Consider the following 110,211-nt stretch of genomic DNA (forward strand, 5'->3'; position numbering starts at 1 on the left):
GCTTCCAGTGCGTTTTCAGAGCCCCGTTCCTCCTCCACGCACTCTTCCTATGGTGCGTGTCTCCAGCCCAGTGCCTCCAGTTCCGGCACCACGCACTAAGCCACCTGTGCGTCTCCAGAGCCCTGTACACACTGTTCCTTCTCCCCGTACTCGTCCTGATGTGCGTGCCCTCAGCCCGGTGCCACCAGTGCCGGTACCACGCACCAGGCAAATAGTACGTTTTGAGAGTCCAGTGTGCCCTGTCCCTGCTCCCCGCACTAGCATGAAGGTGCATGTCCTTAGCCCGGTGCCTCCAGTTCCGGCACCACGCACCAGGTCTTCAGTGCGTCTCATCCGGCCAGAGCCATCCGTCTCACCAGCGTCGTCTGAGCCATCCGTCTCCCCAGTGCCGTCTGAGCCATCCGTCTCCCCAGTGCCGTCTGAGCCATCCGTCTGCCCAGTGCCGTCTGAGCCATCCGTCTGCCCAGTGCCGTCTGAACCATCCGTCTGCCCAGTGCCGTCTGAGCCATCCGTCTGTCCCGAGCCATTAGAGCCGCCCGTCTGTCCCGAGCCGTCAGAGCCATTAGTCAGTCAGGAGCCGCTAGAGCCATTCGTCAGTCAGGATCTGCCAGAGCCGCCAACCAGACAGGATCTACCAGAGCCGCCAACCAGACAGGATCTGCCAGAGCCGCCAACCAGACAGGATCTGCCAGAGCCGCCAACCAGACAGGATCTGCCAGAGACGCCAACCAGACAGGATCTGCCAGAGCCGCCAACCAGACAGGATCTGCCAGAGCCGCCAGCGAGCCATGAGCGTCCAGAGTCGTCAGCCAGCCATGAGCATCCAGAGCCGTCAGCCAGCCATGAGCGTCCAGAGCCGTCAACCAGCCATGAGCGTCCAGAGCCGTCAGCCAGCCATGAGCGTCCAGAGCCGTCAGCTAGCCATGAGCGTCCAGAGCCGTCAGCCAGCCATGAGCGTCCAGAGCTGCCATGTATCCAGAACTGCCCCTCAGTCCAGAGCTGTCTCTCTGTCCGGAGCTGCCCTTCAGTCCGGAGTTGCCCCTCTATCCTGAGCTACCTCTCTATCCTGAGCTACCTCTCTATCTTGAGCTACCTCTCTATTCTGACCTACCTCTCTGTCCTGAGCTACCTTGTCCCGGAGCTGTCCCTTATTTTTGTGTTGCCTCTTATATTAGGTGGGTGGAATAGGAGGGTGGCCATTCTGAGGGGGAGAAGTAAGCTGGGATTGACTATGGTGGGGTGGGGACCTCGTCCAGAGCCTGAGCCACCACCGTGGTCAGATGCCCACCCAGACCCTCCCCTAAACTTTGTGCTGGTGTGCCCGGAGTTTGCACCTTAAGGGGGGGGGGGGGGGGTATGTCACGTTCCTGACCTGTTTCTGTTAGTTTTGTATGTGTTAGTTGGTCAGGACGTGAGTTTGGGTGGGCAGTCTATGTTTTCTGTTTCTATGTTTGTTTAAGGGTTGCCTGGTATGGCTCTCAATTAGAGGCAGGTGTTTGGCGTTTCCTCTAATTGAGAGTCATATTAAGGTAGGTGTTTTCACACTGTTGGTTGTGGGTGGTTGTCTCCTGTGTCTGTGTATGTCGTTGCGCCACATGGGACTGTTTCGGTTTTGTTTGTTCGTTCGTTTTATGTAGGCAGTTTTCGTGTTCATGCGTTCTTCGTGTTTCATGTGAGTTCGTCGTTCAGGTCTGTCTACATCGTTTATTTGTTTTGTATCTTCAAGTGTTCGTTCGTGTTTTCTGTTTTGTTTATTAAACATCATGTCTAAGTATTACGCTGCGTCTTGGTTCAATCCATGCTCCTCCTCTTCGGATGAAGAGGAAGAGGAGAACCGTTACAAGGATAGATATAGGTCTGTAGCAGTTTGGGTCTAGAGTGAGGGGGATGAAGAGGGGGATGATCGCGGCAGCTTTCCAATCTTTGGGAATCTCAGATGATACGAAAGAGAGGTTGAACAGACTAGTAATAAGGGTTGCAACAATTTCATCAGATAATTTTAGAAAGAGAGGGTCCAGATTGTCTGGCCCGGCTGATTTGTAGGGGTCCAGATTTTGCAGCTCTTTCAGAACATCAGCTATCTGGATTTGCCTGAACCCATTACGGATTCAGGCAATGAGGCAGTGATCGCTGAGATCTTGGTTGAAAACAGCAGAGGTGTATTCGGAGAGCAAGTTGGTCAGGATGATATCTATGAGGGTGCCCGTGTTCACGGATTTGGGGATGTACCTGGTAAATTCATTGATAATTTGTGTGAGATTGAGGGCATCAAGCTAGATTGTAGGGTGGCCGGGGTGTTGAGCATGTCCCAGTTTAGGTCACCTAGCTGCACGAGCTCTGAAGATAGATGGGGGGCAATCAATTCACATATGGTGTCCAGGGCACAGCTGGGGACAGCTTGTTTCTGGAAAGGTGGATTTTTAAAAGTAGAAGCTCAAATTGTTTGTGCACAGACCTGGATAGTAAGACAGAACTCTATGAGCTCAGCGGGGGTGACCCATCATTCAGGGCAGAGCCCCACCTGTCTTGAGCCCCACCTGTTTTGCATGCCATTTTTGCATGAATACATCACATATCAGTTTGCATACAACGTAAAAAAACAACAACATTGAGTTAATAAAACCGCATACAAACGTGGTCTCTTTTTTTGTTTTCCTGAGTAAGGCAGCTCTAAAACGCAGGTGTTTCAGCCTAGCTCAATGCTTTCTGTGGTGGTGGTGCAGCCAGTTGAAAATACGGAGCGTAAGGGTCGGGAATGTACTCTAGGTGCCCAATGATTGGCTCAGTGTTCTGTTACTCATGGGGACTCTATGTCACTACAAGATCTACGTGGAGAGCTCAAAAATTCTAAACTGCTTGGGTGCTCACATAGAGTTACATTAGAAGTGCCCATCCAAGAAGGGTCAAGGTCATTGGCCACAGATAAAATTACGTCAAATCACATACCGTAGCTTTGATTAGACTGATTATGTCAACATCATACTATCAAAATCTTAGCTAGCAAGCTAGACAAACAATCATCATCATGAATAAAGTCAACAATCTACTGGCAAATAATTTTCAATCCTTGTCATATGAAGAGAAATTATAGATAAAACGTATCAGTGCTCATTGGCCATTGGACATAAACATTACACAAGTTGGAAATCACAAATTCAACAATGAGTGGTTTGGAAAAATAATCAGTGGCTATCTGCAAGCGTTGCAAGGCAATCACTAGCCTGCTATTCAGTGGAATGGGTGTGTGGTCCAAGTCTGGGTTGAAGGGTCTCTTTTCCAAGCTTAAAAGGATAAACATTCACAAGCAACACCATGAGCCAGAAAAGGTTGACTGCATTGGCGATGCTGTCAATCCAGCATGACTTTTGCCGAGTTCAAAACAACTGGAAATTCAGAACTGGGAAATCTCAGACTTCAATGAGTTCAAGACAACTGGGAACTCTGAAAAAAAATGAGCTCCGACTGGGAAAATATGTTTTGTAGTGCAACTTGGAATTCCAAGTCGGGAACTCTGACCTCTTTCTAAATCTCCGACCTGAAGAGCATTATTCAGCCTGTTTTTTTCAGAGTTCCCAGTTGTCTTGAAAACACTATAAATCTAGAGAATGTCAGACTTTGATGACAAAGTTTGATGACATAATTTGCCCAAAAGAAGAACCGCCACGCAAATTCCTGTTTAAGTGAACACAACACAACAAGGTGAGTCCAAAAGTGCATTGTACTGTATGCTGCTGCATAAATGATGTAATATGCCAGGGAGATATGTATACTGTAGCTAAGAAAGTAATACTAAGTGTATGTTGTGTAGTAAGTTGTTAATAGCCCATGTGCCTCACCCTAATAATTTGGTCCCTTTCCCCCTCATAACTTAGCCTACTGTTCTGACTTGGTGGTGGACATGTAGCCTATAGCCTGTTTTAGAGAAATGTAATCATCAAATATTGTAAGAGCTTTCATTGTCTGCTTATATGCCCCCTGTATTTATCCTACAGTTCTGACTTGGTGTACAGGGAGAATAATGTAAGAACGGACCATCTTCTGAATTCTGTCACTGTACATTTCAAAAGTGCTGAACAAATATTTATGTTGACCAAGTCCGTCCTAGCTCGCTCAATAACGTCTAAATCAAGATTACGGATTGCCTCTTATCTGCTTGTTGTCCCCTTATGCCATAATATGTATCCCAATTTTCAGTAGAAACCACATTTGTATAAGCAAGTCAGCCATATCAGCTATGTTTTTTTTAAAGGCAGTAAATGAGACTGAATGAACTGTTTCGCTGACAGACAAGGCTCCGCTGAAAGCCAGGTGTAGCAGTGGTAAGGTGTTGGGGCTCTACTGTTGGGACAGCTTTGTGTAGGCCCTAACAGTTTGTGGGAACCGTTTTGACCTTTATAGTTCAATGAATGTATTGTTTAGTGTTGTGTTGTGTAGTGGCTTTGCTGGCATGCATCCCACAATTTTTGTTTGTTTGTCCAACCAAGATTTACATGCTAAAATAGCCAACGCAAACAACCATCCATGTGATTGCTGTAAAAGGTTGTATGGAAATACAGCTCAGTGTCACAGTAAATTAAGGTTGTAAAGTTCTTGACAAATTTAAATGCTGTGTACTTTGCTGCCCTGCAGATGAAAACCTTTCTAAATTGAAATTGAGAAGGGTGTGTCGTAACTTCTTACAGCGTACAATGCCATGCCACAAGAGGGCTCTGATTGGTTATGCGCGCCACGAGTCTGGTGTCTACTGTGCAACACAGCACAAACCTAAACAACAGCGTAAAGGGACAGGCAGGGAATGACAAGAGCATCCACCGCCTGACCAAGCTGGCACACGTAGACCATCAGAGACCAAAACATAAACAGAGCATTCGTCTGTCCTCGTAAATGTGTCATGCGCGCAACAGACAGTCATTAAATATCCGGTAAATCAGGAATATTGTGTTGTTGCTCTCTGTATTGGAGATAAAGACTACAGATAATATATGGGCTATTGAATGAGTAATATTTATATTTCTAGATATTAATGTAGTGCATTTATGCAATTGTAAGATAGGCTACTGTTGATATAAATACTGAAATATGGGTTCTAGATTAAGCAGACAGAGTAGTCTGGACAATGAGAATTTTATGAAAAGGCGTCGCAAGCATCTTGACAGCACAGGAGAAAGCGACAGAGGTGGAAGTCGAGGCGGCGGCGACTTTCTTTTTACAATGATTCTGAAATCAGACAAACTGCCGGGGATGCTGCGAAGGTCCAACCACAGTCCCTACGTGAGGCGAGTGGCGTGGATCCGAGACATACAAAAGCTGCTCCGTGATCGCAGGATAGATCAGGCAACCGACGTGCTCAAACTATTGAGGAAGGTAAGGACACACACACTACAGTATCTACATACATTTAATTTGAATTATTGCACACGAATCAAGCATGATTGCGCACAGTAGGCTGAAGTCGCCTGCATTGATCTGCTGTCATGACAAATACCTGTCATCACTTATGTGCGCTGCTGATCATCATCATGTGTTTGGTCAATCCCATTCTAACAATTCTGATTTTAATATTTCAAACAGATACATTGCCCCATATGTAGCGAGCATAATGTAGACTGTCGTGGATGAGTCAGAATATTACACATTTTGTAGGCGCGCTACATTATTTAACCTCCATTTTAAGTACCTGCCAACACAGTGCCCCAGGTGTTCCTCCTATTGACCCGTTATGGAAGGAGGTGTTTGTAAACTATTAGGCCCGCCCACCACTCTCACTGTCAGCTCTGGCATCTGGTCATTTCCTTGGCACAGCTATAGACCATAGTATGCAGATGCTGCTGCTATTTCAAATAACTATCACAGTTACTATTCACAATATGATATACATAGCATATTGCACAGATTTGTCTGAGTGCATGCACTTTTTCAGATGTTCTAATAATAGCAGAAACAAGATGCCATACCAGTTTAGAGTGACTCTGCCATATATAGAGTGAATCTGGCATATATTCTCATGAATAGGCAATGCTAAGTGCAACAGCAGTGGTGTCACATGAGACTGTGTCACTGTCTGTAGAAGTATTTTTTTATTAACAAAATGTTCCTATTTCACTACATTATCTTGTGCCATTCCACACATGTAATGATAATGTAATATGCTTAGTATTGACATTTGTAGGAAAACCTGAATTTTACCAATTTAATTAAATCCTATTTTGTTTGTGTTTCGTCCTTAAATGTCTGATAATAAGGTTAGTTCATTTGCCACTGCATCTTGCGTTTGATTGAAATTAAGCACAAATGGGGATTCTCAGTTATTAATCAAGTGCAATCAGCATGTGTAAGCCCAGCCCAGACCAATGCCCACACCACGGTCCCCCTAACTCACGTCACAGTCTCCTCTACTGACAGGTCACTGGATGACTATTCTTCTGCTGCCAGACCATTCTCCGTATGGACCTCGGCAGTTATAGCAGGAGAATGAGCAGTTGATGGTTCCAGAAACACAGAAAATCACCCCATTTACATATGGATCAATTCAAGTTCTGCCTCAGCTATACAGGAGATATTTTTATGTAAATTCACATAACGCAAATATAGTAGGTAGCATTGACATAGTATTTGTATATATTTAATTGGACCATCGAATTGGTAATGATTGCTACACAACATGCTTAGTCATGGTTAGTAGCACACTAAGACACAGGAATACATGATGGCTTGAAAATTCCCAAGCAGAAACCATTGTGTCAAGTTTGGATTTTGCTCTATTTATTTGCAATCTACGCATCATGTTTCTAAGGAATGATCAAGATTTCAAAACATGTTATCAGCTGAAAATAGTCCTTTCTATAACAATACCGAGGGTATGACAATAAGACTGTTGATGTGCTCTAACAGTATCTGTGATAGTCCTGTTTTTTAGCTCAAGCGTAAGCCCCTCTCTCTATCAGGCATTGTCCAATCTGTAGTTAATTACGCTGAGGACTTGACAGAGGAGAGCGTAGAAACTCCTTAATCAAGGCAAGGAGATAACCCAGGGTGCCAAAACTGCATGACAGCCACATCACAGGGGACCCTGTTTTGATTGAATACGCCTCACATTATCAGCATTCAGGCTGTTGCAAATGGAGACAGGTCTCAAAAATTACATTCTGGTTTGTAACTTCATTAAAAGAGGTGATCCATCATCCACTGTAGAGTTAATGGGCGTGCTATGTTTAGGTTAGAGTTACTGTAACAACTGAATGAACCTGTACGTGTATAGGCAACTGAGTTCATTATGTTGCATCTGCAGTAAAGTGGTAAAGTCTATTCTTCACAACATCCCATTTAAAAAGACTCCTCATTGCTTCAGACGTGGTGTGGTTACGTCTGTATTGATCATGTTTTAATGCCTCTGAGATTATCAGATGTGGGCCACAAGGAAAAACAAAACAGAAGGGAATTATTTTTAGATCTGTCTTCTCGAATAAAGAGAAGGAGATTCTCGCTCGTTTTGTGTCTCGGTTGTGTTTACTGTTGCTCTTGTTAAAAGGGAAGTCAGTAATGTGTGGCTGCCGGCTTCCCACTCAAACTGTCCTTTGCAATCAAGGCCTTTTGTTGTGTGTGTGTGTGTGTGTGTCTGTCCATCCTCCCTGTCTCTCATATCTCGCTGTATGTGCACGTCCATCTCTACCCCTCACATACACAGGCTAATTAGGCCTTTATAGAACTGAGGCTCATGACAGCTATCTTATTCAGCCTGTGAAAATTGTCCTTTTCTGTTCCATTTCTTCTCTCCTTACTTAATTCTTAATTCACGTCTTAATAGGTGTATGCAAATCTTTTAATCCAGTTGGCTCTGATTTGTAGCTTGTTACGGGCAGCATTATCACTCAAAAGCCTTTAACTTTACCTGTCATGTAGCAACTCTTTCGTGTCAGTCTGCCCTAAAAAAAATTGCCTGCACCATTCATGGATAAGTTGTTTTTAGACTAATGTTTAGAATGTATTGCACAATGGCAGGCCTAAACAAAAGGCTTCATTAAACATCAAAAGAAGAAGCAAATGCTCATCCATCATTGAATGTTTATTGAACTCTCATATACTGCAGGATTTATCAGAAGGACACCAGTTAGTGCTAAAGTTAGAGATACAGGGTGTGCAATACTGTGGTACGCTAAAGCTCTTTGCAACTCCAAATCACTGAGGTGTAGGTGGATATCCCAAAAGAAATGCTTCTGCCTGGAGCAAGGCATATTAAGCACATTACAGTATTCAGGTAGAGCTCTCTTCAGACGAAAGCCTTCGCCCCCTTAAATGAATATTTTTTAACAAAAAACGTGCTTATCTGTGTCCAATCTACAGTAGCATCCCATTATTATCTCTGGAAAGTCTCAATACCCACTTTATACCGTATATTGTTTAATGTCATTAAAACAGATGCGTCGATTTGATCATATATACAATATAGCCTATGATCAGTCGGGTGTGTCTGTGATAATGCTGCTGTCTTTACACAATTAATTGTCTTCATGAAATACAAAAAGCGATAATTGTGGCTTTAAGGCACTTTGAGTTATACTGTCTCTTCTTGTATGATTTGGCAGGATCTGGGCTTGGAAGGCACATCCCTCAATGACATCTTATATAAGAACGCTGCTTTTCTCAACCTGGTGGACCCCATCTCCCATGAGTTGTTGCTCAGCCTGGCTCGTGAGATGCAGTGTCCCAAGAAGGTAAGCTCTCCACAACACTCATCTCATGGCGTCTTGTCTGCTTGGCTTGGAATCAAGCTTCCAGAAATCAAGACGTCAAGAGAACAAGTCATGAATAGAATGAAATGCTGTTACAATACAATCATTATGGGGGAAGGTCTTCCACATTGTCTTGCAACTGCTCCTCCTCAGGGTCTGGCTTTATATTGATTGGTCCTATAATAATGTCTGTGTACTATTACCATACAGACGAACTGGATGTTGTTTACATAAAAATATTGATAAAACAATGATAGAATAATCTCTCAGTTATGCAACATGTACACATGATGGCAAATGATGTTGAAATGGGATGGGGATGCCGAAAGTAACCGACTTTACATTACAGACAATGAAAAGAAATAGCGTCTTTATTTCCTCACCATCCCTCCTGTTTTCCACAGTGTTGCACACAGCCTCTGATTACTTTTACTTTGCTCCAGCAAGACACCTAAATTGTGTTTTGCTCAGGAACAGCTCAAGGCAACAGTCTTAATGTAGCATTCAATAACAGAACCCTGTTCCAGTTGTTTTGAACGGTCTTGAATGACAGAGATTAACAACTGTTTAAGAATAAAGGAACACTGAGCTGAAAATGTCCTTTCATGATCTAAAGCAGTATTTCAATGAAGAATGCTCTGGTAGAATGTTTCTCAAAAATGTAGCGGTTACATAATGTACTGTATTTTGCTTAAACTTGCTGTGTTTTGCTTATATTGTATGTGGTCTCAAAGAGTGACAACCATATTTGGAACTAAACTAAAAACAGGCTATTCTTTTGTTGTTGTACTTGAGTTTTCCTTCTGTATTTTGGGTGATTTATCTACCCCAGAAGGATGCTGACACCATCAAGTCGTCAGATAAGATTTGCAGACAGCTGATCTACCACCTGACCCCTCACTCCAAGTGGCTCAGACAGAGCATGTCCAGACGGAAGTCCCAGGCCTGGTAAGCCCCTCCATCTAGCCATAAGTCTTTCACACATAGAGCCACTGCTCCATGAACCCTGACTCCCCAAACTGCCCAAATTTTAATACCGCCATTTGAAATGGTGCCAGTGCCACACCCAGACCTCTGACCACCACCCTAGACATCATCTAAGTGGGTTTTGAGTGGGTTTGGCTGATATTCACTAGGGCTGGGACACAGCGGCCTCTGGACTGGCAGGGCAGGACCACAGATGCAACCAGAAGTGTCAGTCATTCCTCTGTGTGGTGCTGTTGTCACCACAGCAATGGATTGTGCAATGGTTTCAGTCCTCTTTGACTCAGAACAGGCTATCTCCATACAGACTACAAAAGTGGCCAGTTTGGTTGAGAAGAAATAGAGAGGTTGTATAAAAATAAAATCCATTGGCACCTTAGATGAAAACAGGTTATTTATATCAACCAGTTTTCTTGTCATCATACTGCATTCATGTGCAAATAATTAATATGGAAATAGGTGGCAAATGAATTGACAAGTTCTTCTGTATCTAGGTATTTAGTAATTCTATACACGAAAAAAGCAGGATATGATTACGCTTGTTCCAGTAATTGCTCATTTAAATTTTTTACAGATGGATAGACAGTGGAAACAATCAATTTTCTAAATGAATAGAAAATAAGCAGAAGAGAACACGATCTGATGAGTCGTTCTCATTGTGCTTCAGTCTGAGGTAACAGCACAAAAAGACAGAGAATAATGAGTAAGTATCAAAAGGATAGTAACATAAGGATCAAGTGAAACAAGGCATTGATTCCAATATCTCCTTGTCTTGCTGCTCAACTAATGTACAGTTAAACTCAAGCAAGGCTTTGATGCGCCTGCAGACATTGATGTCCCCCTGATTTAGGAGAGACATTAGATTATGTTGAGACTGACTCACTGACAGAATCTTAGTGTGTGAGGACGTGTTCCCATGTTGAACCTGTAGATGAGGTGGTTATTTTCACTGAGTCATTCAGCTGGCTCCATAAAACCTGCAGAGAGCGACTGTCTCACACAGTCTGAGGCAAACAGCAGGACAAACATTAGTCATCACCTCCCATTGCTTGTTATGTTCAGCTCTAGGGAAACTACACTCACCCGTATTCAACACTCAAATGGCACTTTCTAAGGGGTTCCCCTATTCAAAGTTAGTTGAGTTGTAGCAAATCACAAAAGAAGGGATTTCTGTTTCTGCTAAAATATTCTTGAACCTAGATGTTATCTGTCGAGCTCATTTTACTTGAGTAGAACTTTTTACATTTCTCACTACTATACCGGACTGCAATTCTTCCTTGCTGATTCAATTGTGATAGGAGTTACTGCACAAGCAGTCTCAAATCGAATGCTATGCAATGCACACAGATAGGCAGCTATACCACCCTGCTAAACAAATGCATAATAACTACCAACTATAAAGTCTCATCACAATACATCTAGCTGCTATAGCTACATCCACAGATCTTTCATGGCATATTCTGTTGAAAACTAGGTTTTTCTCTCCTGGCTAATTTGCAAATTCCTCGTCATAGATTTAGACATACTCTTTATTTATCATATATGCATTGTCACTTTAACTATACATTCATGTACTGTACATACTACCTCAATTGGCCCAACCAACCAGTGTCCCGCCACCCACCACCCGCCAACCCCTCTTTTACGCTACCGCTACTGTTCATCATATATGCATAGTCACTTTAACCATATCCACATGTAAATACTACCTCAATCAGCCTGACTAACCGGTTTCTGTATGTAGCCTCGCTACTGTATATAGCCTCGCTACTGTTTTTCACTGTCTTTTTACTGTTGTTTTTATTTCTTTACTTACCTATTATTCACCTAATACTTTTTTGCACTATTGGTTAGAGCCTGTAAGTAAGCATTTCACTGTAAGGTCTACCTACACCTGTTGTATTTGGCGCACGAGACAAATAAACGTTGATTTGATTTATTTGTATACTACTGTATATGAGATTAATGAGGATACAGGTTTAGTATATCTGAGGCACATCATAACATGGCAGGTCAATCCACAGGGGCCCTGTACACACAGGAGACAGCTGAGGATTATGACAATTGGCAACCTTGCATGGCCACTTCCTCTCAGTCTGTCTGTCCCATGTTGAAATGTCAGACCTGCAGCCAGCCTGCCGGAGTGCAGCAGACACCTGGGGTGAAGAGGGGGCAATAAGGGGCGGTAACCTGACTGATCAGTCTGACTCGACATGACATTCTGCTCCTGTCCCTCTACTCTGAGTTTTTCTGTGGCTGTGAAGGGAACTTTTACAATTTAGTCATTTAGCAGATGTTCTTATCCAGAGTGACTTACAGTTAGTGTATTCAAGATAGCTAGGTGGGACAACCACATATCTCAGTCATAATAAGTACCTTTTTCCTCAATGAAGTAGCTATCAGCAAAGTCAGTGCTAGTAGGGGGAAAAGACAGGGGCAAGTGTTAGTTAACGAAAGGCAAGTTGTTTGGGGGCGAGGACGGGTGTGTGGGGGGCGAGGACGGGTGTTGCTGTGGGATTATTTAAGATACTCTTTGAAGATGTAGGGTTTCAGATGTTTTTGGAAACTGTCCTAGAATTGGGGGGGAGCTCGTACAGCAGAGTCCAGGCTGAGCAGGAGCTGCCCTCCCGTAGGGGTGGGAGAGCCCAGAGACCAAAGGTGGCAGAACGGAGTACTCGGGTTGGGGTGTAGGGTTTGAGCAGCGCCTAAAGGTAGGGAGGGGCAGTTCCTTTTGCTTCTCATAGGCAAGTACCATGGTCTTGTAGTGGATGTGAACTTTGACTGGAAGCCAGTGGAGTGTGCAGATGAGCAGGGCTACATGGGAGAACTTGGAAAGGTTGAATACCAGGCGGGGAGCCCAGCCAACAGTGTCTTGCAGTAGTCCAGACAGGAGATGAACAGATGAATAATAGAGAGTAGTGCTTTAAACATTAATGACTTTGCAAAAACAAAATTATGTGAGCTGTGCAGTAGCCCAAGGGAGATATGTAGAGAAAATGGTCTCCTTGAAGAAATGATTCTCAACTATAGTGTATAGCAGGATTACTTTTTCATCGCAATCTGTCTCTGTAGGGGCTCTTCATTTTGACAGTCAATATATTTAGCAGATTAACATGCCCAGGTAATTAAAAACAGTACTTTTGTGTTTTTTCAACAATGAGCCTTCTAATTTACAGTGACCCTCAGACCCTCATAAGAAATTCCTCTGGATTTAATGGCCACAATATTGATTCCTTTAAAAAGGCAGTAAATGAGAGAGAGAGACACTCTTTATTCAAGGACTGAGACGTTTCTTTTCTTGTTCCCAGAGCACAGAAATGATGTGTCTGAGGAGCAGGGAATGCACAGATTAAGTTTATGTTGCTCATCATCACACATTTCTTCCACAGTACATCATATATACACTATACTGTGCAGTATAAAGCCTGGTGTGACTAAATGTCAATACGTTATAGCATCTCTCTATATGAAAAATGCCCTTTTTCCACATTTTGTTAAGGATCGCACACTTTTTTCAATTTTCGCCTAAAATCTAACTGTCTGTATCTCTGGATATGCATATTCTTGATATTCTTCTTGATATTCTTGATACCATTTGAAAGGAAATACTTTGACGTTTTTGGAAATGTGAAATTAATGTAGGAGAATATAACACATTAGATCTGGTAAGAGATAATACAAAGAAAAATACATGTATATTTTTTTTTTGTTCCATCATCTTTGAAATACAAGTGAAAGGCCATAATGTATTATTCCAGCCCGGGTGCAATTTAGATTTTGGCCACTAGATGGCAGCAGTGTATGTGCAAAGTGTTACGCTTTGAACACACCGACAGCTTCGTTGCATTTTGGTAGAATTACATTCTTGCAGCATTGTGTTGCAGAGGTATGGGGCATATGTTCGGTGTGGTGCCTACATTGGATTTATCAAACGTATGCGTCAAACTGTATCCGTAGATGGCTTGACAGAATTGGTAGCAGAAAATGGAAAAAAAAATTGTTGCATACTTATCCAGATGATGATGCGTACTATTTTGCGAAATGATGCTGTCGGTGTGTTCGAAGCGTTAGACTGATTCAATGAACCATTGCGTTTCTGTTCAAAATGTTGTATCAAGACTGCCCAAATGTGCCTAATTGGTTTATTAATACATTTTTGGCCAAGGCAAAAACCTTTCATGTGCACCCCTTTAGGTCCCCAGGACCAGGATTGAGAACCACTGCTGTAGAGGTTTTAAGAGGGATTAGGAGGGTTTTATGGGGGATTAAATTAAAAATAATAAAATTAAAATAAAATTAAAATCTTATCAATCCACTCACAATACCCCATAATGACAAAGCAAAACAGTTTTTTTGAAATTGTTGCAAATGTATTAAAAATAAAAAACAGAAATACTTTATTTACATAAGTATTCAGACCCTTTGCTATGAGACTTGAAATTGAGCTCAGGTGCATCCTGTTTCCATTGATCATCCTTGAGATGTTTCTACAACTTGATTGGAGTCCACCTGTGGTAAATTCAATTGATTGGACATTATTTGGAAAGGCACACCCTATCTATATAAGGTCATACAGTTGACAGTGCATATCAGAGCAAAAACACAAGCCATGAAGTTCGAAGGAATTGTCTGTAGAGCCTCGAGACAGGATTGTGTCGAGACACAGATCTGGGGAAGTGTACCAAAACATTTTTGCAGAATTGACGGTCCCCAAGAACACAGTGGCCTCCATCCTTCTTAATGGAAGAAGTTTGGAACGACTAAGACTCTTCCTAGAGCTGGCCGCCTGGCCAAACTGAGCAATCGGGGGAGAAGGGCCTTGGTCAGGGAGGTGACCAAGAACCCAATGGTCACTCTGACAGAGCTCCACGGTGGTGGCAGCATCATTCTTTGGGGATGTTTTGCAGCGGCAGGGACTGAGAGACTAGTCGGGATCGAGGGAAAGATGAACAGAGCAAAGTACAGAGAGATCCTTGATAAAAACCTGCTCCAGAGCGCTCAGAACCTCAGACTGAGGGGCGAAAGTTCACCTTCCAACAGGACAACGACCCTAAGCACACAGCCAAGACAACGCAGGAGTGGCTTCGGGACAATGTCCTTGAGTGGCCCAGGCAGAGCCCGGACTTGAACCCGATCTAACATTTCTGGAGAGACCTGAAAATAGCTGTGCAGTGATGCTCCCCATCCAACCTGACAGATCTTGAGAGGATCTGCAGAGAAGAATGGGAGAAACTCCCCAAATACAGGTGTGCCAAGCTTGTAGCGTCATACCCAAGAAGGTTCGAGCCTGTAATCACTGCCAAAGGTGCTTCAGCAAAGTACTGAGTAAAGGGTCTGAATACTTATGTAAATATGATATTTCTGTAATTTTTGTATTTTTATACATTTGCAAAATGTTCAAAATAACTTTTTGTTGCTTTATATTTATGGGGTATTGTGTGTAGATTGATGAGGGGAAAAAACAATGCAGTACATTTTAGAATAAGGCTGTAACGCAACAAAATTTAGAAAAAGTCAAGGAGTCTAAATACTTTATGAATGAAGTGTACAATTGCATTGTGTTTGTATGAAGCAGAACAGTGTATTAGATCAATGGGCTCTCTTCCTTATTGCTCAGAATGAGCCATTGCCATGCTATTCCAATTCCTGAAAGTCAGCACTAAAGCAACATCAAGGTCCAATGCCTTTAATACAAATCTAAGCGTCTGTGTACACCAAGATCACACAAATGTCATCTTTCAAAGGGCATGAGGATTTTTCTCTGATAGGCTCATGATGTGAGGTCATGCACTGAAACAGATATCCAGCCATAAGAAAAGGCTTTGCTTATCAGTCACATGTTCAATGTATTCAATTTCCACATCACATCAAATGGAACCCACACCTGTCGTTCACAGAGAAGTAGTTCTATCCACTGAAGCAACACAACTTACATGCTGACCAGACCGGACACATTGCTTGCGCGAGCGTTGCAAAATAAATGTACACATACATGTTATTCAATCATTGCACGCACACTGCTCGCGAGCGTCTGCGTGGCCAGGCGCTGAAATAGAATCTGGGTCTATTTGTGATGCTCAACACGCTGCAAGTTCGTCCTCTCCCATCTTCTCATTGGTTTTTAGTAGAATACACTGCCGTTCAAAAGTTTATTTTTTGTCCATTAAAATAAAATAAAATTGATCAATACAGTGTAGACTTTGTTAATGTTGTAAATGACTATTGTAGCCTGAAACGGCAGATTTTTGGGATTAATTGTCAGAGTAGAGGACCTTATGCATTTCAGGTAAAATAACAACCCAATGTTGTCATGTGTGCTCCCTCTCTAGGTCACCAGGCTGCTCGTTCTGGCGCACACCTGTCACCATCGTTACGCGCATCAGCGCATTATGACACTCACCACTCTCCATCACCTCCTTGATTACCTGCCCTATATATGCCGACTCTTGTTGGTTCCTTCCCCAGGCGTCATTGTTTCTGTGTCATGTCTGTGTGTTGTTCGTGTTTTCTTGTTTTGTATTTATGTGTTTGTATATACGTTTATTTATTAGAACCCTCACTCCCTGAACTTGCTTCCTGACTCTCAGCGCACATCGTTACAGAATGACGCCTCACCAAAGGGAGGCATCAGGTAGTGTTTTTTTGTTGTTTTTGTTTTGGAGGTGATGACAGGTCCGAGTGTCAGAACCGGAGCTACCTGGGAGGCCTCAGCCGGTTTGTCGGATTCCCCTGCCTCAGTGGGTTCGATGGGTTCCCCTGCCTCAGCTGGCTCGACGGGTTTCCATACCTCAGCTGGCTCGACGGGTTTCCATACCTCAGCTGGCTCGACGGGTTTCCATACCTCAGCTGGCTCGACGGGTTTCCATACCTCAGCTGGCTCGACGGGTTTCCATACCTCAGCAGGATTGACAGGCTCCCATGCCTCAGCTGGCTTGACAGGCTCCCATGCCTCAGCTGGCTCGACAGGTTCCCATGCCTCAGCTGGCTCGACAGGTTCCCATGCCTCAGCTGGCTTGACAGGCTCCCATGCCTCAGCTGGATCGACAGGTTCCCATGCCTCAGCTGGCTCGACAGGTTCCCATGCCTCAGCTGGCTCGATAGGCTCCCATGCCTCAGCTGGCTCGACGGGTTTCCATACCTCAGCAGGATCGACAGGCTCCCATGCCTCAGCTGGCTTGACATGCTCCCATGCCTCAGCTGGCTCGACAGGTTCCCATGCCTCAGCTGGCTCGACAGGTTCCCATGCCTCAGCTGGCTCGACAGGCTCCCATGCCTCAGCTGGATCGACAGGTTCCCATGCCTCAGCTGGCTCGACAGGTTCCCATGCCTCAGCTGGATCGACAGATTCCCATGCCTCAGCTGGCTCGACAGGCTCCTATGCCTCAGCTGGCTCGACAGGCTCCCATGCCTCAGCTGGATCGACAGGTTCCCATGCCTCAGCTGGCTCGACAGGTTCCCATGCCTCAGCTGGATCGACAGGTTCCCATGCCTCAGCTGGATCGACAGGTTCCCATGCCTCAGCTGGCTCGACAGGTTCCTATGCCTCAGCTGGCTCGACAGGCTCCTATGCCTCAGCGGGCTCGATAGGCTCCCATGCTTCAGCTGGGTGAACAGGTTCCCATGCCTCGACCGAGGCAACCCGGGAGGTCTCACCCGGCTCATCAGGCTCTCACGCCTCAGCTGGTTCGTCAGGTTTCAGCACTTCAGTGGAGACGACCGGTCCGCTCCTGATCCCCGGGATCGTCCCTGTAGTTGGCGTTCTGTGGCTGGAGCCGAATGCACCGGGGAGGGGGTACTGTCACGTATGCTCTCTCTCCGGTGCTCTAGGTCGCCATCATCCCACGCCTCAGCTGGATCGACAGGTTCCCGCGCCTTAGCAGAGGTGACCGGTCCGCTCCTGATCCCCGGTATCGTCATCTTGGTCGGTGTCCTGCGGCTGGAGCCATGTGTCGGGGAGGGTGTACTGTCATGTGTGCTCCCTCTCCGGCCCTAGGTCACCAGGTTGCTCGTTCTGGCGCACACCTGTCACCATCGTTACGCGCATCAGTGCATTATGACACTCACCTGGACTCCACCTCCTTGATTACCTGCCCTATATATGTCACTCCCTTTGTTCCCTTCCCCAGGCGTCATTGTTTCTGTGTCATGTCTGTGCGTTGTTTGTGTTTTCTTGTTTTGTATTATGTTGTGTTTAGTTATTAAAACACTCACACCCTGAACTTGCTTCCCGACTCTCAGCGAGCTCATTAAAAATGATTATATACCAGGACAAATTAGCTAGCTAAATTGCCATAAATGTTTCATGCTTTTTGACCTGTCCCCAAATTAATATAATTGGTTCAGAGTTTGTTTTTATATTTCAACCTGCTTGTCCTGATCGCTTCTGGTGTGGGTGGACATCAACGTGCGCGCGTGATGGCGGACGCACACGCGTGTCTGGTTTGGTCAGCATGTTACGCTATCAAATGCATTTTCTACGCTGGTAAAATCTGTTAATTACATGTTTTCTCTTTTTTATGGCTTACAAAAGTGTTAAATATTTTTATCAATCAAATATTTCTGCCACCCTCTCCTGTTGCCACAATCCCAAATCTATAACTCCTTTTTCTGCCGTTTGTCTGTCTAGATATTTTCTTGTTTCAGTCATTAAAACAGGTTGGTTTGACTTTCAAATGAAGTGTTATATAATCAGATGGTGAGTGTTTTTTGCTCTTGGTAATAAGGAAGTCAATGCTTTTCATTCTCTGAATGAGGAGCTTGGATGTTTCGAATGTTTTGGCCCATCACTGTGTACACTGCTTAATCCTCATGCTGCAGAATCTATATCAGCCTTCCGCTCCAAGCGTGCCCAATCCCCCTCCTTTATACATCACAGGAAGCACAATGTGACACAAGGGCCATGTTCCCAGGTCACACACTTAGATGATACAATTAAGACCAAAATGTCAGTACTCAGCCCCTCTATTTCCCTCATTCATTAAAAAAAGGTGCTATCTAAAACCTAAAAGGGTTCTTCGTCTGTCCCCGTAGGAGAACCCTTTGAACAACCTTTTTTGGTTCCAGGTAGAGCCCTTTGGGTTCCATGTAGAACCATTTCCACAGAGGCTTACACCTGGAACCAAAAATGGTTATCCTATGGGGACAGCCAAAGAACCCTTTTGGAACCCTTTTTTCTAAGAGTGTAAGCTCTGAGATATCTTAACAGAGCTTTTGTACTTTCATATCCAAGAATGTCTCAAATAATGGTCAATATCCAACACTTTTTTTCTTTACAGTCTCAAGACAACCCTGCAGAGAAAAGTATCCACTGACACAGTTGACTTGTCTGGCATACCTCTCTCCAGTCGAGATGTCCGCCACGTGGCCTTCTACCTTCAGAACAGTGGGGATGCAGTGGTGGCTGTGGATATCAGCTTCACTGAGCTCCAAGATGAGAACCTCCGTGTCCTGCTACCCGTCCTGGGGTCTCTGCCCAAACTCAACACCCTGGCCCTCAACGGCAACCGGCTGACCCTGGCCATAGTCAAAGACCTGACTGAGATCCTGAAAGACCCAAAGAAGTTCTCCAGCCTGGCTTGGATTGATCTGGGTAACAACTTGGACATTTTCACCATGCCCCAGCCCCTGTTAGTGGCCCTGCGACGCCGCTGCAGCCTGAAGAGCAGCTTGCCCACCATCTATGAGTACACAGAGGGCCAACCCTACTGCTACCACATGGAGACCTCCATTGAGGAACCCAGCCACTACGAGGAGGAGGAGGAGGCAGGGGAAGAGGAGGGGGAGGAAGATGAAGACGAGCTGGAGCCATGGGCTATAGGGGGGAAAAAGATTTCAAAGGACTTCACCCTACACTACTGTGAGAGGTGATGAGTTGAAGTCCCCCTGGCTCGGTTCAGCTGTGTTTGAAAGGCCTTCCCACCGCTTCAAGTTCCTACCTTTCCCATGTTGCCCTTTAAACCATGAGCCCAGTCACCCATTGTGGCACGAGGGATGTTTAGCACCACACATTCCAGAGACCATCGTTCCAACACAGCCACCAAATAATCTCTCACCATCTATGAGTTAACCCACACAAGACCACTGCAGTAACTGATTATGTTGGTGACTTACTGTGTTGGTGGATGGTGCTCCTGGGAACGAGGTGCGGTTTCATTGGAGGTGGGCTAGAAGAATTTAGGAAAAGGTGCTCTCTCTCTCGCCCTCTTAAAGTAGCAGCTGTGGAGCAAATCCCAAGGACTTCGGATCAGACGGCTTGACGGAGGAGCAGCATTACGCTGGTGGTCTAATGAGCTGCTGTTGGTTTGGAAGCAGTAGGTCCCAACCAGGTTCTCTACCAGGACTGTCACTGAGACTATCCCTGGCAGGCAGGGCCTAGCTCCACATTGTGTGTTCTCTGTTAATCTCTCAACAAAGGCTATGAAACAAGTTCAACAGACTATTCAGCCGACAAACCGTCACGTGATTCTGGCAAAACTGCTAAGTCAAGACTTTTTGCTTCCCCCCCCCTTTCGAAATGGCCACTTGTGAATACCTACGTAGATGTAAATGATGACACAAAACAGGGCTCTGTTGTATTTCCACAGGCTATTTTAGTGCACTGCTGGTGAATAAAGCCATCTTAGAAGACAACAGGTAGGACTCAACAACAGACAGTTGTTTTCACTGATTGTTTGCTGTTGCCAAAACTCTGAGATTCACCACTCTATTTTGCTGTTTTAGTCATTATCATTTTAGAACACATGTGGGATGAATGACAGTACAGCCAAGCCCCAAGGGTGGACCCATTCATCTCGTTGTAGTAAGGAATGTACCAAATGGAATCACATACGGACACCATTTGTGCTAATATGTCGTTATTAACATTTATATGTGCTTATCTGTTTGTTTATTGTGGGAGAAACATGACTGTTACATGTCAGTTGTAGGCTATTACCAGGACTGATAATCCGCGGGGTGGGCTGAGTATAGTGCTGGATAGTGGTGGTCTATGAAATAGCACATAATAGTTAAGTTGGGTTTACCAACTGCAGCTGAGCTCCCTGCTGTATTGCACTTTAAGTAATGTGAGAAATGGATTTGACTTCAGATCCATTTCATTCTCTCATTGATGCATAAAGTTGTTTTTACCAATTCATCCTAATATCAATATTGATTTTTCACAATGATATTTCAGAAGCTGAACCACACTGACACCCTAATATACATAAAGGTCATTCAGCAAACTGCTATTAATGGAGTCAATGCATTAACAATAAATGAATAACTGGATGTAATATACTTGTATCATCTGATTGAATATGTGTGAGGGTGTTTAATGTGTGTTTGCTGTTGTATAATGTCTGATTACTGTTGTAACTGTTTGTATTATTTATCGTAGTTATTTCATTGTGAAAATGAGCTCTCTAACCTCTGCTGGAACAATTAGGGGACACACAAGGGCAAGGTGTTAATGAACTAATGACATACCGCTTGCAACAAATGTTCCCCATTTCACTGACATTAAACGTACACTGAAATGTAGCACAGGAAATTGCTTTTCATGTAAAATATGTGTATGTTTAAAAAATATCAAAGGTGTTGTAATAGTTTTATGGGACTATGATAGGAAAATATTTTGCTCACACTGTATATGTTAGCATTGTGTGTCATTGTTATACTATTTGTCAACTCTGGGTCATTGTATCTGTATGTGGTGCCATACTTAGAATGACATTTTACTGCCAATAAAAACAGTGACTCTAAGCAACTGTTTGCAGGATGATGTTGAACAGAAAGAGAAGAGTAAGATTGGCATAAGGGTCACAAGAGCCCTAGTTAAGTTTAATTTCTATGTTAAAGTCATGATTGAGTGTTTGAGTGGGGGTGCAGGTGATTTAATAATGACACCGCTAACAACAAATGTGATGAGTTAATTGTTTGTCTCTTTGGGTTGTTTTGACTCGTCTGCCGCTGCTCATTGGCACAAACAACAGGAGGAAGTGTAGAATTGTCAGTAAACAACAAAGCAGCTGTGCAGACTTGAGAGGTGATTGATGTGGGTGGCTAGGCTAGAGTTTTTGGGGTTGGAGGGGTACTGTGTGTCTGTGTGCCAGTGGAGTGGTTTGTCTGTGTTGTTGCATCCCATTAGTAAAAACCTTAAGCTCCCATCATGCACCAGGGCGACGCAGGGGCAGAGATAGGGTGGCAGTCACAAGGTCTTGTCCCTGGTCCTCTCCTCCCCGGCCTTTTGTTCCTGCTGCCACAGATGGTAATGTGGCATTTCCACCAGGTGGCTCCCATAAGGTCACAGCACAGTGTGACTGTCACACCTCCCAGGTCGCAAATGCCATGTTCTATCTAGGTCAGACATACACACTGTAACAGTCAAGGATTGCCCACACCACATCTTGTAGATTGGGTCTTGCTTACATAGCTAGTCAAACATCATACATGTGAAAGTCTTAGTTCGCTTGTTGTGAATATTTTAAGACATGAGCAGATTTGCTGTATCTACTATGTTCACACAGCTCATGACTAAAGGCTTCCTGGGTATTTTTTTAAAAGGGAATCACAAAATGTATTTAAAGGTCGTAAAATACAGTGTGCTGTATCTCCTTCCTTTGTCCAGTGAATAGTTAGCACTGATCTGAAATTCAAAGATTATAGTTACCCATCATTCTTGTCTGATAGAGCAATAATGTTTGCATAATGAGTTAGGCGGAAGCACACTTGAATAGATTATAGAATTAAGCCTGCTTCTTCTAAATCAAGGGGAGGATAATTTTGTGTGATGCTTTATTTTCTATATAATAGCTACACTACCTGACCAAAAGTATGTGGACACCGGCTCATCGAACATCTCCTTCCAAAATCATGGGCATTAATATGGGGTTGATTCATCTCAAAGGTGTTTGATGGGGTTGAGGTCAGGGCTCTGTGCAGGCCAGTCGAGTTCTTCCACACCATCTCGACAAATCCTTTCTGTATGGACCTCGCTTTAAGCACGGGGGCATTGTCATGCTGAAACAGGAAAGGGTCTTCCCCAAACTGTTACCACAAAGTTGGAAGCACAGAATCATCTAAAATGTAATTGAATGCTGTAGTGTTAAGATTTCCCTTCACTGGAACTAAAGGGCCTAGCTGAACCAGGACAGAAGATTTTTGCACGATACACGATTCAGCACTTGCCGGTCCTGTTCTGTGAGCTTGTGTGGCCTACCACTTCGCGGCTGAGCCATTGTTGCTCCTAGACATTTCCACTTCACAATAACAACACTTAGAGTTGACCGGGGCAGCTCTAGCAGGGCAGAAATTTGACAAACTGACCTGTTGGAAAGGTGGCATTCTTTCACTGAGCTATTCAGTACGGGCCATTCTACTGCCTATGTTTGTCTATGGGGATTGCATGGCTGTGTGCTCAATTTTATACACCTGTCAGCAACGAGTGTGACTGAAATAGCCAAATCCACTAATTTGAAGGGGTGTCCACATACTATATAGTGTATATTCACAATGATGGCTTCTACAATTGCCATCGGAGTCCCTTCAATCTTACAGCGATGCCATTTATCTATTGTTTACTTCTATTACTACTCTAATGACTTCCAGACCAGCAATGATAATCATACCAAAAGATTTATTAGAATGAATTCTGATTAATTTACAGTATTAAAGTAAACATATTTTGTATCAACAGCACTTGCTCTAATCAGACACTCAAAACAGAAACAAAAGAGGAGTCTCATCTTCAGAAAAATTGATACAGGAAAGAGCATTGTATCTGCAATGAGTCATTTACTGATCCCATTATCTTGCTCCATCTCCTGTATACTCCAGCACCCTGAAAAAAAGGAAAACCGCAAGAAGCCAAACAGATAGACAGCTCCTAATACAATCTGGTACAGAGCAGCGGAAATACCCAGCAGATCTCAATAGGGATGAGCTGTGCTTATGAAACATGCCCAGCTGACTCACTAAGCCTGTTTATACCTGGTTCTAACATGCGTCTTTTGTCCTGATCATTCGGATTGTGCCCACATTTTTAGACAGGTGTAGACAATTAAAAGATGCATTGTGAACTGATTTTGATCAGATGTTATAACTGTAAACGGGCAAGATCAGGACAAGATCAGGACACAGGATGCATGTTAGCGGCAGGTATAAACGAGGCTACTGATTCCCCACAGAGTGTTTCATTTGTAAAAAATGAAGGCTCAATAACAACACAACAGCTCTCCGTTTCTAACAACTGGAGCAAACCAGCTCTTCCCTCTGCACCCTCAGGCATACAGAGGACCAGGTCGATGCTTTCAGGTCTCTTCTGTTCAGGGCTTCAACAGTAGGATGCTCTTATAATATGTGACACTTGATATTAACATTCTGTGTAACCTCAACATCTGTCCATCATTTACAACTTGATAGACCACAGCTAATATAATACCCCTCCCATGACAAATCAGATATTACATACAGTATGCCTATCCAACAGTGGTCTGTATTTAAGGGTCAGTGAATGTTTTCAAAAGGTGTGGGGAAAATTTTCTGTTAAGCCCTACTAATACTTGTGTACTAAAATATCCTTATTTAAGCCTAGGCATTGGGCTTGAGATAGTTTCTTTAACTAACTCATATAAGCTAAGTAACAAAGATAAAGATAATTAAGATGTCTTATCTACAGAATATGCTTATATGATTGAACTGTTGAAACTCTTGTTATTAGAATGTCTCCTTTCGGGCTCTGGTGTTGGCAGCTGTACCTCCTCCCTCAAATAGGTCTCAGTCATCTTGAGTCCAGAGAGGGGAGAAGTCATGCTTATCTATCACATGTCGCTGTTGCTATGCAGAATATCAGCAGGGAGTATGGCAAAGGTGGTCAGAAGGAAAAATTGTTTCCATATGTGAACTGTGTGTCTTTATTGCAAACCATGTGAAGCGATGGTGTGAATAACAGGGAACCAATCACTTGGTCTCCACAGTGTTTGTGCATCAGTCACCTCCTCCTATGGGGAGATTGTTCTCTCCCCTAGTTCAAGGTGGAAACTAAGTGACAACAAATGTCCAAGTTCTTAGTACTGAACAAAGCTAGTTATTTGTATTTGGGGCCCAAGGTCTGGCACGGGATGTGTGGGGTTAGTGTTTGGAACCATTGTACATCATATCTGAAGTTGCACCTATCCTGACCTATCCTGAGATAGTATATATCCCAGAAGCTAACTCTACTCAGGGGGCTCTCACTCCACCACCTGTGGGGGTGGGACGACCAGCCTCCTTGTTATAAGTATTTTAATAAAAGTAATACCTTGATTGATTATTAATTTAGCCGCTCCTCATTATTGATTAAGGGTAGAATTTCCAACACATTCTTGGCCACCTAAGGATCCTACAGGAAGACGGGGCGGGTGGATACCACCTCCGAACATAGTATAAGGAGAGAGATGAGATTGGTTCATTTAATCAATAGCGTCAACAAAAAAATTAAGATTTTTTTTTTATGTAGAAGCCCCTGTTGAGGGTACGCTCGGAGCGAGATCTTCCTTAAGAGGGCCACAGCAGAAGTAACTAGCAGGACTGAGTTGAATTGATAAGTGTGTTTAAGTGAGGTATCCTTGGACATAATTGTTAATTAGCCAGTTGTGGGCAACCAAGATTCCAGATCCGTGGTACTGATTTGATCACAGTAGGATTTGGTGAGGTGGTGTGGAGTGAAGGACCAGAGCACGAGTGCACTCAGCTTGGCGAAGCTCATTTACCAGAGGGTATTTGAACGAGGGACCAGAGTGCAGGTGATTCCTTGCAAGGGTATTTGATTTGGTGAAGTTCAATTTGTAACATGTATGTAATTGATCAAATGTTTTGTTGTAAATGAGGTAAACAGGCATGCCCTGGGTTACTATTGTTAGATGTTATTGTGAGTGTTTTGTTATTGGATTTTAGGACCGTGTTACATAGTTAGATAGGAGACAGCGGTACTCTTTAGGCAGTTTTGCATATTTAGGTAAACATAAAAGGAGTTGTACCACAGTGGTTGCAATAGGTAACATTCCCATGTGGAGACAACATCCCGTTTCGGGACCATTGATTAGGCAATACTCTGAGGGTAATATTGGCAACCCTTTACAAGTGACTGTCACGATCATCAAAGGGACTGAGAGAGGACCAAGGCGCAGCGCGTCCAAAATACATCTTCTTTATTACAGAAAGAAGACGAAAACAAAAACTATACAACTAAACAAAACAACAAAACAGACGACCGTGAAGCTATACAAACAGAAGTGCAGACACTAAACACTTCGACATAGACAATTCCCCACAAACAGATAAAGCCTATGGTTGCCTTAAATATGTCTCCCAATCAGAGACAACAATAACCAGCTGTCTCTAATTGAGACCCAATTCAGGCAACCATAGACTTTCCTAGATACCTACACTCAACCATAGACACAGCTAGACTTCTATACTAAACATAAACCCAACTACTCTAATAAACCCCCTAAACTTTACAACCACCCTGAACACTACAAAAAACACATACATTCCCCATGTCACACCCTGACCTGACGAAAATAATTAAGAAAACAAAGAATACTAAGGCCAGGGCGTGACAGTGACCAAGATTTTGACATCAAAAACAGCGCTAACGGGTTTTCCTCTTCTGTCTCATTCTCCTGTGTGTTTGTGTTCCTATGTGTGTGTGTGAATGTGATATGAGAGTTGTGTGAGTGTAGAAATAAGTGTTCATCTGAAGTTTCTATAATAACATGTAGAAATTAGCATAATATGAGATTGGAATTTGTGATTTAAATTTGGATAATAAGTTTCGATATATGGCGTTATCTTTGGGGTTCCGTCCATCACTGCCCATCATAAAATATCACGGGATAGGGGCAAGTCTATAATTCTGGAAGTCTAGATTTTTGGGATTCTGCTGGGAGTGTTTGCAGAGCTGCCATGTAGCAAGGGGGAGTCGTTGGAAATGCAGTGGTTCATTAATGTGAGTACCTAAGATTCTAACGTTATATATGGATTCTGTGAAAATGTGGAAAAGTGACAAATTGTATGTGTGTATAATCGATTACTAGAGATTTGATGAAGTAATGATGGAACTAAATTATGAATAATATACTAACTTGTGCACCCAGACGTAGACATATGTCGGGTGGAAAAATAGTAAATACACGTTTTTTCTGAGTTGGTCCCCTTTTATGGATCATTTGATAAAACGTTGAAGCATTATAAGACTGTCTAAATGCTTATGGGATTTTATCCATCTAGGTAAAACATTGAGAGAAACTGCCCTTAAGGCCTGAAAAATGTATATTTTCTAGTTAAAGATGAGTTGCTATATTTATTGAATATATCCTTTTCCCATACAGTTACAGTGAATTAAGATCGAATCTTGATGTAGTTTATACATCATACAAAGCCAAATTAGGGTTTGCATCAAACTAATTATCTTTGTGGAGTTAATGTGATGTAGTAAAGTAATTTAAATATGTTGCATGAGAAAGATAATCTGCTTTCATTACAAGGCGCAAGATCTGATTTTGAGTTAATGGATGTCGATTACATTTTTGGATTGCTGTGATTGTGAATAAATCCCCTTTGCGCATGTCGAAATCTCTGTGGAGAAACACTTGACTGGACATTAAGGCTATTTTCTGGTCAATTGTGTCGGTATTATGTGCCAGATGTTGAGACTACAGACTGTTATAATTGGGCTATTTGCGGAATTTGATGGTCATTTCAATAGCATTGGGTCTATGTTACTGACTGTTTCTGATTGTGATTTCAACTATTGCCATGTTTTTTCTTAGAAAGTTTTAGCTATAAACTGGATGCGTTTCCAGCTTGCTTAGTTCGATTTTGATGACTCCTTAATCGCCTGATAGAATAGGCTACTAGGAATGATGTCGTAATTTAAATCACTGAATCAAATATTAATGATATGGTTATGAACTGAATATATGCTTGTTAAAACCTTTTTTTTAAAGCAGGTGTTTGTTTTATTACCTGTAGCCTTATCAGAAGGGACAATTACTAAATCTTATGAATTCTAATAATAGCGGATAGGCAATTGCGATAGATCTGTGACCATGATCATAGTTGATAATTAAATATGGGTAATTATTGCATGACGATATAAGGCTACAAAAGCAATGTATTGATGTTGTGGACAGAAAGAGGCTCTATCATTGTGAACTATTAGCTCCCATCGAAATGTATTTTTTCCTTATGAACTGTTGCGGATGCATGTTAATAGCAGAGGTTGCTATTAAAAATGTAGAGTAATATTGTTTGGGTAGACTGAAATGAAAACAAGGCCTTCCAATAATTTGAATGGAAATATGTTATTAGTTGTTGGTGGTTTTTGGATAGACAACTAATGCCATGTTTTAGTCCGCTGGGCTACATCGGGCTATCTGTTGGGGCCGCAGTGGGACATTTGCAGCAGAGGTCAGGGTTTTATAGTTTAGGTAACACCATTGAATTTGAGCAAGAAATTAATCTATTTCCATTGCGGGGAACAGTGTTTACATTTTTTTGGGTAGGTCCAAGTAAATGTTTTATTTTTCGACGTTTTAATCTCGTGGGAGATTTTATGTCGTCTTGTTCTAAAATACATTTGTAAAGGGAACTGGCCAGGCTTTTTATGTTTGTTTTTGCCATTTGGTTTGCAAATACCCACTCACAACACATTTGTGGTCAAGTGGGTTTTCACGGGTTAGTGCCGAGGCATCTTAAAAGGGCACACGCATGGAATTTTCTGAAGTTTTTATTTTCTGAGTTTTAATTGAACACATGTAAATTATTTTGTTAAGAAATGTACTGTAAACTTACTGTAAACCTGGGATACGAAATGTTTGAAATGTTTGACTGTTTTTCATTAATTAGTCTAATATAGTAAGAAACACTTACTAACATTGTATCTTTATGGAGTTATTATGGGTAGTGGTTCTAATTCTATTTTGTTATTTGAAATGGTTTTGTTATATTTTTAACCAGTGTTTTATTTTTTTTAACACATTACTCACATTGTGAGTCTTGTGTCAAAATGGTGCAATAGTGATATGTAGGAGTGTATCGAGGGATACATAAAGGAGTGTACCGTTGTGTTGCTTGTTCTGTTCTGTTTCAATACAAATCTCACCAGACTGGATCTGCTGGATTGCTGGGATTCTCCCGATGGGTTAGAGATCTAACTTCCTGATCCTGTGACTCTGCAATGAAGTTGACAATGTGATGGGAGTATAAGCCAATTTGAGAAAAAAAAAATAATCAACATAATTTGTTGTTGTTCTCTTTGACTTATGTTGAGAGATTGTATTAAGAATAATTGGTAAAAGTACTAATTTGTCATATAGTCAATGCTTGTCTGGATTTCCTGAATCAGAAATGAACTGAACTAAACTGCTGTTCTGATCTGTCCTCTCTCTCTTTCTCTCTCTCTCTCTCTCGGGTTATCAAATCAAATCTAACTTAATTTGTCACATGCGCCGAATGCAACAAGTGTAGACTTTACCGTGAAATGCTTACTTACAAGCCCTTAAGCCCTTAACCAACAGTGCAGTTCAAGAAGAGTTAAGAAAATATTTATCAAGTAAACTAAAATAAAAAGTAATAATAAAAAGTAACACAATAAGAATAACAATAACGAGGCTGTATACAGGGGGCACCCGTACCGAGTCAGTATGCCGGGGTACAGGTTAGTTGAGGTAATTTGTACATGTAGGTGGGGGTGAAGTGACAATGCATAGATAATAAACAAACATAGATAATAAGCGAGTAGCAGCAGTGTACAAAAGGGAGGGGGATGGGAGGGGGGATCAATGTAAATTGTCCGGTGGCGGTTTTATTAATTGTTCAGTCATCTTATGGCTTGGGGGTAGAAGCTGTTGAGGAGCCTTTTGGTCCTAGACTTGGCGCTCCGGTACCGCTTGCTGTGTGTTAGCAGAGAAAACAGTCTATAACTTGGGTGACTGGCGTCTATGACAATTTCATGGGCTTTCCTCTGACACCGCCTATTATATAGGTCCTGGATGGTAGGAAGCTTGGCCCCAGTGATGTACTAGGCTGTTCACACTACCCTCTGTAGTACCTTACGGTCAGATGCCGAGCAGTTGCCATACCAGGCGGTGATGCAACCGGTCAGGATGCTGTCGATGGTGCAGCTGTAGAAACTTTTGAGGATCTGGGAACCCATGCCAAATCTTTTCAGTCTCCTGAGGGGGAAAAGTTTTTGTCGTGCCCTCTTCATGACTGTCTTGGTATGTTTGGACCATGATAGTTCGTTGGTGATGTGGACACCAAGGAACTTGAAACTCTCGACCCACTCCACTACAGCCCTGTCGATGTTAACTTCTTTTGGCTGCAGGTGCAGTATTGAGTAGCTTGGATGAAAGGTGCACAGAGGTGCCCATATTAAACGGCCTGCTCCTTAGTCCCAGTTGCTAATATATGCATATTATTATTCATATTGGATAGAAAACACTCTGAAGTTTCTAAAACTGTTTGAATTATGTCTGTGAGTATAACAGAACTCATATAGCAGGCAAAAACCTGAGAAGTTCCACTTCCTGTTTGAATTGTTTCTGAGGTGTCAGATTTTCAACCATGCTCTCAATTGAAATGACAGCGAGATATAGATGAGTTTTCACTTCCTACGGCTTCCACTAGATGTCAACAGAACTTTGTCTGATGACTCTAATGTGAAGGGGGCCGAAGGAGACAGGAATGAGTAATCACTTCCACGGGCTGATCACGCATTCACCATGTGCCTTCACATGAGTAGGACGTCCGTTCCATCGCTCTTCTGAAGTCAATCTAATTTTCCGGTTGGAACATTATTCAAGATGTATGTTAACAACATTCTAAAGATTGATTCAGTACATCGTTTGACATGTTTCTACTGACTGTTACGGAACTTTTGGACATTTCGTCACGTTATAGTGGACGCGCTTTGTGACTTTGGTTAGCGTGTTTGGTAAACAATTCCAAAGTAGCTAATTGGACATAAATAACGGACATTATCAAACAAATCAAGCATTTATTGTGGACCTGGGATTCCTAGGACTGCATTCTGATGAAGTTCATCAAAGGTAAGGAAACATTTATCATGTATTTTCTGGTTTCTGTTGAGTCCAACATGGCGGCTAATTTGGCTATTGTTCTGAGCTCCGTCTCAGATTATTGCATGGTTTATTTTTCCGTAAAGTTATTTTGAAATCTGACACAGCGGTTACATTAAGGAGAGGTATATCTATAATTCCATGTGTATAACTTGTATTATCATCTACATTTATGATGAGTATTTCTGTTGAAATGATGAGGCTATGCACTATCACTGGATGTTTTTGGAACTAGTGAATCTAACGAGCCAATGTAAACTCTGATTTTTTGTTATAAATATGAACTTTATCAAACAAAACATGCATGTATTGTGTAACATGAAGTCCTATGAGTCTCATCAGATTAAGATAATCAAAGGTTAGTGATTAATTTTATCTCTATTTCTGCTTTTTCTGACTGCTATCTTTCACTGGAAAAATGGCTGTGCTTATTGTGGTTTGATGGTGACCTAACATAATCGTTTGTGGTGCTTTCGCTGAAAAGCATATTTTAAATCGGACAGTTTGGTGGGATTAACAACAAGAATACCTTTAAAATGATATAAGACACATGTATGTTTGAGGAATATTAATTATGAGATTTCTGTTTTTTGAATTTGGCGCCCTGCACTTTATCTGGCTGCTGTCATATCGATCCCGGTAGCGGGATGCAGCCATAAGAAGTTTTAATGGGGGCCTGTTTGGCCCGCCTTTTCCTGTAGTCCACAATCAGCTCCCTTGTTTTGCTCACATTGAGGGAGAGGTTGTTGTCCTGGCCCCACACTGCCAGTTCTCTGACCTCCTCCCTATAGGCCATCTCATCGTTGTCGGTGATCAGGCCTACCATTGTTGTGTCATCAGCAAACTTAATGATGGTGTTGGATTCGTGTTTGGCCACGCAGTCGTGGGTGAACAGGGAATACAGGAAGGGACTAAGTACACACTACTGAGGGGCCCCAGTGTTAAGGATCAGCGTGGCAGACATGTTGTTGCCTACTCTTACCACCTGGGGGCGGCCCATCAGGAAGTCCAGGATCCAGTTGCAGAGGGAGGTGTTTAGTCCCAGAGTCCTTAGCTTAGTGATAAACTTCGTGGACACAATGGTGTTGAACGCTGAGCTGTAGTCAATGAACAGCATTTTCACATAGGTGTTCCTTTTGTCCGGGTGAGGAAGGGCAGTGTGGAGTGTGATTGAGATTGCGTCATCTGTGGATCTGTTGGGGCGGTATGCGAATAGGAGTGGATCTATGGTGTCCGGGAAGGATGCTGTTAATGTGAGCCATGACCAGCCTTTCAAGCACCTCATGGCTACCGGCGTGAGTGCCACGGGGCGGTAATCATTTAGGCAGGTTACCTTTGCTTCCTTGGGCACAGGGACTATGGGGGTCTGCTTGAAACATATCGGTATTACAGACTCGGTCAGGAAGAGGTTGAAAATGTCAGTGAAGACACTTGACAGTTGGTCCGCGCATACTTTGAGTACACGTCCTGGCAATCCGTCTGGCCCAGCGGCTTTGTGAATGTTGACCTGTTTAAAGGTTTTGTTCACATCGGCTACCGAGAGCGTTTTCACACAGTCATCCAGAACAGCTGGTGCTCTCGTGCATGCTTCAGTGTTGCTTGCCTCGAAGCGAGCATTAAAAGGTATTTAGCTCATCTGGTAGGCTCGCATCACTGGGCAGCTCACTTCTGGGTTTCCCTTTGTAGTTCGGAATAGTTTTCAAGCCCTGCCACATCCGACGAGCACCAGAGCCAGTGAAGTAGGATTAAATATTAATCCTGTATTGATGCTTTGCTTGTTTGATTGTTCGTCTGAGGGCATAGCAGGATTTCTTATAAGCGTCCGGATTACTCTCCCGCTCCTTGAAAGTGGCAACTCTAGCCTTTAGCTCGATACGGATGTTGCCTGTAATCCATGGCTTCTGGTTGGGATTTGTACGTACAGTCACTGTGGGGATGATGTCGTTGATGCACTTATTGATGAAGCCGAGGACTGAGGTAGTGTGCAATGCCATTGGATGAATCCCGGAACATATTCCAGTCTGTGCTAGCAAAACAGTTCTGTAGTGTAGCATCCGCATCATCTGACCACTTCCGTATTGAGAAAGTCACTGGTACTTCCTGCTTTAGTTTTTGCTGTAAACTGGAATCAGGATGATATAATTATGGTCAGATTTGCCAAATGGAGGGCGGGGGAGAGCTTTGTATGCATCTCTGTGTGTGGAGTAAAGGTGGTCTTGGATTTTTTTCTCTGGTTGCACATGTGACATGCTGGTAAATATTTGGTAAAACTGATTTAAGTTTGCCTGCATTAAAGTCCCAGGCCACTAGGAGCACGGCTTCTGGGTGAGCATTTTGTTCTTTGCTTATGGCCTTATAGAGTTGGTTGAGCGCGGTCTTAGTGCCAGCTTTGTTCTGTGGTGGTAAATAGACGGCTACAAATACACTGCTCAAAAAAATAAAGGGAACACTTAAACAACACAATGTAACTGCAAGTCAATCACATTTCTGTGAAATCAAACTGTCCACTTAGGAAGCAACACTGATTGACAATAAATGTCACATGCTGTTGTGCAAATGGAATAGACAAAAAGTGGAAATTATAGGCAATTAGCAAGACACCCCCCAAAACAGGATTGATTCTGCAGGTGGTGACCACAGACCACTTCTCAGTTCCTATGCTTCCTGGCTGATGTTTTGGTCACTTTTGAATGCTGGCGGTGCTCTCACTCTAGTGGTAGCATGAGACGGAGTCTACAACCCACACAAGTGGCTCAGGTAATGCAGTTCATCCAGGATGGCACATCAATGCGAACTGTGGCAAAAAGGTTTGCTGTGTCTGTCAGCGTAGTGTCCAGAGCATGCAGGCGCTACCAGGAGACAGGCCAGTACATCAGGAGACGTGGAGGAGGCCGTAGGAGGGCAACAACCCAGCAGCAGGACCGGTACCTCCGCCTTAGTGCAAGGAGGTGCACTGCCAGAGCCCTGCAAAATGACCTCCAGCAGGCCACAAATATTTACCTGGATTTTGTCACCGGGCTTCCCCCGTCCAAGGCCGTCCATTTCATTCCTCTCCCTAAATTACCTTCAGCCAAGGAGACAGCCCAGCTCATGGTGCAGCACGTCTTCCGAATCCATGGACTCCTGGTCAGCATTGTCTCAGCACGGGGTCCTCAGTTTTCGTCCCGACTCTGGCCAACGACCCAGCCTGTCCTCCGGGTTTTATCCCCAATCCAATGGTCAGTCAGAGCGAGCCAATCAAGACATGGAGACGACCCTCCGGTGTCTTGTTGCTAGTAACCCCACCACCTGGAGTCAGCAACTGGTCTGGGTGGAATATGCCAGGAACACCCTCCCCTGCTTGGCCACTGGACTCACCCCATGAAGCATTCGAAGGGGAAATCAGCCTCCAATCTTCCCAGAGCAAGAAGTAGAGATGTTCGTCCGCCACTGTCGGCATACCTGGAAAAGAGCTTGGTCGGCTCTTCTCAAGTCCACCTCCAGGTATCACCAACAAGCGGATCGCCACTGGAGTCCAGCTCCCCACTATCGTATCGGGCAGAGAGTATGGTTGTCCCCTCGGGACCTGCCCCTTAAGGGTGGAATCCCGCAATCTTTCCCCCCGTTTCATTGGTCCCCATTCTATAGTCCTTAGTCCCACTGCTGTCCGCCTGCTGTTACCCCACACCCTCTGTGTTCACCCTACTTTTCATGTGTCCAGGATTAAGCCCTTGTCTCACTGTCCTTTGTCTTCTGTTTCTAGGCCCATCCCTCGACCTGTGTCATCGATGGCCAGGCAGCGTACACGGTAAGACGCTCGACCACGGGACATGGGTTTCCAGTACCTGGTTGACTGGGAGGGTTATGGCCCAGAGGAGAGGTGCTCGGTTCCCGCTAAAGACATCCTGGACCCGGGCCTCATCGCCGGCTTTCACCGCCAACACCCCGGTCAGCCAGGCATGCCCAGGTAGGACGCCAGGTGGTGTCCATGGGTGGGGGTACTGTCACGCCCTGATCTGTTTTACCTGTCTTTGTGATTGTCTCCACCCACCTCCAGGTGTCACCTGTTTTCCCCATTAGTCCCTGGGTACTTATTCCTGTGTTGTCTGTTACCAGTTCATCTTGTTTTGTCAAGTCAACCAGCGTGTTATTCTGTGCTCCTGTTTGTTCCCTTTTTTGCTAGTCCTCCCGGTTTTGACCCTTGCATGCCTTGACTCTGTACCTGCCTGCCCTGACCTCAAGCCTGCCTGCCACTCTGTACCTGCCTGCCCTGACCTCGAGCCTGCCTTGACTCTGTACCTGCCTGCCCTGACCTCGAGCCTGCCTTGACTCTGTACCTGCATGCCCTGACCTCGAGCCTGCCTTGACTCTGTACCTGCATGCCCTGACCTCGAGCCTGCCTTGACTCTGTACCTGCCTGCCCTGACCTCGAGCCTGCCTTGACTCTGTACCTGCATGCCCTGACCTCAAGCCTGCCTTGACTCTGTACCTGCCTGCCCTGACCTCGAGCCTGCCTTGACTCTGTACCTGCGTGCCCTGACCTCAAGCCTGCCTTGACTGTACTTGCCTGCCCTGACCTCGAGCCTGCCTTGACTCTGTACCTGCCTGCCCTGACCTCGAGCCTGCCTTGACTCTGTACCTGCATGCCCTGACCTCAAGCCTGCCTGCCACTCTGTACCTCCTAGACTCTGACCTTGTTATGATCTTTTGCCTGTCCACGACCATTCTCTTGCTCGCCCCTTGGATTATAATAAATATCAGAGACTCGAACATCTGCATCTAGGTCTCGCCCTGTGCCCTGTGCCCTGTGCCCCTTATAATATCCATTTCCAAATGACATTTATGTTGATATTGATCCAAACCCTGAGCACAGGGCCCAAATTGATCTGATGGCCCATTTGGTTTGTAAACGTTGTCTTAAGAGGAGAAACTGCAGATGGTGTTTAAAGGGAAGACTTTGTCCCATAGTCAATGGTCATTTCCTAAAAATTATTTGATGTAGAGAAGACTGTGCTGATGGTAGAAAAGGGGATTAAACTCAGTAACCCAACAGAGGTTATTTACCATGTATGGCAGTGCCGAGCACCAGAAGGGTTTTTATCGTTTTGATTGTTTTAAGATTATTTTAACGCCGTAAGGGTTTAACTGAAGGTTTAGAAAACTTTAGTTTCTTAAGTGGGGAATGTGAGGGAAATTCTGTTTAACCCTACTAATGCTTGTGTACTAAAATATCCTTTAAGCCTAGGCATTGGGCTTGAGAGTCTCTTTAACTAAGTAACGAAGATAATTAAGATGTCTTATCTGCAGAATAGGCTTATATGATTGAACTGTTGAAACTCTTGTTATTAGATTGTCTCCTTTCGGACTCTGGTGTTGGCAGCTGCACTTCCTCCCTCAAATGGGCCTCAGTCACATTGTGTCCAGAGAGGGGAGAAGTCATGCTTATCTATCACATGTCGCTGTTGCTATGCAGAATATCAGCAGGGAGTATGGCAAAGGTGGTCAGAAGGAAAAATTGTTTCCATATGTGAACTGTGTCTTTATTGCAAACCATGTGAAGGGATGGCCTGAGTAATGGGGAACCAATCACTTGTCTCCACAGTGTTTGTGCGTCAGTTACCTCCTCCTATGGGGAGATTGTTCTCTCCAGTTGTTCAAGGTGGAAACTAAGTGACAACAAATGTCCAAGTTCTTAGTACTGAACAAAACTAGTTATTTGTATTTGGGGCCCAAGGTCTGGCACGGGATGTGTGGGGTTAGTGTTTGGAACCATTGTACATCATATCTGAAGTTGCACCTATCCTGACCTATCCTGAGATAGCTTCTGGGATATATACTAACTCCACTCAGGGGGCTCTCACTCCACCACCTGCGGGGGTGGGGTGACCAGCCTCCTTGTTGTAACAAATCTTTTAATAAAAGTAATACCGTGACTAATTTTGCCTCTCCTCATTATTAACTACGGGTAGAATTTCCACCACAAAGGTGTCACACAGTGTATGAATAAAAGATAAAGACCATGTGGCGATGGGCCTGTTAATGAGTTTGCAACCACCAAATATATTACACTTTCATTTGGTCAGAACATATGTAAAATAAACAGACCTATTGTCACGTTCGTCATAACATTTAAGTGAGGAGGACCAAGGCGCAGCGGGATAACAATACATTCTTCTTTAATGAAGACGAAAACGAAACAAACACTATACCAACTAATCAAAACAACAAACAGACGAACGTGAAGCTATACAAACAATAAGTGCAGACACTGGCAACTTAAACATAGACAATCACCCACAACCTACCTAATGACTATGGCTGCCTAAATATGGCTCCCAATCAGAGACAACGACAGACAGCTGTCTCTAATTGGGAACCAATCTAGGCAACCATAGACTTACATAAACACCTACAATGAACACAACCCCATGAACTCTACAAACACCCACTAGACAATACAAACACCCTAGACGAGACAAAAACACACAAACATCCCCCATGTCACACCCTGACCTAACTAAAATAATAAAGAAAACAAAGATAAATAAGGCCAGGGCGTGACACCTATGTTATAATACAGATATTAAAAGTACAACTAAAGTATCAAACTGAAGAAAGCATCAATAGAAATTAATTCAGCATCAATTCTAAAATAGAATATAAAAAATATATTGCATAGACAACATATTTGAACATTTCAGGTATTAAAAGGCTCCTTCCATATACACTTAACAAAAATATAAATGTAACATGTAAAGTGATGGTCTCATGTTTCATGAACTGAAATAAAAGTTCCTAGAAATGTGCCATACGCACAAAAAGCTTATTTCTCTCAAATGTCGTGCACAAATTTGTTTACATCCCTGTTAGTGAGCATCCTTCCATAGGATTGTACTTTAGTTGTACTCACAACTGAAAAATTTCTGCACAAATTGTCAGTCTCAGGGAAGCTCATCTGTGTGCTCGTCGTCCTCACCAGGTCTTGGCCTGACTGCAGTTCGGCTCATAACCGACCTCAGCGGGCGAATGCTCACCTTAGATGGCCACTGGCACACTGGAGAAGTGTGCTCTTCACGAATTAATCCTGGTTTCAACTGTACCAGGCAGATGGCAAAGGATCTGTATGGTGTCGTGTGAGCGAGCGGTTTGCTGATGTCAACGTTGTGAACAGAGTGCCCCGTGGTGGTGGGGTTATGGTATGGGCAGGCATAAGCTATGGACAACGAACACAATTGCATTTTATCGATTGCAATTTCAATGCACAGAGATACCGTGCCAAGATCCTGAGGCCCATTGTTATGCCATTCATCCTCTGCCATCACCTCATGTTACAGCAAGATAATGCACGGCTCCATGTCGCAAGGATCTGTACACAATTCCTGTAAGTTGAAAATGTCCTAGTTCTTCCACTGTCTGCATACTCACCAGACATGTCACCCACTGAGCACGTTTGAGATGCTCTGGATCGATGTGTACGACAGCATGTTCCAGTTCCTGCCAATATCCAGCAACTTTGCACAGCCATTGAAGAAGAGTGGGACAACATTCCACAGGCCACAATCAACAGCCTGATCGACTCTACGCAAAGGAAATATGTTGCGCTGGCTGCATGAGGCAAATGGTGGTCACACCAGATACTGACTGGTTTTCTGCCCTTTCCTTTTTTTTGTGACCAACAGATGCATATATGTATTCCCATTGATGTGAAATTCATAGATTAGGGCCTAATTAATTTCAATTTACTGATTTCCATATAAGAACTGTAACACAGTCAAATCTTTGAAATTGTTGTTTATATTTTTGTTCAGTGTACATTATTAAGTACATACATTCCAGTACTGGAATAATATCCAGTAAGTTCTAGAAAAAGGGATGGGGAAGAGAAGACAGATCTAGCATTCAATCATCCTCTACATTACAATGAAATACAGTATGCTCCTATTTGTGACTTAATATCAGAGGTTGCTGTTCTACACGTTGCCTGTTGATACTGTAGTAAATGGGATGAAAAGCATATACTGTCTGCACAATCATATTTTGTCTGAGGCATAATCAGAGCCATGTTTTTGCTATAGCTACAGTAGCTCTATATTGACAGTTGGAATACTATCTATATCCAGGGTCAGTGACCAACAGTCTGGAAGACTAATAACCAGCTGCCTTGCCCATCTTTCTGGAATCTGAAACAGCTTTGATGCAACCGATGTCCTTCTCTACAGCATTGACAACGTTGTAGAAGTACTTTTGAACTTCCACTGTGTGCCCGAAATTCTTCAGATCCTCCACCACAGCCTTAGGGAGAGAGGAAGAAAGTGCTAGGAACAGGAGGACAGACACACTGAAGTATGAACACAATGTATATGGAGACCTGTGAATACTACCCCCTCAGATGTGTATATCTGTGAAAGACCAACAATATTCTTCTGAAACATTACTGAATACTTCTTTAATCGTTGAGTGCCCATGATGTGTGGTGTTACCTTGTCAAAGTCAGGTTCAAACTTCAGTGCGTTTTTGGAATCCACAAACACAACGGGGGCAGCGATGGCCTCCTCCAGACTCTTCCCAAACCACAGGTGGTTCATGAGGGTCTGGGAGAGAGATAGACATACGAGACCATGAGGAGGAAGACTGCTAATACTGTGCCTGTATGTGGACTAAAAGTGAATGTTACCATGGTGGTGTGTTTAAGGTACAGAGTGTTTTAGAAAACACAGTCAAATATTGGTCACACAGTAGATTTATGAACATTAGGTGAGTGTTGGTGTTATTCAGGTATTTGTTATTTGTTTACACAAAGTGTATGTTGATGAAATATTGTTGTTACCATGGTCACTTACCAAGGCCATCCCTGTGGTGATCATGCTGCCACCTGACCCGCCAATCACCAGAGTCTTATACTTGGACTGCAGGACAACAGGGGACATGGAGGAGGGAGGCTGCTCACCTGCAAGCCAAAACAGAAAACAAATCATCAAGGAGAGGCTACAAAAGCAATTGAAATGTCCAAGAAACTATCAGTTTATTTTACAGCCACCCTTACAAACACTCAGGAAATATTTTGGGGGGGGTCACATTACCTGCAACAATGTGATCTGCCTTCCCACAGAAATCTGCCAACTCATTATTGAGGATGACACCAGTTTTAGGGGAGAACACTCTGGATCCAAACCTGAGTGAAGGGAAAGATATTTGACAAGTCATTGTGTGTATTGTGAATGTTACATGGTTATACATAGCTAATGACAATTATACATTGCTGACATAGCCCTAATGATGATTATTGTTATGATTCTACACAGTGAATAACATTTGACTTACATGTGATTGATAGTGCTGGTAACAGAGACGGCAGTTCCATCCTCAGCTATCACAGACACATGTGTGGTGCCCATGGTGTCCAGGTATGGAGTGATGTTGTAGTACTGAGCATCATGGGTCTCATTACTGCTGATCATGGCCCTGAAGTGGTCAGCAAACTGCTGCTCAGTGAACTTTAATGCTCTCTGGACAAAATAAGTAAATGGACCTTGATCAGGCAGGTTGGAGTTACAGTATATATTGCATTACAGTAGCATCTCTCTACTTAGCCACTTCCCATTTCACCCTCCTATCTTATCATGCAGAATGCATGGTTTGCTGTTTTGTGTTGTTTTGTGTGTGAGTGATTTAAAAAGCAGGTGTTTTGCCCTGAGGCATGGCTGCAGACTCCTGTGACCCCATGGAGTTAGACATGAGTATACAGCCATGTCTCAGTTCTAGCAGGTTAGCAGAGATGAGACATCTTTTGAACAATTTGTGGGAAAAAACAGGAATTTCTGATTATGGTAGGGATGGAAAGTCATTTCAGACTGGAGCACAGCTAAGCTGGCATCAGTAATAGCTGATGCTGCACCCTCCATAATTATCCCTTGTGGCTCAACATGACCCTGTTGGGATAAAACAGCACTTAGATCATTAAAGATTTACGAGCACCCAGGTCTTGACCTATACTATGTCATGATTTCCTATACGCCTCGAGTCTTGTGGAACTTACTGGTTTTGAGTTGAAGTGTGGATCACGGATGTACTTCCTCAGTCCGTTAGAAAATTTACACGCTTCAATGTAGCGTTGATAGGTGAGAGTCTTTTGTTTTCCCATCAGAGAAGCTGAGTTTAGGGTGTATTCTATAGACAAAGACATAAGGAAAATGTAATAAGGAGGTGGGTTTTCTACCAGGTTTCTGGTCTCCAGGATGCTTTCAATCTTAAACGTTTTATAATCAATTTCAGTTAACCCAAATACTGTATCAATAAGCTAACAATTACTTATATGCTCTAAATAAGAGCATGTCAGTGTTATATGGGGTCCATCTTAAAATGAAAAAAAAAGAAGATATTATTCAATTCCAACCTTTCATGATGTTGAGGATGAAGCTGAGGATAGCGCCTCCTGATGGGGGTGGGGGGAAGTGCATCTGGTACTCTCCTAGAGGAATAGTCCATGCATCTGTCACAGTCACTTTAAACAATTCCAGGTCCTTCATGGATAGTGTTCCACCTAAAATACAGTTACAAGACAGCAAAAACATACATTGAAATATATTGATGAGTTAATCAGCACTCCAAATGCCTATACATACCACAGGCACATTATAATTTGGGTGTGATCAATTTGAATGCATTAGAGACTTGCAGCTTCCTTGTAATTAAATATATTTGCTGTAAAGCAATGCTACAATAAGGGAGAGAGGTGATTATCAATAATGGAACTTGGTGTACCTGCTTCTTTTATGTCGCCGATTAAATCCTCTGCTACTTTTCCAGTGTAAAAAGCATCTGCCCCTTGGTTTGCAATGATCTCCAATGTGTCAGCCAATTTTTCAAACTTCACAGTGTCTCCAACCTTCAGCAGGTTTCCATTCTTATCTAGAAACAACTGACTACAGCTCAAATATTATTTTCTTGCAATGTGGTGACAGAATGATGGCTTGACATTTGCTCTCTTGAAATACTTTTCATGTTATACATCCACACATCTGGGACTCATCATACTGTTTTATTGTCTCACTCTAGGGTGGGCTTTATGAGTTGGATTCCTCCAGTCATTTAGGGTCAATGTGGCTCTTACCATAATGTTAAGGTCTTTAAGATCAGGGTGGTCCTTACCGTACTGGTAGGGTCTCATCCGTGTTGATCAGTGGGATAAAGCGGCCCAGGACCTGGGGTACAGGGAAACCCTCTCTAGCCAGCTTGATGGTGGGATGGAAGAGGCTGGCCCATGGGAGTTTCCCAAACAACCTGTGGGCCTGCTCATACCCACGGATCTCTCCAGGGACACCAATCCATTGGCTGCCTGGAACCAGGGGTGGGGGTGGGGGAAATCAGACCTCTTTTTTGTTGACACTTTTTTCTCTCTATCCGAAACTGTCTTCGGTCACAGTCACGGTATCTTTTATATCCCTGAGATTGCTATCACTTACTGATTATAGCTTGTTTGTCCACTTTCATAAGTATAAATAAATCTGCTGTTGTTTGCCTTTTAACAACATTTCTGAAAAATAAACTTTGAATGGAGTAAACATTGTTTAAGCCTTTCATGAGTTGATTTCCTTTAGGGATTTTGCTAAGCCATTACATTTCGACTGGCATGGTAATACATATAATATTTTGCGGAAGATTTCTCTTTTTGTGTTTACAAATGAAGATGAACATTTTCAATTAAGTTTATGTTAATTCATAGTATATATATAACAACCTGATTAGTGGAAATTAAAAACAAAGCCAACGGATGGGCTGTTCACTGTGTGTGCTCTTGGCTTACAGCACACAGCAACATGTTGCTTACAGGTCCACGGGACCCTTTGTCTTGTTTAGTGCGTTTATAAATCACATTTTATTGAAAAAGGGAGAAATCAAAAGGAAGCAGCAAAACCATCTGCCTCACAGTGAGAGGAGAACCAGAATCAGGCTGGCATTAGCAGACAGCCTGTCAGAAGGCAAGCAGGCTTCAGGCATGAAACAGGCCGATGGAGGAGGGTACCAGGGGTGTTTCACATATCTGAACAGGAGTCTGGATGTGACTGTACTGGCTCTCAATGTCATCATTAAATAAGGACTTTATACCAAGGAATGAAAATCCTTGCTTATAAACCAGCATAGTCGGCTTGTCGCTTGACAGACAGCTTTAAATCAGCAAGATCAAGCTGCCCCAGGATTACTGGAGTTCCACAGAATTCCCACCTTGATGCCAACAGGAAAGAAAGCTTGAACAACAAGAAAAACAGCTTCCATCGTAAAGCGGAAGGACATGCTTTTTGACTACAAAAACAATTCAAGAAAGACAAAGTTCATGTTCACTCATTTTCACTACAAATACCTGTCATCATTTGGAAGGTGTGTGGGCATCCACTCAGTAGATCAGGGTTAAACTCCTGAGGGACAGTCTCTCTTGAATTGATGATTTTAACCTTGCCTTTGAAATAAACAAATGTACATGACATGAAAGTGTTCATCCCCCCTTTGTGACTTTGAGATACCACACAGACATCCAAATATTATAGTAGGGGGATGAAGTGTCCTTACCGCTACTGTCCATCACCGTGAATATGGACCCCCCACCAATGCCCATACTTTGTGGGTTTATGACAGAGGTGCACAGTAATGCAGCAATGGCTCCATCTACTGCTGATCCTCCTCTCTGCAGGATATCTCTGGATGGGGGTTTACATAGCATGTAGTGAGCCTGGCTATTTGTCTGTCTCGATGTGGACTGTGCAATAATACTAAGAACCATTAGGCTATAATTAAATTAATCTGATAGCTTCAAACCCCACTGTAGATGTATAGCCTCAGTAAAATCGGCTAAGTACTGGATATATACTGTAGCTATGAATGCAAATACATGTTCATTTCTTAAAGGTCAGACAATACATAGATACACAAAAAGGTAGTTGCATAGCTGGAGTTGTGTCAGCGATTATATAGTTGATAACTGAATTGTTTCAATGAGCACTTTGTATCATCTGGTAGGCTGTTTGATTCAGTGTCCTCTGTCTCAGTACAGCCCTGTGTGGATGAATAAGCGAGAGCTGGTCAAACTTTTAGCCATTCTCAGTGCAGGAAGTACATCAAGCCCTGAAATCCTTAGATCAGAGAACGCCTGCAGGTCCTGATCTTCTTGATCCCTGCTTTTTAAATCTGGCAGCTGATTTCATTGCTGAACCACTTACATATCTGTTCAATCTAACCCTGGAATGTAATGAAATTCCAAAGATCTGGAAATCAGCATTTGTCCTACCACTTTTAAAAGGGGGAGATCCAACTCTTTTAAATAATTATAGGCCAGTCTCAAAGCTGTCACCCCTGGTGAAAATACTTGAAACCCTTGTGAGTGAACAGCTAAAATAGTTTGTATTTACTAACTCTATTTTATCAATGTACCAATCGGGCTTCAGGAAGAAGCATAGCACAATTACAGCAGCCATGAAGGTTTTAAATGATATCACTGAAGCCCTTGACAAAAAACAGCACTGTGTCTCATTTTTTATTGATCTCTCTAAGGCTTTTGATACAGTTGATCATACTATACGGAGGCAGAGATTGTCGAGTGTAGGTCTTTCGGAGCATGCAGTTGCATGGTTTGCTAACTATCTGTCTAATAGAACTCAGTGCACTCAATTTGATGGGCTCATGTCTGTTAAATTGTCTATCTGTAATGATGTGCCCCAGGGCTCTGTACTTGGTCCCCTCTTATTCACTATTTATATAAATAATTTAGACAAAAATGTGGAAAATGCTCAACTTCACTTTTATGCTGATGATACTGTTATTTAATGTTGTGCCTCGTCTCTCACAAAAGCTTTCCAGAACTTGAAAACTGCTTTTCAGCATACCTTGTGTCAATTGAAGCTTATCCTCAATACTGACAAAACTAAACAAATGGTGTTTTCTAAAGCAAGAAATATATCTCTGACCCTTTCACCTATCACTACCTGTCAGTGCAATGAGATTGAGACTGTAACCTCATATAAATATATTGGAATTTTAATTGATGCTGGCCTCTCTTTTAAATTGCATATTCAACGACTTTCAAAAAAATTTAAGCTGAAGTTGGGATTTTATTTTAGGAATAAGGCTTCTTTTGAAGCCAGAAGGAGGCTAGTATCAGCTACATTTATGGCTTTACTAGACTATGGGGATATTTTATATATGAATGCTCAGTGTTTGAGATCAATTGACACCCTTTATCATGGCACATTAAGATTGATTTCAAACTGCAAAACATTTACACACCACTGCACTTTGTATACCAGGGTTGGCTGGCCTTCTCTAGCCATTTTAGGATTACTACCATTTTATTTGGGCATTTTTATTGTTCAGAAATGTGGTGGGTACTCTCTTCATTCGCAGGACTTTATCCTGCTAACTGTTCCAAATGTCCGAACTGAATTTGGTAAAAAGGGCTTTTATGTACTCTGCGCCATCGGCTTGGAACGCCTTACAAAATACTTTTAAACTTGATGAACTTGTCCTGATTGGTGCTTTTAAATCACTGATGAAGGATTTTGAGACTGATTCCCTGACCTGTCAATGTTATTAATTTGCTGTTTTATGATTTTGTTATACTCTTGTGAATTCTATGGTTTTTACTAGATTACTTAGTTTTTCATGTTGTCTGTCTGTAATTGTGTAATGACTTGGTGCTGCCTATCTTGGCCAGGACGCTCTTGAAAAAAGAGATTTCAAATCTCAATGAGCCCTTCCTGGTTAAATAAAGGTTAAATAAAAAAACTGCCTATTTACATTTCTCAACAATGGGGTACTATCTAATAGGCTACTGACCAGTGCAGATGAGAGGGTAGAAGGAGGCCACGTTTTTCATTAAACTGGTAGGCAAGATAGGCAGTAAATCCTAACGTATGAATAACCAAAGTTAGTGATTAGGGTTCAACTTGATCTACTCAAGACTAAATGTGTCTCTGCGCGTGACGAACGCACATACATATCCGCACCGGACAGCTCCTTTTCTCGGCAATTTAACAGTGAGTGACATTGCCTGTGTTAGACTGAGGAACTGTTTCGACTTTAAGGATTGTCCATTCCTAACATTTGATTAAGTCTAAATTGTACGCTCTATGCGACTGTGCCATTTTTGTTTTTGGAAAACTTGACCATAATAAGTTTGTCAAATAAATTAATACCAGTTATACCACCTCTACAATACTATAATCCACTGTAGCCTACCTATTTGTCAAATAAATTAATACCAGTTATACCACCTCTACAATACTATAATCCACTGTAGCCTACCTAGGGGTAAACGGATAAGCAGTAAGTAAGCACTTACCGTCCAATCTTTGAGCATGTTTCCGAGTCTGCGGCTACAGCTGCACTTCTAAAGACCCCTTCCGTACAATTTTGCTTGGCGAATGCAGTGCATAAGATAATTATCCCAATCGCGCTCACTAGCGTTAAAGCGAGACACGTGTATATTCTTGCTTTAGATCTGGCCATTACTTGTTTTTTTCAGTCCACTCTTATAATTGCGGCGGCGTCCAAAACTTTTGTCACCATGTCCTTACTCCGAACGCAGATGGACAGGCAAACTCCTCCTCTTTGACATTGTTCATAGGAGTCACAGGAGAAGATGTTTAGGATAAAACTCGTAGGTTGTTAAATCATACCCATGTCAGCAATGCTCTGGTCCAACGTAGGTAGTGTCATAGCAGAATGCGTGGGCGGAGCCCAAAGGAATTATGGAACAGTGGCTCATGTTATCATACCTGGGGGAACTGAGCACCTCCTTGCAATGATGGGCAGTTAGGCTATACAGTAACTGTCTTAAACATAGCCTAACTGGCCAACATTACGCGTAAGTATAGCTCAGACAGTAGGAAAAACAATAACTATGGGCTTATACTGCTAACCACCTTTGCACAGATTACCACCAGCGATTCCATCAAGTATTAGCCCAGAGCCGGCCCTAGCTTTTTGGGGGCTCTAAGTGAGATTTAGTTGGGGGCCCTGTCATGCCAAATAATGTCCCCTGGCCAAATAAATAAATGATTAGCGCCCGTTGCTATGTCATCGCTGTGATGACCTAATGATTAGAATTTTGGAGATCATTATGGCCTAAATGACGTTTGTTTCATCATCGCTATGCAAACAAGGCTGGTTTCCGCGACAATTCTGCTGTTTAAAAACCTCTTAAAGGATCCGAAATTTTTTCCATTTTTGCCTCAAACGACATACCCAAATCTAACTGCCTGTAGCTCAGGACCTGAAGCAATGATATGCATATTCTTGATGCCATTTGAAAGGAAACACTTTGAAGCTTGTGGAAATGTGAAATTAATGTAGGAAAATATAACACAGATCTTGGTAAAAGATAATACAAAGAAAAAAACATGCAGGTTTTTTTTGTACCGTCATCTTTGAAATGCAAGAGAAAGGCCATAATGTATTATTCCAGCCCAGGCACAGTTTAGATTTTGGCCACTAGATGGCAGCAGTGTATGTGCAAAGTTTTAGACTGATCCAATGAACCATTGCATATCTGTTCAAAATGTTGTATCAAGACTGCCCAAATGTGCCTAATTTGTTCATTAATACATTTTCAAGTTCATAATTGTTCACTGTCCTCAAACAATAGCATGGTCTTCTTTCACTGTAATAGCAACTGTAAATTGGACAGTGCAGTTAGATTAAGAAGAATTTAAGCTTTCTTGTAAGCGTTCCATGTCTTTAACATTGCTACGTTTCGGAAATGGCAAAGAACGTGTAATTTGTTTGACACATTAAAGTTACATACCTTACATATCACAAAGTCAGCTAATTTCCACTCCATTCATATGCAAATTCATTTGATTCATACACTGGCTTGTCTGGCTGTCAAGTTTTTATTTTAACCTGCCTTTCACTTATCTACACTGAAATAATATAATTTCAGTAGTCTTCTGTTATGATAAAAAAAATCTGTATCTTGCATAGCTCATTAGTACACCCTTGTGGTTGAATATATATGTATCTATTGTAGGTCCTAGGAAACAACAATGAATAATGTGGAGCAAATAAATACAATCAAAAGATAACTTACAATAATGAACACCTTGTAAAACAGCTGTGAAAACCTACCAGGCAATATGTAAGATTTTAATACATAAATTTTGATCGTTTTTGGTACAATTGTGTCATTTATTTTCACAGATTTTATGTGCATTCAGATGGCAATCATAGACTAAAATACTAAATTCTGGTGTTTGGAATATAGAGGAGGTGGTTGCGAGGTTCTGCCTGTCACTTGTTCTCAACAGGCAGCCAGTCTCAGAAAGGGGACTTGAAGAGGGAGTCTGCAAAGTCCAGGCACTGCTGCCCGCTTTGTTCTGTGTTTGCAGTGCTAGTGTTTTTAGTTCATCTGTGCAGCTCACATATTATGTGCTCGGTATGATAGAGCAGATTATTTTAGCAGATAATGACAACATGTCAACAACTGTAGCTGTAGATGATGTAATGAAAAGTTGGAGGGTGGTTGGTAATGGAGGACAATAGGTAGATCCACGTCTGGGTGTTGGGCAGAACTCCTAGGTCCTGGAGAACAGGAGCAGAGTTAAAGGGAAAAGAGTAGGAGATAGAGACTTAAACAAGCAAACACACAGGTTACACTTTACTGTGAGAAAATTGTAGCTGGGGATTTTAACAAGGCTAATCTGAAAACAAGGCTCCCTAAATTCTATCAGCATATCGATTGTGCAACCAGGGCTGGCAAAACCCTAGATCATTGTTATTCTATCTTCCGCGACGTATATAAGGCCCTCCCCCGCCCTCCTTTTGGAAAAGCTGACCACGACTCCATTTTGTTGCTTCCAGCCTATAGACAGAAACTAAAACAGGAAGCTCCCGCGCTCAGGTCTGTTCAAAACTGGTCCAACCAATCGGATTCCACGCTTCAAGATTGCTTCGATCACGTGGGATATGTTCCGCATTGCGGCGAACAACAACATTGATGAATACGCTGATTCGGTGAGCGGTATTATTAGCAAGTGCATCGGCGATGTCGTACCCACAGCGTCTATTAAAACATTCCCAAACCAGAAGCCGTGGTTGGATGACAGCATTCGCGCAAAACTGAAAGCGCGAACCACTGCTTTTAATCAGGGCAAGGTGACCGGAAACATGACCAAATACAAACAGTGTAGCTATTCCATCTGCAAGGAAATCAAACAAGCTAAGCATCAGTATAGAGACAAAGTAGAGTCGCAATTCAACGGCTCAGACACAAGAGGTATGTGGCAGGGTCTACAATCAATCACGGACTATAAAAGGAAAACCAGCCCCGTTGCGGACCAGAATGTCTTGCAACCAGACAGACTAAACAACTTCTTTGCTCGCTTTGAAGACAATACAGTGCCACTGACATGGCCCGCTACCAAAACCTGCGGGCTCTCCTTCACTGCAGCCGACGTGAGCAAAACATTTAAACGTGTCAACCCTCGCAAGGATGCAGGTCCAGACGGCATCCCCAGCCGCATCCTCAGAGCATGCGCAGACCAGCTGGCTGGTGTGTTTATGGACATATTCAATCAATCCTTATCCCAGTCTGCTGTCCCCACATGCTTCAAGAGGGCCACCATTGTTCCTGTTCCCAAGAAAACTAAGGTAACTGAGCTAAATGACTACCGCCCCGTAGCACTCACTTCCGTCATCATAAAGTGCTTTGAGAGACTAGTCAAGGACCATAGCACCTCCACCCTAACTGACACTCTAGACCCACTCCAATTTGCTTACCGCCCCAATAGGTCCACAGACGACGCAATTGCAATCACACTGCCCTAACGCATCTGGACAAGAGGAATACCTATGTGAGAATGCTGTTCATCGACTACAGCTCAGCATTTAACACCATAGTACCCTCCAAACTCGTCATCAAGCTCGAGACCCTGGGTCTCGACCCCGCCCTGTGCAACTGGGTCCTGGCCTTCCTGACGGGCCGCCCCCAGGTGGTGAGTGTAGGTAACAACATCTCCACCCCACTGATAAGCAACACTGGGGCCCCACAAAGGTGCGTTCTCAGCCCTCTCCTGTACTCCCTGTTCACCTCAGGAGGCTGAAGAAATCCGGCTTGTCACCAAAAACAATCACAAACTTTTACAGATGCACAATCGAGAGCATCCTGTCGGGCTGTATCACCGCCTGGTACGGTAACTGCTCCCCCCATAACCATAAGGCTCTCCAAAGGGTAGTGAGGTCTGCACAACGCATCACCAGGGGCAAAATACCTGCCCTCCAGGACACCTACACCTCCTGGGGGTCAGGTGTTGAAGATGTCCACCATCGCCTTGGAGGTGGCCTCGCGAGTCTCGTCCTTGATGGGTATCATACAAAACGAAATTCATAATATAACAGATATAATAGAATGTGATTGAAAAACAAAAGGTTATTTCACTTGCCCAGCTGTCCACCTCCTTGACAATTCCCCGTCAGAAGCGTAGGTTGGTTTTGCCAATCATGCGCTTCACTCTGAAATGGTCAGCATGCATCTCGGTCAGCACGGCCTCCTTAGTAAAAATCACTCTCCTGTGTAGCTTTCCATCCTTCCTCGGTAGGTAGATATGATTGCCTAACAAGTTGGAAGAGAAGAGTTGCTGAAGTAAGTCTAAGTACATTTGCACTGCTGTCTTTCTCTCTCTGTTACTATTACCCCATCACTCTCTCTGATTTCTACCCCCCCCCCCCCCCCCCCCCCCAGCGAAGACACCTAGTTAAGGGCATTTGGAATTACCATAATTGCTGACACCTATCCTTTTTGATTGATCAGGTTTAACTTGTAGCTATAAATATAAGAAATATAACTATTACAGTGGAGGCTGCTGAGGGGAGGACGGCTCATAATGACTGGAATGGAGTCAATTGAATGGTAACAACCACATGGAAACCACGTGTTTGATACCATTCCATTTACTCCATATTATGAGCCATCCTCCCCTCAGCAGCATCCACTGAACTATATGTATAGCTAGCAACTAGCTAACATTAGATGAAAAATGGTTGTACATAGCTAAATCCATCCAGTTATCTGCTTAACGTTAGCCTGAATTGTGAATTTCTCTGAATGTTGCACCTCTTGTCGAGATCAGTGTATCACTTTGCAGGTAAGACCCAGATGCAGACAATGTCGAAGTAACAACAGTTTATTAATCGAACAGGGGCAGGCAAAAGGCAGGTCAAGGGCAGGCAGAGGTCAGTAATCCAGATAGGTGGGGCAAAGGACGACAGGCAGGCTCAGGGTCAGGGCAGGCAGAATGGTCAATCATCCAGAAAGGTGGGTCAAAGGTACAGGACGGCAGGCAGGCTCAGGGCAGGCAGAATGGTCAACACCGGGACAACTAGGAAACAGGAACAATCAAGAGATAGGCGCAGAGGGGGAAAAAAGCTGGTAGGCTTGACAGAAACAAAACAAACTGGCAACAGACAAACAGAGAACACAGGTATAAATACACGGGATAATGGGGAAGATGGGCAACACCTGGAGGGGGTGGAGACAATCACAGACAGGTGAAATAGATCAGGGTGTGACACAGTTGTGTCTTCATAGTAACGTTCCTTCACCTGGTTGGAAAGATAAATGAACATCTCCTCGAGGAATGCCATTGAAGTGCAAGCTAACGTTACATACAAACAGAAAGCGGCAATAACAATTACAGTAGCTTGCTTGCTAGCAAGCCAACTAACGTTAGCTAAATACAACTCTCTGGCTAGCTAGCAGGCTACTGTAGCTGGCTGACTAGGCAGGCTGGGGTATATAAGTACAGTAGCTAGCAACATCAATCTAAAAACAGTTTAAATTATATATTGTTATTTGTATTTATATAAAGACAAATACATGGTAAAGAAAGTGTTCTCTCCAGTCTTTTCGGTCCTCTAAAGCAGCAGGTAGTCAGCAGTTTGTCACCGTCAAAAACACCGTCCTTAGAGAGCAATTCTGAGGTAATAATTTTGTATGGACTGAGCCAGCGTTTATGCGGTCAAATAGAACTAGAACTGCCCGCGTCCTCCTTCCAAGCAACCAGCATAGCAACGGAAGCTTTGGTTCATTACGTAATCCAGTCAGAATGTTTCAAGTTCTAGCAACAGCCCTAGCAACAGAAGCTAGAACTCATCGAATACCATTGTGACGTAGAGGGGGACACTATTTGGCATGACAGCCCCCCACATTGTGGGCCAAACATTTAATTTAAGTCTTAAAGTTTATTTTCCTGCAATTCTACACGTTTTGCCATGGGGAGTAGGGAAAATGTTGCCGTTTTAAAGCTAGCTTTCTGCAATTCTGCACATATTGCCATGGGACTGAGAGAAGTTTAGAAATGTTATAACAAATTTCATGCAAATTCTACAAATTTTGCCATCACACAGAGATATTTTTTTGTTGCAGTTTTACAGCTAATTTGCTGCAATTCTATCAATTTTTCTATGACTTATACCATGTTAATGATATCTGAATGAGAGTGACTAACACACCTGGAGGTCAGGGATCCTTGGCACATGGTTGTCCTCCTGGAAGCTTCTTCCATCTCCACAGAGGAACTCTGGAGCTCTGTCAGAGTGACCATCGTGTTTTTGGTCACCTCCCTGACCAAGGCTCAGTTTGGCCGGGCGTCCAGCTCTAGGAAGAGTCTTGGTGGTTCCAAACTTCTTCCAATAAAGAATGATGGAGGCCACTGTGTTCTTGGGGACCTTCAATGCTGCAGAAATGTTTTGGTACCTTTCCCCACACCTGTGCCTCGACACAATCCTGTCTTGGAGCTCTACGGACAATTCCTTTGACCTCATGGCTTGGATTTTACTCTGACATGCACTGTCAACTGTGGGACCTTATTTAGACAGGTGTGTGCCTTTCCAAATTATGTCCAATCAATTGAATTTACCACAGGTGGACTCCAATCTAGTTGTAGAAACATCTAAAGGATGATCAATGGAAACAGGATGCTCCTGAGCTAAATTTCGAGTCTCATAGCAAAGGGTCTGAATACTTATGTAAATAAGATATTTCTGTTTTTTATTTGTAACACATTTGCAAATGATAAAACCTGTTTTTGCTTTGTCATTATGGGGTATTGTGTGTAGATTGCGGAGGATTTTTTTTTATCACTGTCAAAGTTGCTTCAACAAAGTACTGAGTAAAGGGTCTGAATATTTATGTAAATGTGATATTTCAGTTTTTATTTTTTATAAAGTAGCAAAAATTTCTAAAAACATGTTTTTGCTTTGTCATTTTGTGGTATTGTGTGTAGATTGATGAAGAAGAAAAAAACAATTGTATCAATTTTAGAATATGGCTGTAACTTAACAAAATGTGGAAAAAGTCAAGTGGTCTGAATACTTTCTGAAGGCACTGTATATATAATCTGAAAACCAACTCAACTGAGCAACTCACCTTTACACAGCCTACCACCAGTTTTTCCATTAAATACAAACCCACAAGTATAAATCCTTATCACCCATAGCGTATAGGCCTGTAACTTTTGCTACTTTTTAAAGCACATAAGCTAAAGACAACAGTAAAAAACAACAACCCATAGGCTAATCCAGGGATAACACATTTTTATGGACCCCCCAACATACATAATCATATAAGCGTGTCTCTCCTGAAACTAAAAACATTAGTTCCTGGAGAGTCATAAACCGATATAGGCTACTGTACCAATGTATCAACAATGTTAATGGAGCAATTTACCCTAAAATGTAAGTTTGAGAAACATCCTCGGATTTCAGTGTCACAAGGTCAGTATATGGTGCGAAATTTGATCATCTGGATTGGCACAAAACCATAGTCGCATTTCTGTGCTCTGTGCTATTCAAAGCACAGGAAACATGCACATTTACATCAGCAACTGGTAATCTGACAAGCAACTCAATTTAATGAAAAATATATATATTTTTCATTAAATGTGCTCCTATTTCTGTCAACAGCAGCCAGCTACATTTTAACCTCGTCCCCAGACTATTGCGCACAGCACATAAACCCGGGTCATCAACTACTTAAAGTTGGCCTTAGTTTGCGTGATCCATAGAGATAGATAGAGGACTCATCTTTATATCTATGCCATTATAGCGTTTCTGACAGCTTGGGCAGGGCCATTGAGGTGACAACCCATAGGAATCCCCACCTAGTTGACTACTTTAAAATGGTGGAAGCACAGATGTGGTAAAGGAGTCAATGGAACGCAGACGTTTTTGGCACACATTCACCAGATTGGCACACATTCACCAAATCCGATATTTTTATATATATATATATATACTGTATATATTTTTTTTTGTACCCCTTTTTCTCTCCAATTTCGTGGTATCCAATTGATAGTTACAGTCTTGTCCCATTGCTGCAACTCCTGTATGGACTCGGCAGAGGCGAAGATTGAGAGCTGTGCGTCCTCCGAAACACGACCCGGCCAAGCCGCACTGCTTCTTGACACAATGCCCGCTTAACCCGGAAGCCAGCCACACCAATGTGTCGAAGGAAACACCGTACACCTGTCGACCTTGTCAGCATGCATGCGCCCAGCCCGCCACAGGAGTCACTAGAGCGCGATGGGACAAGGACATCTCAGCCGGGCCAAACCCTCCCCTAATCCGGACGACGCTGGGCCAATTGTGCACCGCCCCATGGGTCTCCTGGTTGCGGCCGGCTGCGACAGAGCCTGGACTCAAACCAGGATCTCTAGTGGCACAGCTAGCACTGCGTTGCAGTGCCTTAGACCACCACCAAATCTGATCTAACAAAGTGGATATTTGTCAAATCAATCATTATTCAGGTATTGTAACAGGCCCACAATGTGGTTACTTAAGTCAAATGTCTGTATTTGCTGCATAACATGTAGAAGTTGTCCCTTTTCAGGAATTCTGTCACTGTACATTTCAAAAGTGCTGAACAAATAGTTATATTGACTACATCCATCCAAGCTTGCTTATTAATGTCTTAATCGGAATTACTGATTACCTCTTATCCGCACGTCGTCCCCTTATGCCATAGTTTGTACATCTCAATTGTCAGTAGAAAACACATTTGTTTAAGCAAGTCAGTCATATCAACAGTGGCGACCCGTTTTGAGCCCCACATTTTTAGCAAAAAAATGTTTTGGGGGGGCTTGCCTCTTTTGTATGTTGTTTTGGCATTAGTATGTGTCACATATCAGTTTGCAAACAATGTAAAAAATATATATATATATCATAGAGATAGTAAAGCCCCCTACAAACATGGTCTCTTTTTTGTTTTCTTGAGTAAGGCAGCTCTAAAATGCACATGTTTCAGCCTAGCTCAGTGTTTCTGTGGTGGTGGGGCAAACCAGCAGAAAATAATGGCATTGCACCGTGATTGGCTCAGTGTTCTGTCACTCATGGGGACACGCCAAATGGCGTTATAATGTACAGTAGCTTTGATTGGACTGATTGTGTCAACATCTTACTTTCAAAATCTAAGCTAGCAGTCATCATCATGAATCAAGCCGACAATCTACTGGCAAATCCTTTTTAATCCTTGTCATATGAAGAGAAATTATAGATTAAAAAGTATCGGTGCTCATCAGCCATTAGACATCAACATTACACAACAAGTAGGAAATCGCAAATTCAACAATGAGTGGTTTGGAAGGAATCGGTGACAGTGGCTAACTGGAAGCATTGCAACTGGGAAGTTGGGAATAAATTAGCTCAGACTGGGAAAATACATTTTGAATGGTCATCCAACTCGGAATTGTGAATCCATCCTCTTTCTCTTTCTTTGGTGACAAAATTTGCAAACGAAGGAATGTCGCGCAACTTTTATTTTATGCTGCTGCATAAATTATGTAATATGCCAGAGAGATATGTATACTGTAGCTAATAAAGTAATGCTTTGTGTATGTTGTGTAATAAGCTGTTAGTAGACCATTTGCCTCACTAATAATTTGGTCTACTTTCACCTCTTAATTTTCACCCATAACCTGTTTTCGAGAAATGTAATCATCGAATATTGTAAGCGCTTTCATTGTCTGCTTACATGCCTCCTTTATTTATCCTACGGTTTTGACTTGGTGTACAGGGAGACCACTGTAAGAACGGCCCATGCTCTGAATTCTGTTGCTGTACATTTTGTACATTTCAAAAGTGCTGAACAAATAGTTATATTGACTATGTACGTCCCAGCTTGCTCATTAATGTCAATCGAAATTACGGATTGCCTCTTATCCGCTTGTCGTCCCTTATGCCATAATTTGTACATCTCAATTGTCAGTAAACACCACATTTGTTTAATCAAGTCAGCTATGTTTTTTTTAAAGGCAGTAAATGAGGCTGAATGAACTGTTTCGCTGCAAGACAAGGCTCTGCTGATAGCCAGGTGTAGCAGTGGTAAGGATTCACTCCATGGTGCTGAAATGTAGGCTCTGCTGTTGGGACAATTTTATGTAGACCCTAACGGTTAGTGGGCACGTTTGTCACCGTTATAGTGCAATTCATATATTGTTTAGTATTGTGTTGTGTTGTGTAGTGGCTTTGCTGGCATGCATCTTCAAAAAAATAAAAAAACGTTTGCCTCACCAAGATATATATGCTAAAATTGCCATTGGTTCTTTATGATGATCAATGGGACGTCGGAGTATCGCGTCTCAGCGTTTGTGGACTATTGCCACGTTCATATACTATTTGGAACTAAGAAACTCAGAAATTTCCGACTTGCTAACTACAACCAGTTAGCGAGTCGGGCATTTCTGAGTTTCCTAGTTCCGAATATCATATGAACGTGGCATAAAATGTACGCTCCTGTCATAGTTCACAAGGGCATGTTGGGAACTGTAGTTTAAATAGTAGAGGGATTGGATGAGTTGCCCAAATCTTCTGTCTTGTAGAGTTTTATAGGCTACTGGCTACATTATTACAAGGCGATTTAAGGTTAATTTTACGGACACATATAGCTTATAAGTATTTAGCATTTACATTCTTATTTGCGAAGGCCTATGTTTAATTTTAAATCTAAAGATTAGCTTGTACGCCTATACCGGGGTAGATTGATCTGACTTCCTGTTGCACTGCGGTGCTTTGTACGTGCTTTGCCTGCTGTTAGTTTACTAGATATCGCGATGAATGTCATGCAACAACACAAGTTAAGTAGGGCCTAGTTATGATTGACAGGTAATTATAGGCTTATAGCCTAGATAAAGAGGACACTAGCTGCTTGGTAACATGGTAAACCTGTAGGCGAGATATCATCCACAACCATGACATTGGGTGAGTTATTATTGGTATTGCGCAGGCCTATCATGTTGCATTCGTTCCGAGTTGTTTCTATGGGCTACAAGTCTAGCTTTTACAGATCTTTACACAAGATGCTGTCTGAGATTTTGTGGTGATTTTATGCGATTGAATGATGACACGTAGGCAAGCATGAGGGCATTAGAGGCAGGAATATTGGTGAAATTGAGAGAGGGGAGGGGAGACGAGTGTGTTATGGATGGTTGTCCCCATTCCTGTAGGGTTTTTTAATATGACAGTTCCTCAAAGCACGGCAGCAGACAACGAGCGTATATAGGCTATAGCTCAGTGGAGTGAACTATGTAGTTGTGCCAGAGCGGTTCTGTGGGGGCGTGCGGCTCGGTGGACTGTGATCGGGGCTGTGTTCACTTGAGAGGAGATGGCTGTTCTGACTGTCCAAGCAGGTTTGCCGGACCATTCTTGTTGAGATGGGTTTTGAAGGAGAAGCGTAGGAAGTTATGTAAATTGTGAGCTCTGCCTATACGTGTTTATGTTTACTGCATGCAGTGCATAGTATTCTTGTGACAGTGTATCTTTTCGTCTGTGTCGTGACTCGTGATTGTGGATGCTTCCTACTGCAGTTACTGTTCATGTATATATGCTGGTGATAATCCTTTGTTCTCCTCATGCACATCATGGTTGTTTACATTGCCATGATCCTGTTTCACTTTCCTAAGGTACAGTTCGAAATGTACAGTACTGGGGGGGTGGGTCAAAAATGTTTTGCTTTGGGGAGTGTTGTTTTTTTTGTTTGCACAGGGGAGGGTAGTGCGTTTTTCCCCCCTCATTTACATTCGCCATTCTGCAGGTGTTACTATATATTTGTCTTCCATATTGCCAGATTTCCTATTCTGCTTGCATGCGCCTCCCCTATCAAGGTGTTTTGGTACTTCCCTTATGTCCTATGCTTTTTCCACATGCTTACTATACCACACACAGGTCAATATAGTCTACCAATCAACTGTCTATCCTGCCCTGTATTCATAGTGCCAATAGTGGTAGGTGGATTGTTTGTCCAGATCTGCAGTAGGTTAAGTAGAAATCATACCACATAAAATAATTAAAATCTGCATTTTTCAAAATAAATCCACAAAATTGAGGAATAGCTGACAAGCAGAGGAGAGGCCAGGTGCATCATTGCATGAAAGAACAGTGAAGACATGCAATTCAAAAAGCTCTCTTATTGATCTTGTTTAAGAACAATCAAATTATCCTACCTAGCTTACAACACCACAATCCAATTAATAATTGCATTATTGTTTTCAAGTGAGTATAATTCTACTCTAGGCTGTACACTGCAGTGGAAAAGGTCATTTGAATAATGGCGAAAAAGCCCTGTTATTTGAATGTTTCATTCCATTTGGATCAGTTGTGGGTCTACTCTTGACAGATTATAGAAAGGCACAGTAGCAGGCCAGTCTGTCTGTATTTTTACTTCTGATGCGTTGTCTGTTGCTGAACCATTCTCCCAAGTTGTCATATGCTCCCAGCAGGCCCAGTTATCAGAGGTGTGGACTCGAGTCACATGACTTGGACTCGAGTCTGACTCGAGAAAATAACTTGACTTCACCTTGGAGCCTCAAGACACGGGACCCGACTGATTACTTGAAATTATCTGGCCAGGATTTGTAATGTTTTGTCACTTATTTTGTGGCACAGAGTCTCCATGGATTAGGCTACTCTCCATACAGCCAGAGTTAGTATCGCACTTGCAAATAAACAGATTAGCTAGTGAAACGTACACTCTGCCCTCTGATTGGACCAGCAAACTGTCAATTAACACAGGTTGGGTGAGCTACAGTAGCGCAGTGAGAAGGTTTTGAGGGGATGCTGGCAAAAACAGAGTAGCCTACCTATGTTAATAATATCCATATACAATTCAGTCTAGCAATCTGCTACGGAGGCATTTTTGCCAGAACAATAGGCTACCTGGTGATTTCATTGATTATTTTCATATTTCAGGTAGGCCTAGTAGGCCTGTTTCAAGTAGGCCTGTGGCGGTCACGAAATGTCAGCTGGTGATTGTCAAGCAAATAACTGTTGGTCTCACGGTAATTGACCGTTAATTAACAAACACATTACGGATCCCCTTGCGTCCGCACATAGCCTACAAGCCATTTTAAAAACTCTAATAAATCCATGTAATATAGCCTACACCTTAACAATAAATCCATAATTTATTTTAGACATGTCTAAAGAAGCATGATATGAAGAAAATGTAGTCTATTTCAGAAAAAAATAATAGCATACTCTGACTTGTCCTGATGTGGCTATGACTGTGGGCTACACTAGTTTAACAGACAAGATTTACTTATAATTCCGTGGCATTATTTTATATTATTTTATAGTATAAATAATACAATTGAACAAAGCTGAATAAAATAAATATTTTCTCCAAACGATTTGAGGGAATGCGCACATGCGGCTATTCTGTGTTGAGCGGTTAACAAAGAAATAGGTACTCCAATATGCATAATTTAGAGTTATTAATGTAACTTTAGTTGTTCTACAAATGTTGGGCTATATGTTTTGATTATTAATACATTGTAAGGATGCATGGTGAGACGAATCATTATTTGAAAAAAGTTGCTTCAAAGGCATGAGCTCTGCTTTGTTTTTTTGCGCAGGCTGTACACACTTCATTAGTCTCTCATTCACAATTTGACAAGCACTTGATAATGCCTCGAATTTCATGGCGGTGTCGCCTTTGTGGCCGTAATGCACCCTAAAAATTCCATGCCGTTTGCGGCCGGGAGTGCTGCGTTGTGCCATATCAAATTACGAGGTGCATATTGAAGATATTGGATGAACTGTCCACATTTACTTTCCGTCAGCCAACAAGATGAGTAGGCCTAACGAACAGCAAAAACTATAGCCTGCCAATGTACTATCCCCCATAGTACAAAAGTCGACCTATTCTGTGCGAGAAATAAATATTCCAAACAGTGGGACAGTTGTGGGATGGGATAGATCCCAAATTAATACAACAACTAGCATAAAAAAACCTTGTTTATGCAATGTAGCTGACGCAACAGATCAGAACGTTTAGCTTAAAATGTTGATAAACTATTATGGTATTTCTTCACCTTATAAGCGCAACCATGCGCACATGGTAGAAGGCTATAAGCGCAAATGCTCCATTAGCGGAAAACACCATTATCAAAAGTGACCGCAAATGCAATTATGCATGTAATGCTTTTATTATAAAGGTGCATTTTTATGTTGAAAAGGATCTTACTCAAAGTTGAAACTCACGAGTAAAGCGGATTAATGTGCTTAATTTTAAGAAATTATTTGGCCACTTTAGTTGTGATGCAAACCTTATTAAAACATATAAGCTTATGGGCTAAGCTACATGAGGTGTGTGACTATGATTTGAACAAGTCGCAAAAACAGGTATTGTTTCTTATGCTGGGCATCATTCACAAGTGATGATATATAATTAATCAGACTATTCTTGATTTAATCTGGTCTTTACATATATTAAACAATATATTTGTGACATTTATGATTTAGAATGGACCATTATCATGCACCTGTATCGAAACAGGGGCGGCGGAAAAAATACATGTCATCTATGCACTTAAATAGCGAATGGACGCTTTTCCTGTGGTTTATTTTCATGCCAGGAAAGGTTGGCAATACTTCTGTTGTAAATATAAGCAATGTGCTTAATATTAGGAAAGATAAATAAATATAGTAGGCCTAGTCTATAGAAAGCTCATGGGATCCTCCTCTTTTTATTAGTGGCCATCACTCTCTTTTCTCCTGCAATTGCATAGCCTATAGAAATGTTGCGCAACATGAAGTGTTAGATTAGATTTTCAAATACATTTGCAATGATGTCAGAGAGAGTAGAGGGACAATATAGTGCTGAGTACCAGACAGTTAGCTTGTTTGGTAGGCTACTAATGACCAGCATCAGAGCTTAAACAAGCCTAAATACCGTAAGTAAATGGACATGTGGAATTTGACTGCCTTCATGACTTGTGACCGCTGGTAATACGGTCACTGCAACAACCCTAGTTATAATTATATACCTCAGAGGTGGTACTGGCTATATATCTAACATCGCACTAGCTTCAGTACTTATGCGATGAAGATGTAACATATTCTGGTGAATTACAGTGCCTTCAGAACCCTTTACTTTTTCCACATTTTGTTAGGTTACAGATTTATTCTAAAATTGATTAAATTGTTTGTTTACCCTAAATCTACACACTACCTCATAATGACAAAGCAAAAACAGGTTTTTAGAAATGTTATCAAATTGATAAAATAAAAAAAAATGAAAATATCACATTTACATAAGTATTCAGACCCTTTACTCAGTACTTTGTTGAAGCACCTTTGCCAGCGATTACAGCCTCGGGTCTTCTTGGGTGTGGCGCTACAAGCTTGGCACACCTGTATTTGGGGAGATTCTCCCATTCTTCTCTGCAGATCCTCTCAAGCTCTGTCAGGTTGGATGGGGAGCGTCGCTGCACAGCTATTTTCAGGTCTCTTCAGAGATGTTCGATCGGGTTCAATTCCGGGCTCTGGCTGGGCCACTCAAGGACATTCAGAGACTTGTCCCAAAGCCACTCTTGTGTTGTGTGTGTTCTTAGGGTCGTTGTCTTGTTGGAAGGTGAACCTTCACCACAATCTGAGGTCCTGAATGCTCTGGAGCAGGTTTTCATCAAGGATCTCTATGTACTTTGCTCTGTTCATCTTTGCCTCAATCCTGATTAGTCTCCCAGTCCCTGCCACTGAAAAACATCCCCACAGCATGATGCCGCCACCACCATGCTTCACCGTAAGGATGGTGTCAGGTTTTCTCCAGATGTGACGCTGGACATTCAGGCCAAAAAGTTCAATCTTGGTTTCACCAGACCAGAGAATCTTATTTCTTATGGTCTGAGAGTCTTTAAGTGCCTTTTTGACAAACTCCAAGTGAGCTGTCATGTGTCTTTTACTGAGGAGCGGCTTCCGTTTGGCCACTCTACCATAAAGGCCTGATTGGTGGAGTGCTGCAGAGATGGTTGTCCTTCTGGAAGGTTCCCCCATCTCCACAGAGGAACTCTAGAGTTCTGTCAGAGTGACCATCGGGTTCTTGGTCAACTCCCTGACCAAGGCCATTCTCCCCCAATTGCTCAGTTTGGCCGGGCGATCAGCTCTAGGAAGAGTCTTGGTGGTTCCAAACTTCTTCCATTTAAGAATGATAGAGGCTACTGTGCTTTTGGGGGCCTTTAATGCTGCAGAAATGTTTTGGTACCCTTCCCCATATTTGTGTCTTGACAAAATCCTGTCTCTGAGCTCTACGGACAATTCCTTCGACCTCATGTCTTGGTTTTTGCTCTGACATGCACTGTCAACTGTGGGAACTTATATAGCCGACTGTGTCACTTTCCAAATCATGTCCAATCGATAAAATTTACCACAGGTGGACTTCAATCAAGTTTTAGAAACATCTCAAGGATGATCAATGAAACAGGATGCACCTGACCTCAATTTCATTTCTCATATCAAAGGGTCTGAATACATATGTAAATAAGATATTTCTGTTTTTTTAAATGTCAAAACTGTTTTCGCTTTGTCATTATGGGGTATTGTGTGTAGATTGCTGCAGATTTGTATATATTTAATACATTTTAGAATAAGGCTGTAACGTAACAAAATGTGTAAAAAGTCAAGGGGTCTGAATACTTTCCGAATGCACTGTAATTACAATATTTGAGAGAAAGAAAAAGACTACAGACCGATCGTGCTTTCCATCCGATCCTGCAACCCCCGCTGCATATAGGTAGGCCGTGTGATCGTGCTTGCTCTGAACTCCAGAGAAGTGAAAATTGTGACAATATATCCCTAGTTTATATTGACTGCTAACATTAATGACTTTCAGCTCAAAATGCAGGTGTAAAACGCAGTTTATTTCTGTATCTTTCGTTTTGAAAATAAAACATCATTTGCGCGTGCATGCGTGGGGGGTCGCAAACTTTGAACCCCTCCTTTTTGTCATACGCAGGTCAAACAGTTTGAGATCCACTGCTAGCGAACAGGTTGCTGATTTGTGGTACAGCTATAGGACCGGGTGCAGCGCGAATGTAGGGAGAGAGGATTAACATAAATAAATATGCAGCTACAAAAATGGTTTGCTGATTAAGAATATGAACTCTTTGTGGTGAATTCTTCTTTCTTAAACCATTATTTATTTATTTAATTCACCTTTTATTTAACCAGGTAGGCTAGTTGAGAACAAGTTCTCATTTACAACTGCGGCCTGGCCAAGATAAAGCAAAGTAGTGCGACACAAACAACAACAGAGTTACACATGGAATAAACAAACATACAGTCAATAATACAATAGAAAAAGTATATATACAGTGTGTGCAAATGAGGTAGGATAAGGGGGGCGAGGCAATAAATAGGCCATAGTTGCTCAATTATTACAGTATGGTAAATTAATCACTGGGGTGATAGATGTGCAAGTAGTGGTACTGGGGTGCAAAGGAGCAAAATAAATCAATAACAATATGGTGATGAGGTAGTTGGATGGGCTATTTACAGATTTGCTATGTACAGGTGCAGTGAACTGTGAAATGCTCTGATAGCTGGTGCTTAAAGCTAGTGAGGGAGACATGAGTCTCCAGCTTCAGTCATTTTTGCAGTTCGTTCCAGTCATTGGCAGCAGAGAACTGGAAGGAAAGGCGGCCGAAGGAGAAATTGGCTTTGGGGGTGACCAGTGAAATATACCTACTGGAGCGCGTGCTGCGGGTGGGTGCTGCTATGGTGAGCAGTGAGCTGAGATAAGGGGGGACTTTACCTAGCAGGGTCTTGTAGATGACCTGGAGCCAGTGGATTTGGCGACGGATATGAAGCGAAGGCCAGCCAACAAGAGCATACAGGTCGCAGTGGTGGGTAGTATATGGGGGTTTGGTGACAAAACGGATGGCACTGTGATAGACTGCATCCAATTTGCTGAGTAGAGTGTTGGAGGCTATTTTGTAAAAGACATCGCCGAAGTCAAGGATCGGTAGGATAGTCAGTTTTACTAGGGTATGTTTGGCAGCATGAGTGAAGGATGCTTTGTTTGCGAAATCGGAAGCAGATTCTAGATTTAATTTTGGATTGGAGATGTTTAAGGTGAGTCTGGAAGGAGAGTTTACAGTCTAACCAGAATCCTAGGTATTTGTAGTTGTCCACATATTCTAAGTCAGAACCGTCCAGAGTAGTGATGCTGGACGGGTGGGTAGGTGTGGGCAGCGATCGGTTGAAGAGCATGCATTTAGTTTTGCTTGCATTTAAGAGCAGTTGGAGGCCACGGAAGGAGAGTTGTATGGCATTGAAGCTCGTCTGGAGGTTAGTTAACAGTGTCCAAAGAAGGGCCAGAAGTTTACAAAATGGTGTCGTCTGCGTAGAGGTGGATCAGAGAGTCACCAGCAGCAAGAGCAACATCATTGATGTATACAGAGAAAAGAGTCGGCCTGAGGACTGAACCCTGTGGCACCCCCATAGAGACTGCCAGAGGTCCGTACAACAGGCCCTCCGATTTGACACACTGAACTCTATCAGAGAAGTAGTTGGTGAACCAGGCGAGGCAGTCATTTGAGAAACCAAGGCTGTTGAATCTGCCGATAAGAATGTGGTGATTGACAGAGTCGAAAGCCTTGGCCAGGTCGATGAATACAGCTGCACAATATTGTCTCTTATCGAGCGTGGCTGAGATGCACCCATGACCAGCTCGGAAACCAGATTGCATAGCAGAGAACTTACGGTGGGATTCGAAATGGTTGGTGATCTGTTTGTTAACTTGGCTTTCGAAGACCTTAGAAAGGCAGGGTAGGATAGATATAGGTCTGTAGCAGTTTGGGTCTAGAGTGGCTCCCCCTTTGAAAAGGGGGATGCCCGATGCAGCTTTCCAATCTTTCGGGATTTCAGACGATACGAAAGAGAGGTTGAACAGGCTAGTAATAGGGGTTGCAACAACTTCGTCGGATAATTTTAGGAAGAGAGTGTCCAGATTGTCTAGCCCTGCTGATTTGTAGGGGTGCAGATTTTGCAGCTGTTTCAGAACGTCAGCTATCTGGATTTGGGTGAAGGAGAAATGGGGGAGGCTTGGGCAAGTTGCAGTGAGAGGTGCAGGGCTGTTGACCAGGGTAGGGGTAGCCAGGTGGAAAGCATGGCCAGCCGTAGAAAAATGCTTATTGAAATTGTTAGTTATCGCGGATTTATCGGTGGTGACAGTGTTTCCGAGCCTCAGTGCAGTGGGCAGCTGGGAGGAGGTGCTCTTATTCTCCATGAACTTTAGTGTCCCAGAACTTTTTGGAGTTAGTGCTACAGGATGCAAATTTCTGTTTGAAAAAGATAGCCTTTGCATTCCTAACTGCCTGTGTATATTGGTTACTAACTTCCCTGAAAAGTTGCATATCGCCGGGGCTATTCGATGCTAATGCAGTATGCCACAGGATGTTTTTGTGCTGGTCAAGGGCCGTCAGGTCTGGAGTGAACCAAGGGCTATATCTGTTCCTGGTTCTACATTTTTTGAATGGGGCGTGCTTATTTAAGATGATGAGGAAAGCACTTTTAAAGAATAACCAGGCATCCTCTACTGACGGAATGAGGCCAATATCATTCCAGGATACCCTGGCCAGGTCGATTAGAAAGGCCTGCTCGCTGAAGTGTTTTAGGGAGCGTTTGACAGTGATGAGGGGTGGTCGATTGACCGCAGACCCATTACGGGCGCAGGCAATGAGGCAGTGATCGCTGAGATCCTGGTTGAAGACAGCAGAGGTGTATTTGGAGGGCAGGTTCTTTAGGATGATATCTTTGAGGGTGCCCCTGTTTACGGATTTTGGGTTGTATTTGGTGGGTTCATTGATAATTTGTGTGAGATTGAGAGCATCAAGCTAAGATTGTAGGATGGCCGGGAAGTTAAGCATGTCCCAGTTTAGGTCACCTAACAGCACGAGCTCTGAAGATAGATGGGGGGCAATCAATTCACATATGGTGTCCAGGGCACAGCTGGGGGCTGAAGGGGGTCTATAAAAAGCGGCAACGGTGTGAGACTTGTTTCTTGAAAGGTGGATTTTTAAAAGTAGAAGCTTAAATTGTTTGGGCACAGACCTGGATAGTAAGACAGAACTCTACAGACTATCCCTGCAGTATATTGCAACTACGCCCCCTTTGGCAGTTCTGTCTTGTCGGAAAACTTTATAGTTAGGGATGGAAATTTCAGGGGTTTTGGTGGTCTTCCTAACCCAGAATTCAGACACGGCTAGGGCATCCGGGTTGGCAGAATGTGCTAGGGCAGTGAATAAAACAAACTTAGGGAGGAGGCTTCTAATGTTAACATGCATGAAACCAAGGCTTTACGGTTACAGAAGTCAACAAATGAGAGCGCCTGGGGAATGGGAGTGGAGCTAGGCACTGCAGGGCCTGGAGTAACCTCCACATCACCAGAGAAACAGAAGAGGAGTAGGATAAGGGTACGGCTAAAGGCTAAAATAACTGGGCTTCTAGTACGTTCAGAACAGAGAGTAAAGAAGCAGATTTCTGGGCACGGTAGAATAGATTCAAGGCATAATGTACAGACAAAGGTATGGTAGGATGTGAATACAGTGGGGGTAAACCTGTGCATAGAGTGACAATGAAAGAGATATTGTCTAGAAATATAATTTAAACCACATGTCACCGCATGTGTGGGAGGTGGAACTGAAGTGTTAACTAAGGCGTATTGAGCAGGGCTAAAGCCTCTACAGTGAAATAAGGCAATAATTACTAACCAAAACAGCAATGGACAAGGCATACTGACGTTAGGGAGAGGCATGCGTAGCCAAGTGATCATAGGAGTCCAGTGAGTGGCTTCAGGCAGCTAGCGGGCCGGAGCTAGCAAGCTAGCAGAAGGGCCTTTTGAGGGATGTTGCGACGGAAAAAGTCAGTTGAAAAAAAACCTTGGGCGGAATTACGTCGGTAGTCCAGTCGTGATGGGTCGGCGGGGGGGTCCAGGTATTGTAGCCCAAGGAGTGGTTGATGGGCCTCTACTGCTAGCCGGGAGATGGGCCTAGAAAATGGGCCTAGCAATGGCTAACTGACACTAGTTAGTAGCCAGTTAGCTGGCTAGCTTTTGATGGCGGTTCCGGTTCTTAAGTATATAAATATAGCAGATCTGTACCACATTGGGTGAGGCGGGTTGCAGGAGAGTATATTCAGTCCGTAGATGGAAAGTGATAATAAAATATATACCAAAAAAACAAGGAAAAACAATATTTACACATGACAAATTAAACACATGTCTGACTCCTACGCCATCTTGAATGTAGACCCTCACCTTAAGGTCCTCACCTAAAGTGCAGAGTATCAAAATACTGAGGCATGTGTAAATCTGTTTTTTCAAGAGGGTGCAATCACAAAGGTTCTATCTGACACTTCTGAATTAGACTTGTTCAGTTTTTAAGAAGACTGTAGCTATTTGAATACATACATGATATAATATCACTATTGTACCAAGATAGTCAGTACTCATCATCAAAGACGTTAAGAAATGTATTACGATCATCAGACAAATTACTGTCATCACTGAACAACGATGTGACATCATTTACTTTAAGATTTCTGACAGTGTTATTTTTTTGCTTGCGTGCCATTATTGCTCACTAGACTAGCCTAGACCATACTTAGAGGGAGATGGCAAAGACGTGTTCTGATTGGTCCCTCTGTATTTGTTCAGTCTTGTGATTGGATTGCAGATACAACCTTATAGCACCAAGTTCAAATTAGTTTATGCAGATAGAAAGCTGTAGTTTTTCACTTAAAATTCACTTTTTCAAAAATCTAACTTCACAAACATATGAATAACGATCTAAAAATCTATTATATGTGACTAACTCATTTTTGACAAATGTCAGATCGAACCTTATGGTCTCAGCATCTCAATTTGTACTTGAACAAGTCATTGCATGTATAGATAGTTTTTTTTCTATACTTGACTTGTGACTCGACTTCACTTGCTCTTAGAATGCATGACTTGGACTCGACCCGTTCTACTTGGGACTCGACTTGAGATTCGGACCTTGTGACTAGACTTGCTTGTGACTCAAATAATAGTGACTTGGTCCCACCTCTGCCAGTTATTCAGGAAAGCTTAACGTGTGTTCTGCCTGCTTTCTGGATCAGACCGGCTATTCCTCGACCTAGAAACTAATGTGCCAATATAGCCTAAATATTTGTCATTTAACTTTTGAGATGTATTACCTTTTTATGGGGCAGCAGGTAGCCTAGTGGTTAAGAGTGTTGGACCAGTATCGGAAATGTCTATGGTTTGAATCCCTGAGCTAGGTGAAAACTCTGTCAATGTGCCCTTGAGCAAGGCACTTAACCCTAATCGTTCCTGTAAGTTGCTCTGGATAAGAGCGTCTACTAAATTACTAAAATGTAATAAACATTTTAAAAAGCATTCTTTATGGGGAAAAAATAAGGTATTATCTTATAAATAGGGAAGGTGGAGTTACGTCACGTGCCGTTAACAAAAATATAGAAATGTTTGCTCTATCCCAAATTACAACCAACTGATTTCAGCGTTAACTCAAAAATGGAAGAAGTAAGTGGAAAGGGGAGAAGGTAGGGAACTTGTCTGCCCTTTATTAAAGACCAAGATCGGCCTCCAAAAATTGTCATAAATACAAAAATATACACGCTTTAATTTGAGGATCAAAATCTTTTACAGGTTGCAAAATAGTTTAGACTTTTGATGTGCCGATTCCATGGCACATGGTTTTATGAACCGATACACAAAACAACGCTTGTTTCAAAATGTAGTTTTTTTATTATACAAAATTCTTGCCATTAATAGACTGTTATGTACAGTGCTGTGAAAAAGCATTTACCCCCTTATTTTTCTCATTTTGCCAATTTTTGATACTGCAGTGTTTGGTTTTTGCCAGGCATAATGGGACCGATGTCATCCAAAAAGTTAAACTTTTGAATCATCTGTGCATGTAGCATTTTTCTAAGAGTGGTGATGACCATCCAGGTGCTTCCAGGTGCTTTTTGGGAAACTTTTTGGATGACATGGGTCCCATTATGCCTGGCAAAAACCAAACACTGCATTCCACAGTAAGTACCTCATACTAACAGTCAAGCATGGTGGTGGTTTGGGGATGCTTTGCTATTTCAGGACCTGGATGACTTGCCTTACAGAACAGAATTCATGGTTCTATTATCAGAGAATTCTACAGGAGAATGTCAGGCCATCCATCTGTGAGCTGAAGCGCAGATGGTTCATGCAGCAAGATAATGATCCAAAATACACAATCAAGGTAATATGAAAATGCCTAAAAAGCAACACATTTGAAGGTTTGGAATAGCCTAGTCAAAGTCCAGACCTAATCCGAATTGAGATGATGTGGCAGGACTTGAAACGAGCAGTTCATGCTTGAAAACCCACAAATGTCGTTAAGTTAAATCAGTTCTGCATGCAAGAGTGGGACAAATTTCCTCGACAGCAATGTGAGAGACTAATCAACAACTACAGGAAGCATTTGGTTGCAGTCATTGCAGCTAATTTTGGCACAACAAGTTATTGAGTGTAAGGGGGCAATTACTTTTTCACACAGGGGAATTGGGTGTTGCATAACTTTGTTAATAAAATAAATCAAATATTTGGTTTGTGTTATTTGAACAGGTTCCCTTTATCTAATAGTAGGTTTTGGTTGAAGAGCTGATAACATTACCTATCAAAAATATGCAAAAATAGAGAAAATCAGAAAGGAGGCAAATACTTTCTCACGGCACTGATATGGGGCATACAACCATGTTAGCTTTGCAGATTTTGCTGCGAAGAGACAGAACCATTAGATAACTTATTCTGGTATTGCCTCTATGGTATTGCCCACACAAAACCACATACACACACATGCATACTGACACAACACAAACACACATACAGTTGAAGTCGGAAGTTTACATACACTTAGGTTGGTGTCATTAAAACTCGTTTTTCAACCACGCCACACATTTCTTGTTAACAAACTATAGTTTTGGCAAGTCTGTTCGGACATCTACTTTGTGCATGACACAAGTCATTTTCCCAACAATTGTTTACAGACAGATTATTTCACTGTATCACAATTCCAATGGGTCAGCAGTTTACATACAATAAGTTGACTGTGCCTTTTTAAACAGCTTGGAAAATTCCAGAAAATTATGTCATGGCGTTAGAAGTTTCCGATAGGCTAATAGACATCATTTGAGTCAATTGGAGGTGAACCTATGGATGTATTTCAAGGCCTACCTTCATACTCAGTGCCTCTTTGCTTGACATCATGGGGAAAGCAAAAGAAATCAGCCAAGACCTCAGTTTTTTTTTTTGACCTCCACAAGTCTGGTTCATCCTTGGGAGCAATTTCCAAACGCCTGAAGGTACCACGTTCATCTGTACAAACAATAGTACGCAAGTATAAACACCATGGGACCACGCAGCCATCATACCGCTCAGGAAGTAGACGCGTTCTGTCTCCTAGAGATGAACGTACTTTGGTGCGAAAAGTGCAAATCAATCCCAGAACAACAGCAAAGGACCTTGTGAAGATGCTGGAGGAAACAGGTACAAAAGTATCTATATCCACAGTAAAACAAGTCCTATATCGACATAACTTGAAAGCCGCTTAGCAAGGAAGAAGCCACTGCTCCAAAACCGCCATAAAAAAGCCAGACTACGGTTTGCAACTGCACATGAGGACAAAGATCGTACTTGTTGGAGAAATGTCCTCTGGTCTGATGAAACAAAAATAGAACTGTTTGGTCATAATGACCATCGTTATGTTTGGAGGAAAAAAGTGGAGGCTTGCAAGCCGAAGAACACCATCCCAACCGTGAAGCACGGTGGTGGCAGCATCATGTTGTGGTGGTGCTTTTCTGCAGGAGGGACTGGTGCACTTCACAAAATAGATGGCATCATGAGGCAGGAAAATTATGTGGATATATTGAAGCAACATCTCAAGACATCAGTCAGGAAGTTAAAGCTTGGTCACAAATGGGTCTTCCAAATGGGCAATGACCCCAAGCATACTTCCAAGGTTGTGGCAAAATGGCTTAAGGACAACAAAGTCAAGGTATTGGAGTGGACATCAAAGAAGAAAAAAAATCCAATGAATCCAAATTTTAGAATACAAATGTATTATGTACAGATGTATTTGTAACAAAGTTACTTTTGTGGGGGTGGGGGGGGGGGGGGGTGTTCTAATCTGATTTAAGCTACTTCAAAAGTCTTCTGTAGGCTACCTGCTCACATTCAAACACTCCACTCTAATATAATTCCAGCATCCAAACTGCGCAACGGCCATTCAATGAATGGAAAAAGAGACATCTGTTACAAAACACAAAAGTTTCAATACTGAGTAAGGAGGGATGTCGAGAATGACATACTCTTCTTGATTGTGTTGTAGATAAGCACTTGAAGTCTGTAATCATTGTGTGGTTATGCGTTGCTTACTGGTTTTGTGTGGTGCATTGGCACAGAAACCTGTTGATGGAAAATGTGTTGTATATATTTGTTATGATTATAAATAAAGCATCAAAATGTAGAAAAGCTGATTTGCCCCTAGCTGATCATTGTCTGCAGACGGATCTGATCGTAGTATAATGATACAGGCGTGGAGAGTGATGTGGTGGTCGGCAAACCCTTAACCTCCAGGCTCGTTAGCTGAAGTGGTAAAGTCGAAATCCACGTTTATAAACACAGGGTTGCTACAGTTATTGTTAGTTATGGTGGTAATCATTATTTTTGAGTTAATTTTATGAGGGGGCAGGGTGTGAAAAAAAGGTTTTACAGTACAAGGGGAGGGTCATGTGAAAATATGTTTTATGTTTGGGAGGGTGGTGCATTTTTCTTTTGGGCACCTAGAATTGGACCAGCACACCCCCAGTACATTTCTAACTGTCCCTAATGTATAACAAGCCAGTACAGTAGTGCTATTCTAGAACACCGTAGTGACTCTCGTTTAGTATACATAGCCTTAGAGCTGCTCTCACCATTGATTCATGTAGGCAGATGTCAACACTGTCTATGTTTCATGCATAATGTTATCTGAATACGTGCTCTCTCTTTCTGTCACACAATCTGTCTCTATCTCTCTGCAGTGTTTCCCCTAGGATTTTTTTTCCAGCAGCGGTGGCAAAGTTAGTGTGGGGGGTAGTGGGTGTGGCCAATGGTGCCGTTTTAAAGGCCATAGAGACAACATTTTAGTTTTAAAGCTAATTTCCTGCAATTCTACACATTTCGTCATGGCGCTGAGAGAAAAATTGCAGTTTCATAGGTCATTTCCTGCAATTCTACACATTTTGCCATGGGGCTGATAGAATTTATAGTTTTAAAACTAGTTTCCTGCAATTCTATACATTTAGCTATTCTTATGCTATCTGATTGACTCGAACATTATAACAAAGTCAATGGGGGCCCCATGCCATGCCATTTTTTTAAATTCTCCTTGTCTAGTTTTTATTTTGGGGATTGTTAGTTCTCAAAGATGATCTTATTTAAATATATATTGCTCCATGATATGTTCTACATACTTTTATATCTGGTTTTAGTCGTTTAAGTTTATACTGAAAACGTTTTACCATACCGAAAAAAATGATCCATGAAGCCATGAGTCATATGCATGAAATGTGACTCATGGCTTTGTACAATGCAGTGCGGAGGTGTGTGGAGACCTGAATTTGAAATGCCATCCGTATGGGTGTGTGCATGGTGCACTGTGTGTGTCCAGAGCTGAGTGTGGGGGTGGGAGTTTGCGCAGAGGGTGGGAGTTAGTTCCGTATTAAACCAGCTAAGTGGGGGAAGTCGTGTGGAAAACTGAACTTGCAATGACATCTGCATGTTGGTACTCTACTTCTGTATTAGATGCTGCCTAAAGTCTTGAGTGTATTTTTTTGTGCAATGCTTATGTCTAATGACCTTTTCCCTATCTTTCCTTCCCTCTCTTTCTGATGCAGAGGCCAGACACTCTGAGGTATGTTGTCTGTCTGCATTTGTCTAAAATGAAAAAGGGAGGGAGCAGCACAAATACCGCACAGCCAGACGCCATGCAGGGGGAGCCCTCCCCTCATCCATGAGTGCTGAAATGTCTGGACTGGAGCCTTAGTGTGTCATCAGATAGTGTCAGACTGCATCCAGCAGGGGGGATGATAAGAGTTTATTGGAAGTAGCCTTTCAGACACCCTGTGGAAGATTTTCCTCTAAAATACATTTTCAATCAGTCAGACAGATTTGGTCATTGACCTTTTCAACAGTAGTTTCTCCAGACCAGACTGTCAGGGGTTTTAGCGAGGAGCCAGTATGGAGTGGTCACTAGAAAGGGTGAGGGAGATGGTGGCTGGAGGGATGCAGTCTATGAGGGACTGTGAGTCCAGTGCCTTTGGTACAGCCATGTGCCTGCTGCTGCTCTTTGTGTGGTACTGTTACAGGGTAGGTCGTGAGCACAGCTCCTCTCCCCTGCGTGGGGGGTACAGCAATGAGCCCAGTCGAGTAGGAGGGGGTGGGGGGGCCTTGATCAGCACAGATGGAGATGGTAGGGCTAAAGGCAGGCCGGTGTCAGGGGTGGAGGAGCAGAACGGCTTTGCTTACTGCCAGTCCACCGAGTGTTTTCGCTGCACCAACACAGGGGAGGGTCTTAATCAGAGGCTGTACCACAGCTTGCAGGATTACGCCAAACGCTACACCTGGTCAGGCATGGGTAGGGTACACAAAGGGGTACGAGACCAGGGCCGCTACCTCACCAGCCGGCCCACCATCCAGAGGCCAGAGGTGTTCTTCCTCCCTGACCTGCCCTCAGCACCCTTCTTCTCCCGGGACGCACAGAAACACGACGTGGAGCTGCTGGAGAGGAGCTTCCCTGCTCTGCTGGCTGAATTTGAGAACATCTACCATGCCCCACCAGCGCGGGCTGGCTCCTCCCTGCCTCCGGGCTGGAAGGCCAACAGCACCCCTCATGGCCAGTGGTGGACCTTCTACCTGGTGAACCAGGGAACTCCGCTGGCCCTCAACGCCAGGAGGTGCCCCCGGGCCTGGAGGGTGCTGGGCCAGCTGCGCACCTTCATTGCCAACAATGTGTTTGGAAACGCCTGCTTCTCTGTGCTGACCCCCGGAGCCCTGATCACTGAGCATTACGGCCCAACCAATGTCAGGCTGCGCTGCCACCTGGGTAAGAAATGGAGGGAGCTCCCTGGAGGGCTACAACACTGTTAAATATAGGGATGCACCTGGCTCCCATATGTATGTGTTCACCTGTGTCTTTGTGAAAGTATTACAATGATAATAATGATTTTCACTATAGTATGGTTGGTTTTAATGCTTGCTTTGCTTGCAGCATATACAGCTGACATTTTAGAATATATTCATATGTTTGTGTCATACAATATTTTCCTTGGTTTCTTTAGTAATTATATAGACTGACTTGCTATCTGTCCTCTGTAGGTCTTAGAGTGCCCTCTTCCTGTGAGCTGGTAGTTGGAGGGGAGCCGCAGTGCTGGTCTGAGGGGAGCTGTCTGCTGTTTGATGACTCCTTCCTCCACAGGGCATTCCATGAGGGTGAGAGAGGGACAGCTGTTTGTGAGGGATGAAAGGGGTCGCCTTTTTCTACCCTGGGTTGCGTGTGTGTGTTTATAATATTCTGACAAAGTGTTATTAAGCTGTTATAAAGGGTTGATTGGAGGAAAACATGAATCTGTGTTTTCGCTATGTTCAGGCAGCCCAGAGGATGGCCCCAGGGTGGTCTTCATGGTGGACCTCTGGCACCCTAATGTGGCAGCTGCTGAGAGGCAGGCTCTGGACTACATCTTCACCCCTGGACGCTGAGCAGACGGTGGGGTGCTGTGGGGGGGGGGGGGGGGGGGGGGGGACGAGAGACAGAGCTACAGAGAAACACAGAGAGGTAAAGAGAGACAGAGAGAATGTGTCAGAATTGAAAAGAGAGTTGGTGAGAAAAGTAGAGAAGAACAGTGTGAGTGAGGTGAGAGATCTTCTTTGTCTCTTGTTCCGTTCCCACACTCACTGTGTACATATTCTCTGTCGTGTTGGAATTGGCTCTCTCCCTGTAACTCTCCCTTAGCACCTACTGACTTTGACCAAACAGACGTAATGTAAAATGTTACATTTGAATGTTTACAGCCCCAATCCTTATATCTGTGATTATCCCTTCCCGTGTGTGATAGTTTACTGTGCTCTCCTTTAGAAATCAATACAGCTTTCACAAAAACAGTTGGATAAGCACATAGAAAATGTTTTTCAGAGATCAAATGATTTGCTAGAGACTGCCTGTGTTGTTGCTACACAGGAGAAATGGTTGTATTTGCAGTAGTGGGGAAATCACTGGGGAAGCCAGAAAAAAAGCCATATTACAACCTATGTGTTGTGATAATTGCGTTGTTTGCTCTATAACCTGTTAATTCATATGCCTTGCGACTGTGATATATAGGTCTAAAGAACGAGACAATAAGAAGACAGTGGCAGAATAAATTCAACCACCTTTGTTTTATCACAAAACCGGATAGCAACCTGTCCGGTTCAGTCCACAAAGCATATTGCATGTAACAGACAGTTACATGACCTACAGCATGGTCAAGCAAGTTAATGTTTCTGACTATTCCAGCACCATTTCAACATTTCAACATCATCAAATCACCTCTGCTTAGTCTAATACAGTGACCTAAAAGATACCAAAAACAATTTAGTCCAATCAACGTAAGCTAAACATGATGTGGCTGACCATTGTTCTAATTTCTTTGTGCGTGTGTGCGTTTGTGCAAGTAGAATAATATGTTGACTCACCCTACTTGTAGAAAAATGCCAATGCCATCCTCCTCTTTTCATTTTGACGAAACGGTCTATCATACAGTACACGCTTTTATTTTTTGTTGTCCTAGGCTAGCTGGCTAAAACACATGCTGGCCTAACTTCCATTCATGGGCAATATTAGCTAGATAACATTAGCCTTCTACATCTAGCTACATGTTGAACGAACATCCTCTCAGGCCAGTGTCACAACAATGTATGAATGAATGGTCAGAATGCCGTTATAATCATTGGCCAGTACAGATAATTAAGTAAAACAACAAGTCCAAATCCCTATCGCCATGGCTAATTTAGGAAACGGAAAACTTTAGCTAGCTATCTAGTCTCTGGAAGACAACAACACAACGAGATGCAACAATCAACTTGTTTCTATCAATGATGTATGCTGTCAATGGGATTTGATAGTAGTGACGCCAAAATCCAAGCTGGCTTCCCTTGACACTTATTTTTTGGTGCGCCAGGACCGTTTAGCTCAACGATGAGCAACTTTTAAAAACAAAATTATCAAGGGAGGCCAAATGCTCGCAGGCTTTCCTTGCTTTCCATTCAATGCTGGGGGCGGCAACAATGTCATACATCTATCTGATGCTGGCTGTCATTGGGGCCAGACAGAATCAGATAGATGGCATACATGTAGAGCGACAGAGGGGGCGCTGTTTCGCTTGTTCAGATGCTTTCTCCTCTGAGATACATTCAGCCTCTTGCGAATTGAAGGAAAATTATGAAACAGAGATGAATGATAAAATAATTTATGTTATTTTCTTGGTACATTTTTGGGGGGAGCCTGGCTTCCCTTGACAGCCATGAATACACGCCACTGTATTTGGTAAATTATCTAATTAATGGTTGTAATATGGTTGGTTGTATTTGATATGAACTTTGTATTTATGTAAATATAGTTGGAGTACAAAACATATCTGAGAGGTTTTGAAATATAATTGTCTTACAATCGGTAGTTATTGTGTCATCTTAATTTACTGGTACTGCAATGTCATCTTCTCTCCCGAGTATTTGTCATTTTGAGACATTCCTTTATAGATATTTGAAATGTTTATCAAGTGGTTTGGCTATTGTTCAGTAACATTTTATACCATTCTGTGATTTTTCAGCTGCATATCAAATGTTTGGTGATATTCTTCCCCAATAGTCATTTGTGGCATTTGTACTCATTTTGAACAGTATTTAATAAATGGCAAATTATCTGAATCAGACAACTTCAGTCTTGAATTCATAATATATTTTGTGCATGATAACACTGTTGTAACCGCTTATGTATTCAGTGTGTGTCTGCATATCAGTACCATTGGGTAAAATGTTGTTCTGCAGTTTCATATTAGTGGCACCAGGAGGCGTAGGTGTGCCATATTCAGTATGAGCAGATGGAGAGGTGAATATGGAGATTCCGCTGAAGCAAAGCAAGGCCAGTACACTAACAAACCTACGCTACTCAACTTTAGCAGCAGAGGAATTATAATGTACTGTAAAAAAAAAAAAAAGTGTGAAGTCTGTAAAAAAAAAAAATGGTTACTGGAATGAACACCTGTTCTGGAGCTACTACTCTTCTACATATTACTAAGTATACTGAACAAAAAGGTAAACGCAACATGTAAAGTGTTGGTCCCATGTTTCGTGACCTGAAATAAAACATCTCAGAAATGTTCCATATGCACAAAAAGCTTATTTATCTCAAATTGTGCATACATTTGTTTACATCCCTGTCAGTGAACATTTCCATCCACCTGACAGGTGTGGCATATCAAGAAGCTGAATAACCAGCATGTTCATTACACAGGTGCACCTTGTGCTGAGGACAATAAAAGGCCACTTTAAAATGTGCAGTTTTGTCACACAACACAATACCACATATTTCTGCTGATGAGTATTTCTGTCTGTTATAAAGCTATTTTGTGGGGGGAAACTCATTTCTGATTCAATGGGCCTGGCTCTCTATTGGGTGGCCCTGTGCCCTCAAAGTCACCCCTGTCCAGTCATGTGAAATCCATAGATTAAGGCCAAGTTTATTTATTTAAATTGACTAATTTCCTTTTATGAACTGTAACTCAGTCAAATCTTTGAAATTGATGAATTTATATTTTTGTTCAGCATAGTTTGAGTAGTTTCTCAGGCTGTTTTGTAATTTGGTCCATCTGCATAAAACTGCGATTTGTTCATTTGTGAAAATAGGTCATATTTTACCCTGCACCTCAGAGTTCAGTGATGATTCAAGTGAATTTGTAGTGGGACTATTCAATTATTCAGGGGTGCAATTTTGGATTTAGAAGGGGGGTGGCATAACTTGGTGGGGGGTCTTGGGGACCTCCCATTTTTGGGGGTGTCTAAAGCACATTTCCTTAATTTCTACACAATCTAATATGACCCATGAGCCTTCTAGCAGTCTCTATTTGGAACAACAAAAAGTCAACAAAAATGCCCACAGTCAACAAGCTAGGTAAGAGAATATTAAATATGTTAAGTGATTGATAAGACTGAACTAGATAAATGATAATTCAATCATCAATATTGTGTTGCACCTTTAACCAATAGCCTAACATATTAACTGTTACAAATAAAGTACAAAGACTTAACTTTTGATTGTCTTTATTAAGACATCCTCTATATTCAATTTCAGCCAGACCGCCCAGCCAGCCAGCCCGAGCTACCTGCACACCCGGACTGAGCAGACCAGCAGCTAGGGATTGCCTAAATAGGTAACTCCCCTGACGTGGGAATGTTTTCAATAAAGACTCCTTTTGTCGTACAGTATTCCATATTATGCATCCAGACCTTATGATAGTTGCACAGTATAAACGCACTCTATACAGTGTTATATGGCGATATTATGCATTTTGTATTGTAGATATGTAGTGGTGTAATAATGTTACATTGTTTTATGTGTAATGTAAGTGCCTTAATGTGTTTGGACCCCAGGAAGAGTAGCTGCTGCCTCGGCAGCACCTAATGGGGATTCGTACTGAATACAAATACAAATCTTGTAATAAAACAAATCTAGTGTACATAACTTGACATTTCTTCCATACACTGTGAGAGGATAACCAACCTTCCGATTAATAGCAATGCATTTCTTAGCCACTATAAATGCTATGTTACAGTTTCTTCTGATAACAGTCTCCAGTATAAACATTTCCAAGCAAACAAAAACAGGAAGGGAAAACCTGTAGACATGCTGAGATAAAATAACATATTCTTTGCCAGAATTCAGTTGGCCTTCACAAGACCATAACATACAGTATGCAAATCTTTCCCCGTTTGTGCTTTACACATCCAGCAGAATAATAACATTTCTGGTAAGACGAGGGGCGGGGGTGTGTGTCTATTTGTCAATAACTGCTGGTGCGCGATGTCTAATATTAAAGAAATATCAAGGTATTGCTCGCCTGAGGTAGAATACCTCATGATTATCTGTAGACCACACTATCTACCAAGAGAGTACACATCTATATTATTCGTAGCCATCTATTAACCACCACAAACCGATGCTGCCACTAAGACCGCACTCAACGATCTGTATAAGGCCATAAGCAAAGAAGAAAATGCTCATCCAGAAGTGGCGCTCCTAGTGGCCGGGGACTTTAATGCAGGCAAACTTAAATCCATTTTCCTAATTTATTCCAGCATGTCACATGCGCAATCACAGGTAAAAAAAACTAGACCACCTTTTCTCCACACACAGAGACCCATACAAAGCTCTCCCTCGCCCTCCATTTTGGCACATCTGACTATAATCATATCCTCCTGATTCCTGCTTACAAGCGAAAACTAAAGGAGGAAGTACCAGTGATTCGCTCAATACGTAAGTGGTCAGATGACGCGGATGCTATGCTACAGGACTGTTTTGTTAGCACAGACTGGAATATGTTCCGGGATTCATCCAATGACATTGAGGAGTATACCACCTCAGTCACCGGCTTCATCAATAAGTGCATCGACGACGTCGTCCCCACAGTGACCGTACTGACATTTCCCAACCAAAAGCCATGGATTACAGGTAACATCCGCACTGATCTAAAGGCTAGACCTGCCGCTTTCAAGGGGTGGGACACTAATCCGCAATGCCCTCAGACGAACCATCAAACAGGCAAAGCACCAATACAGCACTAAGATTGAATCCTACTACACCGGCTCTGACACTCGTCGGATGTGGCAGGGCTTGAAAACTATTGCGGACTACAAAGGGAAACCCAGCCACGAGCTGCCCAGTGACGCGAGCCTACCAGACGAGCTAAATGCCTTTTATGCTCGCTTTGAGGCAAGCAACACTGAAGTATGCATGAGAGCACCAGCTGTTCCGGACAACTGTGTGATCACGCTCTCCGTAGCCGAAGTGAGCAAGACCTTTAAACAGGTCAACATTCACAAAGCCGCGGGGCCAGACATATTACCAGGACGTGTACTCAAAGCATGCGCGGACCAACTGGCAAGTGTCTTCACTGACATTTTCAACCTCTCCCTGTCCGAATCTGTAATACCTACAGTACATGTTTCAAACAGACCATAGTCTCCCTGTGCCCAAGAAAGCGAAGGTAACCTGCCTAAATGATTACCGCCCCGTAGCACTCACGTCGGTAGCCATGAAGTGCTTTGAAAGTCTGGTCATGGCTCACATCAACCCAACCATGCCAGAAACCCTAGACCCACTCCAATTTGCATACCGCCCCAACAGATCCACATATGATGCTATCTCAATTGCACTCCACACTGCCCTTTCCCACCTGGACAAAAGGAACACCTATGTGAGAATGCTGTTCATTGACTACAGCTCAGCGTTCGACACCATAGTGCCCACAAAGGTTATCACAAAGCTATGGACTCTGGGACTAAACACCTCCCTCTGCAACTGGATCCTGGACTTCCTGACGTGCCGCCCCCAGGTGGTAAAGGTAGGCAACCACACATCTGTCATGTTGATCTTCAACACTGGGGCCCCTCATGGGTGCATGCTTAGTCCCCTCCTGTACTCCCTGTTCACCCACGACTGCATTGCCAAGCACGACTCCAACACCGTCGTTACGTTTGCTGAGGACACAACAGCGGTAGGCCTGATCACGGACAACGATGAGACAGCCTATAGGGAGGTGGTCAGAGACTTGGCAGTTTTGTGCCAGGACAACAACCTCTCTTTCAATGTGAGCAAGATATAGGAGGGCCGAAGAGGCCCCCATTAACATCGACAGGACTGAAGTGGAGTGGGTCGAGAGTTTCAAGTTCCTTGGTGTCCACATCACCAACAAACTATCATGGTCCAAACACACCAAGACCGTTGTGAAGAGTGCACGATAATACCTTTTCCCCCTTTGGAGACTGAAAAGATTTGGCATAGGTCCCCATATCCTAAAAAAGTTATACAGCTGCACCATCAAGATCATCCTGACCGGTTGCATCACCGCCTGGTATGGCAACTGCTCAGCATCTGACCGTAAGGCGCTACAGAGGGTAATGCGTACAGCCCAGTGCATCACTGTGGCCAGGCTTCTTGACATCCAGGACCTATAAACTAGGAGGTGTCAGAGGAAGGCCCAAAAAATTGTCAAAGACTCCAGCCATCCAAGTCATAGACTGTTCTCTCTGCTACCGCACAGCAAGCGGTACCAGAGCGCCAAGTCCGAGGACCAAAAGGCTCCTTAACAGCTTCTACCCCCAAGCCATAAGACTGCTGAACAACTAAACTTTGTTTTTACACTGCTGCTACTCGCTGTTTATAATCTATGCATAGGCACTTTACAAATTACCTAGACTAACCTGTACCCCCGCACATTGATTCGGTACATTTTATGTAGCCTCGTTATTGTTATGTACTTGTGTTACTTTTTGATTCGTTTTTTTTATTTTTTACTTTAGTTTATTTAGTAAATATTTTATTAACTCTAATTCTTGAATTGCATTGTTGGTTAAGGGCTTGTAAGTAAGCATTTCATGGTAAGGTCTACACCTGTTGTATTCGGCGCATGTGACAAATAATATTTGATTTGATTTCTAAGTGCATGATATTCAGTTTCACTGGCAAATAGTATGTTCTATGGATGGTCTTAAACTGCGGTAATTTATGTCTGAGATTATATGAACATTACTTGGCATTCTAACATCTCTGTATCCATTCATCATCAATAACGCCTCCCAGGTCTTTCTCACATTTTTGTTTTACATGTTTTGTGACATTGGGAAAAGCCTCTATCAACCTTTGTTACAGTTTGGAAATCAACGTTAGAGGTTTGTCAGACTGCCTTAAAATAGTTCCAATCTTTGAAGCTTCTTGCTTGTCCAGTGTTTGCTGCACAGAGAGAATAAAGTGTTGTATCTGCAAAAGTTAACCTCTGCGCTGTCACAGACTGATCTTCGCTGGCTGCCTGACCCTGCAGGGACACCTGTCACCATCTGATCCTGCTAAGACACGATGAACATAGTGGTACTGACTGTGCACCATGACAGTGAAGCCTTTAGAAAGACAGGGAAAGGGGGGATACCTAGTCAGTTGTACAACTGAATGCCTTCAACTGAAATATGTCTTCCACATTTAGCCCAACCCCTCTGAATCAGAGGGGTGCGGGGTGCTGCCTTAATCGACATTCACGTCTTCGGTGCCCAGGGAACAGTGGGTTAACTGCCTTGCTCAGGGGCAGAACGACAGATGTTTACCTTTCGGTTACTGGCCCAATGCTCTAACCACTAGGCTACCTGCTGTCTGTAGAGATGTTTATACCGTGTCAGTGTGAAAAGTAGGGAATTGGCTATGGAAACTGACAGATCAATAACGTTACATTACTATACTTACTAATAAAAACTAACATTGCGCTGAAAAAACGTCAGAATATCGATCTTCAATCGTTTGGCAGCTTGTTTCATTGTTTGATTCAGGTCTAGTGTGATTGAGAAAAAATCATTGCTAAAGTTAGTGAGCTAGCTAGCTCACTAACGTTAGCCAACTTTTGGCTAGCTCTAGCTAGGTACATCATCAAATGTACTCATTTTGAAACGGGACAAAACAAAGTCTACAAAACATTTCCATACACTACAGCTGTATTCTGTTACCTGACAGATAGTTAGAGGCTAGCTAGAGCTGAACTGGCTATGGTTGCTACTAGCTAGCTAACTAGCTGATAGTAGTTAATTCACTTCAGTCGAGAGGGGATGAAACATTGGCTAACATAACATGTTACTACTAGCTCAGCACTCGGAATACATACTTTTTTTCTGTCAAACAGCAGTTACCTTGCCAGCTAGATCAGTCAACTAAACAGTAGCCAGTTTCTGCTCAGCTTGCTTTTACAACTCGGAGAAAAAGCACGATACAGACAGCAGCTGGCTCTTCATCTCTCCTGTGCTGGTCCTATACGCCAGCCTTTCAGGAGCTTTGCCTTCACACAGCCTGTCAGCACGATCTGTGGTGTCCAGAAAACAGCCTACCCGACCGTTCTGAGGCGTCTGCGTGGTCCTAAAGCACACCGGCGCCACGTTTTGTATTGCAGTGCAATGATAAAACTGGGGGGACAAATATGCAATTTCAGAATGTGGGGGGGTCATGTCCTCCCCGTCCCCATCCCCAGTGAAAGTTGAGCCCCTGCAATTATTCAATAAAGTGTGTGCATGTGTTTGTTTGTTAGAGTGTGTATAGCAGGGAGGGGTCAGCAACCTGCTGTTAGAGGAAATACGCTATCTCCTGTGCCATAGAGGTCTAGACCTTTTGGCAGACATTTGCTTGAAATTATGCTTACATAAAATGGCCTACTGAGTATAAATAAATGCAGTTGATAATGTGTAACGTAGTTAAGAACATATCGTAAGATCACTATACAGTTAGCTTGAAATGTTGAGGATGGAGCCTTCCAATCTGTAGTTTTTGGGTTGTCAAGAAAGGCAGTCACGTGTGCTGCGAAGCGGGGGATCGCTGGTTCAAGCCCAGTATGGGACAGTCGGACATTGGGGGAAGCTATTAGCAGCAAACTGACTCCCGTTACACGAGCATAGAGGAAGCATTTGAGCAACCTTTTGGCAAGAATCAATATGTGCATAGCAACATCAATATTCATGCAAGTAGGAGGAGGTTGACAGTTAATATGTATGGAAGCCCATTCCCGTTGATACTATCTAAAGATTTTGAGATTTGTCAGTCAAAATTTCAAGATAGTATCTCGACATTTTTAAATAGTATCTAGATATTTCGAGATAGTTATCAAAAAAACATTTTTAGATAGTATCTCGAAATGTTTAGATACTATCTAAAAATGTTTTTTTGATAACGATCAACTGTAGCCTACTGTAGTCTGGTCAACTGTAGCCTACTGATAACAACCACAGCTGCAGTAGCCTAGAGAAGCCTATGCGCTCTGCTCTACAGGTGCATCAAAGCTGGGACCAAGAGACTGAAAAAGGTCTTCAGACTGTTAAATAGCCATCACTAGCCAGCCTCCACCCAGTACCTTACCCTGAACTTAGTCACTGTCACTAGCAGGCTACCACCCGGTTAGTCAACCCTGCACCTTAGAGGTTGCTGCCCTATGTACATAGACAGAGAATCACTGATAATTTTAATAATGGAACACTGGTCACTTTAATAATGTTTACATACTGTTTTACTAATTTCATATGTATATCACAGGAGGTTGGTTGCACTTTAATTGGGGAGAAGGGGCTTGTGTTAATGACTGGAGCGGAATTAGTGGAATGGTATCAAATACAGCAAACACATGGATTCTAGGTGATTGATGCCATTCCATTTGCTCTGTTCTGGACATTATGATGAGCCGTTCTGCCCTCAGCAGCCTCCTGTGATGTATATACTGTATTCTACTGTAGTCTAATCAATGCCACTCCGAAATTGCTGATCCTTATATTTATATATTTCTTAATTCCATTCTTTTACTTTAAGATTTGTGTGTATTGTTGTGAATTGTTAGATATTACTGCACCGTTGGAGCTAGGAACACAAGCATGTCGCTACACAAGCATCTCGCTACACTCGCAATAACATCTGCTAAATATATGTGCATGTGACCACAAGCAACTCGCTACACTCGCAAAAACATTTGCAAAATATGTGTATGTGACCAATAACATTTGATTTGATTTTAACATCCTGTATTTATAGCCTAAGCTATGTACTGTATTTATAGCATAAAATACGCCAATTTATTTTGGGTTAAAAGAAAATGTGAATGTGATCAAATGTTGTTAATATTCAAATTTCGGGTGGCTAGGTTACCTAGTACTTTTCAATACAAAATGATTGACTGGAATTAATCAATCAACATTAGTGATTAAATACTGTGTGAGTAACTTTTCAATTACAGATTTAAAGACCTACATTATGCAACCCTGCATAAAGCAAGCGTAGCCCTGTTAGTTCTATTGTACAAACGCAGTTGTCTCTTTTGTCTGTGTAAAGGAAAATCGCCACACATGCTCAGAATTCATGTGAACAATTACAAGGTTGCTGCAGTTTGTTTACCGCTTCGTTTCCCCTGGCCAGAGGTGATCAGAGCGCATAGGCTTCTCTAGGCCATGGTTTCCCAAACTTTGTCTTGGGGCCCGCTCTGGGTGCGCGTTTTGGTTTTTGCCGTAGCACTACACAGCTGATTCAAATAATCCAGGCTTGATAATGAGTTGTTTATTTCAATCACCTGTGTAGTGCTTGGGTAAAAAACAAACGTGCACCCAGGGGGGGCCCCAGGACCGAGTTTGGGAAACCCTGCTCTAGGCTACCTGCAACTGTGGTTGTTATCAGTAGGCTACAGTTGATCAGACTGAAGCACAGATTAATTGTACACGATTTGACAAATCATGAGGCAAATCAGTCTAAACAACATTACTTTGTCAATATTTAATGGCTTTGTGTCTATTTTTTATTAAATCAAATCAAAACTGCTGGGGAAAATGCCAGCTCGCCACACATTTGATAGCGGTCCCACTGTGCTGATCTCTGCAATGTCAATGTGGATAGATGGAAATCGCCACACAATGCTACAAATTAAGAAACATATCCTCTATGATCTACTATATCAACATTTTGAGGTAGGCTAGTATCTAAAAAATGTTACTTGGGTATCTCAATGTTTACATAGTAGCCTATCTCAACACTTTTAGATAGTATTGACATTTAAAGGCCCAGTGCAGTCAAAAAATGTGATCGTCCTGTGCTTTATATATATTTCCACACTATGAGGTTGGAATAATATGTGAAATTGTGAAAATTGTGGTAATGATGTTTTAGTAGTGTAAGAGCTGTTTGAAAAGACCACCTGAAATTTCTCCCTGTTTTGGTGGGATGGAGTTTTGGCCTGCCTGTTGACATCACTAGGTGGTAAATTAACAGACCAATAAGAAAGAGAGTTACAAATCTCTCTGCCAATAACAGCTAGTTTTCAGTTTCCCCCTCCCCCCTCAGACCCCTCCCAGAAATTGCTCTTTGCTAAGAAGCTATTTTTGTTTATTTTTGACCATTTTAATTGTAAACAATTACAGTAAGGTACTTAATTAATTGTTATCCAAAAGTTTTTTGATATTGAAATAAACCTACTGCTTTGGAACTTTAAAAAAAATGGTGGAGGAAATGGGTTTCCATATCCATAGCTTTTATCTGCATTCATTTTGGAGCTTTGCCCTCTCTGTTTAAATCAATAGAGATGTAGCCTACCATAGCTGGCAACCGAGAGATGGGCATTGACATTTACTGCTGAATTATGACCCATTCCAATTGAAGACAGCATAGCCTACCGCAATCATTTATGAGCACGGTGTTTGGTCCTCCCACAACAGAACACGCACAGTAAATTCAAGGTTCCAGGGACGTTTACATTAGTGACAGGATGACGCGACGTGAACATCGTGCTCTCCCTCATCACTATGATTTTGGTTACGCGTCTGCGCGCGCCCTGCATCAGCGGCCGGGCCACATAGCAATCAGGTGGTAAAATACAACTTTTAAGGATAGCTTTTGAAGGCAGCTATGGTGTTGTTGTTACCTTACGAGGGCCGACAAAATGAGAAAATGACATATTTGATGGGTAACTAAACGGCAATGAGTAGGTTAACCGGATGAAACGAGACTAGAAACAAGACACAATCATGAGCTCCTCTTTTCCCAAATCCGAATCCAAGACCTCATTGCTGAAATCTTCCTCGGCAAGCGGAAGATCGACACACTTCCCTGAACGTACGACAGGAACCGACCGAAATCATCATCATCATCACCACCGTCCAGCTGCAAGTCAAGTGAGCAGCAATGCCGCAGAGGAGTCTTTCTGGTCGGCAGAGTGCGACGTTACTGCGCGGAGACCCCTGTGCCACCCCTCGCTCCTCGGTACCCGGAATAGGGCGACGACCCGAGCTAGTAAGAGCCAGCCCCACGCCCCACATGCCAACGTTCCCGCCGCCCACTCCCAGGATGACCCATCTGAGCAACATGGTGTGGGTCGAGGTGTGAGAGAACGCTGCAAGTCATCCAAGCATCACCGACACCACCGGAAAACGACCCGGGACGACCAGCCAGCTGCACAACACCACAGCCACACTCACCCTACCCGTTTAGACCCCAGAATAGGCATACAGCCCCACTCAGACTGCAAAGACGACACCGCGCTCTTGTTTGAATCGAGGGACCATACAAGGGCCAGTTCGTCTGCTAGCGTGGATGCCAGCATCCCGTCCCCAGCGTCCTCCTCACCTATCCCCGTATCCAGCCGATCCTCTCACCGCTCTCGAAGGTCCAGCGCAGCATCTTGTGAATCTGACTTTTTGCGGCCAATTCTCAACTCGGTTTTTGGACAGGTAAGACCCTTGCCTAAAACATAATACACATTAAATTGTTAATTAAAAGTATTTCTTATTTATGAAAAATAATAATTGACTTGCAATCACAAATTATAAGGCTAAGCTTCTTCAAATAGTTTCATAATCAGTAAGGCCTATTTAGCCTAGTAATGTAGGCTATTTCTAAAGAGGGAGAAGGCCTACCATTATCAGAGTATTGATCTCAGCTAGAGGTAGTAGTCTGAATGTAATTGATAGTGCATGAAAACTATAGTATTTGAGGGTCACATTACTGTCTTGTAGTGGAATCGTACAGCCATTGGACATGCCTGGCTCACTGAGCTCAGTAAATCAATGACATTATTAATGGATGAGCTTGTCTGTGAAAGCACAGAGAGGGCTTCAGTGAGTCTTCTTATTAGAGCTCCTATGTTAATGAACCGTGAAAAGGGAACCATATAGGCTATCCTCATTGTACATTTCACATAAAATTATCCAGAAATGTAATGCTCACATTTGGTGCACAAATTGTTATCCTCACATGTACCATGATGTCACAGGTGATTTAGCCTTACGTTCCAGATTCTTCTGCCTCTGTAATATTCACAGCGACACACATTGCCATATAAAGCCATGTCTCGACTGATGGTTTCGCAGCATGGATGTACAGTAGTAGGCCTACACATTGGAATGAGAGAGGAGAGAGGCAGAGGAGATCGAGAGAGGAGAGAGGCAGAGGAGAACGGTTCTGAAGTATTCATTTGTATTACACTGAAATCAATGTGATTTGCATATTCATAAATACATTGATTTAAAAATAGAACTACCTTTTTTGTATTTTGCTGTTTGAAGGTAGCCTAGTCACTTTGAAGGTAGCCTAGTCACTTTGAAGGTAGCCTAGTCACTTTGAAGTATCTGGTCACGATGAAAGGATGTTAGATGTTCCTCACAGATGTCACTGCACTCCGAACAGGTGTTTTCCAAACATGTGCTGGATGTTTTTATAGATATTCAAATTATTGCCCAGAAATAAATAGCCAATTATTATTCATGCACAGAGCTTAATCTCCATAGTGACATAGGCCTTCACATAGTCGATTTACTGGTGTTTAGATATGCCTATCTATAGCTCAAGCAATTGTTTTAGGATGGTTGTGTAAATGTCAAAATATGTCAAATACCGTTGATGCTTATAAGCCACATGGAATACAGTAGTAACTACATTCAGGCATTATAATGACACTTTACGCTAGAGGACACTCTGATAATGTATTAGTGTTGCTCAAAATGAAACATGATAAGATCAGAAAACATTCCTATATTAGTGAAGTATTTGTGTCCCTGCTCTGTAAACATAGTAATGTGCTGGCGCTGACCCTTCTGCAGACTGGGGTCCTTAGTGTTCATAAAGAGGAAGTTGGTATTGGTCTGTCAATGGGAGTGTGCGGCATAATGGAATGGGCTCTTGACTTACTTTGTGGATCACTCTTGACTTGTATGGTGATGGTGTGTTGTGATATGCTATGCCTCATACTTTGGTTATAATCAATTCAATAAGTGTCTTGCGGACTAGGTGGAGTATATTATGTGTTCTCAATGCTTAATTCGTTTCCTTTTGTGTTTTTGCTGAGCGTTTGCAAACTGAAGCTTTGGTGCTTCTAACAATGAAGTCAGTGAGTCTTTGTGACAACCTTCAGCTCAGCAGTCAATCTATTTACATAATTGTTTTGTCTCTCGGGTGTTTTCCCTGTCATCTGTGAGTCAGTCAGGAAGTGTGTGCCAGTGAAACATAAGCGCAATATGAATCAGCTCTTTATGACACATTAATTGAGAGGTGGTGAGACACAGGGAAGAAGCGTAACACATCTTCTATTAGATCCCAATGTAGCATGTGTTATAAGACACAATGTTTCTGAGACAAATAAAGCAGCCATCTCATTCTACCTAGTTGCTTTTTTTTCTTACAGACTACCGGTATAACAGAGTGTTCCAAAATTAATCCAATGCTCCAATGTTCTCCATCCCTCCATGGTTTTCTCTCCCTCCCCTTCCATGACGTTCTCTGATCATTTGTCTCTGTATCTGTTAGGTCAGTGTGACCTTGTCATAGTCTACAGAGTGGTGGAGATGGGAGGGGGAGAGGGGAGGAGAGTGAAGGATGATGGGGAAAATAGGGGGTAGGAGATAGAGAGCCAGGTGACAGTTGAGCAGAAAAATGTATTCATCTCCGATGTACCTGTACATTTACAATGAATTATTTATAGGCACATTAAAAGGAACTGTGTCATTTTACAGTCAGAGTTCTATCTAGAGCTTAAAACCAGGTGTGAAATTGAACAGAGTTTGATGTGTACTGTCTACATGTGGATGTGCATGCGTACACATTTTCATGATGCTAACATGATGCAAGCAAACCAAAGAATGGCTCTGATCAGATGTGTGATGTGTTCTGAAGTTCACCATGACTCTGAGAAAGAGTGCTACATTAGCTAAATATGCTCCTACCAAGATTAATCATCACCAGAGAGAGAGAGAGAGAGAGAGAGAGAGAGAGAGAGAGAGAGAGAGAGAGAGAGAGAGAGAGAGAGAGAGAGAGAGAGAGAGAGAGAGAGAGAGAGAGAGAGAGAGGGAGAGAGAGAGAGAGAGAGAGAGAGAGAGAGAGAGAGAGAGAGAGAGAGAGAGAGAGAGAGAGAGAGAGAGAGAGAGAGAGAGAGAGAGAGAGAGAGAGAGAGAGAGAGAGATTGCGAGGGAGGAAGGTTATATCAGAGATTTTGTACAAATAACTTACACCATCTGCGTGTTTCACTGTCATCCAATGTGTCAGCCAATTCTCAATGCCTGTCTCCCAAAGTAGCTGCATATTTTGCTGGTTTTACATTTATAGCCTATTGATGAACAATTTAAGGAAATGGCTCAATAAATGAGTGGGGCATGTTGTATTTGTCTCACAGTGATAACTGTGATATCAATGGCAGTGCAACCAACCGTAGTGCAAATTGCCCCCTCTGATACGCCTGAAAGACAAAACTCTTGAGGTGTAGCGGTCTACTACTTATTCATCAGTACTGTACAGTCAGGGATCATTTTCATGGCTTGGCAGTTGAGAGAAAGTGGAATTAAAAACACTCAATGGCACAGCAGTATATAATAATCCATTCATTAAACCATGAATTACTACTAGTCCCACCTAAACCTGCACTTAACGCATGGTAAAAACATTGTTACAAATACTTTTGCTAATTTCCCTGCATATTATCCTCATTTTGTTATATATTTGCTTAACATTGTTGATGTTGTTTAGTCAAGCTTGCATTCTTTATATGTGCCAGAAAATGGTATCCTGCCGCTTTTAAACAGATGTGCCTTTTTTTAAACACCTGCTGCCCCCTAAACATCTCTGCACAACCTTCCTGCTGATTAGAATCGTGTATGTTTGTGTAGGTAATGGAATGTGTCATGTGTTTTAAGAGAGGCGGAAGGAGACTATGTGGGTAAAGGATCGGCATCTTCTCTCTGCATTATTTGTTTCAGCTTGTGCATTTCATGGGAAAGTTGGATCTACCTCCCCTTTTCTCCCCCTTTTCCATCTTGTTCCCTCCCTCTTACTACTTCTTCCTCCCTTCCTCCCTCCCTCTGTCCTCTCTCTCTCTCTTTTACTGTTTTTGTCGGTCCTGTCACTGTCGTTTCCACTTTCGTTAGGTGCTAAGCAGCTCAGCTCTCTCTCACAATCATTCTTACACTCAGTACCTCAAATCAAATGGTGTCACATGCGCCAAATTGTAACGAGTATTACCGAAGGTGGCCTCCCTTCCTGTTCGAGTGGCGCTCGGCGGTCGTCGTCGCCGGTCTACTAGCTGCCACCGATCCCTTTTTCCTTTTCGTTTGGTTTTGACTAATTGATTTCACCTGTTTATTGTTTGGTTGTTAGGGTGGTGTTATTTAAGTTCGTTTAGCCCGTTTCTGTTTGTGCGGGCTTGTCTCTCTGTTTTTTGTATGAGGTTGTTATTTTCATGTTGGGGTTTTTCCACAGTCTGGATTTATTTTCCAGTGTGTACTTTATTCAAGTCGGATTTTTACGCCAAATGTTTTTGACGTTACCAGTTGTTCATCTGGTTGGACATTAAAGAGTGGTTTTCCCCATTACCTTTGCTCTCTGCGCCTGACTCCTTACAATTGTCCTCATTGATCCTAACACGAATACAATGTGTAGACCTTACCGTGAAATGCTTACTTACAAGCCCTTAACCAACAATGCAGTTTTAAGAAAAAAAAGAGTTAAGAAAATATTTACAAACTAAACTACAGTAAAAGAAAGTAACACAATAAAATAACAATAACAAGGTTATATACAGGGGGTACCGGTACCGGTACCGGTACCGGGTCAATGTGCGGGGGTACAGGTTAGTCGAGGTAATTGAGGTAATATGTACATGTACACTAACGTTCAAAAGTTTGGGGTCACTTAGAAATGTCCTTGTTTTTTAAAGAAAAGCTATTTTTTTGTCCATTAAAATAACATCAAATTGATCAGAAATACAGTGTAGACATTGTTAATGTTGTAAATGACTATTGTAGCTGGAAACGGCAGATTTTTTATGGAATATCTACATAGACGTACAGAGTTCCATTATCAGCAACCATCACTCCTGTGTTCCAATGGCAAGTTGTGTTAGCTAATCCAAGTTTATCATTTTAAAAGGCTAATTGATCATTAGAAAACCCTTTTTTAATTATGTTAGCACAGTTGAAAACTGTTATTCTGATTTTAAAGAAGCAATAAAACTGTCCTTCTTTAGACTAGTTGAGTATCTGGAGCATCAGCATTTGTGGGTTTGATTACAGGCTCAAAATGGCCAGTAACAAATAATTTTCTTCTAAAACTTGTCAGTCTATTCTTGTTCTGAGAAATGAAGGCTATTCCATGTGAGAAATTGCCAAGAAACTGAAGATCTCGTACAACGCTGTGTACTTCTCCCTTCACAGAACAGCGCACACTGGCTCTAACCAGAATAGAAAGAGGAGTGGGAGGTCCCGGTGCACAACTGAGCAAGAGGAGGAGTACATTAAAGTGTCTCATTTGAGAAACAGATTCCTCACAAGTCCTCAACTGGCATCTTCATTAAATAGTACCCACAAAACACCAGTCTCAACGTCAACAGTGAAGAGGTGATTCCGGTATGCTGGCCTTCTAGGCTGAGTTGCAAAGAAAAAGCCATATCTCAGACTGGCCAATAAAAATAAAAGATTAAGATGGGCAAAAGAACACAGACACTGGACAGATATAGATTGGAAAAATGTGTTATGTACAGACTAATCTAAGTTTGAGGTGTTCGGATCACAAAGGAGAACATTCGTGAGACGCAGAAAAAAATGAAAAGATGCTGGAGGAGTGCTTGACGCCATCTGTCAAGCATGGTGGAGGCAATGTGATGGTCTGGGGGGTGCTTTGGTGGTGGTAAAGTTGGAGATTTGTACAGGGTAAAAGAGTACTTCAAGAAGGAAGGCTATCACTCTATTTTGCAATGCCATGCCATACCCTGTGGATGGCACTTAATTGGAGCCAATTTCCTCCTACAACAGGACAATGACCCAAGCACAGCTCCAAACTCTGCAATAACCTTTTAAGGAAGAAGCAGTCAGCTGGTATTCTGTCTATAATGGAGTGGCCAGCACAGTCACCGGATGTCAACCCTATTGAGCTGTTGTGGGAGCAGCTTGACCGTATTGTACGTAAGAAGTACCAATCAAGCCAATCCAATTTGTGGGAGGTGCTTCAGGAAGCAAATCAAATCAAATTTTATTTGTCACATACACATGGTTAGCAGATGTTAATGCGAGTGTAGCGAAATGCTTGTGCTTCTAGTTCCGACAATGCAGTAATAACCAAGAGTAATCTAACCTAACAATTCCACAACTACTACCTTATACACACAAGTGTAAAGGGATAAAGAATATGTACATAAAGATATATTAATGAGTGATGGTACAGAACGGCATAGGCAAGATGCAGTAGATGGTATCGAGTACAGTATATACATATGAGATGAGTAAAGTAGGGTATGTAAACATAAAAGTGCATTGTTTAAAGTGGCTAGTGATACATGTATTACATAAAGATGGCAAGATGCAGTAGATGATATAGAGGACAGTATATATAAATACATTATATTAGGTGGCATTGTTTAAAGTGGCTAGTGATACATTTTTGATCAATATCCATCAATTTCCATTATTAAAGTGAGCAGGAGTTGAGTCAGTATGTTGGCAGCAACCACTCGATGTTAGTGGTGGCTGTTTAACAGTCTGATGGCCTTGAGATAGAAGCTGTTTTTCAGTCTCTCGGTCCCTGCTTTGATGCACCTGTACTGACCTCGCCTTCTGGATGATAGCGGGGTGAACAGGCAGTGGCTCGGGTGGTTGTTGTCCTTGATGATCTTTATGGCCTTCCTGTGACATCGGGTGGTGTAGGTGTCCTGGAGGGCAGGTAGTTTGCCCCCAGTAATGCGTTGTGCAGACCTCACTACCCTCTGGAGAGCCTTACGGTTGTGGGCGGAGCAGTTGCCGTACCAGGCGGTGATACAGCCCGACAGGATGCTCTCGATTGTGCATCTGTAGAAGTTTGTGAGTGCTTTTGGTGACAAGCCGAATTTCTTCAGCCTCCTGAGGTTGACGAGGCGCTGCTGCGCCTTCTTCACAACGCTGTCTGTGTGGGTGGACCAATTCAGTTTGTCCGTGATGTGTTAGCCTAGGAACTTAAAACGTACTACCCTCTCCACTACTGTCACGTCGATGTGGATAGGGGGGTGCTCCCTCTGCTGTTTCCTGAAGTCCACAATCATCTCCTTTGTTTTGTTGACGTTGAGTGTGAGGTTATTTTCCTGACACCACACTCCGGGGGCCCTCACCTCCTCCCTGTAGGCCGTCTCGTTGTTGTTGGTAATCAAGCCTACCACTGTAGTGTCGTCCGCAAACTTGATGATTGAGTTGGAGGCGTGCATGGCCACGCAGTCGTGGGTGAACAGGGAGTACAGGAGAGGGCTCAGAACGCACCCTTGTGGGGCCCCAGTGTTGAGGATCAGCGGGGTGGAGATGTTGTTACCTACCCTCACCACCTGGGGGCGGCCCGTCAGGAAGTCTAGTACCCAGTTGCATAGGGCGGGGTCGAGACCCAGGGTCTCGAGCTTGATGACGAGTTTGGAGGGTACTATTGTGTTAAATGCTGAGCTGTAGTCGATGAACAGCATTCTCACATAGGTATTCCTCTTGTCCAGATGGGTTAGGGCAGTGTGCAGTGTGGTTGCGATTGCGTCGTCCGTGGACCTATTGGGGCGGTAAGCAAATTGGAGTGGGTCTAGGGTGTTAGGTAGGGTGGAGGTGATATGGTCCTTGACTAGTCTCTCAACGCACTTCATGATGACGGAAGTGAGTGCTACGGGGCGGTAGTCGTTTAGCTCAGTTACCTTAGCTTTCTTGGGAACAGGAACAATGGTGGCCCTCTTGAAGCATGTGGGAACAGCAGACTGGGGTAAGGATTGATTGAATATGTCCATAAACACACCAGCCAGCTGGTCTGCGCATGCTCTGAGGACGCGGCTGGGGATGCCGTCTGGGCCTGCAGCCTTGCAAGGGTTAACACGTTTAAATGTTTTACTCACATCGGCTGCAGTGAAGTAGAGTCCGCAGGTTTTGGTAGCGGGCCGTGTCAGTGGCACTGTATTGTCCTCAAAACGAGCAAAGAAGTTATTTAGTCTGTCAGGAAGCAAGACATCCTGGTCCGCGACGGGGCTGGTTTTCTTTTTGTAATCCGTGATTGACTGTAGACCCTGCCACATACCTCTTGTGTCTGAGCCGTTGAATTGCAACTCTACTTTGTCTCTATACTGACGCTTAGCTTGTTTGATTGCCTTGCGGAGGTAATAGCTACACTGTTTGTATTTGGTCATGTTTCCGGTCACCTTGCCCTGGTTAAAAGCAGTGGTTCACGCTTTCAGTTTCGCGCAAATGCTGCCATCAATCCACGGTTTCTAGTTTGGGAATGTTTTAATAGTTGCTGTGGGTACGACATCGCTGATGCACTTTCTAATGAACTCGCTCACCGAATCAGCGTATTCGGCAATGTTGTTGTTGGACGCAATGCGGAACATATCCCAATCCACGTGATCGAAGCAGTTTTGAAGCGTGGAATCAGATTGGTCGGACCAGCGTTGAACAGACCTGAGCGCGGGAGCTTCCTGTTTTAGTTTCTGTCTGTAGGCTGGAAGCAACAAAATGGAGTCGTGGTCAGCTTTTCCGAAAGGAGGGCAGGGGAGGGACTTATATGCGTCGCAGAAGTTAGAATAACAATGATCCAGGGTTTTACCAGCCCTGGTTGCGCAATCGATATGTTGATAGAATTTAGGGAGTCTTGTTTTCAGATTAGCCTTGTTAAAATCCCCAGCTACAATGAATGCACCCTCAGGATATGTGGTTTCCAGTTTACATAGAGTCAAATAAAGTTCGTTCAAGGCCATCGATGTGTCTGCTTGGGGGGGAATATATATGGCTGTGATTATAATTGAAGAGAATTCCCTTGGTAGATAATGCGGTCGACATTTGATTGTGAGGAATTCTAAGTCAGGTGAACAGAAGGACTTGAGTTCCTGTATGTTGTTATGATCACACCACGTCTCGTTAATCATAAGGCATACCCCCCCCCCCCCCCCCGCCACTCTTCTTACCAGAAAGATGCTTGTTTCTGACGGCGCGATGCGTGAAGAAACCAGCTGGCTGCACCGACTCCGATGGCGTCTCTCGAGTGTGCCATGTTTCCGTGAAGCAAAGAGCGTTACAGTCTCTGATGTCTCTCTGGAAGGCAACCCTTGCTCGGATTTCATCAACCTTGTTGTCAAGAGACTGGACATTGGCGAGTAGTATGCTAGGGAGTGGTGCGCGATGTGCCCGTCTCCGGAGCCTGACCAGAAGACCGCTTCGTTTGCCCCTTTTACGGCGACGTTGTTTAGGTTCGCTGGCTGGGATCAGATCCATTGTCCTGGGTGGAAGGCAAAACACAGGATCTGCTTCGGGAAAGTCATATTCCTGGTCGTAATGATGGTGAGTTGACGTTGCTCTTATATTCAGTAGTTCCTCCCGACTGTATGTAATAAAACCTAAGATTACCTAAGAAATAACACGTAAAAAAACGAAATACCGCATAGTTTCCTAGGAACGCGAAGCGAGGCGGCCATCTCTGTCGGCGCCGGAAGTCCACCAGCATGGGATGAAATCTCTTCAGATTACCTCGACAAATTGACAACTAGAATGCCAAAGGTCTGCAAGGCTGTAATTGCTGCAAATGGAGGATTATTTGACGAAAGCGAAGTTTGAAGGACACAATTATTATCTCAATTAAAAATCATTATTTATAACCTTGTCAATGTCTTGACTATATTTCCTATTCATTTTGCAACTAATTTCATTTATGTTTTCATGGAAAACAAGGACATTTCTAAATGACCCCAAACTTTTGAACGGTAGTGTAGGTAGGGGTAAAGTGACTATGCATAGATAATAAACAGCGAGTAGCAGCAGCGTGAAGAAAAACGAAGGGTCAATTCAATTAGTCCGGGTAGCCATTTGATTAACTGTTCAGCAGTCTTGTGGCTTGAGGGTAGAAGCTGTTAAGGAGCCTTTTGGACCTAGACTTGGCGCTCCTGTACCGCTTGGCATGCAATAGCAGAGAGAACAGTCTATGACTAGGGTGGCTGGAGTCTTTGACAATTTTTAGTGCCTATGACACCGCCTGGTATAGAGGTCCTGGATAGCAGGAAGCTTGGCCCCAGTGATGTACTGGGCTGTACACACTACCCTCTGTAGCGCATTGCGGTCAGATGCCGACCAGTTGCCATACCAGGCAGTGATGCAACCAGTCAGGATGCTCTCGATGGTGCAGCTGTAGAACTTTTTGAGGATCCGAGTACCCATGCCAAATCTTTTCTGTCTCCTGAGGGGGAATAGGCGTTGTTGTGCACTCTTCACAACTGTCTTGGTGTGTTTGGACCATGATAGTTTGTTGGTGATGTGGACACCAAGGATCTTGAAGCTCTCGACCTCTATCCACATAGATCTACCTCAAACCTGTGTTAACTCTCCTCTCCTCCAAACCCTCTCAGAAAGACCATTATGGTTTTTTTAAGTCTGGTGCAAACCCTTGTTTTCTACCATTGGGAAGTGTGTAAAATCTCCTTTTAGAAGCCTCTCCAAAAAGGTAAGGTTGTATTTAATGTGATGCACTGTAGCCAGGGTTGAGGAGTAATTGATTACATGTAATCGTTTACATGTAATCTGATTACAAAATACTGTAACTGTACGGATACGTTACCAGAAAAAAATATTGAAATCAGATTACATATACATTTGAAAAACTAGATGATTACTTCTTGGATTACTTTTAAATTCAGAAAGGATGTTTGCGAAAAAAATACAATATGACACTTTTCTGTTTTCTTAATGACATTCAATTCAGCATTGAAAAGTCAGAGACCGCAATGATGACACACCAAATGCATTTGATGGATCTTTTTTGTGTTCTTTGAATGCCTCTTAAGGGTAAAGTAGTCTGAAGTAATCAGTTTACGTTACTGAGTTTTGGTAGTCCAAACGTTACGTTACTGATTACAATTTTGGACAGGTAACTAGTAACTGTAACGGATTACAGTTACAAAGATACCTACCTAACCCTGACTATAGCGCATGTGCTCTACCTCTCCAGCTGTCTATCCTCTATGTCTTGTGTCTGTTCCCATGTGCTGGACTATTTCACAATTTGTACAAAATGCTGTACAGAGATATGCTAATTGAAAAGTGATTAAATGTGAAAGGGTTTTTTATTGCACCTAATTTGTAGAACTGCCTTTACTACTGTGTGGTGTATTTAGGAACATTCATATTTACAGTTGGAGTGTGAAACTGTTGCTCTGATGAGGAGACTTTATTTTGTTACTATCCACTGCTTATTTTGTTTTAATCTACCACCTGACAATTATGTCAAATATACAGTACCAGTCAAAAGTCTGGACACACCTACTCATTCCAGGGTTTTCTTTATTTTTACTATTTTCTACATTGTAGAATAATAGTGAAGACATCAAAGGTATGAAATCACACATATGGAATCATGTAGTAACCAAAAAAGTGTTAAACAAATCAAAATATATTTTATATTTGAGATTCTTCAAAGTAGCCACCCTTTGCTTTGATGACAGCTTTGCACACTCTTGGCATCCTCTCAACCAGCTCAACCACCTGGAATGCATTTCAATTAACAGGTGTGCCTTGTTAAAAGTAAATTTGTGGAATTTCTTTCCTTCTTAATTCGCCAATCAGTTGTGTTGTGACAAGGTAGTGGTGGTATACAGAAGATAGCCCTATTTGGTATAAGACCAGAGCTGTGTTCAAATACTCATACTAACCATACTATTTGCGACGTCAATTGAGTATGTAGTATGCTTATTGGTCATTCTATGGATTTTGTTAGTATGCCAAAAGTTCCCGGATGTCGTACTAAATTTGCCAAAATACGAAGTATACAAGCAGCGGACACTCAATCCATGCTTTTAGGGCCCATAATGCAATTTTTCAGAAAATGGACGTGGCTCACATTTTCAGATTTGAAGAAAATGGTGGAAAATATGCAGCCGAAGTCCGACGAGAGTGGTTACAAATGCATTGCTTTAACTAATTATGTCATATTTTAAGAAAATGTTAAGCAATGTAATAAAGAAATTACTTTTCAAATAAGTTAGGTTACACGTTATGTTGGCTGACAATTTGTTAGCTACGCTATCCTTATGAAATGCATAGCATTACAGCAGTATGTGCCGGTATGTTAGCTAGTTACCTAGTTGGCTAATACATCAAACTTGCCAGGCAGGATATTAACTATATGCTAAATAACTACCCAACATTTATTGACTGGATTATTCACGTAATTCTTAGCTAAGTGTTATAGTTGTTGTGCGTTCTCAATGGACATTGTTAATTCTGGCTATCTACTCCGATTTCATAGTGTGCCAGAGTCAGAGTGTCAGTAAAAGTTGCAAAAAACATAGTAATTAAATTGTATCCAGCAGCACAGTTACAGTCACCAACAATCTGGATAACATGAAAACAGCCTAACCAGCTCTGCTAGGGCGAGTAAAATGGTCAGAGTGAGGTGCTCTCTCATTTGTGTCTGGACTGGGTGCTTGACTGCCGTTGTAAGGTCAGAATGTTCGGATCCCTAACCCTACTCCTCGGCCAGAGTAAAACGCTCTGAATTTACGAATGCCCAGAATGCTCTCTGGCACTCCAGATTGAATTTACAAACACACCCGACATCATAAAATGTCTATCTAGTCATTTGTTATGCTAACAAGCTAGCAAGAGGTTGCATAGCAACACCATCAACTTCCGGTTAACAGGCGAAGCGCCAGTATGCTCAACTGAAACGATACCATTCATTTACAGTATACTAAAATGAAAAAATAGTATGTAGTATATACTCATTAAGTATGTTGTATACAGTATGTTATTATGGGTATTCAAACACAGCTCAAGTCCATAGTTTGTCAAGAACAGCTCAAATTAGCAAAGAGAAACAATAGCCCATCATTACTTTAAGACATGAAGGTCAGTCATTCGGGAAGATTTCAAGAACTTTGAAAGTTTCTTCAAGTGCAGTCGCAAAAACCATCAAGCTTTATGATGAAACTGGCTCTCATGAGGACCGCCACAGGAAAGGAAGACCCAGAGTTACCTCTACTGCAGAGGATAAGTTCAAATCAAATCAAAGTTTATTTGTCACATGCGCCGAATACAACAGGTGTAGACCTTACAGTGAAATGCTTACTTACAGGCTCTAACCAATAGTGCGGGGGGGAAAAAAGTGTGTGTGTGTGTGTAGGTAAGTAAAGAAATAAAACAACAGTAAAAAGACATTTGAAAATTACAGTAGCAAGGCTACATACAGACACCGGTTAGTCAGGCTTATTGAGGTATTATGTACATGTAGAAATGGTTAAAGTGACTATGCATAAATGATGAACAGAGAGTAGCAGTAGCGTAAAAAGAGGGTTTGGCGGGTGGTGGGACACAATGCAGATAGCCTGGTTAGCCAATGTGCGGGAGCACTGGTTGCTCGGGCCAATTGAGGTAGTATGTACATGAATGTATAGTTAAAGTGACTATGCATATATGATAAACAGAGCAGCAGCAGCGTAAAAGAGAGGTTCACAGAGTTCAAGTAACAGACACATCTCAACATCAACTGTTCAGAGGAGACTGCGTGAATCAGGCCTTCATGGTCGAATTGCTGCAAGGAAACCACCACTAAAGGACACCAATAATAAGAAGAGACTTGCTTGGCCCAAGAAACACGAGCATTGGACATTAGACCGGTGGAAATCTGTCCTTTGGTCTGATGAGTCCAAGTTTGAGATTTTTGCTTCCAACCGCCGTGTCTTTGTGAGACGCAGAGTAGGCGAACGGATGATCTTTGCATGTGTGGTTCCCACGGTGAAGCACGGAGGAGTAGGTGTGATGGTGGGGGGGTGCTTTGCTGGTGGTACTGTCAGTGATTTATTTAGAATTCAAGGCACACTTAACCAGCATGGCTATCACAGCATTCTGCAGTGATAAGTCATCCCATCTGGATTGCGCTTAGTGGGATTGTCATTTGTTTTTCAACAGGACAATGACCCAACACACCTCCAGGGCTTGTAAGGGCTATTTGACCAAGGAGAGTGATGGAGTGCTGCATCAGATGACCTGACCTTCACAATCACCTGACCTCAACCCAATTGAGATGTTTTTGGATGAGTTGGACCGCAGAGTGAAGGAAAAGCAGCCAACAAGTGCTCAGCATATGTGGGAACTCCTTCAAGACTGTTAGAAAAGCATTCTTCATGAAGCTGGTTGAGAGAATGCCAAGAGTGTGCAAAGCTGTCATCAAGGCAAATGGTGGCTACTTTGAATATAAAATATATTTTGATTTGTTTAACACTTTTTTCATTACTGCATGATTCCATATGTGTTATTTCATAGTATTCTACAATGCAGAAAATAGTAGAAATAAAGAAAAGCCCTTGAATTAGTAGGTGTGTCCAAACTTTTGACTGGTTCTTATTCTAGTAATACAGTACAAGTCACTTGATTTATTACATATACAGTAAAGTTCATAACAGTCTGTAGACTGCAGAGCTCTTCATCTGTGTAAATTAGTTTACAAAGTGATGAAGAGTATTTTTTACTGTTTGTCTACTCATGTCAGGCCACGTTTTTACAATTATATTTCACTCATGACAGCAAAACATTTTTTGGGGACATCTACTACTTTCACAATGCCTCTTACATGACTATTTATACCTATACTTGGCCTGCCTCTTGAAACATGCTCTGTCGTAGAAAGAAAAATGCAAGTGAAGTCTTTGGCATCAGTGTAGAATGATGGACAGATCCAGGTTCTAGTAGCAGATTAAGAGTTAAATGGAATACAGGTGTGAGTTCAGTCCTAGTTCACTGAAAGAAAGTATCTTCTCTTCCATCTATTCTCTGCCTTTCATCCACTAGTCTTTCTCGCCTTTCCCCCTGTGTGTGTGCTTACTGTCGTTTTGACAGTGTATAGGTCTCAAGTGCCAGTCTACATGATGTGACCAGTAAACTTATGATGAAAGAATGGAAAGTTGTCCACACACCTTTTTATTGATGTGGATTTACAGTCCCTCCACCCCTCTCTTTTGCGCCCTCTCTCTCTCTCTCTCTCTCTCTCTCTCTCTCTCTCTCTCTCTCTCTCTCTCTCTCTCTCGTTCTCTCTCTCTCTCTCTCTCTCTCTCTCTCTCTCTCTCTCTCTCTCTCTCTCTCCCTCTCTCTCCCTCTCTCTGTCTCAAACACACACCCACACCCACACCCCCCCCACACACACACACACACACACACACTAAAACATTCACATTTAGAACACATTTTACTGACAGCAATGACAGCAAGTGTGACGTTACTGATTACAAGCACTGTAAAAGTCTCCACTGATGTGTCAACAGGCTTGCTAACAGACCCCAATCCCGCTGGCAGCATTGGCAGATCTACTATAATTATTGCAATCAGTCATGTTTGCTGTGTGAAAGGTTTATGTAAAAAAAAAAAATATCACTTTAATAAATTAGGAAGTGGGAGTAGGATGAATGGGAGTAATTTATTAAACAGGAGAGGGCTTTTGGGTGTGAAAGCTGTCGATAATTCCTGCTAGACTAGCATAAAGCACATTTGATCAAAAGTAGCAAGCAGGACAAGCTACTGACTGATAAGTATTACAACATGACTGTAGCATGACAGAATTAACAGGTCAAAGGTAGGGCCTGTCGTGTCTTTGCTATCATTAAATTGAAGACTTATAGTTTATATCAAAGATTCCTGTAATTAGGGATTACGCGATCAACTGATTAATAATGAAACTAATTAACTATGAATTTGGGAGCACCAGGGAAGGTAGTCAGATTACAAAGTTATAATTTCCCAATATAACCTTTCAGATATTTTCATATCTGAACAATAGTCTTCTGATTAATGATTTATTTATTTTACCTCACGTTAGTCTCATTCCAAACGTCGTAAATTGTTGGTTATCTGCACGAACCCAGTCTTCACTATGAGTCATCCATACATCAATTGTCTTAAATCATTTATTTATTACTAACTAAGTAATTCACAGAAATGCATAAACAAACAAACAAACTTAAAATGGTTACATGAAATGATGGGAGAAATATGCCCTAGTGGGCTGAACCGGCATGGCGGCTTGTTAGACAAAGGGAAAATTGGGGTTCGACTAAGAAGTCACTACAGAGTTCATAATTATAACAATTGACATGCTAATCCTTTACACATGAACGCTCACTCATTCGGGAACAATTGCAATCAATATATATATATTTACGCTAAGTGTGTCGTCTTGATCGCTGGAGAAAAGTTAGTTTCTGTTGGAGAGATTCGTCCGTCTCTGTCTTGGTTATTGTGGATAGTTCAGAGTGACATTCGTTATAGAATGGATGTTTCAGCGGTTGTCGTTCTTCGCGTTCAATGATACCGAATTCCTAGCTACAGACTAGTAGTCAATATCAAAGACTTGTTCTTATTCGTCTAAGAGTTTAACCACGTGGTATGGTTAACAGATTCAGCAATGGTACTCAACCTTCGTTCTCCTCCTTCAAAAGGTGAATTCGAGGACCCGAGGGGCGGGTCCTCGGATTTAGTTCAAATCAAAAGGGATTTGTATTTTTCTTCATTAAACAGTCCAAAATCATATTACACAATTATACCAACAGTATCATACTCATTCATTTTATACAACAAACAGATGTAAACCTCATATCTGAGGTTATTATATAAACAGCGGTATGGTAATGTAGCCACACAGTCTCCCATGAGTTTCCCACATTGTGTCAAACGGACCGGTAAATAGCTGGAATCTTCACCGATCTTTTATACTTTTTCAGGAACATGAAATCTGTTCGTACCTCAAGTTCTGTGAGGTGGAAGAAACTTCCTTTGTCCTGAAAGTTTACCCTCTCTCTAATACTGTTTGGCCATGAGGAGATTCTCAGGAATTTACGACGTCTCTCTGTGACCACAGCATGGGTTGAAGGAGGAAAGGGGGAGGCAGGGAGTGGCAGGGAGAGGGGAATGGGCTTTATGTACCTAAACAGGCAACGTCATGACAGGCCCTAAACACATTGAGCAGGTCGTTCATATGAAAGGATATTATGCACTACAGCCCTTACAATGTTATTTTTTTTCTATCAGATTTATTTGACAAGGCATGTAGATTTTTGAGAAATTAGAGACTCACTGACGCTATACACATCAAATTGACTTACTACTCCCTCTCAACTCTACCTCTGAGTTCATTCTGTCCCGAAGCTGCTGTTGACTACAGGTCTCTAACACTGTCTCTGTCCCCCTATACCCGAACCTCCCTGGCCCCCCTGGAAAGCTGGTCAAGGAAGACAGGAAGCAGTACAGAGGTGGTGCAGTCCTATGATGAAAGGGGCCTCAACCATTTGAGGGGCCTATCAGGAGCCGCTCATAACCCTAGCACAAAACTGTGCTCTCATTCACAACATTATGGGGCCCACCTGCATCTTCCTGCTCAAGAGCCTGGCCGATATCAGGCAGGCTGTAAGTAAGTCTGGACACACACAAACACATATGCACTGAGTATGCCAACCATTAAGAACACCTTTCTAATAATGAGTTGCACCCGCTTTTGCCCTCAGAACAGCCTCAATTCGTCGGGCATGGACTCTACAAGCTGTCGAAAGCGTTCCACGGGGATGCTACCCCATATTGACTACAATGCATCCCACAGTTGTGTCAAGTTGCCTAAATGTCCTTTGGGTGGTGGACCATTCTTGATACACACGGGAAACTGTTGAGCGTGAAAAACCCAGCAGCATTGCAGTTTCTTGACACAAACCTGTATGCCTGGCACCTACTACCATACCCCGTTCAAAGGCACTTGCATTTTTTGTGTTGCCCATTCACAATATGAATGGCACACATACACATTCTACGTGTATTATCTCAACGCTTAAAAATCCTTCTTTAACCTGTATCCACCCCTTCATCTACACTGATCGAAGTGGATTTAACAAGTGACATCAATAAGGGATCATAGCTTTCACCTGGATGCACCTGGTCAGTCTATGTCATGGAGAGAGCAGGTGTTCTTAATGCTTTGTATACTTAGTGTACATTGATGTATCAATGTGTGTGTGTGTGTGTGTGCGTGCGTGCGTGCGTGTGCGTGCGTGTGCGTGTGTGTTAAATGTAACCAGACATGATGTGTGTGGCAGATAAAGTACAAATATGTGGATGAGTGTCACGTCCTGACAATAGTTCTTATGTGCTTTGCTTGTTTAGTATTGGTCAGGACGTGAGCTGGGTGGGAATTCTATGTTGTGTGTCTAGTTTGTCTGATTCTGTGTCCAGCCTAATATGGTTCTCAATCAGAGACAGCTGTCAATCGTTGTCCCTGATTGAGAATCATATATAGGTGGCTTGTTTTATGTTGGGGATTGTGGGTGGTTGTTTCCTGTCTCTGTGTTTGTGTTCTGCACCAGATAGGACTGTTTCGGTTTGCCACACTTTGTTATTTTTTGTTCGTTGTAAGTGTTCACTGTTTATTGTTTAATTAAACATGTTGAGCACTGGCTACGCTGCGTGTTGGTCCGATCCCTGTTTCACCCCCTCTTTTAGTGAAGAGAGGGAAGGCTACCGTGACAATGAGACCGCAAACATGGACTTACCTACCTGGGGCTACTGTACTCCTTGGTCAACACTCTTTCTTTTACATTCTATGTTTGTGTTGTGACTGATGTCAAAAGAAACCCCTGCAGTTTGTTCCATTATTGGATTAATTTAGGATTCTGATGGCTGATTGATGTTTAACCAAATGTATTTCTTCAGGCCACTGTGTTTACACTTCTCCCTGCAGATTAACCGCTAAGGGTTCTGGGATATGTCTCTCTCTCTCTCTCTCTCTGTCCTCTATATCCTTTAAAGGTTGCTTTCATTATAAGCAAGAGCTGAAAAAAGAACATAGCTACATTCCTTGCAGACTGAAAGACATGCGTTTCCTGGTTATGCTCTGTCTCTGATGACGCTGGGAGCAGTCTGAATGGGAGTCATTAAGATGTTTGAAAACATTCCAGTGACTATATAGCTATTGTCCCTTGCTTGAGTTCCACCAGAGTAGATAGAGGATTATCATGGCGCAGACCGCAGATTCACCTTTTGAAGTCACTATGTTCCTGGGATTGTTAACATCAGATAGTGTAAGAATATAATATGATGGACTTTGACAATTGTTGTCTCTAAATGACTTAATCATAATCTTTATTTATTAATTGTTAATAACTTAATTGTATTTGAAGTTCTGATTACACTGACACTCTTCTTTGCCCCAATAGGACAGAGACCTGAGGCCAGAGGAGATTGATGGTAAGTTGTTTTTCATTCATGTTCCTGTGCTTGTCTCTCTGTAGTTGTGTCTCTGGTAGTGGCAGGAGTTTTCAGATTACAGGAGAGTAATCTTTCTCTGTATTCTCTCTGCAGAGTTGCGGGATGCTTTTAAGGAGTTTGATAAGGACAAAGATGGTTTCATCAGCTGTAAAGACCTGGGAAACTGTATGAGAACCATGGGATACATGCCTACTGAAATGGAGTTGATAGAACTGAGCCAACAGATCAACATGAATTGTAAGAGTGTGCCCTAGTCTAGATATTTGCAGTACAAGTACATTACACCATTGTTTGCTAATTCCCTCCCCTAACATTTTCTCCCTTGTTCCTTCTCTTTTTGGGAAGTGGGAGGTCATGTTGACTTTGAGGATTTTGTGGAGTTGATGGGCCCCAAACTTCTCGCTGAAACTGCAGATATGATTGGTGTGAAAGAACTGAGAGATGCCTTCAAAGAGGTGAGAAACTGGATTGCTAGAGAGAGAGGGAGGAGAGGGTGATTACGGAGAAAAGAGGGAGGAGAGGGTGATTACGGAGAAAATTGCCTGTCTGTCTAATATTTCATGCTCTGGATTATGAATGTGATCATTTGTTTTTTCCTCATGAAGTTTGACACCAATGGTGATGGAGCGATAAGCACAGCTGAGCTGAGAGAAGCCATGAGGAAGTTGCTGGGACAACAGGTGAGGTTACAGAATGAAGTCTGTCTGAGTAGCTTAATCGATGTATGCATCACTACTAAAAACTGTTTGTTTTACACACACCTATTCCTCCTTTGTTACTGGACTGTAGGTTGGCCACAAGGACTTAGAAGATATCCTGAGGGACATCGACTTGAATGGTGATGGGCATGTTGACTTTGAAGGTAAGCTGAGCAGAGTTTATTTATCTATACCAACAGAATAATAAAATCACAGACAATATTGTAATAGCTAGAGATTTTGCTATTCATGCTGTGTGTGCAAGCTCGTCTTCAGCTGATGGGACAGGAGTGCTTCATAAACGCTTGATGTCAACTGGTCTTCCTTACTCTTCAATTTCATGATATTTCCTTCCTTTTATCCACTTTCTGGCAAAGCTTCAAATAGCTTTCACATTTGCAAACTGTCTGTTTCAACCATGTAAGGAAAGTGTGGTCTCCTCCTGTGTTTTCCTTATAACAGCGAGAACACAATCCCTATACCCCAATCCTTAAACTGGTAAATGCATTATGATACAGTATTCAATATGTCTCTCGGCTGCAGACAACTATGGGGCCCCACTGGTCACTGTGACTCAAATATAGACATGTGCAGTAACATATGATACTGTCCACTTTCACACATAGTCTGCATGTCCTATGCATATTTTAACACACACACACAGACTGAACTTCTAATATTTGACAGATCTTATCCTCTCTTTTCACAGAGTTTGTACGAATGATGTCCCGCTGAGAGGAGGCATGGTCGATATGGCTTCAAGTTAATTATTCTGAATGTGAACCTCTGCCCCTTTGTCATCATCATTGAATGAGCGAAACGGAGTAAATACTTGGACCTCTGAGCTATCTTTTCCTGAGAAAAACTGGAATTAAAGCCCTTACCTCTAAGTAGAAACGGAAGACCACGGTACTGCTCAAAATAGTGTTCTTCCCCTAAAGCCCCACATTCCAACTTAGACAGGTTCTACTGTAGCTTACAGACTGACCCGCTAATGGTTTCCGCACTATTAACCCTCCACGAACTGTATACACTTGTGTGTAGCCTGCTGTTTAGGCAAGTTTTGTTTCTCAACCTTTAAATGGCAATATTACTTGTGACTACTGATACGTTCTTCAAGTTTGGGTAATAGAGTGAGAAAAGCAGAGAGTCTTATTTGTGTGTGTGTTTGTCACTGTGATCTTTTGTGAGGTGATCACTGTGTTTACCCAGAACCATAAAAGCACCAGATCCTCTCTAATGCACTGGGTTTATGGGACAAGCAAGAGCTAAGAGGACCTCAGCAAACACGCCAACCCCAGATTTGGAAAATAGTAGCTTTTCTTCACATTTGTGTGCAGTGCATAAACATGATGGTTTATGTGTACAGTATCTTGTCTGTCTGTCTGTACAGTTTGACAAATAAATTGCAGAGTCCTAGTTTGTCATTGTGCTGTTTTTATGCATGCCAGAGACTAACCTAATTTGAAATATAGTATCTGTATGGGTGTGACAGTAAATGTAATACATTGTCTAATGTATATAGTAGGCCACGCAATCTACTAAAAATAAATGTCTACTTGTGAACCTGTTTTTTTCCAGTGATGCAATAAGTCCCAGGGAAATAGCTATATGGTATAAAGCCAGGAAAGAAGAGACAGATTTAACTATTGCAATACAAGACAAACATGTAAAGGGCCTATACTAGGGGCTACTGTGAAGTGAAGAAGTGTCTCACAAGGACATTGGACTGACACATCAAACCTTTTAATTTTTTGCATAATGGATAAACAATACAGAGCAATAGGCCTAGACCATTCTGGGCTCAAACAATATCAAAATTTAAGAAAGTATTCAAACAGATATGGCTAAAGGCCGACCTTGACAGAACAGAAATTATTTGGAGACTACCGTTACTAAAGAGACGTTTTCATGGTACCAGGACACAACGATGGTGCGCGAATGACTGGCTGGCTGGAACAGAAGAACAAGTTGTCATGGTAACTGTCTCGCTCCTCCACCTGGATCCGCAGGAGCGGCGCAACATCTCTCTTCTTTGTTCCCTAGGACCAAAAATCCGCACGGGCTCCATCGTGTGGTAAATGTCTAGAATACATTTTGTTTTGAGTTCTTGATGTTCTCAATTTTCGAAACTAAAGAGATGCAAGAGATAAAACTGTCTCATCGTTAGCATACAGCTAGCTACACAGCACTTTAAAAAAGTCAGGTACAGGTTTCTTTCATCATAGTGTTCGCTGTATGCATATTGTGTGTGAATTGTGTTTTGTGTATTGCTGAATTGTCATCTGTTGATGTGATTATGTAGGCTACAGGTTGTGTTTTGCTAAAGTGACAACATATCGGCATGGTCTGTTGTGGTTGATCAAAACCCAGGGCACAGTTTCTAAACCAGTGGTCACCAATTGTTCGATCGCGATCGACTGGTTGATCGCCTAGTCATCGCCAAACTCCGCCTACCCGGCAGACCAGGGAGATCTGTGGCTAGATCGAGTGCGCCTACTCTGCTAGCCAATCGGATAGCTCACATCACCGTGCCAACAAGCTTCTAAGACAGGAGGACCCCGGCGACAGAAAAGTTTGATACTAGCTAATGTGAGAATTCATAACTTTTAAAACCATGTTCAGATAAATACTTTTAAAGAATACAGTAAAGAGTTGCTGTTTATATGAGTGAGTTAATGACAAAGTTTTTATTCAGCACTGTCAACACTGTTTTTATTCAACACTATTACAAAAGATAAAATGCGCTTCTCTATACTTCCACTCACGCTGCAGCTACAATGAATGAGTTAGCAAGTTCTTCGATAGACGCATTTTTTTATTTAATCAAATGTAAT

At 42.6% G+C, this 110,211-nt stretch overlaps 4 protein-coding genes across 9 annotated transcripts; 3 read left to right on the plus strand and 1 right to left on the minus strand.

Moving 5' to 3' along the window:
• Window positions 1-4,741: 4,741 nt before the first annotated feature.
• LOC129853357 (leucine-rich repeat-containing protein 75B-like) lies at window positions 4,742-21,455 on the plus strand. 2 transcript variants are annotated; one of them, XM_055919305.1, is made up of 4 exons: window positions 4,742-5,364; window positions 8,583-8,711; window positions 9,562-9,677; window positions 18,989-21,455. In XM_055919305.1, exons 1-4 carry the CDS (start codon window positions 5,080-5,082, stop codon window positions 19,578-19,580), a joined length of 1,122 nt encoding a protein of 373 aa, XP_055775280.1. In that variant the 5' UTR covers window positions 4,742-5,079; the 3' UTR covers window positions 19,581-21,455. The 2 variants fall into 2 exon arrangements, with proteins under 2 accessions (XP_055775280.1, XP_055775281.1); XM_055919306.1 differs by having other exon boundaries at window positions 9,565-9,677.
• Window positions 21,456-38,572: 17,117 nt separating this feature from the next.
• On the minus strand, window positions 38,573-46,517 carry ggt5a (gamma-glutamyltransferase 5a). Its single transcript, XM_055919304.1, has 12 exons — window positions 46,125-46,517; window positions 43,361-43,488; window positions 43,155-43,250; window positions 41,945-42,131; window positions 41,558-41,718; window positions 41,190-41,336; window positions 40,833-40,963; window positions 40,118-40,302; window positions 39,877-39,968; window positions 39,637-39,743; window positions 39,277-39,387; window positions 38,573-39,088 (listed from the first exon to the last, which is right to left on the minus strand). Exons 1-12 carry the CDS (start codon window positions 46,289-46,291, stop codon window positions 38,942-38,944), a joined length of 1,659 nt encoding a protein of 552 aa, XP_055775279.1. The 5' UTR covers window positions 46,292-46,517; the 3' UTR covers window positions 38,573-38,941.
• Window positions 46,518-56,600: 10,083 nt separating this feature from the next.
• On the plus strand, window positions 56,601-74,915 carry LOC129853358 (aspartate beta-hydroxylase domain-containing protein 2-like). 3 transcript variants are annotated; one of them, XM_055919307.1, is made up of 4 exons: window positions 56,601-57,034; window positions 73,028-74,235; window positions 74,508-74,621; window positions 74,779-74,915. In XM_055919307.1, the coding sequence occupies exons 2-4, from the start codon at window positions 73,371-73,373 to the stop codon at window positions 74,886-74,888; spliced, it is 1,089 nt and encodes a 362-aa protein (XP_055775282.1). In that variant the 5' UTR covers window positions 56,601-57,034; window positions 73,028-73,370; the 3' UTR covers window positions 74,889-74,915. The 3 variants fall into 3 exon arrangements, with proteins under 3 accessions (XP_055775282.1, XP_055775283.1, XP_055775284.1); XM_055919308.1 differs by lacking the exon at window positions 56,601-57,034 and adding an exon at window positions 57,051-57,525; XM_055919309.1 differs by lacking the exon at window positions 56,601-57,034 and adding an exon at window positions 57,051-57,462.
• Window positions 74,916-86,605: 11,690 nt separating this feature from the next.
• LOC129853359 (calcium-binding protein 1-like) lies at window positions 86,606-108,793 on the plus strand. Of its 3 annotated transcripts, XM_055919312.1 has the most exons (8): window positions 87,572-87,662; window positions 104,647-104,831; window positions 106,625-106,655; window positions 106,770-106,913; window positions 107,022-107,131; window positions 107,282-107,356; window positions 107,466-107,538; window positions 108,084-108,793. In XM_055919312.1, the coding sequence occupies exons 2-8, from the start codon at window positions 104,778-104,780 to the stop codon at window positions 108,107-108,109; spliced, it is 513 nt and encodes a 170-aa protein (XP_055775287.1). In that variant the 5' UTR covers window positions 87,572-87,662; window positions 104,647-104,777; the 3' UTR covers window positions 108,110-108,793. The 3 variants fall into 3 exon arrangements, with proteins under 3 accessions (XP_055775285.1, XP_055775287.1, XP_055775286.1); XM_055919310.1 differs by lacking the exon at window positions 104,647-104,831 and having other exon boundaries at window positions 86,606-87,662; XM_055919311.1 differs by lacking the exons at window positions 87,572-87,662; window positions 104,647-104,831 and adding an exon at window positions 104,860-106,489.
• Window positions 108,794-110,211: the final 1,418 nt, after the last annotated feature.

This window comes from Salvelinus fontinalis, chromosome 4 (assembly GCF_029448725.1).
Source record: "Salvelinus fontinalis isolate EN_2023a chromosome 4, ASM2944872v1, whole genome shotgun sequence".
NCBI lineage: Eukaryota > Metazoa > Chordata > Actinopteri > Salmoniformes > Salmonidae > Salvelinus > Salvelinus fontinalis.

Excerpts from the sequence above, each read along its gene's own strand:
- LOC129853357 (XM_055919305.1), top strand. The coding sequence starts at position 5,080 with ATGGGTTCTAGATTAAGCAGACAGAGTAGTCTGGACAATGAGAATTTT. Across the intron at positions 8,712-9,561 it reads AGATGCAGTGTCCCAAGAAG|AAGGATGCTGACACCATCAA; the intron begins GTAAGCTCTCCA and ends TATCTACCCCAG. Across the intron at positions 9,678-18,988 it reads AGACGGAAGTCCCAGGCCTG|TCTCAAGACAACCCTGCAGA; the intron begins GTAAGCCCCTCC and ends TTTTCTTTACAG.
- ggt5a (XM_055919304.1), bottom strand. The coding sequence starts at position 46,291 with ATGGCCAGATCTAAAGCAAGAATATACACGTGTCTCGCTTTAACGCTA. Across the intron at positions 41,719-41,944 it reads GATGAGACCCTACCAGTACG|TCAGTTGTTTCTAGATAAGA; the intron begins GTAAGGACCACC and ends TTTGAGCTGTAG. Across the intron at positions 40,964-41,189 it reads CATCCTCAACATCATGAAAG|AATACACCCTAAACTCAGCT; the intron begins GTTGGAATTGAA and ends CTTTGTCTATAG.
- LOC129853358 (XM_055919307.1), top strand. The coding sequence starts at position 73,371 with ATGGAGTGGTCACTAGAAAGGGTGAGGGAGATGGTGGCTGGAGGGATG. Across the intron at positions 74,236-74,507 it reads CAGGCTGCGCTGCCACCTGG|GTCTTAGAGTGCCCTCTTCC; the intron begins GTAAGAAATGGA and ends TGTCCTCTGTAG. Across the intron at positions 74,622-74,778 it reads CCACAGGGCATTCCATGAGG|GCAGCCCAGAGGATGGCCCC; the intron begins GTGAGAGAGGGA and ends CGCTATGTTCAG.
- LOC129853359 (XM_055919310.1), top strand. The coding sequence starts at position 86,961 with ATGAGCTCCTCTTTTCCCAAATCCGAATCCAAGACCTCATTGCTGAAA. Across the intron at positions 87,663-106,624 it reads TCAACTCGGTTTTTGGACAG|GACAGAGACCTGAGGCCAGA; the intron begins GTAAGACCCTTG and ends TTGCCCCAATAG. Across the intron at positions 107,539-108,083 it reads TGGGCATGTTGACTTTGAAG|AGTTTGTACGAATGATGTCC; the intron begins GTAAGCTGAGCA and ends CTCTTTTCACAG.